The following is a 143,774-nucleotide window of genomic DNA, read 5'->3' on the forward strand; positions in this document are numbered from 1 at the left end:
TGGCAGGCCAGTCTTTCTAAAACCTTATTTCCTGACATTCTTTGAAGCTAAACTTTTATTTTCTTTTCCTAAACACTAGTATCTCTGAGTCTTCCACAGAAGATAACTCCAAAGGTTACTTTTTATTGCCCTGTTGGATATTAACCAGTTTTATACTGAATTTACAATTTTATTTCAAGATTCTTTTTCCATTTACTGTGTAAATTCCAGTTTCTCATATCATTAGTGAACCAGCTAATTTTTCTCCCTGCTGATTCTCTCATGTATCAGTTAGCTTCAGCTATATAACAAAACTCCAAACTGAGTGGCTTAAAACAAGAACCACTTATTTAGTTCATAATTCTGTTTTAGCTGAGAAGTGCTACTGGTCTGGAATGGCATGACTAATCTCTACTGGGCTTGCTTATGTATCTGTAGTTCGTTGGTACCTAAATGATCTAAAATGGCTTCATTTGCATGGCCAGTGATTGGCCAGTTGACAATCAGAGCAAGAGAGACAGTGAGCCATTTGTGTTTCATCATCCAGCAGGCTAGCTCAAGCTTTTTATACAGTAGATGCTGGATTCCAAGAGCAACAAGTGATGGCAAGCACTAATATGCAAGTACTTCTGGAGTCTCTGCTTAGATCTCAATTGTTATCTTCCCATTGGCCAGAGCATGCCATGGCCAAGCAGGGTGGAAAGGTGTAGACACAGCAAGATGTGAATAAATTGGGGACCATTACTGCAGCCACACCTCATTCATGAGTTGAATAAGTTTACTACATGGTAATAAATAACTTTGTCTGAGAAATACGCTTTTATAGGAGGAAGAGATGCCTGAAGGGAACCATGTAAAAAGATAAAGGTCAAAGACATAAAGAGTTGGTGAAAGGAAGGGTGCTCCAAGGCAGAAAAACAGCATGTGCAAAGTCCTAGAAGTGGAACAGAAAAGTCTGCTCCAGAAAGCTGCTCACTGCAGCTGGAACAAAAGGCAAAGCTAGTATACCTGGATCTGAAACTTCTGTTTTATTCAGATGTGCTTTTATTTAAACATGAAAAGGTCGTCTATCAATGGTCAGATCATTGTAAGATGAAACTTCAACTGTTTTGTGTTTGCTATGTATCTTTGCCTATTGAAAATATTGGGAGGTTAGGACCTGCCTGTCCCGGAAGAGAGACCTGGTCTTTGGTTGATTGAGGATAAGGTCTAATGGGCCATCACAGTCTGCAATGAAAGAATAAGAAGGAGAGAGAAGAACGGACTTGCCTCTGGGTAAAGGAAGGATTTCTTAGAGATTTAAAGGAAAGTTCTAGAAAGAAGGGAAGGGAGGAAGGTATCATAAGAGTGGGTTGGCAGGAAGTTGGGTGATGATCCCAGGGAAATTGACCAAGAAGAGGGAGGACATGCAGTTAGGAGGAGCCAAGGAGATAAGAAGGGAGGACCCGACAAAAAGACCACCGTGAAGGGCTTCATCCTAGAGTCCAGAAGCTTCATAGAGTCCCACCATACAGAGATACAAATAGGGTCCCAGCCTCCACTCAAACAAAGTGTCTCTCCCCACCTACACCCAGTCACCACTCAAGCCATTCATCCTGATGGGCTTCACTTGGACGGCATCCAGCAGTTTTCCTAGTGGCCACTTTCCTTGGTCCTTATCTGAGTACCTCACCTGGAAAACCCACTCTCTACGCCCCTAACCTCCCATAAGCCTAAGAAAAGGACTGCTGAGGACCGGGACCGCTAGTGAGATGGTGGAGTGAGGAGTGTTCCTTTCCCTCTATATCTATTCTTTACGGTCAGATGGAGTGAAATAAGACAGCATTAAATCAGCTAAAGAGTCTCCAAGCCTTTCCTGCCATAGGAGACTTTACATGAGAATATGGACCAGATCAGACACCTAGTCCCTTCCCCAGAGGTAATCACTTCGTTTCCCATGTGTTGTTCAAACAACTGGTGCGTGTATTTCCATAAACTAAGCCATAATCCACAACTGTGTATATGTTTTCAAACAGTTAGAAAAAGAGGTCAAAACAGAAAACCAAACAACCTAGCTTCTTATAGGAAAACCCGATAAAATATGCTGGGTTGGTTCTATGAAAGTACTGAGTTATTTTATGCAAAGTAACTTGTACACGGGCTGAGTTTCAAAGACAGTGGGAATGAATGATTTAGCTTCGTTACCAAAGTCACTCTTCCTTAACTGCAGAAAGAAAAAGTGTCAGTCAGCTTTCACAATTACCCACCATGACATCTCCATCTTGCTCTCCTAATCACAGAAAGGAAAGAAAGCTGAAGTGACTTGCAAAGAATGGGCCCTTGGGAGCAGAAAATGAGATTCTCCTCCTTAAATGCAAGGGAGGAGGGAGGAGCAGAGAAAGCCAGATTGACAGAAGCAGAGCTCAAGAGCTAATTAAGTCTGCAGAGGAGCCAAGCAGGCCGCTCCCTGGTTCCTTGCCAACAAGCAAAGCTTTCTGATGTTGGTCTGAAACCTGAGCTGGCAGAACCAACGTCAGGCCGCAGAAGGAGGGTTTATTACTATAGCCAGAAGTGTCAGGAGAGGAGGAATCTAAAAAGGGGTCTCTGAGCAGAATGAAAACCACCAGCTGATTGTGCAGAAACAGTGTGAGAAGGGCATTTAAACTCTTGTCTTGATATATAAATGATTCTCTCAGTAAATAATTGTATTTTAATCAAAGGAAACAAAATGTCCTCAAATGATACCTTAGCCATCCATGCCATGGATCAGACACCACCCAGTGTCAGCTCCTGAAACGATAAGCACAGGCATTACTGGATGTGGTTGCTTTTTTATTATTATTAGTGTCAGGTGTACAAAACAATGTAATAGTTAGACATTTACACTCCTCACAAAGTGATAAAGCCCCCACCCCCCAATTTTCTACCCCTCTAACATAGTATATAGCTGTTACAATTCTTTGCAAAGCTGAATCATAGAGTAACAGGAATCAGAGCCCACACACAACAGTGCATGCCCTGCAGCTTTTCTTTCACACGACCTTGCTGCAATTATACACCCACCTCTGGCCTCATTTTTTTGGTCTCTACAAAGGGCTAACACAAATAATGCTAATAATATTTTCCTTGCATTCATGTAGCCTTTCGGAATTTACAAAGCCCTTTCATGTAAATGACTTCACACCAGGGACAGAAGGTGGGCAGGAAGATGTGGTCCTCATTCTATCAAGAAAATTGGGGGCCAGAAAGACAAAATAACGTGCTCAAGATCAAAGAGGATGAAACCGTGGAGCAGTGCCGCATCTTCCCTGCTCCAAGTTCGATGTGGTTTCCTCTAGTCCCCACTAAAGCCCCTCGATGAACACCTCACAGCATATTAAAGCCTGGCTGCAGCTAGAGTCACCTGTGGAGCTTCGAAAACATGCCAGTGCCCACGCCCCACCTCCAGAAATTCTGATTTAACCAGGGGGGGTAATGCCTGGGCATTGGTATTTTACAAAGCTCTCCAGGTGAGGCTAATGTGCAGACAGGGTTGAAAACCACTGTCTTAGAGAAATAAAACAGAAGGAGATAAAGTAATTATACTTAAGTCTCAGAGACCTATATTGCCACTAAAACATTGCCACTAAACCAGAGACTGTCTTGAATGTCACGAAGGCAGAATCCAGAACTGCCCTTCTGATGCCCGTCTCCTCAGTATACACAGGCATATCCAGACAAACTCACAAAGACAGGCAGACACATCCAGACATACACACAAACAAGTGCAGAGACATACACTGACACACGCACACACAGACATACACACACACATCTGTGACAACTTCACAATATACAAGAGACGCATGCTTTTCTGGATCAGGACTTGCCATATTCCCTAAATAATTAAGGGGATTGTCAGTATTAAAGGGGATTCCCAGGGTCCTGAAGTCCCCTCCAGGGTTATGAGACCCCGTCGCATTTACCTGATGCTATTCATCACTCGTGTCGGATGTAATAACTCAGGAAAAGCTCTCAAACCCCAGCCTGTTCCCTGCTCTCTCTGCTCAGAGGACTACAGCATCCAGAAAGGTCTCAGGCCAACCAGTTCATGCTGCCAACAAGAGGTTGCTCCCAGAGCTGTACACATAGAAAACTGGAGCAACTGGATATCCTGAAATTCAAGTTCCATTTGGGCAAGTCATACCATATTTTCTGAACTTGGTGAAGATTGGGTTAAAGTCAAGGCTACAGTCAGAAACCTGCCACCGCCCTCAGACCTAGCTGGCCACACATTGGAGCCAGCTGTAGTCAACCCTGCATAGAAGTCAGTGATGCTGGGTTTAAAGGAGGTAGCTGTGTGTTCAAGTCTCATCTCAACTCCATACCCCGAGCTAAGAGACGGCACTCTCATCAAGGCTTCAGGTCCCCTGGGCAAGTGTGCACAGCCTTCATTCATTCAGCAAATATGTATTCAGCACTTGCTATGTGCCAGAGCAGTAAACCAAACAGCCCAAATCTCTGCCCTCATGGAAGTTTCAGACTAGTCAGAGGGACGGACCAAAACAAACCAAAAAAAAGATAAAAAATAATACTTATACACATTAGCTGGCAATTAATGCTAAGAGAAAGTAAGCTAAGAAACGGGCAGGATGCAGTATTAGAATTTAAGATAGAATGGGAGAGAAGGTGACATCTGAGTAAAGGCATGAAGGGAGCGAGAGGGGCAATGTGCAGATATTTGGGAGAAGATGAGGACAATATATGCAAAGGTCCTGCCATGGCAGTGGGCCCAGGGACTTCAGAGAACAGTAAAGAGATGAATTCAGAGGGAAGAGGTAGCACATCTTTAGGGACTTGTCTGCCTTTCAAGACCTTTGGCTTTTATTCTGAGTGAGATGAGAAACCTGCAGAGGAAAAGGGGGAAGTGAAAAGGAGAGAAAAATAAAGGGAAGAAGCAAAATATAAAGAGGTCTACCTCTGAGAGGAATGCGAAGGGGAGAGAGCATTTAACCCTCCCCCCCGCCCCACCCTACCCTGACCCCCGGTATTTGGTCTTCTCTCCATGGCCTCCTCATCTCCTTCTCTCTGCTTATTCTTTGGGTCCACCAGATAACCTCAGAAGGTCTGAGCAAGCTTTGCTCATCTTATTGTGGCAATGCTCATCACTGCCCAGGAGACACCTGGCTGCATGCAGAGCTGTATGTGTCCCATGCGTTCTAACCTTTCTTCTGATGGGCCAATTCCCATTGGATGTTGGCAGGAGAAGATCCCAGGATGTAAAGTGGCTAAGCTTTGACCTCGCTGAGGCTCCAAAGCTTGGCTTTCACCTTGACTGGAACGCTGGGAGGGGAGGCCAGCGAGGGTTTCACCCTATACCAGCCTCTCGTAGGGGCCTCACCCAAACCCCAATGTTCAGTGGTCAAGATACCCACCAGCCCCTTCTCAGGGCCAAGAGAGAATCTGAGATCAGAAAAGTTGTTCCCCATCCATCTTCCTCATCCAGAATGGAAGGATGGATTTGGGGCCTGGCGCTCTTGACAGTGTCTGACTTTTGCTGACTCAAACTGTTCTAAGGTTACCCAGGGCAGAAGTTGGATAGGTAGAACCCACTACTCACTACAGCCAGCATGCCTGACCAGATCAGGGGTAGAAATAGATGCTACAAAGTAGATGAACCTCAAAACATTTATGCTAAATGAAAGAAGCCAGACGCATGAAGGACCACATACTTGATCATTGTATTTATGGGAAATATTCAGAATAGGCAAATCCATAGAGACAGAAAGCAGAGTACTGGTTGCCAGAGGCTCGGGGAATGGAGAAAAACTGCTTAACAAATAAAGTATTTCCTTTTGGAGTAATGGAAATGTTCTGAAATGGGATAGAGCTGATGGTCGCAGAGTTTGGCCTTATAAGCAAATTCAGGGCTGGCCTCCTGGGCACAGGGAAGGAGTCTGTATCCTTTGGAAAGCAAGGAGTCCCCACACACAGGCCGGGAGCCAGTGGTCAACACCTGATAAAACTGACCTTTCAAGCAAAGTGGGCAAACAACACAACAGAACCTGCTAAGCGCTTGTTTCAGATGCAGAGCAGATCCTATGTAAGCAGAGGTTCCCAGTTTGGAGCCAGACTTTGCCAGAGATCTACTGAAAGATGGAGGTAACCAGGGTGATGGAGAATCTAAGAACCTTTCCTTCTACGAAGAAAGGCCAGAAGAGCTGTGAGGTTTAGCCAGATGAGCAGAAGGGAGGCCATTAGGGGACGTCTTCAACCATCCAGACACCAGAAGGAAGCAAGACTAATTCCACAGAGACCCAGGAAATAGAATTAGGACAAATGAATGAAAATTTAAAAATGGAAGTCTTATTTAATATGAAAAAAAAATGTCCTAGGAATTTAAGTCCTAGGAATTTAAGATCTGGGAGCAGGGAAGCAGCTAGCCTATAGAGTGCCTTTGTGGGATAAAGGAAAAGGTTCCCCCATAGGAAGACCACTTAAAAAAGGTACCCCGTGCGGGAGGTAGGGGCCAGGCTTGATGAGCTGAGCCCAGGCCTGTACAGGCCACCCCCTCCGTGACCTCAGTGGGCAGTCCTGTGTGTGATTACGATGGGCTGTCTTGGGAAGCAGTGAGTTCAGAACGTTCCAGTTACTATGGCTGCACAACAAACCACTCCAAAACATAGTGGCTTAAAACCATAACATCATTTATGTTGCTCACAGATCTGCAAATTGGGCAGGGCTCAGCAAGGATAGCTTGTCTCTGCTTCACTCTGCGTCAGCGGGGGCAGCGTGGAGGCGGCAGGCTGGAACCATCTGACACATGTGTGTCACCTGAGGCCAAAGCTGGAGCTGTCCGCCAGGACACGTCCACATGGCTTCTTCATGTGGCCCGAGCTTCCTCGCAACATAGCAGCTGTGTTCCAAAGCCAACATCCCAAGAGAAAGAGCCAGGGAGACGTGTACTGCCCTTTTAAGAGCAGCGCTGGAAGCCACATCACATCTCTCCCACCATATTCTAGCCACTGAAACAACGTCAAACGGGGGAGAAATAGCCTCCACCTCCTTATTGGGGGAGGGCGAGATTCTAGAAGCATATGTAGAACTGGAATCGACTGTGGTCATTTTGGAAAATACAATCTGCCACACAGGAAAGGTCAATGTTATTGTCTGTCTGTCAGGGGCCCATACACACACATGAAGGGGCAGCCACAGCTCAGACTCCACTAAAGCCAGGTCCCTAAGAGACTGATAGCTTGGCACCCCATTCTTTCCACAGGCCAGCACTGCAGGAGGCCAGAGTCCCACTAAAGCACTCAGTCTTGAGAGGTGTTTTCTGTCCCATATAAGGGAGGGCTTCAAGTCTCTGGCAACCCCCTGCCACATGCTCCAGGTTCTAATCCAGAAGAATGGACTCTTGGCAGGAACATCTTATATTAGGTTGGTGCAAAAGCATTTTCAGTTTAAAAGGTTAAAAATAATTGTAAAAACCGCAATTACTTTTGCGCCAACCTAATAGATGCACCCTGATACCTCTGAGACTATTCCAAAAGTGTGGGCTCTGGATTTCGGCCACATTCGGCGCAGGTCCAGTTCTGCCGCTGTGTGTCTTTGGGAAAGCTCCCTGACTACTCTGGGCCTCAGTTTCCCTCACTTGTAAAACGTGGAAGGTACAGAACCGTGTGAGGACTAAATAATATGCTCTGTATGGACAGTGCCTAGTGTGGGAGTCCCAATGCGGCTGAGCCAGCGTGATGCTAAGAACAGAGCTGGCAGTGGGACTCCCACAGAGAGGGAGGCTATACCGCCTGGGCACGCAGCTGTCTAACTAGCCCTCTCTAGATCCAGCCATAAGAACTTCTGCCCCACCCCTGCCATGGCCAGGCCACACCTGCTTCACCTCCAAGGTACAGCTCACCCAAATGCAGCATCCCTGGATGAAGGACCATCTGTTCCAGAAGGTCACCTTTCCCAGCAGTCCTGCTGCTGTGCTAAGGGACGCGGAGGAGTCTAACAGGATTAGGTTAATGAGGTCGTGGCTGGGTGGCCTCGTGTTTCTTAGATGGCTGCATGTTCCAGCTGGTGATTAAGAGGCAGGCCTGCAGGATTCAGGCTTATTACCATGTAATTGAATCTCCTCCCAGATGCCAGCTGAGGCATGGAGAGATTAAGTACATTTCCCAAGATCACGAATCCAGTCAGGCTGCCATCAGGGCTCCTTGGGGACAGTTCTGAGATGCTGGGAAGTGTCAGGCCCTCTGGGGATGGCACTTGAGCAGACAGCTCTTTCTGTCAACTGGTGGTAACCCCAGCAGCTGCTTCCAACAAGGACTTCAGATGAAACGCCACCCCCTTCTCCTTAGCAAGCACCCAGAAGATGCCTGTGGGGTTCAAGCTAAAAGCACCACGGGCTTAGGGCCATTGCTGAGAGGAGTCACAGGAAGAACCTTGGAGGTGGGGTTGACCAGACTGGGGTTCTTCAGCTGAGCTGCTTGGGGGGCTGGGGCTGACAGGGGTTGGGGAGGCAATATGACTACTTGGTTAACTGCAGGGCTCTAAAACCCACTGTACCATTTACTAGTGGAGTGACCTTGGGCAAGGTATTAACCTCTCTGAGCTTCAATCTCCTATCTATAAAATGGCGATAATAAAATTACATGTCTCATAGGCCTGCAGGAAACATTTAAAAGGTAACTGGCATAAAACCCTGGCCAGATGCTTGTGGCTGGTCTCCTTTCTTGGCTTCTGGGCTCCTAGGGGCTGTTCAGGAGCAGTGGTTACTTGTCATACCTTTCTTAGAACTGACTAGGAAATTATCTGCAGCATTAGTTGCATGTATCTGGGACTCCATGGGAATGCGTACTAAGCACTTACTGTGCTCTAGATACTGAGCTAGATATTTACATGTAAAGTCTAATGCACACTTCGTGACATCCGAGGGAAGTGTATGTTATGTGGGAACAGGCTCAGAAACTCGGGGGGAAAAAGGATCTGAGCCAGGGTCTCACACCCACAGGCAGAAAGTGATGGGGCTGGAATTTGAACCTGCGTCTTCATGACTCCAGCCTTCATGTTCTTGCAGAGTACATCTTGTGATGTTTTAACGGATGATGTTCCAGGAGAGAATCGATAGGAAGGTAGCTGAAGAGGCCCTTGTACCTCCTTGTCAAGGGAGCATAGAGGCCTCAAACAGGAAAAACACCACCATACACTTTTAATGTTATTTGTTGTCCACATTGCTTTTCTTTCTTTATTCGTTATTCAATGTTGACCCAGACGTCTGTGTTCTTTCTAGCACTCTCTGCATCACCCTGTCAGTGGTGGACAATAAACTTGCAGAGGCTCGATGAAGGGATCATCACAGGAACACTAAGGCAGACCGTCTTTAACGAATGAAGCTCTTGTTTGCAATGGGGAAAGTACAGGAAGCAAAGGGGACGGGTTAAGTCCACTATTATTCAACACAAGCTTTCTCAATGTCAGCGCCATGGACTTTTTGCACCAGAAGATTCTTTGTTGTGGGGCACTATCCTGTGTGTTATAGGATGTATGACAGCACTTCTGGTCTCTAGTTACTAGAGGCCAGTAGCACTCATACTTCCCTCCCCACCACTACACATTGTGACAACCAAAATGTCTCCACACGTTGCCAAATGTTCCCTGTGGGGCTAAAATCACCCAGGGTTGAGTACCACTGTGCTGGACTTTAACACTCTGTAAATTCTATCCATTATAATCAGACAAGAAACTGAAATAAAGGGAGTTAGTCATATAAGGAAGTTAGTTTACCTCCCTATGTAATATACCAAATTAAATTTCAGATGGATTAGAGAATTAAGGTTTAAAACCAATGAAGGGCAGCCGGGTGGCTCAGTTGATTAGAGCGCAAGCTCTGAACAACAGGGTTGCTGGTTCGATTCCCACATGGGCCAGTGAGCTGTGCCCTCCACAACTAGATTGAAGACAAAGAGCTGCTGTTGAGCTGCCGCTGAGCTGCTGGTGGGCGGCCGGATGGCTCAGTTGGTTAGAGCGCGAACTCTCAACAACAGGGTTGCCAGTTCCCGCATGGGATGCTGGGCTGCGACCCCTGCTACTAAGACTGAAAACGGCAACTGGACTTGGAGCTGAGCGGCGCCCTCCACAACTAGATTGAAGGACAACTACTTGGAGCTGATGGGCCCTGGAGAAACACACTGTTCCTTAATATTCCCCAATAAAATTTTTTTTAAAAAAGAAAGGATTAAAAGACATATAAAAATAGTTATCTGGCCTCCATGGTCTAAATATTAAGACCCCATAAATCAAAAACACCATAAATAAAAAATAAAATTCAATGTGACGTATTCTATATCATATATAACATACATGAATATATGACAGTCTACGTTCCATAGCCCATATAAAGAACGAATAAACCTACATTACAAACAAGTTCTACAAATAGATAATGAAAGAGCACTTCCCCGGTAGGGGGAAAAAAAGGATATAAACTGCAAAGTTCAACAAAGGGTTTGATAGGCACAAAAGACAAAAGGCAAGTAGTCGACAAACTTTGAAATGTCTATTTTTCAGTAACCAAAAAAAATAAATTACAATTGCAATGCATCTTTGCATCGGCAAAAATTGATTTTAAATAGTAACGAATCATGGGGAGAACGTACAGGACCTGACTTTGCAGGTGAAAATCTCTATGGTACTGTCTTTCCAATGGAGAATTTGGTGCTAGCAACTGGCACACTTTTGACCTATACATTTTAGTTCTAGAAATTTATCCAGGAAAAAGAAAAGCATGAATCTGTACAAAATATATCATCAAGATGGCTTATCACAGCAGGAGGCAGGGGGTTGCATTAACAATGCTGTATCCATAAAGGTGAGTACTGTGTGATTTGTTAGAATGATGTGTAGGCAATGTTTTCCAAACCAGCCTTTGCCAAGTCTCAGGGGTTCCTTGAGCTGCTGTACTGGTTGCCTGTGGTGGGGGTGCAGGAGAACTATCGGAGGGGGAGAGGGCCAGGAGACAGGACCGGGTGAAACTGGAGGCTTCCATCCTCATTTCAACCAGTCCAGCTCCACTGCTATCTGTGTTATATATGAGGCTTATGGGAAAACTCTTTTAAAGAATACATTCCAGCGCTAAAACGGTTTGTGAAACATTGTTGTACAATAGCATCATGGCAGAAAGGACATGGTTTTGGGGGGGAGACAGATTTGTTATAATCCTAGCTCTACCACTAAACTAGCTGTGTGACCTTAGGCGAGATACTTGATCCCTCTGTGCCTTGGTTCCTTCATCTGTAAAATAAGAATAGTAATGGTCCCTATCTTACTGTTACTGCTGTGAGAGTTGAGATAATACACGTGAAGTGCACAGAGCTCGGGACACAATAAGCCACCATGAAGGTTCACTATTGTGGTCCTTTAATGAATTGCAAAAATGTTCACAGATGCACTGAACAAAGAGGTCATGCACAGTATAATCAGATGCATGCCAATATATAGTGACCACGTGTGAGAGAACATATATAGAAATGCTAGCTAGCACGGGTGTTTGCTGGGAGGTAGAATTACAGGTGGTTTAGAGTTATCACTTTTTGCTTCCTCTCCCAGAAAATGCTTTTATAGATTTCTAAGACCCTGCATCTCCTTATGTGTAGGGAAGGTCATCTGATATTGACTCACATTCCGTTTTACAATGTTCCAACAGTCTAGACAGAGCCAGACGTCACCTTTAGCCTATTTGATAACTAGGATTTATATCATCTTCCGCATTCATCTCGTCCACTAAACCTGGACATTTAGGAGATGATATATTGGTGTCAAGATTTGGGGATCATTAAATCCAACGCAGGATTGTCTCCTGTGCGCTGTGGAGGACGCTATATATCATAGGATGCCGGTATCTCATAAGCCCCAAGGACAAGTATCTCCGAGATGGGGTGGGGATGAGAGTGCTGATGTGCCGGCCATCCCTCCTGTCTCTTTTGATGTACATGCTACTGCTTATTATGGGATGTCCTTCATATTACGATAGGAGACAGGACCGTAAAGAACAGATAGGCAGGACAGTAAAGGGATTTTAGAATGTGAAAAGGGGCACGGCCTATATAAAACTCTCAGATTTACCTCTTTGAGCCGTGCCTGGGGCCACATTATCTGGCAGTAATGAAGGCGGCAATGAAATGTCCTAGGAATCTCTAAATCAGTCCGACCCTGTCCTCTCCACCCTAGGAACAGCTACTGATCGCAGTGTGCATGCATTTGTTGTACAAGAGATTAGGGGGATGGAAAAGATTCAGGACGAAGTGTCCAGGTCTAGTGCAGAGCTGTCCAGTCGGACTCTCTGGGAGGATAGACATGTTCTATAACTTTGCTCTCCAAAACGGTAGCCACTAGCCACATATGGGCAGTGAACATTTATTCGAAATGTGGCTGTGGGACTTAGTGGATTTTAACATTATTTAATTTCAATAAATTTGTATTTATTAGCCATGTGTAGCCAGTAGCTACCTTATTGGATAGCTCGGCATAGTGGTTAAGGTCATAGACTCTGAATTCAGATTGCCTGGATTTGAACTGCAAATACTCTAACATTGACTTTGGACAAGCTCCTTCACCTCACTTTACTTATCTATGAAATGGCGTGATGATAGTACTTATGCTTCTTCCAAGAATTACATGAGTTGCATACAAGTCTATGCAGCATGAGTTGCTCTACGTGTTATGTGCTCATACAGCTCATAGGAAGTATTATGCAAGCCACTGTACCGGATTTTCCCTATCTGGCCCTTCTCATCCACTCTCCACTCTTCTGCTGCACTCTGTCCTCCAGGAGATTGGCCATTATGGACCACATGAAGGCTCCCTTACCCTCTAGCTTCAAGTTGGGTTCAGTCAATGAGAGCGCTGACAGGAAACCGGAGGACAGGAGGAAAAGGTCAGAGTATTTTTCCACCTCCTCTCCGTCTTGTCGCCATGTTGTGTTCCTCCACTGAAGGATGCAGCCCCTGCCAGCAGTCCTCTCCCACAACCACCCTCCCTAGTTTCTAGTTTCAGCTCCATCTCTTGTCCCTGGGTCATAGAGGCGGTAGGGATTTGCCCCTGGCAGTTGTCAATCCTGGTGCTTCATAGTAAATAGTCCCTTTAATAAGCTCTGCTCTATCGCTCCATTTGAGGGCGCTTCCCATTTGCTGCCAGACCCTGCCGATAACGTTATTGTTACTCTCATCGTTATCGTTTCACCATCCCGTCATTACCACAAGGCGGTTTGCAGGTGCCTTCTCGGCTTCACTTGGACTATTGGCTTTCTCTTTTTGATGGACCCTTAAGTCTTATTCACTGATCTCAGCTTATTGGCTTGGGATCTTTAGAAGGGGGAAGACGATCATCAGTGAAGAGAAAATGTGTTTTCTCCATAAGAATCCCTGCCCTCAGAGGATAATCGGATACACTTCGTTAGTAAGCCAAAGCAAGAGCACATTCTAATTGCTGCTTTTCTGTGCTTTGTGTGGGAATACTGAAAGCCAGAACACATTATCCCTGTTCCACTGGGAGCAGTACTCTCCCCACCCTCACCAGCCTGCCTACTTGTCACACCCTTAACCACAGCCATCACTGAGGACAGGCCTGGATTTAACTCTGTCTCCCTAAGGAAGAAACACAAGCTATGTGTCTGCCCACCTCAGGCCTCAATGGCTGGAAAGATGGCTAAGGTCAAGGGCTGGCTGCTGGGTGCTCAGGGTGTGGACCAAGGGTGGACTTGAAAGAGATAAAGATAAAAGCTGGAATGACAGCTTTGAGTTTCCAAGTGATTGATCCAGTGTATCAGCAAACATTTCCAATTTGCAAGGTCCCAGTGTGTCTGTGAGGGTTTGTACATGCAAGTGGCAGAAGAAGTCAACTCTCATTGATTTAAGGAGAAAAGTAATTAATTGAGAGGACAGTGAGTGGGTGCCAGAATGGTCACAAACACTGGAGAGCCAGGTTCTGGAAATGAGCAGCTAAAAGGGATGGCAAGCCAAAGTCACGCCAAAGGGCAAGTCACATGGCTTCCGCTGCCCATGCACTGGGTTCCCCAGCTCATTCTGCCACGCTGTTGCCTCTCAGGACTGGAATTTGCAGGTGCCACTACCCAAACCCACTGTCTCCTTGTCCCTGATTCTTGGGGTCCTCAGCTCCTGATTCAAAACCCCAGGAGGTGAGACAGATTGGCTGAGACTAAGACACATGCTCATGTTTCTTGTGCCAGGGGGCTGGGAGGGCAGTACCTAGACCTTTTGGCTTCTGTGAAGAAGTGGGTTTTGTCTCCCATCAGGACAATATGTCAGGGAATCCACAAACCTAGGAAGGGGGTGAACTGGTGGGCAGCCCCTACCACAGATTGTACCTAAATAAATAGCTCAGCCTGTAGCTTGGAGGCACAGACGGTCTCCAGACCAGTAAGTGTCTGTCATTCATGTAAATGTGCGTAAGAATCAACTGCGGTGGTCAAGACAAAATGTAGCTTTACCACACCACCTTTAAAGACTCTGATTCAGTCGGTCTGTGCTGGGGTCTGGGAATATACATGATGCAAGGCAGGCAATCCCCACACTGGTTCCGATACCCAAGCAGAGGCCAGTGCCATGGCCAAGATGTTCTGACAACACAGAGGAGCCTCTGACCAACCCATGGAGATGCGCTGAATCCTGAAGAATGAGGTGGGGAGCATAGGGCGGTGAAGAAAGAGAGGAGGACAATTCAGGCAGAGGGTATGGGGGGAGCAAAAGCCTCAAAGTGAGGCCCAGTATGGGATATTTACAGGAACTCAAAGAAACAGAGACCGGCAAGAACTTGGAGCAGGGGGCAGGGGGAAGAGGTGAGGCCTGGGAGATGGGCAGGCGCTGGGTTACCAAGGAGCCTTCTTCGCCATTCCAAAGGAGTTCTGCTTTATCCTTTCGGGAAATGTTTCTCAAACAGATCTTGACTCACTAGTGAAATCTGTTTAGTGGATCCTGGCCAGAAGTTTTAAAAAGTGATATAAAATAGAAACTCAGGTATCAATTCCTAGAAAATTTGCTTCAGTTATAGAAATAAGTGCGTTGTGATATCAGTTGCAATGTAAAACAGATTTCTTACAGTGGCTCACGGTCACAGAAGTTTGAAAGTCATGGTTGTGGGTAGAAAGGCGGTGTTTGAAGCTTTTTAAAGAGAGGAATAGCATGATCAGATCTGCAGTATACAGCAATTCCTCTACTAATGGTTGAACAATCCACAGTCCACACTATCCATCACCACCTTTTACAGGTGAGAGAGCATTTTGATGGCCTTGAAAAATCTGAGGTAGGATTTGGATCGAGAAGGGCCAGGAAAAAGGAGGAGGAGGGTGACCAGGCAGAAGCACTGGCATGAGTGAGTCACAGAAGCTGCCACTCTGCCCCCCTACTCGGTCATTAGAGTCAGCCTGGTATTCTCGCGGTTTGTGCAAGAGAAACAGGAGAGAAGGCCTAGGCCCTACCTGTGGGGCAAAGGGCTCGGCTCAAGGGGGTGCGGAGGTCAAGGCACAAATTTGAACTAATTAATAGCTGGAGCACTTAGGAACAGATCTGAGGGGCTTTAAAGCTGTTGCGTTAGAAACAGGGGAATAGAGTAGAGTCATGGATCTCAAATCCGTGTTGGGCATCTTTGCTCAGAGCCCTCACTGACCTCACCCCAGGACTAGCTTATGTGCCTCCTCTGTGTTTCCATCGCCCCTGTGCTCCCCCAAGGTAGTCATTCCCTCTTTGATTGTCTCCCCAAAACCTGTTAGACTAAAGAGAGCAAGGACAGTATCTTCATATGTTGCCTAGCACTCAGAGGATGAATGAATGAATGAATGAATGAATGAATGGGTCCCTTCCTCCTGCAAGTGGCCCCAATGCCCCTTTTCCCACTGAAGTATCAGACCTGAATGCTGTGTACACACAGCGTTATGTGGCTTATTGACCACACGCTTCTGGGTTCCTTCCCTCAGGGCTGTGTGCAGAGCTGTTGTTTACCCAGTAGATAAGCAGGGGCCAGGTCTGGTCAAAGTGAGGTGAGCACAGCTTGGTCATGAACCAGGCAGCAGCGGAAAATCCCCAGCCTGGCCCCCAGCCTGCTCAGCCTCGCTGCCTGACTGGCAGATGCGGGAAACTCTGGGAGCGGGAGCGAAAGGCAGGAGTCCTCCCTAATTCAGCTGCAGCCTGGAGGACCTGCATCACAGGCAGTCTGCCCAGAAGCCCCCTGTTGTTCCCACCCTTTCTCTTGAATATTTGGAGGTTGGGAGGAAGGTACAGGCCTAGGTCCTTCTACCTCTCATCACAGTCCGCTGGAAACTTTTTCTGTAAAGGAGCAGATATTTCAGATTTTGCAAACCGGACAGACTTTGTCACAACTTTGCCATTGTAGCAAGAAAGCAGCAAATACAACACACCGATGAATGGGTGGGTCCGTGTGCCAATTAACGCTTATTTATAAAAACAGGTGATAGGCTGGAAAGTGGAGGAAGTGGACCTGCAAGCCCCCCACAGAATGCCCCCAACCCTGACCCCAGGACAGAGCTCTAGAGCAGGGGTTCTCAACCAGGGGGATTGTGCCCGCAGGGAACATTTGGCAATGTCTGGAGACATTTTTGGTTGTCACAATGCCTGGAGGCATTTGGTGGGTATAGGTCGTCATTTGCCGCTGAACATCCCACAATGCACAGGACACCTTGCCCACCCCAAATCCAATAACAAAGAATTATCCAGCCCAAGATGGCAATAGTGCCCCGCCTGAGAAGCCCTGTTGTGGTCCTCAAAGTGTGATTATCGTCACCTGTGAAATGGTTAGACTTGCACGGTTTCGGTCCCTTCTATCCTCCCTACTGAATCAGAAACTGGGAATGGGACCCAGAAATCTGTACTTTAACAAGCCTTCTATTTTCTCCACGTCTTCACCAACTTGTTATCTTTCCTCTTTCTGATAATAGCCATTCTAACAGGGGCGTGGCGGGGGGATTTCTCATTGTGCTGTTGATTTGCATTTTTCTGATGATAGTAAAGCTGAGTATTTTTTCACGTATCTGTTGGCCATTTGTATGTCTTCCGTCTTCTTTGAAGGAATGCCTATTTAGATCCTTTGCCCACTTTTAATCAAATTGTTTGTTTTTTTGCTATTGAATTGTATGAGTTCCTTATGTATTTGTATATTACCTCTTATAAATTCTGGAGATCTATGTACAATAAATGTGACTCTAGTTAACAATACTGCATTGTACACTTGAAATTTTCTAAGTGTACACACACACACAAAAGAAAGAAAAAGAAAATTGTGACTATCTGAGGTGATGGACGTTAATTAGCTTGATTGTGGTGACTATTTCACAATGTAAATGTATATCAAATCATCAAGTTGTACACCTCAAATACATACAAATTTTAGTTGTCAATTATACTTCAAATAATGCTGGGGGTGGGGGGGATGAAAAAGAAGCCATACAGCTGATTCTGGATGACACAGGCTAAACCTGAGAACCACTGGGGGAAAGAGATCAAGAAGAGAGGCTGAAGAAAAGGGAGGTGAGGAAGGGCAGGGTGGGCAGAGCTAGAAGCAGGCATCAGCCAGGCTCTGAGCGAGGAGGGGCCTCAAATGCAGTGAGACAGATCATTAGGAGCCACAGAGATACCATTAAGAACGGAGTAAGAGGAAGTGGGGGAGGGCATTGAGAGTGCGAATCCCTGATGGAGGGTTTAGGAAAGGCTCCTGGGAAGAGATGGGGCTCTGGAAGGAGGAATAGGAGAGATGACATGAGACTTCTGGCTTGGGAGAAGGGTGTGTAGAGGAAGACAGACCAGAGAGAGCATGTTCCCTTTAGGAAACTACAAGATGTCCAGCACATGTCTGAGAGGTGGGGGCAATTGGGGATGATAGAGAAGCTGGGCAGGTGACAATAGCCAGAAGAGAGGGCAGAGTTGCTGGCCCAGCAGCCCATGCTGTTTCTCAGTCAGCGTGCCATGTTCTGTGTTCGGGAGATGCACAGGTGTCAGCCTTCCAGTGTGAGAGACAGGCATGTAAAGTGATTAAAGGCAATACTACCAGCCAAGGGTGGACCAAGGTAGAAGCAAAAAGCATGCATAGATTAGAGAGAGGAGCCATGGAGTGTGCACCCAGTCTCAGAGAGCTGCTGGGAGCAAGAGCAGGGCCCCCAGGTGTAAGAGGAGGACGAAGGAGAAGAAAGACATCTTGGACAGTCTTATTTATTCCTTACAGCAATCCTGAAAGGTAAGGTTGACTATCACCTCTGTATTGTGGATGAGGAAACAGGCTCAGAGAGGTTAGATAACTTACTCAAGGTCACACAGCAAGAACACAGCAAAGCCAAGGCTCCGACTCCTCAGGAAGGAGTATGACCTTGGCCAGCGGCATGGAAGTGACTGGAAATCAAGAGAGGACTCCAAGTGTGGCTTTCACCACAGGGACTTGCAGGGAGAAGAGCTGACAGCCATCCATTTATGGCAGCAATCGTAATATCTCCAGCATCCCACTCCCTTCAGTGGCTTTCCTCACCCTTCCCCATTTTCATTCCTATAATTTCTCCTTTAGAGGAAGATCAGCCAACTGAGACAATTACTCCAAGTTTCAAATAAACATAACCTTGGGAGGTGAGAATTCTTTTCTCTGCAGAGACTTAGCAGGGGATGAAAAGATAAAGGCTCTTGTACTTCCTCTCCACCCCCACCTTGTCTGTCCTGCTGGTATTCTAAACTGCAAAATACTTCTCATCTGGATCTTCTTCCTGGGAAAATTTTCCTCCCTGGCACACTTTCTGCTGAATTTCAAGAGTGAACCAAAGATTTTTATCTTTGCGGTTTAATTAAAATGTGTTTGCTGGATGGTTGAGAAAGACAAGCTTCACTACTCTTTACACCTCTTCAAACGCCCTTTTCCAGCCCTTTGAAGGATGGATCCCCTGCTGCCCCGGGCTGCGTAGCCCAAGCAGGTGGGGAACGTGTGCTCCACTAGCGCCCCCGCTGCCTGAATACTGTCAGAACAACCTCCCACCCTCGTGGGGGCCACAGGCATCGGGCCGGAGAATGTGCTTGGTGCAGACAGTGCAAATGCCATTGGCTCTCTGGATAGAAGGAAACTGCCTATGCAGCGGATGGTTTCCTTCATGGGTGGCTTTGAGCGCATGGGAGAACTAAGTGGAAAGGGTGTCTCCAAGAGGCCCCTGCTCGCCCCCCTCTCAGGAAAAAAGCACAAACCCCTGGGTAAAACCGAAGGTCAGGGATATGTGCAGTTGCCTGGAACAGAGTTAGAAAGGTTACCAGTCAGAGTCCCAAAGCAGATAGCTCCTGAATTATTTTCTTTGTCCAGGATGACTCATGCACCCTCACCCACCCCCACCCAGCTACAAACAGTCCAGTCCCTTAGGTGGTCTGGGAGTGCCAGTTTGGGGAGATAGAGCACATCAAGTGGCCTGAACTGTCGCCACCAGTCCCAAGTCTTCGCTTCCGAATTGACACTTAGGAGAGCAAACTGTCTAGAGAAGTGGAGGAGAAGGGGTTTTCAGGAGGCACTGAGGTCAGCAACTTGGAAACTTGGGTCCAAAAGTGTTTGGAGGCAGCCAATTGGGCAGTTACAGAAAAGTGGGGGGAATCTTCGACTCATCAAAGCCCTCTTTGCCTTTAGCAGTGGAAATATATTATACATGGGCACATTCTTCACTTCTCTGAGCCTCACTTTCTTCATCTCTAAAATGGGATAATACAGATCCTCACAGGACTGTTTGGGTGCTAAGGGTGTCCCATACATGAGCACGCAATAAATGTTTCCCCAATCACAGACAGACTGCCTGGCAGTGTCTCCTCTGTGCTCATATTTTATGGGATATTTACATTGTTCTTTACCTTTCTTGTGAGCATATGGTTTTCCCAACCAGATGAAAAAGTCCTGGAGCTCAAGGTTGTGTTTTAAACTCCACACTGCTGCACAGTGTATTAGACCCATGTCTCAACCAACATATTTCCAGAGATATAAAATATTAGTGGCTTGATAAATATATATAGTAGAGGCACAAAATAGATCTACTGAATGAATGAATGAATGAATTTAGCCTCCATGTAGCTCTTCCTGAGAGAGCAGACCCAGGATATCTCCCCAGGGTCCTTTCTCAGGGCCCTTGTAGCCCAGAGCTCTAAGTAAAGGCCAAGTGGGGAGGGCAGAGGCCAGTCTGCTGTCCCCCAGAGAAGAGAGCCCACAGAGCTCTCCAGAGCAAACACACAATGCCCACAATGAGCACGACAAGACCCTTTGTTTCATCTGCTCCTTGTCTGCACCCCATGCTCCCCTGGGCTGCGACAGGCCTGTGCCGTTGCTAGGGAACCATCTCATGCAACATCCAGGGGAACCTGCTGTCCCCAGGGTCAGAAGCTTGTGCTTGCTCCCAGCTCCAGGGGTTTATGATGGCCCACATTAGACCGCACCTGCACTAACTGAGGGTTTTGTCCAGGGCCTAGTCACATTATCGATTGGGTAAAGCTAGGTGCTCCGGTTCTCCTGGGATTGAAAACAATAGCTGCCAGGCTCTCCGCTCGGGAGAAAGAAAGCTGCAGCACTCCCTCCTGTGCAGGGAGGAAAGATGATGGTGAATGTGGTGATGGGGAGGCCACAGTCTCACAGAGACTGCGAGGTGTTGGGTGGTGTCTGTTCCTTGGTGTGAAATCCCTGAGGGAAGTGGAGAAATGCTTTGGTGTTCTCTCTCTCTTTTCAGAATCACTGAAATCAGTGGTTCTCAACCAGGAATAATTTGCCCCATCCCAGGACATTTGGCCGTGTCTGGAGACATTTTTGATTGACATGCCTAGGGATATTACTGGCATCTAGTAAGTAAAGGCCAGGGATACTACTTAAACCTCCTATAATGCACAGTACAGTGCCCATACCAAAGAAATAGCCAACCCAAAATGAATGAATGAATGAATGAATGCAACAAACATCTGAGTGCCATACAAATTGTAGGTATCTTCTTGTGTCCTTATATCCCCCTATATATACACAAAGACACACACATATCGTCACAGTGGATATCAGCACCTACTACAGCAAGGCACTGCGCTCAAGTGGTGGGTATGAATTTGTTAGAAAGCTTAGAAATGCAAGAATCTGGGTCTGGCGATAAGAGTTCAACTGAGCCATGTGTAGTGGCTGAACTTTACCAAGGGTTAGACGCTCCAGAGAAACAGAGGCAAGGATATCCATGGTTGCCATCTGACACACAATTCACCAGCAAGTCCAGTCCTCCCTTGTCTGGCTACCAAGCACCAATTCTTCAGGCAGGCTCAGAGGTGGACCCCCAGGAAACAGAGCCTCACCACATAGGTGCCCCCCCTGCCCACCAACCTCCACAGGTGCCGATGGGCACCTCCCCCATCTGGGGGCTGTAGGGAAGATGTGCAGAAGTGTCCCCGCTCACCAAAATATACAATACAACCTTTGCTCCTTTCCCATAGTCAGTGACGCAAATACTGTTTCCAACATCCTCACCCTCCCCACCAAAAGCCTAGAGTCTCTACATCTCAGACAGAACCTGGGAGTCACTTCCGGGGTGCTTGGAAATGTGTTTTCCTCCTTGAAGCACAAAAACCTCTTGCAACCCCTTGAGGTAAGTTAGCTTGTCGTCAGTACTTGCGAACACCTGCCGCATTGAGCACAGGATGGAACACAAGTAAGTATCTTCATAAATGATCCCACCACCAGGGTCTTGACCACTGTTAGTTCTTTCGGTCATCACAACAGACTAAGGTGTGGATGTTACTAATGCCACTATACCGATGAGGAAACTGAGGCTTACAGTGTTGAGGGGACTTGCCTAGGGCACTGCCTCCTGTTGGGTTCCTGGGGAAGCAGACTGAGACAAGTTCTGAGTGCGGGATAGATGTGAGGGACAGAAGCAGAACTGGGCAAGGGAGACGTTGAACTGCACTACAGTTTCAGTGAAGGCCTCCATCACCCCCGTGGGGAGTTTTGGAGCTGAGCTGACCCTTTGAAATTGTCCCAAGTTGGGTGGATGGAGCCAGGCCTATATAACCCAGCTTTGTTTGGTCAACAGTCATAGGCTACCCTTGGACGGAGGCGTGACCTCAGGCGGGGAGTTTTTTTCAGGGGAGGCAATCCAGGGCTAACGGCTGAGAGCCACCTCTGGCAGCACTTCCCACAGCTGGAGGAAAAAGCCTGTCTTTCAGAAGAGCCTGGGTGCATGTGACAGCGTCCACCCCAGTCACCTCACTCATAAAGGACAGAGCTAGAATTATGACCCAGGTCCCTTTCCCTTGCCATCAAGTCTATCTTCATGCTCGATTTACACAGGGGCCAAGAGGCCGCAGGACAAGGACTAGAAGAGCCTCCCTAATTACAGTTCCAATGCATTCCATCCTGACACACCCAGGGAACTGCAGGGGTGAGGGTGGATGAGAGAAACCCGAAGCCCAATTGCAGGGCTGGGGATGGTACAGCTGCAGGTCCGGGAAGGAACATACTCACTCCTAGCCATAACATGGGTTACCCTTTACACCCTCAGACCCTGTGTCCTGACTCGTCTTCATTTCACTCTGACCCTCCAAACTCTGCTGACCATGGCTGGCCGCATCACACACCCCTGCAGGGCCCAGAACCTAGAAAGAACCTAGAATTGACATAATCATAGAGTTTCAGCACTGGAAGAACCTTAACAATCTCCCGTGTTTTCTGCTGAGCAGTTGAGAGCCAGAGACCATGGTACGCACAGTGGGTTCTCAACAACGTGCGAATAATCATCTGGGGACACAAAGCTCGTAGACTTAGAGGTGGGACTAGAACCCAGGTCTCCCGGCTCCCAGTCCTACCGTCAGGCACAACACTACACTGCTGCAGGCAAGGAGATGGCCCTCCTTATTGGCACCACCTCTCCCCTTCCCTCTCTGTGTCCAGCGTCCTGTATTTCTCAGACACTATCAATTCTTCCTCTGCCTGCAAGATTCTCCCTCCTCTCCCTCCTCTTTGCTCTGTTAGTTCCTGCTCATTCTTCAGGTCTCCTGTTCCCCAGGAAGCTTTTCCAGACTCCCCAGGCTAGGTCAGTTCCCAGCCCAGTCTCCTTTTAGTCTCTCATGGGACCCTGTACTCATCCATCACACATATTACCGGTGTAGTTAAATAAATTGCTGTGCAATTGCTTATTCAATGTCTGTCTCCCTCATTGGAATATAAGCTCCATGACAGTAGGGACCAGTCCTGTCTTATTCCTAGTGTATAACCCCAACGCCCAAAATTATAAACTAACGAGTATATTCAGTAGTATAGTCTTCTTCAGTTCTTTCAGTTCTTAATATAGTTGTCCTGGCTTTTTAGACAAATGTCAGATGCCCCAAAGGCATTTCATGAGACTTCATAAGTGCCCATGCCCTCCCCCATCTTGTCCCCAACCCCTCCTCCACTCCCACCTCTTGGTACCTAGTCCAATGTCAGTCACAAGAATGGACAAGCCATAGCAGTTTGCTGATTGGCAACCTGAGCCTCCCGAGCACACCTGTCAGGAAAAGGAGTGAAGGATTTTTGTGTTTCTGCAGACTGAAGGGCAGGAGCCTACCACAGCTCTGCACTGGGACCCCAGACAGCAGGAAGGGAAATAGCTCAAATCACATTAACATGGTTCTCAGGAAACACTGCTGAATTAGAGGTTAGAGCCACAGCAGCTGCCTCTTTTTAATAGGACATTAATGCTCATTCTGAGCAATTACCCTATTTGCAATGGTTTCTTAATGTTCAGCTTCTGGAGCCCTGAGAAGAAAGAGCCTTGTGTTTCCAGTAACCAGCTCTCCACTGGGCAAGGCAGAAGAATGAGCTGGGGACATGCCCTTCCTGGCCAGTCCAGGGGACCTACACCCCAGACAGCCTGGAGAAGGGGCTGAGGGCTGGCTTCCCTGACCAGCTCACATTCCCAGAGCCTTGCAAAGGGTAGGGCTGTACAAACAGGCAGGAGAGTCTACACACAAGAGAGCCTTACGGAACCTCTACTGTTCCCTGCACAATTACGCAGCTGCCTAAAGTAGGTCCCTGCTTTATAGCACCTGGTACCTCTCCCAGCACTTACCACATTTATCATTTTGATTTTAATAGCATTTCCCTTCTTGATTCTTAGAGTAATTAAGGTTCATTGCAAAAAAATAAAGCAAAATGTAAACGAAGGAAACAGATTGCATTGCCACAGCACCCAGAGGTCATAGCTTTCCACCATACTTTTTTTCTATGCATACTCACATAAAGATCTGTAAATACCAGTTTGTAAAAATGGGGCCAATCATACCACCCACCCTGTTTTCTTAACAACAGGATGACCATACTTTATTGTCATTGCTTATGTAATTGTCTTTTCCAATGAGTTTTAGCTTCAGTGTGGGCAGCACCCCACTCCACCAGGTTCACTGGTGCTTTTCGGGCAGAGAAGCTGGCACATGGCAGTCGCTCCATACATGTTAGCTGGTGAGATGGATGGCAAGTCAGTCGGGATTCTTTGAGTTGCAAGTAACCCTATAAAATATCCAGTTAAACACCCAATTAAAACTGCCTAAAGCAAAAAAGGAATATATTAGCTAAAGAACTTTGGATGCTCGGAAATATAATAGTTCTAATTTCAAATGAGATTTGATCCAATAACTCAAACCATGTCATCCAGGATTTAGTTTCTCTCTCTCTCTCTCTTTCTCATTCTCTCTCTTCTGTCTTGTGTGGTGTTAGTGTCATCCTTAGGCTCTCTTGGTGACCCAGAGCTTCTGGATAAACAAGACCTCATGTCCTCACATTGCATTGGCCAGGAGAACAGAGCAAGTTACTTCCAATAACTGTAGTACATGTTGGGGGGTGGGGGTTGGAGAGAAGGAGGAAATCACTTTCTCATCAGCCTAAATTGGGGCACATGCCTTTCTCTGAACCCATCCCTGTGGCCAAGGGGATAGTTACACGGGTGGGGCAAGCCCACCTAAGCTCCATGGGTGACAACAGAGAATAGACGAATTCAACAAAGGAAAATTGGCATCCTGTTACCGGGATTGGGAAGGAAAACCCAAACACCCACTGGAAGTGATGGATGGATACAAGGGAAGATGGCAGAGTGAATTATAATAGCTATTTGTGACAGCATTAGGTTTTCTCAAAGAGGTTTGTGAGGAAGGTGAAGTTTTTGAGGCAGGGAGGGTCCTACCCCATTTCGTGAAGATGGTAGGTAGCACAGCACTAGGCAAACCGTCCAGAGGAAATCCAGTCACTGAGTGACTTAGCAGGTCACTTCCTCTCTTCAGGCCTTGGTTTCTAGAACAAGCTGGGTGTGGGAGGTTGGCTAGATAGACTATGTTGCATTCAGTTTTGAAATCCTGTAGTTGAATTGTTCGGGCGGGACATTATCCTGAAACCTTAACTGGCCTCAGTGCCCCAGCTTGCCCCCTCTCACCCCCAGGGTCAGCCAACTACTGTGAAAGAGTTAGCATTAGGGAGTGCAGGTATCACTTCTCCCAGGACCCTGACCATTATTGGGTTGCCAAGAACCCCGCATAGCCAAAAGGAAACGTTTAGGTGCATGAATGGTGTGCTTGGGCCCAGTACACCAGCACTTTGGTGATTGGTGTCTGGGACATCAAGGGCTTTGTCTTGACTCTGAGTGCAATGAGAAGCCTCTGGAGGGTTTTAGACAAAGGACTGCCATGATCTGACCTCCATTTTAAGAGTTGCTCTAGCCACTAAGTTGAGAGCAGAGGAGGTAAGTACCTTCTTACTCCACCGCTCTCCTCCGCTTCCTGTTCACCTCCACCTCGTCTGATTCAGCTAAGGTGGCCAAGAGTTCTGCTCTCACACCAGTGACTGTCAGCATGAAGATATGAGTGTGGGAGAACTCCACCTCTTCTGTTTGGAGAGCTTGGGAAACATGGGGTTCTTCGTTTTCAACTAGGGTGAAAAATGAATTAGACTTCATGTCCAAGAGACGATGAAGCTTTCCCTACCACCCTCCCCACCCCCACTTCTGTGTGCGTGTGTGTTTCTCAGTCTTCCTCTTTGTCTTGGTGTTTGGACTTTATCAAACACAGTTACTACCTTATCAACCAAGTAGGCACTCAATATTTGTTGTATGATTGTAGAACTCAAAGTCTCCTTTCTGATAAATTAATCCTGCTTCTTTCCATAGGCTAGGATGTCTTAGAAACACATTTAGAATATATTGATTTTTAAAAGAGCCATAGAGCAGGTCTCCCCGCAGAGATCAAAGGCCCCACTTCCTGCAGGTGGTCCATATGGCCGTATCTATTTGTCCACAGAGATAAGAAGAGCTAATATCTAAGCTGAACTAATTCAGAGCATGCCTAGTGGACTTCTGATAAATGTCTTTTAACCAGCTCTGTTGACATGTTGGTAATAACACAGTCTTGCAGCCACCAGAAAGTTTTATGCTCTGGGGTACAATTATTGGGTCATTTTATGTTAGGGTCATTTCAAAGAAATGCTCCCCAGGCAGAAACACGGAATCAGTAGCTAAGAGAGGAAGGGTCTTAGGCAGGAGGACAGAATGATTTACCAGGAAGTGGGGACAGTAATGCCTGGGTCATGTGACACTCTAGCTTCCCGGTCGGCAAAGCAACTTCTGACTCATGCCCATGATGACACTGCCCAAGGGATTAAGGTTTTTTCCACTCAGCTCCCAACTTTGGGACCAGAATTGGGTCCTTCCCCACTAATTCTGTCCATCATTATAGCAATGAAAATCATTTTGTGGGTACATTTTCTAGGCCAGCACTGAGCAAGGTGTTTGTTCATTTGTTCATGCATCCTACAAATCTTTAATAGCAAGCTACTGTGTGCCAGGTTCTGTTTTAGGCGTTGGGGATATGGTGATAGGTACAGTATACAAAGTCTATGTTCTTATGGGGCTCACATTCAAGTAGGAAGAGACATATTTTTTGAATGAGCCAATAAATACATAATATCAAACAATGAGAAATGCTTAGAAGAAAAATAAAGGGATAGAAAGTGAAAAGTGACGCTATTTTGACACAGTAGGTAGTCTTTAGGATAGGGTACAATTTAACAGGAACCTAAAGGAAGTGAGAGATCAAGGACAGTACAGGTAGAAGAAATGTCATCAGGAAAGGTGAAAACATGCTTGGTATGTTGGAGGAACAGCTGGGAATCAGTAGGGATGGTATGGAATGAACAAAGAGAAGAGAGAGGCAGGACATGAGATCAGAGAAGTCATGGGCCTTGCAGGAAGGATACAGACATGGGACTTTATTCTGGTACCAATGGAGAGTTTTGAGATGACAAGTACCTGGCTTCTTTTTTTTAAAGAACGGTCCTGGCTACTGTGGGGTCAACAGAATTTCGGAGGATAAAAGTGGAAGCTGAGGTACCAGTTAGGCAGCAAACGCAATAGTCCACGTGAGAGACGTTAGTGCTGACTGTGAGGGTGGAGAGGACTGGCCCCATTGTGGACATAGTTTTCAAAAGTGGAAACAACAGGATTTGTTGCTGAATTAAGAATAGACAAAAAACATAAGTCAAGGATGATTCCAAAGATGTTGGCTGCAGCCCCTGGGAGAACTGGTGGTGACCTTTCCAAACTGAAGGAGGAGTCGGTGGGGAGAGATCAAGAATCTGGCTTTGGATGGGTTAAAATGAAATCCCACCCAGAAGCTGGGTGTAGGGAGAGCAGAAAAGAAGGCTAAACACTGAAGAAGGGAGGACTCAGCAAAGGAGGCTGAGAAAGTGGCCAAGGAACTTGGAGTGACCTAAGAGAAAGTGGTGTCCTATGGCTGCGGAAAGCAAGTATTTTGAGGGGCAAGACCTGATCGACCATGTCGAGTCACTGGTAACTGCAACAGAGTCCTTATGTCCTGCCGTGGAGACTCCTCGTTCCTGTCGCCCCTGAGTAGTCAGCCTTGAGTTTAATGCCAAGTGGGTCGTGGCAGCATGCAGTCCTTCTAGAAAGCATCTTGATTCAGTTGAAAACATAAGCTTGGTGTTTCATTTTAATTGTTTTCACTCCTAAAACTTACTAGGCTTTTTCTCAACTTAACTCTTCAGAAAAATATCATTGTTCCTCACTGGACCATAGGTGAGCAAGTTTGGAGGGCTGACTCTGCCACCCTTGACGCCTAGGGGAGGAGGTGGCTGCTGTCTACTGCTCAGTCACAAATTCTATAACCTCTCCAGCCAGAAGACAATCACACCAGCTGTCTCTTCTTCCAGGTCCTGCCAAGATTTAGTCCCACCTGGTTCCAACTTTCCCAGCCCTATTTCTCTGTCCTTCTTACTTATCTGTCCCTTGAGACTAATGCAAAACAATGAGTGATTTTTATTCTTTCATCTTTAGACTCTTATTGATGACAATGAACATTAGCTACTTTTGAAATACAATTTTTCAGTTTATAATATTTTATTATTCAACATTTTATTACGAACATTTTCAAACAGAGCAAAGTTCAAAGTAATGTACAAAGTCCCAAGTAACACCTCTATATATACCACCACCTAGAATATACATTGAACGTTTTGTTTTACATGCGTTATCACATTGTCTATGGGTCCCTCTGTCCATCATCAATCCATCTTATTTTCTGACACATTCTGAAGATGCAGACATTAGTACACTTCAGCTCTTTGGTGTGTAGACCATTAACTAGAGTTCAATATTTGCCTAAGGGTTTTTTGGGTGTTTTTTTCTTTTTCTTTTTTTTTTTTTTTTTTTGTTGAGAGCCCACTGGCCCATGTGGGAATCGAACCGGCAGCCTTCTGAGTTAGGAGCACGGAGCTCTAACCGCCTGCGCCACCGGGCCGGCCCCGGGTGTTTTTTTCTTGAGACAAATTTTTCAAACAGAGAAATGAACAAATCTCATATGTACATATGCTGAGTTTGGACAAATACATACACACCTGGGTAATTGGAACTTCTGTCAAGATACAAACATTGTCATCACCCCCAGGAGGTTCCCTCTAGCCCTTTCCTGGTCTGTTCCCACCCCCACCCCAGAGGCCACTGCTGATCTAATGTTTTTCACCATTGATGGTTTTGCCCATTTTATTCTAGAATTTCACATAAATAAAATCTTACAGCACGTACTCTTCTGTGTCTGGCTTCTTTGGCTCAGCATGTTTTTGCAATTCATCAGTGCAATAGCGTGGTACTAATAGTTCACTTCCCCCTTTTGCTAGTCGTATTCCACCATGAATATATCACAGATTGTTTATCCATTCTCTTGCTGATTGCAATAATTACCTTAATAAAGGAAATGATTCTTTAATGAATTTATAGTTAGATGCTTCTGCCTTTTTGTCAAGAATTCTCTCATCTAATGCGAACTGGGTCTGAGTCGTGGTTGTCAGGAGCCTAGTTGTTGAAATCAGAAAGTTCTGAGTTTCTATTTCTGTTCCAACTTCTACTAACTAGTTGACCTGGGACCAGTTACCCAGTCACTCTGCACCTTACTTTTCACATCTGACAACTGGGAATAAAAATATCTGAATGATGTAAGTTGCTTACCAGGATTGGAGTTGTTCATTCATTCCTTTGCTCATTCATGTAACAATAGTTAACGAGTGTCTGGTCTGCTGCATTCCTTAAGCTCTGAGAGAAAACAACAGGAAATAAAAACAGGCAGAGACCTCATGGGGCTTTCTGGCTGATGGGCTACAAGGACACCAAACAACTAATTGCGCAATTAATTATTTAATTGCCATTGTTATCAGTGCTGCAAGGGGAGACGTGACAGCTGCTAAGAGCTTGTAACATGGTTGTTCAAGGAAGGTGAGCATGGAAAGATGAGCTGGAGTTAAGTTGGCAAAGAAGGAGCCTTCCAGGCAGAAGGAGCCGCAGTGCTCCAAAGCTCTCTGGAGGGAAGGTGCACTGCATGTTGGCAGAACTGGAAAAGGCAATGTAACCGAAGGGTGCAGGTTGTGTGTATGTAAAGTGATGGAGAAGGAACGTGAAGGAAGGAGGGTTGGTTTTAAGCAGACGTTTGAGATTTGTGTCTCATATAGGTCACTGGCTGCAATGTAGAGACTGGGTTGGCAAAAGCTCAAAGTGTGTATGAGTTAATTCAGGCTGCCATAACAAAATACCGCAGACTGTGTGGCTGAAACAACAGACATTAATTTTCTTGTTCTGGAGGTGGGAAGTCCAAGGTGAAGCTGCTATCAGTGTTTCTGGTAAGATCTCTCTTCCTGGCTTGTAGTTGGCCAACTTTTTGCTGTGTCCTTCCCATGGCTTTTCCACTGTGTGTGGATAGAGAGAGATATCTTTTTAGAAGGACACCAGTCCTACCAGATTAGGGCCCCACCTGTATGACCTCACTTAATTTTAATTATTTCCTTAATGGCCCCATCTTCCAGTGCAGTTACTTTGGAAGTTAGAGCTTCAATATAAGAATGTCCACAATTCAGTCCACAACAGGGTGGATGCAGGGAAACCAGTTAGGAGGTTAGAAAAGAAATGCTAATGGCTTGGACTAGGTGTTGGCAATGGAAATGAAAGGACACTGAGCAGAAAAACCTACCAGAATCAGTGCTAGACTTAATGAGGAGGGAGAAAGAGGTGTCAAGGAATAACTCGTAGGTTTCTACAATAAATGTAGTGTTGAATAGTGGCCGCTGAAAAGATATGTCCATGTCCTAACTCTGGGAACCTGTGCATATGACCTTATTTAGAAAAGGGGTCTTTGCAGATATAATTCAGTTGAGAACCTCTAGATGAGATCATCCAGGATTGTCTGGATAGGCTCTAAATCCAACTACAAGTTTCCTTATAAGAGACAGAGGGTGGAAGACACAGAGAGAAGGCTGTGTGAATGGGACAGGCAGAGATTGAGGTGATGTGGCCATAGAAGCCACCAAACTGGAAGAGGCAAGAAAGGTGTCTCTCCAGAGCCTTCTGCGAGGCGTACATCTCTGCTGACACCTTGATTTTGGACACTGGTCTCCAAAACTGTGAGATAATAAATTTCTATTGTTTAATGTCACCAGTTTTGTGATAATTTGCTAAGGCAGCCCTAGACAACTGATCCAGGAGTAATTGAATATGGGACGGCGACATTCACAGAACAAGGGAAATGTGGGTGGGGCAGGAGGAAGAGTATGAGTTTAGATTTAGAAATGTAGGATTTGGGGGGACTTTTGGATGTCAAGGAGATGAAACAACAGCAGCTGGGGTCACAGTAAATACTCAATAATTGATGGCCATTGCCATTCTCTTTTACTTTTGGAATGCTCCGATATTAGAAGACGTGATTGTTCCTCTTAAGCGTATCTGATTTTCCTGTAATCCTGGGATGGAAGTTTGAAGTTCTGCCAGCAACACAGCAAAGTTCAGTTCTTTCCCTGCAATTCCCCGGTTTGGACACAAATATTTCCTGGTACAAGTTTCTGTCCGTACCTCTTTACCTCAGGCTGACACCAGCTTTGTACCCACCCGGAAAGTCTACATCAGAGCTTTCCAGAAGGAGCTAAGGGAGGCACAGTTAGGCCACTTTTCCCTCCTCCCCTTCTTCTACCCACAGAGCGGCTGAGCCCTGCTGAATCCATTGGCAGCGTATGTCCGCCATCTTGTGGACACCAGCAATTCTAACAGCCTGGTCATAACATCAGGATTAGAGAGAAAATGATTTCAAAGACATTTAACTTGCCTACCTCCAAATTCAGCTTCAACTAATCAAGCTCTAAAAGTCAAGGGTATGGGTGTGAAATCTTTCTGGTCTTTAAAATAGCTAAGAGGTCAGCAAAATGAGAGCAAAGTTCTCCAGAGTCTCTTCATCGCACTTGGGAGAAAATCAAAATCCTTAACCAGCACCTTTCCAGCCTCATCTTTCTCCCCTCATACCCAGCCCTGGTGAGCTCGGGACCCAGGACCTTTCCCGTGCTCTTCTCTCTGTTTTAATCACTGGTCCATGCCCTCTGCACCTGCATTCAGCCCTTCATCTTCCAGGTCACAGCTGAAAGTCACCTCTCCAGGAAGTTTCTCGAAGCCCATGGAAGAGGTCCAGTTCCCCTTGTTTCACACATCCCCACAGCAGTCCCCACTTTTCCTTCACAACACGAACCACAATCACTTGTGTGATCACCTGCTTGTCTGTGTGATTATCGTCTGCTCTATAAACTCCACGGGGCAAAGACTGTGTCTCTTCTGTTCACAGTCTCATTCTCAGTCATCAGCATAGTGCCTGACACTTAGTGAGACCTGAATAAATGGTTAGTGAATGGACGGAATAAATGGCTCAATGAGTGTTTCACACTGATGAGGAACGTAGTTTTGGATAGAAATATACCGTGTTTCCCCGAAAATAAGACCTAGCTGGACCATCAGCTCTAATGTGTCTTTTGGAGCAAAAATTAATATAAGACCCAGTATTATATTATATTATATTATATTATATTAATTATATTAAAATAAGACCGGGTCTTATATTAATTTTTGCTCCAAAAGACACATTAGAGCTGATGGTCCGGCTAGGTCTTATTTTCGGGGAAACAGGGTATGAGGTTAGACAATGAAGTTCATGAACTCATCCTAGAAAAAGTGCTGCATACCTCTTTGCTGAAAATCACTATGGTCACCTTCGAAGTATTCCTCTTGGGAAGCTATGTACTGACACCAGAGCCTACTTCACCCTTCAAAGCAATTCTGGAACTCCTTTTCTGGAATGGCCATCAGAGCTGTTGTCGTATTACCTTTGATGTTCTGAATGTCATCAAAGTGTCTTCCTTTCAATATTTCCTTTATCTTTGGGTAAAGAAGTCATTGGGGGCCAGATCAGGTGAGTAGGGAGGGTGTTCCAATACAGTTATTTGTTTACTGGCTAAAAACTCCCTCACAGACAGTGCCGTGTGAGCTGGTGCATTGTCGTGATGCAAGAGCCATGAGTTGTTGGCGAAAAGCTCAGGTCTTCTAACTTTTTCACGCAGCCTTTTCAGCACATCCAAATAGTAAACTTGGTCAACCGTTTGTCCAGTTGGTACAAACTCATAATGAATAATCCCTTTGATATCAAAAAAGGATAGCAACATCGTTGCAACAAGTTTGCGAACTTAATTGTCAGACTTCATATGCGGAGGGTGAGTTGAACTGTATGTATTCTCCTTCAGGTGGTGTAAAGGGACATCAAGGATATCAATGAATATTACTTGAGCCAGGTATCTTTCACTAACAACCACTACGAGTAAGCTTTAAGGCTTTCATAATATGGTCTAAGTTTTGCTAAGAGTACTTCATGGAGTCCTACATAGAGACCGGATGGGTTTTGCAGAAGCAAATCAATCCTTGCTGTGGCGAGGTGCATGTCTGCTTTCAGATTCTTTAGGAGCAGTCTGTATAGCCCTCCTTCCCCCGAAGCTTCCCTGACACAGAATCAGCAGACTGGAGAGAAGAGGAAACCATTGCTGATATGATGTGGTGGGCAGAGGAAGGTGGATGGCACAATATCTGGTACAGGACAGGATTCTGTTCCTTGTCAGCCCTGTCCCTGAAGATGTCATCCAGTGAGTGTCACCAACACCAACACTTGGCAGACGGTCCTACTGGGAGAGGCTCCACTCACGAATGATGGCCGTGCCTCAGACTTTATCCACTCACCCCTCACTCCTGAGTAGCTGACCACACCTGCCAGGACAGATAATGGAAAGTTAGAAGGTAAATGAGTCTGTAAAAGACAACAGTGTCCTATTTATATATTCTTAGAAATACACCTGGCTCATTGACCAGACTGTTGGTGCCAGCAGGTCAACACATTCCTGAACTCTGTAAACAATCTGGGTATGAAGCCACACTGTCCAGAACTGGGATTCTAAGATCACAGCAAAGAGAAGGACTGAGCTTATGCAATACTCAATCACTTGAGCCCCCATGATGGCCCGACAAGGAACGTGAGTGGCATGTCCAACGGAGCAAAGTGCCTCTCTGGCCTGTGCTGGGATGGCCTGGGCCTGCCCTGCCTCCTGGATGGACATGACTCTGGACTTTCATAGCCTGTCAGTCCCCCTCTGCGAATACTCTTCCTTCAGATATGTTCATGCCTTTGTCAGCCGTCTTTCAACGCGGTGGCCCTGGGAGGCTATCCAAGTCTTTCTGTGAGCTTGCCAGTCTCTGCCTCATTGCGTAGCATTGGATTTATAATCCCACTCCCAGAGAACAAGCAAGCACCTCTATTTCTAAGTTCTTGGAGGACAGATGTCCACATGCTGCCCAGGCACTACTGGGTAGTGGAGAAGAGAGTTCCCCTCGCCTGGCACCAGTGGCTCTGATTGCTTTCATGACGCCACCACTGACCTGGTGCCCAAGGGGTAGCTCAGCAGGATGAAGGCCCTTCGTGCCACCCTCTGTGCGGAGGGAAGCCAGCGATGACAGGCCCCGACTCTCTTTCAAACCAGCATCTCCATAGTAGTGTAGCATTGCTGTGAAAAAGGACAATGAAATGACCCCTCAAGTAAAACTCTCTGGGATAGTGGATTCATTTAAATTTATTTCTCACTACTTTTCAGATGAAGACTTCTCTTCCCTATCTTTGCAAAATCTGGACAAACATACAGTGGGGGTGGGGAGTGGGGTAGAAGATTTCAAGCATTGTCTTAACTCCTACATCATGATTATACAAGGCATCATTCTGTGTCACAAGTGAAAAAAACCCAACTCACACAAGCTAATATATAAAGGAGGGACTTAGTCGGCTCACAAAACTAAAGGGTCAAGAGGTAGTTTCCAGCTTCAGGTGTAGCTGGATCCGGAGTCTCAAGTGATGTTATCAGCCTCCTTTATCTCTGGGTTCTGCTTCCTTTCCATGAGTTCACCTTCAGGTAGATTTTCTCCTGGCAGCTCCAGCTTATATGCTGCCAGCCCAACACACTCAGCAAAAAGAAAGATTCTCTTTAATAGTCCAGCTAGGGCTACCAGATTTAGTAAATGTATGGGACACACTTATACTAAAAAATTATTCCTAGCTGATCTGAAATTCAAATGTAACTAAGCATCTCGTATTTTAACTGACAACCCTTAGTGTAACACAGGTCCTAGGACTGAATCTGGGCAATTTGGATCACATACTGTCCCATACCAGGTCAGGAAGATGGGCTATGCAAACTGGCAGGCCAGGGAAATGAACGCTGTGCAGACAAAACCAAAAACATGTCCACACAGTGACCTTGAAGATCCCAAACAACAGTTAAAAATTGTAAAACTGCATGGTGGTTGTATGTCACAGAATAGTTTACCAATTATTTTCACATCACTCTTTCTTTGTCACCCATACTCATTTGGTTGGCAGAGCAGATATTAGAATCACTCCCTTTTTACTTTGCTCAAGCTGCTATAACAAAGCACCACAGACTGGGGGGGAGGGGGAATGGGTGGTGCTTAAACAACAGACATCTATTTTCTGAGTATAGTTCTGGAGGCTGCAAGTCCGAGATCAAGGTGTCAGCAAAGCTGGTTTCTTCTGAGGTTTCTCTCCTTTGCTTGCAAATAGATGTCTTCTTGCTGTGTCCTCACATAGTCTTTCCTCTGTACACGTCTGTGTCCAAATCTCTTCTTGTAAAGAAAGATATCAGTCATATTGGATTAAGGCTCAATAAACATTTTAATCTAATTACCTCTTTTAAGACCCTATCTCCAAATACAGTTACATTCTGGGTCCTAGGGGTTAGGACTTCAACATATAAATTGGCATGGGGGACACAATTCAGCCCACAACACTCTACCCTCTCCTTTCTTTCTTTCTTTCTTTCTCTCTCTCTTTCTTTCTTTCTTTCTTTCTTTCTTTCTTTCTTTCTTTCTCTCTTTCTCTCTTTCTCTCTTTCTCTCTTTCTCTCTTTCTCTCTTTCTCTCTTTCTCTCTCTCTCTCTCTCTCTCTCTCTCTCTCTCTCTCTCTCTCTCTCTCTCTCTCTCCTTCCTTCCTTCCTTCCTTCTTTCCCTCCCTCCCTCCCGCCCTCCCACCCTCTCTCTCTCTCTCTCTTTCTCTTTTCAGGTAAGGAACAGGACAGTGAGTATGGTCACAACTTGTCCCCAGCCACAGGGCTGGTTTAGTGGTGGAACTCAGTAAGGAGCCTTGCCCAATTCCAAGCAGTGGCAGCCGCGGCTGTGCCTGCCTACCCTCTGCCCGGCCTTCATCCCCTTGTGTGCCCACTGTTTATACATGCCACCTACTGCCAGAGTGCAAGCTCCCTTCCTAGAGAGCACACAGCAAACTCACCTTCGTGATCCCTGCACCTCAGGCTGGACCAGACATCCAGCAGATGATATAAGCATTCCTTCCTTGGAAGGAAGGAAACTGAGAAGAAAAAATCTCTAAAGAGTTTTAGATTTAGTTAAAAAAGAGGGGAGGACGGGGGCCCATGCTCGTGATTTGAAGGGATAAAGACTCTAGAACAGCACAAATGATGAGCCCTATGGATGTGTAAATGAGCCTGGGGAAAAACTAATCAGAAGGGTAAATTACCAAACAGAAAAAGACTAAAACAAGTGAGGGAAGAATAGTGAATATTTTCGTTGCTTTGGTTCATAAGAAATTCATGAGCACTGAGTGTGAAAATGTTGTTGGTTTTGGTGGTGGGAAAGAATTGTAAATATGTATAATATGTAAATACTTTTATAATAAAAACCCATGAAGATAAATGAGGCTGCCTGCAGAAAAGCTGTGAACTCTGTAAGATGCTAATGTAACTCTCGTCACTCTAAGAAATTACCATAATGCTTACAGGGCTTTGAAAGTTCCTGAGCTTTGGAAATAAATGCATAAATTCTAAATACTAACCAGAAAACTAACTCTCTCTCTCTCTCTCTCTCTCTCTCTCTCTCTCTCTCTCTCTCTCTCTCTCTCTCTCTCTCTCTCTCTCTCTCTCTCTTTCTTTTTTTAATCTGAGGAAGACAGCGTTAGGAATGACAAGCGCTGGAATCGGATCTATATGGGGTCAAGTACGACTCCGTCCATCACCGAGGAGCTGTGCAGGCGTGGGCGAGTGGTCCAGCCTCTCTGCCCTCACTTTCCCCATCTATGAAATGGGGAGAACGCCGTCTACCCGCGCCGCGTTTGGGGAGGAGCCAATGCGCATCAGCGCGCGGCTCCCGCAGTGTTACTTCGCTGCCCGGCGCGCGCCGCCCAGTGGCCGCTGGACGACAGGGGACCCGCCGGGAACGAGGCCGGGGCGGGACGCGTCGGGGCGCGGCGGGCGGAAGGGGCCGGCCCGGGGGACTCGCCGCCGCCCCGCCCCGCCGCTCTCCGAGCCCATGGCGCCGGCCGAGGGCCGCTGGGCGCCCGCCCTGTGGCGGGCCTGCAACGGGCTGATGGCCGCCTTCTTCGCGCTGGCAGCCGTGGTGCAGGTCAGCGGCCCGGCCCCGGGCGGCGGGCGGCGGGCGGCGGGAGAGGGGCCGGAGGGCTGCGCGGGAGGCCGGAGCCAAGCTTCTCTCCAGGCCCCCGCGGGCAGGACAGACTAACAAGCCGACGGGGTCGCAGAGACTGGCAGTTTAGGTGGAGGACTAGAATTGGGGTTTATGCTTCGGGAACCCCCACGTCCTCCAAGTCAGACACTCCTGTGTTCGTGTGATCTCACCACACCCCTCTCTTTTGCTCAAATGCTGGAAGGAGCTAGTTCAGAGTGTGTCACTTGGAAAGGGACCTGAGCTGAAGCCGCCTTGGCACCTTTCTTAATATTCAGCCTGTGTATAAAAATGAATACAATTCAGGGCCTAGGACAGGTATCCGAACAAAACCCTTTTATAGCACAATTAGACTTTCACGTCTGCTTTGCGCCCCCTTCATAATAGCTTTCCTCATTCCTTGAGACCAGAAGGCCCTTAAAATACCCATTCTAGGTTTGGCTCACCCTTTTCAGAGTTCCTGTGCAGTTCTTTGCAAAAATATGTGCTGTATGTTCACACCATCTGCTGTGTTCAGCAGATGTGTTCAGCCCTATCACCCATCATGAACTGCTGGACTATGTCTTAGTCCTATTTTGTTTCCTCGGTGCCTATTGCAGCGCCTGGCACAAAACAAATATCTGAAATGAATCAAAGGGCAGACCAACTACAGGAATGGAACCTGAGGGTATGTCTGCTAACACCGGGTGTTTTGGCATTCCAGGTAAATGATCCAGATGCAGCACTCTGGATGGTGAGTATCAGCTGCTTTCCTCCATCGGCAAGGATTGTGAAACTGCACCAAACACACTATATTATTTAGCTCTTTGCTACCATCCCCTCCGCTTTGCTTTCTTAAAAACTTAGACATCAAATCCTTTGAAAGCTCTTTTCTCTAAAATATTAGGGGGAAATGGGTCAGAGTGATAAAATACGTGTGTGTGTGTGTGTGTTCAGAATTTTCCAGAGACATGGGGGTCTTTCAGCAGTATTCTCTTTGAATAAAATGGTCCAACTGAGGACACTTTTTTGAAAAGATAGAGTGGACCTTTCAAGGTCAAATGAACCATTCTTCATGAGAAACTCCAACAGACATCTGAGCAGAAATAGCAGGCTTAAATTAAAGTTTGTGGTTCTGCTAATTCTGTGAGTTATATTTACAAAGTAATTAAAGCCCACACGCCTACAGTACACATTAAATCAGTGCTCTAATAGAACCATGTAGGGGGGGGGAGGGTTCTTCCACTCCTTTTCTGAAATACCTGGATTTTCTTTCAATACAGATACACAGACTATACAATATGTACTGTACAATATCACCAATGAGATGATTTTAGGCTTTGGAATGACGTGAACCATGTACAGATTAGCAACGAGTGAAAGCATTTGGAATTATAATGCAAAATTCTAGTCAGTTATTTTTAGTGTAGTGGAATTGCATTCTCATATTGCTTATTGTCCAGATTCACATGTCCCTGAATCAAATCAAATTGTCTCTTCTGTAGCACTCTGGTCCATATCCCGAGCTACTAGTATTATTTCCCTGCAAACAAGTCTCAAATATCCAGCTTAATGTTAAATTTACAAAAGACTGCTACTGTGTTTTCCCAAAAATAAGACCTAGCAGGATAATCAGCTCTAACGCATTTTTGGAGCAAAAATTAATATAAAACCCAGTCTTATGTTATATAAGACCGGGTCTTACATTATAGTAAAATAAGACCAGGTCTTATATTAAGTTTTGCTCCAAAAGACGCATTAGAGCTGTTTGTCCAGCTAGGTCTTATTTTGGGAGAAACACAGTAGATATACCCACCTTTACATTACACTGTCTCCTCAAATACACCCTACACCCAAGTTCCTACCCAGCATCTTTCCCTCCAAAACCCACTCCTCCTCCTGACTCACCCATTTTTATTACCAGCAGAATCATTTGGAGTCATCCTTGATGACCTTGAAAACCTCAGTCATCTTTAACATATCTGTTCCTCACCGCTGTCTTTGATATCCCCTAAAAAAAAAAAAAAAAAAAAAACAATCCAACAACAAAAAACCCAGTCTAGGTTTAAATGCCTATCTGTACAGTACCTGTATATTTTACCTTTCACTTCATGTTTAGATGATGTAATATGAATAATAAACACCATATCCCCACAGACATCCTCCCTTATTTCCAGGATAGCCCTCCATTACCTCCCACAGGGACCCTTGGAATGGCTTCCTAACTCTTCTAGCTGCATGTAATCTCTTTTACTCCAGGAACACTTATTATATTTTCCTTCTTGCTTCAAAAACTTTTCTCATTTCCCACAATGGGTAAGTTGAAACTCTCTAACTTGGCATTCAAGGCCCACCATAATATGGCCCCAAAACACTTTTTCAGTTTGGTCTTGGAAGCCCAGTCCACGAATAATAGTTATAGTGGCTTGCCCCTAGAATTCTTGTATGTCATACTCAAGCTTCAAGATCTACCTCAAATGCTCTCTTTCACCCCCCAAAATCTCTGTCTTTCCCATAAGTTCTAACCATCCTTCCTTTGAGTCTTTATTGCAGGACTAACGCATTCTGCTTTGCGCTAGAGTTGGCTCCGGACATGTCAGCTCCCAGGGGGCCAGGGGCTGGTACCTTCTTCTTGGTGGCCCTCAGGCAACATAACCTAGTGCCTTCCTATAGCTGTCCTTCCCTTATTGACTCCTGAATGAATGAAAGAATGAATGGATGCATGGATGAATGAATACTAGTTTACGGGGCCTTGGGGGCTTGTACTGCACCTTACTCATTTCCATGTTCCCTATTTCATCCTGCTCATGGAGCGTACTTCCATGTTTCCCCAAAAATAAGACCTAGCCAGACCATCAGCTCTAATGCGTCTTTTGGAGCAAAAATTAATATAAGACCTGATCTTATTTTCCTATAAGACCAGGTATAATATAATATAATATAATATAATATAATATAATATAATATAATATAATATAATATAATATAATAATATAATATAATATAATATAATATAATATAATATAATATAATATAATATATAATACCAGGTCTTATATAAGACTGAGTTTTTATAATATAATACCCGGTCTTATTTTAATATAAGACTGGGTCTATATGATATGATATAATATAATCAATATAATATAAGACCGGGTCTTACATTAATTTTTGCTCCAAAAGATGCATTAGAACTGATGGTCCAGCTAGGTCTTATTTTCAGGGAAACACGGTTGTATCAAGACATATGCCAGAGCAAATAATAGAAAACCTGACTAACATCAGGTTATAAAAATACAGAATATCTCACTTAACAAGAAGTCCAGAGGCAGCTGCTTAATGGCCAACAGCGCCACCAGGGACCCGAGCTTCCTCTTTCTTCTTTGTCATCCTCAATGTGTGATATGTCCTCTAATGTTTACAGAATGGCTGCTGCAGCTCCAAACATCTCTTCCCCAGACAAGAACATCACAAGTAGGAAGACACAGGCAAGAGCAAAATGAGTTTTTCTCCTGTGCTTTCCTCCCCTTTATCAGGGAAGAAATGTTTCCCAGGAAGCTCCGCAGGCAGGCTGCTATTCAGTTTGTACAAACAAATATGCTTTGTCAGCACCCATGTGTGTTGGTTGTTAAATGCTTCGACTATCAGCCTCGCCTCTAAGAGACTTTTCCTTACATTTCACTGCTGGAATATGACCTCCCCTTGCTGCTAAAGTGGCTGGGAAAACAAATTGGCTTTTTAGTTTTTGTAGTGGCAAAGGGATAAGGGAGAGCAGTATTAGAAATGACTGCTATGGGACTCAATGACTATGTGCTGAATTAAACTAAGTATTATAAATAAATATGATGATACCCTTAGTTTAAAAACCTACCAACAGAAAATGGGTTCTACTGAGTTCATTACTGAGTGTTTATATTGTGCATTGTTTTTACTTGTGTACTAAACACAATTATTTTCATTCTCTCTGCCCTCAAAAAGAAAGTTATCTCATTCAAGATAAAGAAAAGCATTTAAATAAGGATCAACATGGCACAATTGCCATGGGAAATCATTCTTTAGTTTTTAGGGTTGTTTTGTTCATATATATTTGCAATACACTGAAATAAAATCTTAGACCCTTTAATCTATTAATCACAAATATCTGATACATTTTAAAATCTCTGCCAAACATTTCTTATGGAGATCACAATTAAATATTGCATGTTCTCTGTGTTTAACTTTCTTCCCCATCCCCCACCCCCAGCTAAATCATGTAGTTTTTCACTGGAGGGAAACTAAGTCATTACTACTCTAAGTGTTGTCCTTGAAAGAACAACGGCAGTATCCCCTGGAGGCTTATTAAAAGGCAGAATGCTGGGCCCTACCACAGATCTCTAGAACCAGATACGCATTTTAATAAGATCGTCAGGTAATTCATATGCACATTCAATTTGGGGAAGCACTGGTCTCGCCCTCAGTAGCATGACTGTCCACCCGTGAGAGATGGCCTGAGTTGGACATACTGATATTGTCCAATAGTCCAGTCATCATAGGAAAGATGAACAGAGTGTAATCCAGATCCTCTCTCTCACCAGGGTCAGGACAGACATGTTTTTATAGTGACAGCCAATCATTTAAAATGTACAGCTCTGACGTCTTCCAAATAAACTAAAAACTCCTGACATAAGCATCGTCATTGATGTGGTTACACAGCTACATTTCTGGGAAAGTCCCCAAACTTCTTATAAACCTAATTGTCCTTTGCCTGCAACACACAGGCAATGGCAGGTTTGGCTAGTCTGCTGGCTGTGAACGAGGCTTGAAAACAGGGCTTCTTCGGGGCCAGTCTTCCAAACCAACTCACCAGCAGTCTCCAAGATGAAGAGCCTGGTCTTCTTATTGAGCACATCTGACCATCCCTCGTTAGTAAGCTTTCTTTGGCCTCACTGCAGAGATGGAATATTGGGCTGGATGGTCCATGGGCCAGACCCAAGAGGGCCATCTAGCTAATAATTATGGCTGCTCCTGCCCTACTTTTCAAAGAGCCTTTTCTTTTATGTGAGTGGGGAAAGGCTATTTGGGCATGGATGTTGCTTAGGAGAGCTTAGGGAGTCAGCGTGTCGAGACCCAAACTCTGCTCAATGCTAGAGCTCGAAGATGAGTAAGACTTTCCTGGAATAGCCTTCAGTCTAGGAGGAAGGCAGATAAAATTATTTTACAACCCGACATGGTAAGTGCCATAAAAGCCGAGATTACCACTTACTTGATTGTTACTGAAACCTAAGGTAAATCATGGAGACTGATGGCCACTGATGTCATTGTTCTTTACTTCCTGAATATCTCTGAATATCTATGTTGGGCATACGTTTTAACTCACGTGATCTCCTCTCTTTTTGCTAACAGGTTGTGTATACAATTCCTGCAGTGCTAACCCTGCTTGTTGGACTTAACCCTCTTGTCACAGGTATGACCCTTGGATTAGGAATGGAGATAATACTACTACTTGTGAATGAATGAATGGCTGTAAAACAGAAGCTTTAGCATATGTTTATTTTGTAACCTGCTACTTTGACCCCTTACATACATATCTATCTTGGGTGGATATACATGTAAAATCATTTCCTTATAATGAGAATCTATCTGCCCATCCTCCAGGAGAAAAATGGGCTCTCCAGGAGAAAAATGGGCTCTCCAGGTCTTTTTTCTCATTTCTGATAATAATTGGGAGCTAAGTCTAATCTAGATCATCCTAACCCATCTTCAGGAAAATTTGACAAGGACTCGCCATATGAAGACAGTCTATCAGTTTGGAACCCCAGATCTCTTACATTGGTGTGGAATAGTAGTTATGCAGTTTAGCCTCTGAGAGCGAGAAGGGCTCCAGTCACTGCAACAAAGTGCTAACCTTGTCTGCATACTCAGTGGTGATCAATGTCTAGTATATACTCTTATCAAATTCTTTTTAGACCTTTGTCACGCCCATTCATTTTACTATTTTGAATTCATTCAAAACCTATGTATGTGAACTGCTACTTACGTAGAGAAACTGTTTATATCGTCTATAAGTATCTAGATTTTTTGTTGATATAGGTTGCTCTCCCTAGTCTCCCTACATGCTGTCATAATACCCCCAGCAATTTTATTGCATGCTTTTATGTGTTTCCTCCTCCTAGACTGTAAGCTCCTTAAGAGCAGGATCATTTTTAACCCGTCTTTGCACCAGCTGAACTTAAACATAGCCAAGAATATGATAGCTGCCAAATGTTTGCGAATGAATAAATGAATGGCTGTAAAACAGAGGCTTAATCATATATTTATTTTGCAACCTGCTCCTTTGGACTCCTTACATGGATATCCCAGGTGGGTATACATGTAAAAATTCACTTAAAAGAGCTGGTTTGTATTGCCCTCGGGCTACCTACCTGCATTATGGGCAAAACATAGCTGCTTCACCTTTTATGGCCTTAAAAACTCTTAACAAACCTTTAAGTTCGAGTTTTATACTATAAAAGTGTCTTACAACAGAAAAAAGATACACTTGACATTGTTTACTAACATTTTATTAATGGGGACTATTAGTCCTGCAGGTTATTCTTCCTTTCCTTTACGACAGCTTCTATTAGTGGGGCTTGAAAGTTCTTAGGGCCTTAAAATAAAGGCTAATGATTCCCACGTGGGTGGGGAAAACTCTTGTCCCCTAGGTGCCCGGGTGCCTTGTGTAGGTCCCTAGAACTCTGTCTGCATGTTTAAGGCATATCAGTTAGGGCTCCTTAGTTGTGAGCAAGGGAGAAAACTCAAATGGGCTCCAAGCTAGAAGTAGCGGTATTAGGATACGTTACTGAGAAGGCCAGGGTGGTGCTGGCTTCAGGCACACTGGCAGCTCAGAATGTCAACTTCTCTGCACTCTCAGTTCCACCAGCCACTGCAGACTTCAGTGCTGGGCTCCACATGGTAGCTCTGCAGCTCCAAGTTCGTATCTTCACCACGCCAAGCCCAGCAGAATATGCAATCCACTCCCTGATATCTCAGAATTGATTTGTTGGCCCTGGTTTGTCTTATGTTCATCCTGAGCCAAATCACTGTCACTAAGGGGATGAAATGCATTGGTTGACCTAACTAAGGTCCAGTTATCTGGGACATGTGGACAGGGGTGTAGGAAGAGAGATCCCCAAAAATAAGGGCAGTCACCATATAAAGGGGAGATGCTGGACAACCAAAATAATAAATGTCCGTTTAAGTTTATAATTACTACTTTTAATCTCTGTGACATCCCTCAAAATGAAGGAAAACCAAACCCCAGCCTTTTCTGGATACTTTACCTCAAGCAGACTACAGCAGATGCAAAGAGATCATTTTTCTCTGGGATGTGATTCCATGAGTAACAGCATGAGGGTTTCTGTTTTTAGGTAACCTGATTTGGAAGTGTGTCTCTGCAATACACATGTTCGTTTGTATTGTGTGGGCTGTCGCCTTGGCACACAATCTCCTGCTTCACACCCAACGGAACATCTTACATGAGGAAGAAGGCAGGTGAGCAGTGACTTTTGCTCTCTGGAAGGAGTGGGGAAGAAGTGAGAAATCTCCTGTTCCTTTACACCTTAATCTGTGCAGTGATTTAATCTCTCCAATTATACCATGAAGAGCAGGGGAGGTATTATCTCCTTTGTAAGTTCAAGAAACTGAAGAAATGATGGAGTCAGGATTCAAACCCAGCACCGTCTACTATATGTCATGATTACTACAGGCAGCCATCACATACTTACATTATAGGACTGTTAAGGCAGTTGGAACTTGACCCCCTTACAATAAGCAAGAGTACTATACAGTAATAGTCCAGTCGAATAAGGTGAAAGAAAACTGCAGCAGCGTTGTTTCAGTTCTGGTTCAAGCCAAAATCTTACCGACAAGTGTGATCTGCCACCTCAGAGGTCAACCTCATTCAGCCTTGCCCTGAAGTCTTATGTCATCCCCTCCCTTTGTCACAGCCATTTGTTCTTCACCTCTTCCTTTGCTTTCTTCCACCCATGACTCCCTGGCCTAACACCCCAATTCCTTTACTTTCTGTCCCACTGCTAACATCTGCCAACACCCAAATTTAGAGACCTGCACGTCAAGTATCACTGATGAGGTGCTGCTGTTACAGGCCCTACTCTTTGGAAAATGGATCAGGTTGGGTAGGTCAATGGGAATGTAAACCAAATGGGTTGAATCACCTCCAACTCGAAGCCCACAGGTATGGTACAAAGTGGGGCTTCCAGTGGTACTATGGCCAAATACGATTGTTTTCTACTCTATGTAAAAGATAAGTGCTTTTAACACATATTTCTAAAAGCATATACCCACCAAAATCATCAGTCTGACTCGTATTACAAATCATTCCTCTCCACTAAGATGTGACCCAATTTCTGCAGTATGTGCTCAAATTGTTTTATCGATTTGAGCCCAGGTGGCTTAGCACACTGAACACTGAAACAATGTATAAAGAATGCCTGATCAGATTGAGATTGTTTTCTTGGTTGTAGTATTCCTTCCTTTGTGTTCATTTGTATTTTGTTGTTTTCTTTTGTTCACTTATAAGTTGGGGAACAGTCATAGAACTTATATCTGCTTCCTAAGATGAAATTTTTATATCGGGCTTTAAACGGTGTGAAAAAGAGTAATTTGAGTCATGCCAGACTTGAAAATATTCTGTAGATACTACACATCTTGGGGGAAAAGTCATCCAACCATCAGCAGAATCAAGTGTCATGATGAGAATGGCTTGATGATACGTAGCTCACTTGTAGCCACTTCAGAAATGTAAACCGTACACTGTTTTATAGGGAGCTGTTTGGTCTGGTGATTATCACAGCATGGATGAGCCTGTGCCACAGTTCATCAAAGTAAGTTGTCCTAACAGAGGCATTCAAGGTTGCTCAGATCAAGTTGGTAAGTGAAACTGACACAAAAACAGGAACCTTTTGAAAGAAATCTTTCCTTCCCTAAGGAAAGCTAATAGTGGACTTAAAGTTTCATGATCATTAATACTTTCACGAGTACCATAGCTTCCTATGTGGCCCAGAGTAATCAGGGAGTTGCCAGCCTAAAGGGTGTTCTTCAGGGAGAAGGAAAATGATCTCAGAAGGAAGCTTGGAGATTTAGGGAAGAATGAAGAGCAAATAAAATATAAAAGTGTGAGTACATATAAATGAGTATCAACTTTATAAAACAATAATAATGATGTTTTGTGGGACTCATCTATAAGGAATAAAAATACATGACAAGAGTAGCATATAAGTGTGAAGGGGATAACTGAAGATAGTGTTCTAACATCCTTGAATTGTCTGGGAAGAGGTAAAAGTACCCATGTACATTAGACTTTTATAAGTCAAGGATTCATGTAGTAATCCTTAGGGTAACCAGTAAACGAAAAGAAATTTAGTATAGAAGTCAAGAACAAAGAAGGGAAAAAGAACAAATGGGAAAAATAGGAAACAGATGTTTAGAGAAATAAACCCAAATACATGAGATTACATTAAATGTAAATATTCCAAATATTCCAATTAAAAGTCAGAGATTTTTCAAAGTGGGTAAGATTACAAACCCTACTAAACACTGCTTACAAAAGACAACCCTTAAATATACAGATACAGAAAGATTGAAAGTCAAAAGATGAAAAAAATATACAATGCAAACACCAACCAAATGAAAGCTGGAATAGCAATTCAAATTTTAAAAAAGCAAACTTTAAGGCCAGCGTTACAGAGAAAAGACATTTTTTGTTGATTTTTTAAAAATTTTTTATTTTGAAATATTCAAACATATACAAAAGCAAGAGAATGATATAATGAATCAGATGTACCCATCATCTAGCTTTAACAATTATCATTGTATGTCCAATCTTATTTCATCTTTATCACTGTCTTCTCCACACTTAGATTATTTTGAAACAAATCCCAGACATCACATTGTTTTATTTGTATTTCAGTATGTATCTCTAAAAGAGAAGCACTTTAAAAAAATAACCAATCTACCATCATCACACACAAAAGATAAAAGAACAATAATTTTTCAGTATGGAGTTTTCCAGTCAATGTTTACATTTCCCCAATTGTCTTATAAATGCTTCCTGTGTTCTGTATTTCTTATAAATTGGTGGTTAGATCTACAGGCGTGGCCAGATTCTAGTTATTTTTACTATTATTACCAAGCAAGACTACTTCATGGGTGGTATTATGTACTTCCATAATAATATACATAATACTTAGCTGTTTTTCTGTAATGTTAATACCGTATTTCCCTGAAAATAAGACCTAGCTGGACAATCAGCTCTAATGCGTTTTTTTGGAGCAAAAATTAATATAAGACCCGGTTTTATAGTAAAATAAAGTAATATAGTAAAATATAGTAATAGTGAACTTATAGTAAAATAAGACCGGGTCTTATATTAATTTTTGCACCAAAAGACGCATTAGAGCTGATTATCTGGCTAGGTCTTCTTTTTGGGGAAACACAGTACTCTTTGATGATAATGTCCTAAGCCCATTAATTCATTGGAGTTACAAAACAGTTCTATTCTAATTATACCATTCCTTGATTATTAGCTGGAAAACTTCAATAAAGAGAAACTTCCAGATCATAAGAAAAGGAAAGAAAAAGCTGTTGATTCTTAATTTACCATTTTTCAAAATGAGTTTTTCTTTACTGGGCATCTTGCAAAAATGACCGATGAGTTATAAATCCATTATAAAGTCATGGATTTCAAAGTAGTTGTTTTTCAGTTCATGGTAGTTATTATCTTTATTGATGCTTCAACTGTCCCATCTTTGAGCAGTGGCACTTATTCACGTTTGGATCCTGCATTCATTCTTTTTTTAATATGAGAAAATAAAATTTTAACACATGTGCATGGGGAATTCACATAAACATGAAACTTTCAAAGACACTGAGGCAACATTGGGTGTATGACATTTTGGACAAAGGAGAAAAGGCAGAGACAAGGTACTAGATTCCTGAATTCTTTCTGACATGACCCTAGTAATCTTTGATTGCTTTCTGATATGATAAAATGTTCCAAGATACTGTACATTTTCTGCCCCAGACCTGGAATGAACCATTTTTCCAAAAAGCCCTGGTTACTTTTGATAGGTAATGGTATTTATAGGTCACAATCTCGGCATGAGTGGTGCTCATTGCTACTGGATTGGTGATTGGTTATTTTTAGTGGACAGAGCTAGGAAATTCACACATATGTGCATATTCATGTGTGTGTATGCACCATAAATATATATGCACACATATTATACATGTATATTTAAAGATAATATGTGTTTATATAAATTTAAATATATATTTAAAGATAAAATACCTTATGAGTTCATACTGATTCTAGAAATTCAAATTCAGGAACAGAGCTTTTCATTTAACCTTATCAGTGATCTGACATCAGTATTTCTTTGTAATCATGTCGAAAAATCTCTAGTCTCAGTGACCTCAACTCATTTGACTTATCCCACAACAATCTCAAAATAACGATGATTACTAAAAACAGGATTTTTTATTGTTTGTTGTTGATAGGGAACATCCCTCTAAGGGATGTACATTCAAATTACTTGGGATAGTGACTCTGCATGCTAATGCTACCAAGTGAATACACAGGTTCATTTATTTCATTTTACTTTTAATTTCTAGGGATAATTTTATTAAAAATACATTTTGTTTTATAATTATATAAAATATCTACATGGTCCCAAAGTCACATCTACAAAATATAGTCAAAGAACTCTAGCTTTTTTATCCCCCAACTTTATACCCTCCCTTTATAGGTGAAACTTTTTGCAATTTTATGGTTTATCCTTCTATGGTTTCTCAATGGAGCAAATGTGTGCATTTATTTGTATTCCTGCTTGTCTTAAGTAAGTGGTAGCATATAATAGAAAACTACTGACTACAATTGTCTTCTCCTTGAATACTTCCTTACTATATCTTGGAGGTCATTCTGTAGTGTGTACAGAATTTCCTTATTCAGCTCCACAGTGTATTCGTCTAGTCCTCTACCATTTACATTGTATACAATCTTTTGCTATTAAATATAATGCCAACAGACTATATTGTCAAAGTTTTGAATTTTTACTAATCGGATATTTGAGAAATGTGTAATTTGCATTTTTCTTATTAGGAGCAAAGGTGGTCATTTTCCTATGATTAAGTGTCATATGCATATTTTTTTTCTATAAAATACTGGTTCATCTCTGAGTGATAGAGGTATAACCTGTTTCTAAGGTTGTTAGTCTCTATTTTTAAAAGCTCTTTACTATAGGTTAATACTACAGACATTAACCGTTTTTGATATAAGCTGACAGAAAATTTTGTTTGCAGTTTCTTATTATCCTTTTACTTTGCTTTACATAAAGTACACTTTGCCGTGCAAATGTAGGTGTTTTTTTTTTTAATGTTACTAAATTTATCAATCCTTTTCTTTATTGCTCTGAATTTGGAGTCATAGGAAATCTTTCCTTCCTCTCAGGTTGTAAAGTAAGTTTTCTTTTAATACATGTATGGTTTAATTTTTATATTTAAATCTTTGATCTACTTAGAATTTATCCTAATGTAATGGTATAAACAATGCTATACCAATATTATCTTTTTTTTACTTTTCGCTATCTGGTGATCTCAACATCACTTTTCAAACAGTGGATTTAAGATGCCAAAGAAAGACACTTTTTAATGACCAAAGGTTCATTAAATCAGGTTCAATAAATCACTATATCAGGAAGATAATAACAATTATTACTTTGTATATAACTAATAACATAGCCTCAAAATATGTAAAACAAAAATGGACAGAACTGAAAAGAAAAATGGAAAATTCTACAATCATCTTGAGAGACTTTGAAAGATGTCTTTCAGTCACTGATAGAATAAGAAAATCAAGAAAAAATTTCAATAAAGATATAGAAGATTTGAGCTACACAATAAGAAACTTGACCTAATGGATGTGTACAGAACACCAGCTCCAAGAATGGAAGAATTCACATTCTTTTCAAGTACACATTGAATATTTACAAAATGACTGTGTATGTTGGGTCATGAAGTAAATCCCAGCAAATTTCAGACAATGTTCTTGACCACAGTGCAATAAAGCTAGAATTAATAAAAATAATTAAAAATAATAATTGTACCAATCACTGTGTTTGGAAATTAGGAAATACACTTCCAAATAACATTTGGGTAAAGAAAGAATCACAATGGAAATGAGACAATATTTTGAAGTGAATGATAAGGAGAATACTACATATTAAAAGTTGTGGAATGCAGCTAAAAGTCATGCTTAGAGGGAAACTTATAGCCTTCAATAGATATATTAAAAAAAAAAAAAAACAAGAAAGGCTGAAAATCAATGAGCTTCCAAGAAGTTAGGAATTCTCCAATTCAAGAAGTTAGGAAAAGAACAATTAAATCCAAAGAAACAACAAGAAAAGAAACATAAGAGGATTTTTATGAACAACTTTTTGCAAATAAATCTGAAAATCTAGACAAAATGGACAAACTCTTTAAAAAAAATACAACATATCAAAACTGACACAAGAAATATTCAGAACAATCCCATAAATATTAAAGAAACTGAGTCCATAATTTAAATTTTTCCTAAAACTCTAGAACAAATGGCACAACTGGATAATTTTACCTAACACTTAAGGAAGAAATAATACCAAACTTCAAGAAACTCTTCCAGAGAACAGAAAAAGAAGAAACACTTTCCAATTCATGTTATGAGGGCAGAATATCCTTGATACCAAAACTTGATAAGAACATTAGGAAAAAACAAAAAGAATTTACATAACAATCTCACCTATGACCACAAATGGAAAAATGCTAAACAAAACATTAGCAAATCAAATCCTTCAATATAACTCAACTACCAAATTGCGTTTATTTTAGGAATACAGTTAGTTTAATGTTCAAAAACCAACCAATGTTTTCTATCACATAAACAGAATAAAAGAAGAAAATTAACTATATTCTCAATCTATACAAAAAGAGCACTTGATAAAATTCAAGATCCATTAATGATAAAGCTCTTAGAAAATTGGCATACAAGGGAACTTAACCTGATAAAGAGTGTCTATGCCAAAGCTTGATACCTAACAGTGAGAAGTTGAAACTTTCCCTCTGATCAGGAATGAGATGAAGTTAGCCACTACTGACCCTTCTACTCAATATCATTATAGCTATTGTTCTAGCCAGTAAAATAAGGCAAGAAAGACATGAAAGGCCCAAGGATTGGAAAGGAAAAATTAAATTTTCATTATTCACGGCTGACACGATTGCATACATAGAAACTCAAAAAGTATCTAAAAAGTTATTTGAATAACTGAATCTAGCATGATTGATGAATACTAGGTCAATATACTAAAATCAACTGCACTTGTATTAGCAAGTAACAGAAAATAATAACAAAGTTACTACTTATAATAACAACAAAAAATCGATTCCCGAGGAATAAATCTAGCAGAGAAATGCAAATATCTACACACAAAACTATAAAACGTTACAGGAGAAAGTAAAGACCTGAATGTTAAAATAAAGAAGACCTAAGTAATTATCCTAAAGTAGTATAGGCTAAACCTATACTGGCAAAAGGATAAACTAGAATGAAACCAACTAGAATCTAGAAACAGATCCATACATATAGACCCTTGACTTATGACCATAGTGGCACTGCAGGGTAGCAAAGGAAGGAAGTCTTTTCAGTAAATAGTGCTGGAGCAATTGAATATCCATATAGCAAAAAAAGGCAAAAAAATCTCTACAATTGTAATAAAAATCAATTCCAGATGGAATACAGATCTAATGTGAAAGCAAAACAATAAAACTTTTAGGAAAAAAATAATTATTTTCAAGATCTTGGGAGGGAATGTTTTCTTAAACAGGACACAAAAATTATGAAAAGATCAATTTTAACACTGCTTAGTTAATGACTAGTCAGTTCCTCAAAAGACATCATTGAGTGGGAAAAGGCATTTGTAACAGGTAAACAACAAGGATGGGCATTAAGAATATATAAAGAATTCATGCAGATCAGTAAGTTATATTCCAATAAAAAATTTAAGAGAACAAGGATCATACAAAAATATGATGTATTTTACCAAATTCCATCTTTATACTTGTTTCCAAAGTAATCTAAAATTTTCATTGGATTTTTACTGATAATAATTTTTGTGTGTCTTTATAGGAATCCAGTTGGTGGAAGAATTCAGTTGGCTCTCGCCATTGTGATTGCTCTTTTTCCCTTTACCTCATGGGTCTACATATACGTAAACAAGGAGATGCGGTCCTCCTGGCCAACTCACTGCAAGACAGTAATTTAAATGAAGAATCCTGTTCTTAAAATGAGAATTTTCAATTTTTTATAAACATGGATGATTTTTTTCTTTTTAAACCTAAGAACTTTTTAAGCCTGCCTACAATACAATGTAGGATTAGATGGGACTGGTAAGAGACGGGGTCTCACATTCTGTTGGTTCATAGTATAGAAAAGGCAGTAGAAAAAAAGTTAATACAAATTCTGACTCAGCTTTCTCATTATCATGTGACTTGGGCAAATATAAAAAACTTCCTGGAGGATATTTCTTTATCTATAAAGTAGGATTATTACTAGCTCTCCTACTTCATTATATAGTTGCAAGAATTAAACTAGATAACATGAGAGCACTCTGAAAATATTAAGTACTTACCAAGGGCTGCCCATGACTAAAATAGAGGGAAGCAGGGTTTGGTTAATATGTACGATAGAAAAAGAGGTTCAAGAGAAGGTTATAGTCCTGAACTAATCTCATCATTATTTAACTAGTACAGTGCCACAGGAACTAAATGAGAACTCCAGATAAACCAAATGAACAAGCATGTCTTGGAAAGAAAGGCAAGTTAAGATAAAATAAAGGAATTTGGAACAAAAAAGGAAATAGAGAATGTTAATTACATTGTAAATAAAAAATAAAATGAAAATCTACAGTTTTTTTTTTTAATGTCAAAAGTAACCTTGGGGAGACTATTTTACAGCTGTACTCTCCGCCACGGTCGCAGCCAAACATGTCACACTGAGCACTTGAAATGTGGCAAGACTAACTGAGGAAGTTTTTTTTCCTTTTAATTTTAATTCAAAAACGTATCAATTTAGTTCTTAGAAAATGTGATATTTGGAACAACTTGGGTGTCTGAATCTACTTCTTCAACTGCAAATTTTATATCTAATACAGATCAAGTATTTTCAATGAAATTAGTGTCCAAATGGATGGGTTGTAAGTATAAAATACACATTAGATTTTAAAGACATAATACAAAAAAACGTAAAATATTTTTATTCTGATTACATGTTGAAATATTTTAGATATACTGGGGTAAATATATTATTAAAGTTCATTTTATCAGTTACTATTTACTTTTCAAAATGTGACTGCTAAAATATTTAAATTACTTATGTGGCTTACATTATACTTCTGTTGGTCAGTGCTGTTTTAGAGCATCTGGGTGGCCACTTTTTACACAGACTACCATCAAACTCTGTAGTCAAGACACTACTTCATGAGATTTAAGAAACATTTCACTCAAAAAGTTATTAGCACCAATCATACATCATGAGAGTGAAAACAAGCCTGGCAGTTTGTGTCTTTATTTTTATAGCCTTAATATTAAGTATGCAATAAATGTTTGTTAAAGGAGGTAAGCATGTGTTTTGCTTGTTCACAGAATTCAGTGTGATAATGGGAGATGCAGGTATGATGAAAGTGTATCTTGAACATAATTACACAATGGCCAATGGATAGTCAGCAATTCTTTATCAAGGTTTACATGAGGTAAAGGGAAAAAAATATAGCTGATACTAAAGCAATTAAAGTGAAATTTATTTTAAAGGTCAATAAAATAAAGGATTTCAATGTTCCAGGGTACATTTAGCTTGCATGACATTTATGGCTTTTATAACTATTAAAAACGGACATGAAGAAATGGACTTATTTGCAAATTATATGTAGGACCTACCCATGATTGATTCTATGCTTAAGAGAAACGTTCCAATTTTTTAAAAAAGTAATGTTCAAGATATACTTTCATCATATCTGCATCTCCCATTATCACACTGAATTCTGTGAATATACAGTTCCTTTTGAATCTCCAAAAGTATCTAAAAGGAACTCACTTTGGGTAGTGTACTGCCTTTAGAAAACATTACTGAAATTGCTTTTAAACTCCGTAATTTAATTGAATTTAAGTATTATTAGGTAAGTTGCATATTTCTGTTATCAAAACCTGTCTTCTCACCAGCTATGTTTCTCCTCCCATTGTCACTCTTCTACGTCAGGGTCTCATTATCCACTGCTGGACTGAAGCACAAATCTAGCCACACGTTACCCAGCCCAGAAACCCAAGGGTTCTTCACTGTGTGACAAGTTAAATTCTAACTCTGGGCACATCGTTCAGGGGTCTTCTCCACACAGCCGTGGCCTGTCTTTGTCATGCTTTATTTCTTGCCATACCCCCAGAATGGCAAGAAATATTTGGTGAATCCTCATAGCATTACCTGCCTCTCCTAAACTCAGCACATCCTTCAGCGCCGCTGCTTATGCTAATCTGTCTACGTGAAATGCACTTCCATACCTATTGAAACCATTTTTTCTTCCTTCTTCAAGCCAACCCCAATCCCTCCAAACATTAAACCCCTGCGCCACGTGCCCAGTGCCTCTTCACACGTTTGTATCTAAGGTCGTCAGTGTCCACATGCTTCATAAAGCTGGTGAATGCAAGGAGCACATTATAGTCTCCTCTTTGATAGGCTGACTAACGGCCCTCAGAGATATCCAGGCCTTAAACCCCAGAACCCATGGATGTTAGCTCATAGAGTAAAATGGACTTTGCAGATGTGATCAGATTAAGGATCTTGAGATGGGATTATCCTGATTATCCAGGTGGGCCCTCAACGTAATCACCTTTATAAGAGGGAGACCTGACTACACAGACAGAAGAGAAGGTGGTGTGACTGACAAAAGAGGAGATTTGAAAATGCTACCTTGCTGGCTCTGAAGATGGAAGAGGGGCCGTGAGCCAAGGAACCAAGAAATGCAGCTCTAGAAGCTGTGAAAGACAAGGAACCAGACTGTCCTGTACAGCCTCCTGAGGGAGCATGGCCTGACAACATCTTTATCTCAGCCCAGTGAAAATAACTTCAGGCTTCTGACCTCCAGAACTGCAAAAGAACAAATCTGTGTTATTTAAGCCATTATGTTAGTTTGTGGTAACTTGTCATAGCAGCCATAGAAAACCAATACACCCCCTGGTGCCCAGGTACTCAGCAGGCACTTATGTTGACCATGATTGGTTTTGAATCTCTTGCTATTTTTTAAGCCCTGAATCAAACTTTTCCACACTTAAACAGTCCCTATGTGCCATCTAGTAAGTGTTTTTGCAAATAAGCCTTAGCATGTATGACAACTGAGTTAACATGTTCCATTCATCGATAATAAGAGTCACAGGGAAATTCATTTACTTGCTATGTTCACGTAGCCACTAGCTGGTGGCCCAAACAGACCACATCAGCAGGCACACAGCTGCACTGGCTCTTGGTCCTGCTTTAGTTGGAATCACAAGAGGACCACGTGACTTCTTTGAAGGCTCTTCTTATAGCCTTACATGGGAGCACCCTTCCTTCACCTGTGAAGTAACTTGGTATTTTTGGTTTACAAAATAGGAACACAATCCTATAAAAGTACAGTATGATGGATATTCTGAGCAAAAAACAAAATGTCCAAAGCTCACTCACACAACAGAGTAAAAAGGAAAAGCTTTACCTGAGCTTCTATCTTTTTTATTATGAATTTTAAGTTACATAGATAATACATGAATCTCCTTGTAAAAAGTAAAAAAAATCTCAGGTAAGGCTAAAATAAAGTCTGTTTTGCGGACTGTATCACCCTACCCACCCATCCCCCTCCACCTCTGCAGTCTCTCTGGTTAAATCATGTCACTTTAATTCATTTTCTTTCCAATTTTCAGCACGGGATATATTATCCAAAAATGACATTTCAGAATGTCTTATGAGCCAACACACAGTGAAGCTATAAATACATTTTGTGATGCAAATAGAATACTAAATGAGATTGAGGATTAGGGGGTGAGGGCGGGGAACAAACACAAGGCAACATCATCCTCTTTCTATGAAGACAAAATAAATCAGACTAAAAATGGAGAGCTTTTTCCTTCTTGTAATTCATAATTCTGTCTGGCACTCTGCCCCTGCCTTTCAACATCATTTTGTCAGGATACACATAAACTGTACCAAAAGCCTGGCTGTCTGGGGCTGTTTCAATAACGCCTTCTAGATTGACGTGGTGCACACCGAAAGGGTCCTCACAGTAGCCGCCATCGTGAGTGTGACCGGCGAAGAAACACACCACGCACTCATGAGACCAAATGACTGTCAGGGCGTCTCTGTAATTCCAGGCCAGGCACACAGTGTCAGAGGCCTCTGGGTAAATGGGAAGATGGCCTGTTAGTTAAAGAGAAGAAGAGTTATGAACCAATTAGGAAATAGCTCTTTCACCAGAAGCAAGGGCAAAAAACTAGTACTCAGAAAGAAAAAAACAAAAATGTGTATTGCTACCTCATTATGCACTGAGACCAGCCAGAACCCACATACGTGAAGAACTAGGTAATCTACAACACGTCTCTGGTGCATAAAGAAGGGTGAGACAGTTCCCGTACCAGGGGAGAGAGACCATAGCAGAGGCAGAAACCCTGCGATCTCTACAGGCTACAGAGTTTCAAGACGTACAATCAAGGGAGACTGAGGGCTTCCTATGCCGGGCGGCCTGCAAAGGCAGCCAGAAGTCAGGCAGAACCTGTGCTGGACTCCAGTCTCACCGGCATCCTTAAGTATACGAGTGTTATATACACACACAGAGGTACTCTTAAACAAAAGAAGAGTTTAGGGACGGGCCAGTGAATTATAGATCATTTTTATAAGCACTCAATGTTCTATAAAGAACTGATTTATGTCACTTTAAACACCTCCAGGAGATCAAGGTAGCCATAGCCATGTGACAGACAAGAACAAACAGTGAGTTAAAGCAGGGATTGTTCATACTAGGCCCCACAGGAGATATGCGGAAGTAAAGCCGAGAGAATTTCCAATTCCTGATGCCAAGACATGTAGGATGAGGCCACACCATGTGTCAGGCCACATTTTCAATCACTTTCCTTTTTTCTTTGTTACTGTTTAATTTTATTCTAAATATTTTTATTCTGCTTAATAGCTATTAGTTTGTATTACAAGTTAAAAAAAGGGGGGCTAACAGAGTGCACCTGCGTGCGTGCGTGTACACACACACACACACACACACACACACACACACCGACCACTCTTCAAGCTGTGATCAGGGCTAAGAAGCCAGCGGCTCTGAGACTTTCCAGCTCTAGATGTCATACTGTCCTCATCTATCAAATCCCTGTGGTGTTTGACACAGCTCGTTGCTCCCTTCTCCTTGACTTCGAGGACATCACCAGTTCTCCTTGTTTTCCTCCAACCTCAATGACTACTAATTCTCATTCTCCTTTGCTGGCTCTTCATTTCCCCAGTGCTTATTAGAATGCTTCACTTCTCTCTCCACACCTAACAGCTTGGTGATCTCTTAGCAATTTACAGTTTTGAGTATAACTGTATTTTTTCAACTTCATTTATACATCTAGTCCAACTTCTAGTCCGAATTTCAGACTCATACGCGTATGTCCAAACTGCTTACTCAACGTCTCCGCAGATGTGTAATAGACATCTGATATCTAACAGGCACCAGAAACTCAATATTTTCAAACTTGGACTCCTGAACTCTTCACCCAAAACCCCCTCCGGCTGCAGTGTTCCGTATCTCAGCTAAGAGCAATTATATCCTTCCAACTTCATGACCAAAACTTGAGAATTAGGCAAAATGACATCGAGTAGCCAAAGGGAAAAGTGCAAAACCAAACGAAAACAGAATAAAATTTCTATTAGTCATTTTAAATTTTGCTAAAGAAAACCTGAGGCACTCAGTTGTTAAAGGTTTTATTCATCCAGTTTCTAAGCTTACAGAAAAATGGAAGAAATTTAAGAGATTGCTCATGTAGGTAAGTGTACTGACATTAAGTAAAGAGAAATGGGAAGAATACAGGATAGAGTCGGCAGGAAGACTGGGATAGAAAACATGGACTCTAATCTCAGCTGTCAGTACTTGTATGATTTCAGCTATGAGTTCACTCTCTCTTGCTTCAGTTCCCTTATCTTTAAAATGAAAAGGTCTGACTATAGGATCATTAGGTCCCTCTTAGCTCCAGTATTCTCTAGATTAACAGCTATTCTCTAAATTCCAGCCTGGCACTGGAAAACCAAAAAGCAGAGACAAGAAGAATCCCAGTTTTTGAGACCACTTATTGTAAATCCAAAATAGTGTCACGTCAAGCCCTAAACCTGAGGGTACGTTGTATTTTCCAAGCCTTGAATGACATTTGATATACTGATGGTAGCAGAAACCCCCCTACTCCATCTACATGTTTTTACTACATAGGTAGAAGATGCGTTAAGTAAAAACTATAGAGAGAGAAACGTAATTTTATATCATCACCTATCTGAACAGCCTATCACTTTCAAAGAATTTTCATGTTCACAATTTCCTTTGATACAATATTGAGAAAACTGCAGTTTGTAAGTCTGACATTTGCCCGGTCACACAGCTCATAGAAGTTAAGAGCCAGAATAGCATTCCGTCTTTGTTACCCTCAGTCCAGTGTCTTATCCCTTATGTAACATTAATTAGATCCCTAAAAAACGAATCTAATCATCTCAGCCCCCAAACCAAGTACACCAGCCACAAGGCAAATCCAAATTCAGCTCTTTCCGCACGCACACATGTGCACACACCCACGTCGGAGTGATATTTTAAGCACCTCCAGATTCCTACAATCTCTGACGGCAGTATGTCTGTCAAAAATGATTCTAAACGAAAATAATAACATAAGTGCTCAGTGCCAATTGTGCTGTCCCTGTTATAATGGCTTGGCTTTCATCGAGACAGCAGGGGGCCTCTGGTGGCCACTGCACTGACAGGTAGGTCTCCTAAGGCTTAGATTTGGGATGGGGCCTAAACTGAATTTCTCATTTAAATGTTGCTATATAAATTGATCCCATTTGGGAAAACTGTACTTTGAAACCTGAACGGTCAATTCACAGGCTCTAATATTTGGCAAGATGTATCTGTTATTTTACAATTCTTTCTTGACTCAACTTTAACCGTTAATAACCTTATTTTCAGATCATTTCTCAATAAAAACAAACATTAAACTAAGCATTCACTTTACAGAAAGAGGATATCACAATATAAACATTGTTAGTATGCTTTAAAGTCTGATTCCTCTTATTCTCTAAAATGCCAGTGTAAACAAATTGTTTAAATACTTACTCACGATCACCACCTTTTCTTGGTTGGTGTCAGAGAATGTAAGGACTTCATTCAACCAGTTCAGCTGTTCTTGGCTGAATCCTCCATTAAACTGGACAAACTGAGGCTCAGAAAGTCCTAAAATGAATTCTGTAAGTTAGACCCGTCAAACACCTTTTTTTTTTTTTTTTGTCCTCATGAGGGCATTCGAACTTAGCTAATATGGGGACACTTGTAGTAGGTTGGTGCAAAAGTAATTGTGGTTTTTGCCATTATTTTCAACCTTTTAAACAGCAATCACTTTTGCACCGACCTAATACTCTTCTTTAGGAACATTTGGCAGCAATTAAAATAGGAAACCACAAGAGTTTAGAGTGATATACAAATAAACCACATTGCATCTTACTCCTAGTCTTAACACTCCTCTGCTTAGTTCACTAGCTTCCTGTTACACTGGAAATAAAATACACTCTGTACTGTATCCACTGAGCTACTGCTATACCCACCCGCACCACACTGGCCTTTCTGCGTCCAAGAACGCCCAAGTCTTACAGTGCTTAGTGCCTCTGCGTTGTTTTTCCCCTTGGTCTCAAAGACTCTTCCCAGGGTTGACCTCTTCCTGTTGCTGAGGTTTCGGCCTCAATGCTTTCCTCCCAGGAGAGGCTATCTCTGACCACCTAAACTAAAATAGCCCGCCCCCATCCCATTCCTTTACCACGTTATTATACTTTATTTTCTGGGTAGCGTTTGTCATCGTGGAAATAATCTTGTTTCCGTTTCATTTATTATCTGTCCTGCCTACCTACTGTTCCTGTTCCTTCCACTCTATCCACAAAACTAGTGATACTGTCAGTCCTCTTACATTTCTGAATAGCTAAGCTCTAGAAAAGCGCATGGCCCAAAGCAGGCATTCAGATCCCTGTTAAACAAATCTTGGACCAACTGCAACCAATCCACGTGCCATGAGGCTTGTGAGAAATCCTGACCCTGAACAACAGCGACAATATACTTTTACCTTAATCATCCATCTTCCTGCTGAATAAAAGGTAGCTGAAGAATTTAAAGACAATGTATTAGATTCTCAGCTCAAAGGAATAATTCACCTTGAGGACTATTCAATTCCATATTTGGATTGTGCTCCCTCAGCATCCTCAGACACTGCTGGTATTTTGGAGAAGACTGATCCACGCCCAAGACACTCAAGTCATAAGCATCAAGTAAAATGAACCGGAATTTAGGGAATGGTGCAAAATGATAAGCGTAGTAACTCCCTGAAGGCACAGTCTCTGGATGATGTACAATCCGGTCTTCTAGAAACTTTGTGTTCAGTTTAGAGTTTGTTAAATAGTCTCTGCTGAAGTTGTAGAATTCATGGTTTCCCCATGTATGATGAACTGGGACTCGAAGCCTCTGAAATGTGTTCATAACAAGTTCTAGTGACCTTTCTGATGCTTTATACTGTGCATTATATCCATCGATGATATCTCCAAGCTGAAGAACACAACACGGTGGGGTGCTTTCTTGATTCCAGTATTCAATAGCACCCTGCAAGTGAAGAAGACTGTGTCTGTAGTATCTCCGTCTGTTTCCTTGGTAATTATAGCCGTCTTCTAAATTAGCATATTGAATATCTGCTATAACTCCAAAGGAGAAGAGAGGTTCTGAACTCTCACTTAGGGTTCCAGGACTGGGCTTATCATCCATAACCTCCAAACAAGTTTCTAATAAAGCAAAAAAGATAACTAAGTTATAAACATCTTAATTTTCTAAATGGTAAAATGGATATTAAATTTACTAGTTAATCCACTAGGTAGCCTGGTATAGAGGAAACTGCATGGGCTTTAGAGTCTGATGGTCTTAGGTCCAAATTATCAAGTCCTTGAAATGCTTCAGTCTTCTCATATGAGAAACAGGTAACTTCTATTCTTTGGAAGAGTAATAATGTACCAAAGGGTATTATCCTATTAAGGAATAGGCATTCTAATGCTAGTAAACTCAAATCTGGTATAATTTGAAATTTTAAAGAAATATATACCAGTTTTACACACACACACACACACACACACACACACACACACACACACAGGCACCTTCTTTCACAAACACCAAAAAAACTACTTCAGGAACTTTTTTTGAAAGTCATATATTACACTCATTCATTGTACTTTATACATTAGATTCCTGCTATGGGTTATTTTGTGTCAGGCTGGATAGGTCACCTGAAATAAGTTCCTCATATTTTATATCTGGAATAATGGAGAGGCAATAAAGATACGAGAGGAATAATTTTAAACAAAAATTTCTGGCAGAAAAACTATGATGCTGACGTGACCATTTTCATTTCTGAGAGCAGGGGTTCCTGGTTCTTCAACAGCTGGATTCTTATATGAACCAACTTTTAAAAACCTGAATACCGTTTCCCTACAACCAAAACAGGTAGTATGGCATCTTGTTTTTCTTACACATGATCTCTGCCCCGCCTCAGTGGCCAAGAAGTAGAAGAGATTTAGACTTGAAAAAGCTATTCCTTTATATTGTTTACAATCTTCATTTATAATTATTTATAATCTTGTAAAAGGGCCAAGAATACTAAAGATTAAAATAAAAACCAAAGGCCAAAATCCTAAATTATCAACTATTATTGTTATAAAGTTTACAGTCATAAATTCTGCCGTGGTATCTAAGTTTATCAAAACCTAGTAGTTTCTAAAGAAATTCATTTGGAATTTCTAAAATCACTTTCAGACTCCTGGTCTCCAGTCATTTGCTAAAGAACTCATATACCGCCCGAGTTCTTTTTAATCCTCGACAGAATTATAAAATCCTAATTGTCAGAGAGCTCCTATCAGAGGTGGAGATGACAACTCCACAACTGGCAGTGAGGGCCAGACTTCAATCTGACTTGTTTCAGAATTAGGGGCTTCTTTTCATTCTACAACTGTTGACACCAGTGACATACTTTCAATCTGATCTACCCTATTATGAGCTTCTGCTACTTTCCTTTCTTCATAAACCTGGTTAGGTATAGTTAACCCTAAAACAGGTAATACAGCAGCACCAGAAAAAGAGATGAACATCCTAAAAAATGGTTCGGTTTTCTTATATTTTGTTAGTTTCATTTGCCTTTTTGCTTCTGCAGTCCCCATTTGAAAACCCCACTAGATATCAAGTTAGTCCATATGTATGAGGGGTGGTAGATGAGATAATCTGATTTGGAAGGTGAAGAACTCAGATACAATTACAATAAATACAAAACTCATCTAAGCTGAAAATCTCTATCTAGTCTTACTAAGTTTCAAATATTTGCAATTCCAAGCACAGATGAATAAGAGAATCAAATCAGAAGACAATTTTGCAAGTGTGTCAGTGGAACATTCTTACCAAAGCTTAAGAGAAAACTGTTTCTGGGAGTGCTTTTATCAACACTGCCAATCGATCTTGTTTATTTTTATCTTTAAACTCAGACCCTTCAAGGTAATAAACTCCTACAGAGCATTTAGTCCCATTGATCTTCTCTCCTGTACAGCTGTGTTTTTTGGGTTTTGGTTTGTTTGTTTGTTTGTTTGTTTTTTTACCTATACAGCACACATTCTGTTTTTCTGGTGACAGCACCTCAATGCCTTTTTATGCAACTATTCCTTATTTCCCATGTGGTTTACGAGAAGCGCAGACACATGACCCAGGCCCAGCCTGTTTTAAAAGCCCAGCTGCCCTCTGGTCAGTTAAGCGTACGCATCTAACCTAAGCAAGCCAAGGGTCAACCCTAGGACTTTTGCTAGAATTACTAGCAAAACAATTAAAAGTACTTCTGCTAAGCTAATAAGCCTGGAGTTCTGGGGAAAAGCTAACTGAGAAGAAACCCAACCCTCAGGAAGCAAACCTGACTAACAGAAAGATGCAGACTCTTGGGAACATTAGTTGAATACCTGGATCAATCTCTCTCTGCTAGGACTGCTCTTGGTCATTTAGTTATGTCAGCCAATAAGTTGTCCTCTGAGCTTAAAGCCAAATTTAATTAGCTTTAAGTTTTCTGCCACGTGATTCCAAAAGTCCTGTCAGACACACCTTCCACTGGAACACAGTTCTCACAGGTATGCGAAGATTTGCCAACGTTTTAAAGAAAAGGTTAAGCAATGTAGAAAAACCACCAAGGGCCACACACTTCAAAACAGCATGTATTCTGGGGTAGAAAAGAGATCCGAAATATTGAATACATATAGCTTTTAAAAATAAGGTTGTGACTAGGGAGCATGCAATGTCATTAAAGAAATTATTTTGAAAAACAGAAACTTGAATTCATACTGTGATCTTTAAGGGAAAGACAAGAGGCAAGAGTGGAGGACAAGGCCACGCTCGAGGAAAGACAATCAAATCAGAGGTGAGTAAGGCAGGACAAAAAGAACCAAGTGGGCAGGGAACTGACTCCCCTGACTAGTTCAGTCTTATTTTATGGCTCGTGGAGACGCCAGGGAGCTCAGAAAGGCTGGTCCTGGCGGGCAGAGAGAACAAAAACTCTAAAGTCATCTCCAGAGCTTCGGGAGCTGAGGCTCGAGTTGCTGTGCACCCAAAGGTGGAGTTGGGGCCTAGTTAAGTGACTTGAATAAATTAATGAATAAGTTAGAGGGCCTGGCTGGCCGGAATGAGCCGCCTAGTCAGCTGCACCAGTCATTGCCCCCGCAGAGGCCTCTGGCCCAGCGGCCAGGAGGTTCCTCAGCTGGGAACTGGGAAGACTGGGTGGTCTGGAGTCCGAGGTCGGACATGGTCGGTGGGGACTGAGACCTGAGTAACTTCTCACAGGCATCCCCTCCTTGCCCCAGCCGGGCCCTGCCTCATCCAAGAGCATCCTAGTCACTCAGCACAGCCTCCCCCCCACAGCAGCTTCTGGCACGAGTGGCAGACCCGCGTTCACCTAGTGCTAGCATTCTGCGCACTCCCATCCAGCTGGAGAGCTCTCCACAGCCAAACGTACCGGCAGGGAGCAGGTGGAGGGGCCAGGGCTCAGATCTCGGCTCTCCGACCCTTGGCATTGCACGGACACCTATGAAGACCAGCAGCAGAGCGCCCCCAAACCACGGGTGAAAGAGCTGAGTGAAGTATTTGAGTGAAATATTTGAGACGGAAGCCCCCAAATCGAACCTTCCCCCAGAACCTGTTGTTCTGCATCTAGAGGCACCTTCATCTTCTGAACTGGACTTACCTCTGGGCACCCAGTTTTCCCTTGAGGACGGATGTCACCTTGGAGTCAGAATGAGCTCCCTTCCAAGCAGATGTTTTCTGAGGAGGAAACAGGACAGCCCTCAGAAACCCCTATGGCCAGCCAGGGCTCAGACAAGCCCTTGAGATACCGAGACGCCCCGATCTTCAGGTTCTAAGTACAACAGATGGAAACAAAACGGCAGGGCAGTATAGGGTGACCTCCCCTCACCATCCTGCAGGATGACAACTCCCCCGGGTCTCTGACACCACGGCAGGGTAAGTGACCTTCTCCCGAGTGAAAATGTTAGAGAACTAAAGGATGGGGCCATTCTGGGAACTGGATGACTCTGAGAACTGGAGGACAAGCATGGGAGCAAGGCTAACACCATGACAAGGAAAATCAGCACTTAGCCGTGGTAGAGAACGAGGCCAGGTGCAGGCCCAGCCCTGGGTTCCCCAGGGGTCTAGTGGTATTCTATGTCCTCTTGCCCCTTCTTTCCCTGAAAGACTGGAAAGGCTCATTTTCTTCGATTCCCCCTAAACTACCAACTCTGGAACTGAGAGCTTTCTTGCCCTTTCTTTGTGTCTTATGTGTTTCTTGTACATTAAAGGAAGTGGCTTAAAAAAAAAAAAAAAAAAAAAAGGACATTTCCAGTGGGGAGATTTAGAATAAACATTCTAATGCCAAGGAATTTTTTCAAAATATCCTCCTATTCCACCAAATACACACAAAAAGTAAATAAGGAGAGAATTGTTGAAGCTAGTAATGGGTACACGAGGTTTATTCTACTTTTGCGTGTTTTTAAATGTCTATGAAGTTTTTAAAAAAGCATTCTAAAGTTGAGAGAAAATGAGTCTGAAAGATTTAGAAGACGTAAGGAAACAATTTGCTTTCGAAAAGAAAGGAAAATAGCAAGCTTTTGTTTTCAAAGTTTTGCCTGCACCATTTATTATATTGTAAGTTTTCTAAGATTTAGTTAAGAGGTATTATGATGAACTGTTGAAGGCTTTAAAATTGAAGACCCTGAATTGTAGTTCCAGGTTTTCCTAGAGTAAAACAATCCTCACTGGTTGTGAGATTCAAGTAGGTTATAATCCAGTCATCTACTGTGTTTGCCCGAAAATAAGACCTAGCCAGACCATCAGCTCCAATGTATTTTTTGGAGTAAAAATTAATATAAGACCCAGTCTTATTTTAATGTAATATAAGACCGGGTCTTATACAATATAAGACCAGGTTAATATAATATAATATTGGGTCTTATATTAATTTTTGCTCCAAAAGACGCATTAGAACTGATTGTCCGGCTAGGTCTTATTTTCAGGAAAACAGGGTACTTTGTAAATCATAAATAAAGCACTATATGCATGTTAAGAATTATTTTTTAATTATGTATCTGAAAAGTTATCTGCCTAGTGAACCTCAAGATACAACTTTTTATAGAACAGAATTATGTAGAAAACTGCAAGTTTTTCTCCAAAAATGCCTACAGAAAGTCATGATGCAGGATAAACAGCCAGCATTTTGTAAAAACCACCTTAGCCGCATCAACGATTTTTAAGACGAGGGAGAAATATGTAGGGATGCTTAACTGCTGAAAACTTGCTCCAAAACGATACTAATAGAACTCTGTAATAAGTAAGACTGGCAAAAGGCTGACATTCCTTATAGAAAGTCCTCCAGCATCTATAATGACATTGTGAATGACAGCCCTACATTGAGAAGAATGTTTCCTTTTCACTATTGTCAAAGATAAAAAGGGGGTGGGGTGGGGTGACAAATCCGGAAATTAGTAGGGAGAGACTCTATTAAGGGGAACTACCTACCGCGAGAGAGATGCTCAAAGCCTAAGCCAGAAGTGGTTGAGGAAAAGGATGGGAGAGCGTAGTTTTTACATGCAGAGCCCATGGGATAGGTGACTATAGAAGGGGGGGTTGGTGGTGGTCTTGAAACTTAACTGTGCTAAACATTACAGTAACAGGAAAGTTGAGGCAGGAAATATTGGTGGCTAGGCACAAGGGGTGGATGTCTGAACTGGAAATGAAGTAAAAATGTGAGTGCTAGGAAGGTCACACAAAGTTAGGCCTAGTCAAAACAGCCTAACGTTATGTCAAGCACAAAATGTCATCAGCCTTGTCACTAACGATAGAACATGTATTAGATAACATTGTGCATCCTACCTCTTTCAAGAAAAGTATCTAAATTAAAAGGAAAAAACCTCATGTGGGGATCTCGGTGGTTTGATAGTAATAATACAAGTCATAAGTTTACAGTACATGTTTTAGGTACGTATCTTTTAACACTAAAGTTTCATGGGTCCATGAAATCAGGCTCATACGTGTTACTCGCAATCCATCCACGGGATAGTTACAAAACGCCTACTGTGAGTCAGCAACTGTTTTAGAAGCTAGTATTTCTTTAACGTTATAAATTTAAGACGAAGTTGCATAAAAATGCTCTGCTAAACAAACAAACCTATTAAAAGAATCATTCTGGCAAACAAAATTCGAACAGACCAGCTCAACACACCCCTGAACTCAAATGTATACGATGTGTGTTCGGTCAATTAACCTACAAATTGAGCAGAAGAATGAACAATAATTTTAGATGCTCCTTGTCTGAATAAGCAAGGTGCTTTTGTGTCTTTGTGTCGATTTGAGGAAAACTTTCTCCCTGGGCAATACACACAAGTAAGAGGGTAAAAAAAAGAAAATCTTACCACCCACACACAGGCAACTCCAAGACAGAAACTTTACTTTGATTAAAAACGGTATGCAGTGCTAAGCAAACACTTACTTGGAGCAGAAATTCCCGTTCCACCTCGGAATCAAGAAACGTGGGTGACACGAGACTACGACTGTGACCGCGTTAGAGCAGCAGCAGCACCCTTGGCTGGTTGTGCCGCCCCCAGAAAATGCCACGCTTCAGTCGCTACTTCTGCTCTCAGGGAAGCCACTGAAAAAAAGCCACGCAGGAGCGGGATCTAAAAAGTTAAGGACTAGAATTAGAAAGTGACTTTTTCTCCCCCCTTTTCCCGTATTTTGCAATTCTACCACGGAAGGGGGGAGGGACGGGGGTTAAGTTCACAGAGATGGAGGCCTCCACAACGGCAGACAGGACACATGCGAGTCACACTTTCACAAGAAACGAAAACTAAACCCCGGATGTTCTCAGGCTGCTCATCACGGGGCTGTCCCCAAACAAAACCAGCGTCCCACATGAGGCACTCATCAACAAACTTCAACCCACGCACCTGACGGGGGCAGGGGCGTCGACGAGAGCATTTTAAGGAACCGGGGCCCCGGGAGACTAAGCTAAGGGATGGACACGACGCAGTATATACTGAGCTGTTATGTATAATTAGGTTAATTCCGCACAACCCGAGACTAACCGGGAGCGCCAGGCACCTCAACCCCACCTGACTCGCCCTCGCCTTATGAACTACTCAAGTGACCCTCACTAGCAACCAAACCCAAAGTCAAAGTATTTCAAGTGCGAGGGGCAAGGCGGACAACAGCCTCACCATTCCCCTGGGCCGGGCTCCACCCTGGGCAGGAAGAGGGCGACGCGAGTGGGGGTGGGCGTGGCTAGGTCCCGCGGGTCTCCGGGCGGGGTTTTCCCTCGCGTGCCTGGGGATGCCCAGCGCAGCCAGGAGCCCCCCGCGCTCAGGACCGCCGCGCCGAGGCCCGAACCCCGCAGCAACCCGCTCTGCCAGGCCCTGCTGCCCACCCCGCCCAGCCCAGCCCAGCCCCGACCCAGCCGCCTCCAACCGCGAGGAACCACCTACCGCGCGCCAACTCCTGGGCGAGGGGCTCCCGGACTAAACGCTAGACGACCGCGCCACCATCGAGACGAGCGGAGAGAGCGGCTCCTCCTGACTTCCGGAGGAAGTGGAAACGCCGCCGGAAGTCGAAGGGCGGGTCAAAGGGGGCGCGGTCTCCTACGCTCATGGCGGGTCTGTTACTACGAGCGGGCCGGACCATGCGGCTTCCGGGTGGTCAACTTTGGCCTCTCCCACCTCGTGGTCTCGGTGTTTGGGGCCGGGCACAGGGGACGGGGACCGCGAGGGTGTTGTGGAGGCAACTGCGCGCACGACGGGAGAAGTGGCGGGCCTCGGGGTTCGTCGGCGGCGGCCTGGGAGGCCGGCCCCTCAGCACTGCGATGCCGCCGCCCCCGGGGACGTCGGGCCCCGAGTCCCAGGGCCGCAGAGACCCCGCGCGCCCGTCGCAGCCCGGGGTGAGTGCGCACCTGGAGCACTTCCTTTCCCCGCGGCGGCTGTCGGCCACCCTGCGGCCGAGCCTGCCGTTGTCCGGCCCCCGGCCCGCTTGCCTGGCCACGGAGTCTCGCCGCGCGTGGCCCCGGGGTTGCCGGAGTGTCTGCCTAAGGAGAGAGCTTGTTAGCCAGCGCTCTCTGCACGCGGAGTTTGGCTCGTTGTGGCGCCAGAAAATACTCAGTGTTTCAGTGTTTTTGTCATCCCAAAGTAACGTGAAAACGCGCTGTGCATTTAACAAGGGCAAAGCCTGGGCCGGTGTATGGTAAAGACTGTAATAAGATTCGCGTGGTTAAATGTCTGCATCTTACTCGTATTTTTATTTTTGGACTCTCCGCCCGGCAGCCTGTTTCCTGGAAGTCCTTGGCGGTCACGTTTGCGATCGGAGGGGCTTTGTTGGCCGGAATGAAGTCCTTCAAGAAAGAAAAGACAGAGAGTAAGTGGACAGCACCTGGTCGGCTCTGACTAACATTCTCCCTGGCTAGGGACTGGCAGCTATTCCTTGTTGTTTTTAAACTTTTTAACCTTGGAATAATTTCAGGTTTGCAGAAGAGTTGGTGTCACGCAGGGTGGCAGGCGGGGTCTCTGCTCCCGCTCCCCACATAAGAACGCAGGACACGGAGAGGCCAGAAGGGAGCACCCACGGAGCCATAGATGGGGAGTCACACCACTGTATTCTCACCGGCCGCATCCGCCTCTGCAATCCGCTCTTGCTAGCCCCCATTTGCTGCTAGCGTAGCCACGGCAGTTATATCAGTGACCAATGGCTCACTGGTTACAGCTGACGTCCAACTAGCCACAGCTGATGGCCATTTACTACCCGAGCCAGCACCTTTCTATGTGAGGCCGAGAGCCTGGAAACTGCACTCCTGGCTCTGTCCCCACAGTTGGAAACATAGCATAGAAAGTTCCTATATACCTTTCACTTAGCTTCCCCTAATGTTAACATCTTATGTAGCCATGCCTCATTTATCAAAACTAAGAAGTTAAAAATAGTATAGTAGTACTCACTAAAGTACAAACTTTATTTGTATTTCACCTGTTTTTCCATTGCCATTTATCTGTTCTAGGATACCACTGTCTAACAATATGAGAAGACTTACAGTAGGACAGATTTGAATGTGGGTAGTATGAAGTTCAGAGGGTATAAAGACGATTAAGATGCAGTCCAGCCATTGAGGTGCATATGATAGGGAGACAGACATAGAAGTAAAGGATTTTACTAGATGAGGTTCTGCCAGGCCAGAGGAAAATTCAGGGTGTTCTGAGGGCCAAAGGAAGGCTCAACCCACTGCAAATCACTAAGTATCGGCAGACGGAAAGGATAGAGGCTGACCATGGAGGACAGAGAGAAAGAACCTGGTCTGGAATGCTAGGAACTGCTCTGGATATATACTTGAAGTGTTTAGAAATTATTTACAGGAACTTTATATTTTAGCGAATATTCCGGGACTTTTAAGATTTGGTTTAGATGTTTCCAGTAAATCTTTAAAGTAACACTTAAATCTGTTTTGCTTTCTTTACTTTAGAATCTCTTTTGGCGTTGTTATACAAAGGATAATGTTTAAATCTGGGAATGAGAATTCATAGGCTTTAGAACCTCTTTTGTATAACAGGTTGTGTTTTATTGATACGATTTTTACATTCTGATGAACAATTAAGTTCCTTTCACAATGAAACAAAACTGAAAACTAGGAAGGTGGTAGAGACACTTCTAGAAAATGCAAGCTTCTTTTGACTTAATTTGGAATTTCACCTGGAATTAATATTTTTTTTATTAAAAAACATATTACGAAACAATTTTACAAGTGTTCCTAAAACATTTGAGAGTATTTGGTGACATGATGCCTCAGCATCTCCAAGTACTATTGCATATTTCCTACAAATAAGGGCATCCTCCAACATAATCACAATTCAACTATCAAAATCAGAAAATTAACACTGATAGGTTACTGTGCAACCGTCAGACCTCATTCAAGATCCAGTTCAGAACCACACCTCATACCTAGTTGTTACCTCTTTAGACTCTTTCAATCTACATGTGTAACAGACTTTCCATTCTTTACCTGACTATCATGACCTTGACAGCTTTGAAGATAACAAGCCAGTCATTTTGTAGAAGGTCCCTTAGTTTTGGTTTGTCTGATGTTTCATGATTAAAGTTAGGTCATGTACTTTTGACAGGAATATCACAAAAACGATGCTGTGTTCCCACTGTAACTAGTCAGGTGCCACATGATTTTGGTTTGTCCCATTACTGATAATGTTCAGTGATTAAGGTGGTGTCTGTCATGTCAGGCTTCTCTACCAAAAATGGAATTAATATGTATTTTGTGATGAATATTTAAACAATGTAAATATTCGGTATTATTTACTCAGGTAAATATTCTGTTCCCCATCAAACACTTTATTTATATCAGTGTGGACTTACGATTTCCTATATATCCAATGAATTGTAATTTGTTATTCTCTTTATTTTAATGTTCGAATTATCCCAGATTGGTCAATGGGAGCCCCTTTGACCAGGCTTCTGTTTTCCTTTTGACATGTCTCCAATATTCTTTGAGTTCTCCCTTAGTTCAGGCATAATAAGATGTTCCAGGCTTATCTTGTGCTTTCTCTGCCCCAGCCCTGATATCAGCCATTCCTCTAAAAAGCCCTGTTTCATTTTAGTGGAGGATGATGTTTAAAAGTCAGGATATGAGCTCATTGTTACTAGGGTGTGTCTGCTCCCAGCTCCTCTCAGGCAGAGCTAGGAAAGATGTATAAATATAGATGCAGATTAGGTATAGATATAAAGATACATATATAGAGAGATGGCTCTCTCTCTCTCTCTCTCTCTCTCTCTCTCTACATATATATATATATATATATATATATATATATATATATATATTTACATCTAGATATTTATGTAGAAACCTTAAATTCACACCATAATTCCGATACTGCAAGGTTCATTCTAGTTTTCTCTGTTTCCATCATTCTGACTCCTTTTCCATTTATAACTCTTATCCCTAATATATTTACATATTTGATCAATTCATAGTAACTAAGATTTCATCACCACTGTCCCTTCCCTGTGCCGCTGCCTCCAGCACACTCAGACTTCTAATGCCAAGCCACCCCACCTGCCCACGTGGGCCTACATGTTCTGCACTGCTGTGCTCCTCCTCCGACCATGTTATGGCACACTTGTTGGCTTGATGGTATGACTTGTTTCAGAAGAGGAAGGAATATTTTTACCAGTTTCTTATAGACCTTACTACATGCCAGAGCACTTAATTTGATTTTGTTTTATGTTTATTTTTCTTACAAGATTTTTTAAGCTTCTTGAAAACTGAAAATATTCTACATTTTATGCCCACACAGTCATGAGTATAATACGGACCATATATCAGGCATTTGAGTACCTGTGGTTAGATTGACCTTTTTTTTTTTTTTGATGTTTGTTTGTGTGTCTCTTTAAGAACTGGAGAAGGAACGGCAGCGAAGCATTGGAAAACCTTTACTTGGGGGGCCGTTTTCCCTCATAACTCATACTGGAGAACCCAAAACTGATAAAGACTACCTGGGTCAGTGGGTATTGATTTATTTTGGTTTCACTCATTGTCCCGATATCTGTCCAGAAGAACTAGAAAAAATGATTCACGTCGTGGATGAAATAGGTAAGAAAGCCATCACTATAAAAGTATATGTTTACTTAATATCCTTAATGTTACTACGCTTTTCACATTTTTACTGTTAGGTGGAGGGTTGCAGTTATGTGGTTTGTGAGAACATAAAATCTCAGCATTAGGCTTTTGTTGCTTTGAATCCTGTGACCTTATTTTCCAGCAAAGGAAGTTTGTGGTGCTAAAACAGCTTGCTCAAGAATGTCACTGGTCTGGGCCTCCCTTAAACTCTGTGTTTCTTCCTTTATTGTGGCCTTCCATCACTGACACTGCCATTGCCTTTTCCCGGTGACTGACGGTTAGACTAGAAAATCTGTGGTGTGATCTGTGATGCGCAGTCAGGGGCATTCATTCGTACCAATGAGAAGGCAGGGTACATCCTTCTTAAAATGAATTGTTCCAAAATATTCAGTCCTTATGAATAGTTTACCTTGCCCTTGAGGTATGGTGGGGGGAAAAACCCTTCCAAGTACCCAATTATTGGATTAGGAAATAGGATACCCAGAGAGTTGGTCCAGGTACCAGCATGCATATAGTGTTGCCGGTGTTTGGTAAGATGTGTATGATTCTACCACAGATAGTATAATGGATCTGTTCCTCCAAAGGCCATCCCATTCCCTTCCCCATCATGCAGCAACAGTGTTTGATGTGCCTCTATGTTTCCTTAACACCTTGCTGTGGCACTCACTGCACTGGACTGTAATTGCTGGTTTTCTTTGTCTTTTCCCTTTGGGTGTGAATACTGACTAACGAGAACTTTCTTTCAGATAGTATTCCAACTCTGCCAAATTTAACTCCGCTTTTCATCACTATTGACCCAGAGAGGGACACAAAAGAAGCTATTGCAAATTATGTGAAAGGTATGTTTCATTTATAATACTTTGCATCTATTTAGCTCTTGCAGTTTTTGACAGATAAGTTCATTTGACCCTTACAATGCCTTGTGAAATACGGAGGACAAATGGTATTATCACCAATTTTACCGGCAAATAAAAAGATGAGGCTCAGAGTTGTGACTATGGCTAGTAAGTAAATAAATAAGAAACAAATCAGGTTTCTCAATTCCTAGTGCAGGGCTCTTTTTATCTTGTCACAGAGGAGGAATTGAACTTGGCCTTCAACCAACCAAGTTAACGTTAACCAAGTTAACGGAGCCTTGAATTGAGAGTAAAGACACATCACTTCTAATTCCAACTCTGTACTTCATTCTCTCCTTTGTCACATTAAGACAAATGTACATTCTGGGAGTACGGACATTGGGAAATTAAAATGAATTATATGTAAACACATTTTGAACTCATAGCATGTATTTTATAGATCCAAAACATTCGCTAGGACAGAAACACATAACTATTAATGAAAGAACTTCAATTCAAACCTCTCAACATGCAGGTTAAAACCTGTTAGAAGGTACTTTTAAAGACTAAATTTTGATAGAATTAAGGGTGAATACTTAAGGTTCTTAGGAGGTTGAGCAAGTTGCTTAATTTATCCAAATTCAAGTTTTTTCAGCTGAAAATGTGATGAGAATAAAAATCTGATCAGACAGGTTTTGTAGTTCTTACACTAGTGTGCAGAAAGTGGTGCTTAAAAAGCAGGGATTTAAATTTTAATTATGGTGAAATTGATTTAAGCTACTGGTGAGAAAGACTAATGAATGGTTTTATATTTTTATTATATGACACATTCTAATGCACATATCCTCTAAAACAGATTATTTTAAAAATGTGTTTTTTTGAAGACCTGCTATATATTTTATGTAATAGACTTATTGCACTATAATCCACATGAAGTGTACATATTTAAAGTGTACACTTTGTTACCTTTTGACAAATATATTTGTGAAACCATCACCACAATCAAAAGTGAAAATAGCCATCACCCCTAACAGTTTCCCTGTGCCCTTGCTAATCCCTCCCTTTTGCCCCTCCTGTTCACCCACCTCCTGTCTTCAGGCAACCACTGATCTGCTTCTTTCAAAATAAATTACTCTGCATTTTCTAGAAGTTTATGTAAACAGAATTGAAGAGTATTTTTTTGAATGGCGTTTCTCAGCATAATTATTTTGAGATTCATCCATGTTGTAGCATCTATCACTAGTTCATTCGTCTTTATTGCTGAGTAGCATTCCACTAATGGACATTGAAGTTATTTCCAGTTTTTGGCTATTGCAAATAAAGCTGCTAAGAGCATTCACATACAAGTCTTTGTATGGACACATGCTTTCGTTTCTCTCGAGTAAATACCTACGAGTGCAGCGGCTGGACCATATGGTAGGTGTATGTTGAACTTTTTAAGAAACTGACAAACATTTTTCCAAAGTGCATGTACATTTTTACATTCCTGCTAGCAGTGTATGAGCGTTCCAGCTCCTCCATATCCTTGCCACACTTGACATGGTTACTCTTTTTAGTTTTAATCACTTCAGTAGGTATTTAGTGGTACCTCATTGTAGTTTTAATATGCGTTTCCGTAATGTTAAGCATCTTTTCATTCTGCTGTTTGCATACTATTTTCATGTTGCTGTCTCTTCACATCTTTTGCCCATTTTATGGGGGCCGTTTATTTGTTATTATTTATATTCCTGGTGTAAGTTGTATCAGGTGTATGATTTGCCAGTATTTTCTCCCAATCTATGGCTTGTCATTTTAGCCATGTCTTGAAGAACAGTTTTCCATTTTGAAGAAATCCAGTTTATAAGTTTGTTCTTGTATAGATAATTCTTTTGGTTGTGAATATAAGATATATTTGTATTACCCAAGGTTACAAAGGTATATGTCTTCTTGAAGTTTTTGAGTTTTTAGTGTATATAAGCAAAATTTATATCTACAGTTTGCAGACTTGTCAGAAATTTGGGCAAGAGCATAGTTCTTTCATAAAGCAATAAAAGGAAGGTACAACTCATTAGATCACGAATGATTTCCAATTTAAGTGTGTGTTATATTGGCAATCATTTTTCATCACACATTAACCAAACTATAAATATCCCCAGATGAATAGACACTTGAGTTACTGTGTCTAACTAAAATACTGAAACCTTATCGTCATATTCTTCAACAGCACCTATGTATAGTGATTGATAACATAATCATTATTAATTACATTTTGGAGGGATTTTAAAATGGGTAAGTTGGTACTTAAAAAATTATTGCAATTCAATTTGTTAAAGAGGTTTGGATGTGCAAATAATTTGGGCTTAATTCACCTCTCTCTTCATTTACTCATAGAGTGGAAAAGAAAGACCAAGCATCTTTCTTTTTTAGTACCTGAACAATTTTTCAATTTAGAATGAATTAGTCCAAGTCTTAAAAATAGACTTTTTCTACCTTTGGAAGAAGGTACCACTGTTAAATGTTGGACTCACATCTCAGTAGTCTGATGAATCCAGGTGTTTTAAATGACTTTCACCAGCTTACTTACATAAATTCCAAAAGCTTAATAGCAAATACATGCAGTGAGATTACTTGCTGGAAACTGAGATACAGATATTTTGACCTGGTATGAACTAATTGTGAAGCAAACTTTTTTCTCATGATGCAGTGAAAAACTATAGTGCTTAACTCATGATAATATCTTTAAATTTCAGCATATCTCAGAACTACATTAAATATTTAAAAATAACTAAATTAATAGAAAATGTGATTTAAATAATTAGAATATATTCCCTCCAGAACTCTACTAGATAGTTATGAAAGGTTTACATGATAGATTACAAAGAACCAGCTGTTGGTTTCATTGATCTTCTCTATTAATGTCCTATTTTCAATTTCATTGATTTCTGCTCTAATTCTATTCTTCTCCTTACTTTGGATTTAATTTGCTCTTTCATAGTTTCCTGAGGTGGAAACTTACATTATTGATTTCAGATCTTTCTTGTTTTCTTTTTTTAAAATTTTTTAAAATTAAAGCTTGTTGGGGTGACAATGGTTAGTAAAGTTACATAGGTTTCAGGTGTACAATTCTGTAATACATCATCTGTATATCACGTTGTGTGTTCACCACCCAGAGTCAGTTCTTCTTCCATCACCATATGTTTGATCCCTTTTACCCTCATCTACAACACCACTTCCCCCTTACCTTCTGGTAACCATTAAACTATTGTCTGTGTGAGTTTTTGTTTCTTTGTTTGTTTTTTTGTTTTCTAATATATGCATTCAGTGCTATAAATTTCCCTCTTAAGCACTGCTTTTGCTGCATCCCACAAATTTTGATGAGTTGTGTTTGCATTTTCATATTTCAAAGTACTTTTTACATTCTCTTGAGGTTTACTTTTTGGTCCATGTGTTATTTAGAAGTGTGTTTAATCTCTAGTATTTTGGGGTTTTCCAGATATCTTTCTGTTACTGATTTCCAGTTTAATTTCAATGTGACATATATTACAAAGGAGAATTTTCATTTGTTCTGTGTGAATTTTTCCTTTGATACATGAGGCAATGTTTAGGGACTCGGAGAAAGTGGCAATAGGGCGGCTTTATAACTAATGCTATTTTTTGAGGTGGAATGGTTGTTTTGCATACGTCTCATTTTTCGTTTAGAATTTTCTCCCAAACTGGTTGGCTTGACGGGCAAAAAAGAAGAGATTGATCAAGTGGCCAGAGCTTACCGAGTGTATTACAGCCCTGGCCCCAAGGATGAAGATGAGGATTACATAGTAAGTAAACGCTCGGTTCTCAACCCTTGGGCCAGCTCCCAGGTCCCAGACAGTCGTAGAGCTTTAAGTGACAACTGGGTTTAGAGATGAAAGAAAACCTAAGGTTATTGCAAATTCCTTAGGAATTAGGAATATTTAAAAGTATAGTAGAAGTATAATTTTTTTGAGGGTGCTTGTTTAATTTATATTCACTGTTCTCATAATTTAATTGCCTTTTTTTCTTCTGTAGTGGCACATAAAATTAGAGGGCACTATAAAATCAGTGGTGTCTTAGAATCAATAGAACATAATATTGGCTACCAGGAAATAAAGAAAAGCGTCGTTTGGGGGCAAAGCTTATTTTAGTTTATAAACATTGTATTCGTTCTCCCTGTGTGCTTACTGAAAAGGTGTAAGAAATATGCTACTTTTGAGAAGCAGTGTTAGGCCATGGGTAACTGCATTGTGGGTTGAATGATTAAGAATTCTGAAAAGCAAGAGAAAAGATGAAAGAAAGCATAGGCAGAAAGATTTTCAGTAATATGTGTTTTTCACATCAACTATATACTTTGTATAACGAGGTGTTTAAGATACGCTTTTTAATGATAAAGAACAAATGCCATTAAGCTGCACTTCTGTAGCTCATCCATTAAAGAGCTGTCTTTCCATTCATCAGCACTGCCCCCAGGAGCCCTAGGCTAAGGCCCAAGTTCCTTTGTTCCTTTTCTTATCAGCGGTTTCACAGTGAAGCACCAACAAAGGCCATAAGCATTGCCCCCGTACAGTTTCCTTTTTTAATATGGACATTCTTTCCCATCCCATTAAGAGTTGACATTGTATTTTAGTATCATTTCAGTTTTTCCTCAGTTGTCATTCCCTGGTTTCTCTGTTACATTGATTGGACAAAGTGATTAATAATAAGAGGTTTTCCATCTACAAAGCTGGTTTTGTAGAAAGAAAGACAGCCAGCACCTTGGATCATTGATCTGCCAGCTACACCATGGCCAGTTCCCAAGAGCGATATGCAGAGGGACATCTTACTTGGTGATTTGTCTCTTTACATCCCACTGTGATGTCTCCATCACCTTTGAACCTGGAGCATATTGTGTGCCCCTGTAGCCTACCCCCTAAATTGGAAAGAGGCTTCCAGTCCCTTTGCCTTAAGCTCACACACCATAGTCTTATTTTTCAGTTCTGCTTAATCATTTAGGGAAACTTGGATTCATGGGAGAAAAAAATCAAGAAAAATTAGCATTTTTCTGTAAGCCCTAAGTTTAAAGAAGGTAGACCGACCGTACTGTGGCTTCCTTTTCTTGCACCAGCAGCATGAGAAGAATGAGAGAAGAGGAGAGGGGAGCAATAGTCGAGAGAGGAAGCCATGGAAAAAACTTTTCAAAGTTACTTACTCTTCCTATAAAAGAGAGTTACATGCCCTGGTTTTGAGTTTAACTTATGATGACAGTAGGAACAGGTGAGCTAATCAGTGTGACTTCCAGTGTTCAGTGAGTTTTATTAAGTTGTCTAAATATATACAATTGTAAACTAGATACTCCTTAGTCTTGTGCTTATAGCTCATGATTCTAAAGTCAAAAAGAGATTTCACAAATAAAACCAACCAACCTATAAAACTCAAAACAGTCAGTGAAAGTAATAAGAGATATTTGCTGAAACCAAAGCACTGTTCACCACAGGAGTGTGGTTTGCGTTGGACGATCGGATACCCAACTATACTATCAACTAACTGCCCCTTGCAATTTTTTATTTTATTTTTTTTAATTTCTATTGGTGAATATTGGGGAACAGTGTGTTTTTCCAGGACCCATCAGCTCCAAGTCAAGTCGTTTTTTCAGTCTAGTTGTGGAGGGCGCAGCTCAGCTCCAGGTCAACACGTTTTCAGTCTAGTTGTGGAGAGTGCAACTCACTGGCCCATGTGGGAATCCAACCGGCAGCCTTGGTGTTATGAGCACTGCGCTCTAACCACTGAGCCACTGCCCCCCCTGCAGTTTTTTAACTTAAAATACTTTGAAACCTTTGATTATGTAGTCTACATTGGTTGGTCTTGACTCAGCAAGAATACATCATTTTCTTACCTGCCTGTAACCAGTAGTGTATAGGTAGGTGCCAGTGAGGTCATAAACATAAAACACAGGTTTGGGCACTGAGATTTTACTGTGAAGGTAACCCAGAATATGAATTTTTTTTAATATTAAAAATGGAAATGCAAATATTTGAGTCTTACGGAGACTTCTTGAACCCTCTAGAATATATCCTAGACCCCATTTTGAAAAATACTTGTCTACTGCTGTAAGAATTTGCATGAGTGCATTGCTATATATTTGCTAAATCAACCAATAGGGGGAGACTCTCACCAGCTTCCTCCGTTTTTCATTAGTAGGACTTCTGTCTTTTGAGGTCACAGAGTTTTCACATACCATCCACAAGGTGGTATGGGGAACTGCTGTTAAGATTTAAGTACCTGACAAGAGTGAGGAAGTAGCTTAAAGGATGAGGTATAATGGAATGAGATTTTCTTAATCTCAACAGCAGAAAAAGGTAAGCTGGGTTTTGAACGCTAGTGGAATCCTTATATTGATGCCATAATATATGTTAACTGGGTATGCCAAACATTTGGGATCCCATTGAAAGGTAAATGTGGACATCATTGCAGCGTGTGTGTGTGTGTGTAAAATATTACATTACTTTGTAAGTAGTACCTAGAAACTACTTTTGACAATGAATGTAAGTGGCTTTCAAACCTAAGAAAAGATGTTCAGTTTCACTTATAATAAAATAAATGTGGATTGTATAGTGTGATGCTATTTTTCACCTGTTAGATCAGCAGAGGTCAAAAATTTGAAATACATTGTCAAAATCAAATTTGGGAAAAGAGGAACTATAGTGTTGGAATGAATTTGGAATGACAGGCACTTCCATGCATTGTTGATAGGAATACCCTCGTCAGAGGGCAGTTTGTCAGTATCTAACAACATTTAAAGTAGAATACTTTTTAGGTTAGAGAGCCTACTTTTTGGAATTTATCCTACAGATATACCCTACAGTATTGTTTGCAAAAAAACTGAAAACCAAACCATTTTTTAAAAGGCTACTACATATGTGCTGATATAGAACAATGTCCAAAATATCGTTAAATGGGAAAACAAGTATAGTGTATTTTTCTTCTCTGTAAACTTAAATAGGTGATAGATGATGAAATGGGTGGCTATACACACACACTAATAAATGCAGAGAATTTCTCTGGAAGGACACAGAAAGACCTGGCGGCAGTAGTTCCTTCTGAGGAGCACTGAGGACTCTGGGAGTCTGGAAGGGATATGAGTTCACTGTATATCCTTTTGTTCTTTTTTGTAAGCACATATTTTCAAAAAGTAAAAGTTGTATATGTGTGTGTGTGTGTAAATGCACATTAGAAAAACTGAGTTGTTACCCTCTAGTAGAATTCCAGTAGAGTTAGTGGCAACATTGTGATATGAAAAGAGTGTAGATTTTGAAATTGGACAGATCTAAGTTCTAAGCTTAGGTCTGGCACTTCCCAATTCTATAATTTACCATCTCAAGCCTATTTCATCGGTTGTAGAGGAGTATGAAACATGTCTCCTGGGTTAAGATGGCACGTGAAAGAGCTTGTCAATAAGTGCTGGTTCTTTTTCTCTACCAGGAACTTCTAGAACTTTTAAGTTCTCTGTTAGAAACATGGCAGTTTGCTCTGCTCACACCTAAATAGACTTTGAGACTTGACAATTGAAAAGTTTGACAGATATGGATAGAACAATAGTTTTATTATGTATTAGAAAGTAATTTATATCAAGGACACTCATAAAATAAGTCCAATACACTGCAATTATATTTTTTCAGGGAGAGAGAGAGAATAGAGAAAAGGAAGGAATAGGAAGAAAGAGAGGTGTAAGCTACGGGGTAAGGTTTGAAGAGCGAACTAGAGACCTAATTCTGACTTACATGTTTCAAATGTGTGGAGAGACGTAGATCCCCTGTCCTACTCCTGCAGTAAATAGTTCCAAAACACATGAAATCAGCAGCTGTTTGGGCTCTCTTGGTGTACATTCTTTCTTCGTGTGAGTAGGCAAGTGGCTCTTTCCATTTGCTATCTCTTTATTAATGTGTGTATATTAAAAAATAATAACCTCACAGACATATAATGTGTGTTCGGGTATATTTGGGGGATGTCTTCAGTTTGGTATGTATGATCACATTCCCGTCTTTTTTTAGTCTTGCCAAATAGCAATCAAGCCTGCAGTAAATTCCAACGACTCCAAATTCCAAGTCTTCTGCTCATTTAAAATTGGGTTTTGTGGAAGCATAGAACTAAAAGAATCCTGGTGACGAATCTAAATTTAAGTTAGAGCTAGGAATGTTTCAAGAACTTTGCCAGGAAAATGGATAGTGGATTTAAGATGATTCCTGAGGTGGAACATTTATGGCTCCTCAGGAGATTGCAGGTGATTTACATCAGATAGGTTGTTCAGTGTAATATAAAAATTTCCTAGGGGAGAAGAACACTTGTTTTCATGTTTCCATTTGAATCACTGATACCGGGACTGAATACTGAGTTAGAATTTATAAATTATGTATTTAGTAGTTTTCTGGTTTCTTATAAAACTTGGTAAACAGAATTTAGGCGGTATGTGAAAAAGAAAAATCATGAATGACAACCAGTTCTTCCTAAGACAAAGGAACCCAAAATATCCCCAAGAACTTATTAAAGAAAGTGCTTTTTTCCCAACACCTTTCATTCCATGTGCTATCTCTATCTAATATGGTTAAGGGGTCAGATGACGTATTCTTCACGTAAACGTAAGCTCTTTGCAAGCACTCATTGTTGTCCCACAGCATTGACTTTTATGAAGGCCTGTGGTAGCCGTTTCTTAGAAGTGAATTCTTTTCTCAGAGAGTGTGTTAAGGATTGAACCAAAAGAAATCCAAGTTCTAGTTGATGTCTCAAGCAGGAGTCAGTGCAGATTTCTGGAACACAAAAGATTTTAGATAATTTGTCACTGTGAATTTACTATGAAGGGCTTAGGCCCATTCCATAAATAATAGGTGCCACCAAGGTTATTTAAGCATTAATGTGAAGTTCTCTCATCCTGCGACATTAGTCTGTAAAATCAGTAGCTTATTTTGGTAATCTTTTTGTCACCCCTCTCCCCCTTTTCTTTGCAGGTGGATCATACAATAATAATGTACTTGATTGGGCCAGATGGTGAGTTTCTAGATTATTTTGGCCAGAACAAGAAGAATGCAGAAATAGCTGGTTCAATTGCTGCACACATGAGGGCACACAGGAAAAAGAGGTAGCCAAAGCAGTGTTGCCAGCGCAGTGTTCACTTGCTAAAGAGGAAGGAAGCTTTGTCTCCCATAGGAGCCAACATACATACATACACATATGTGCAACCTACAGAATGGACTTCAGACCATGAGAACATCTATATTTTGGACTGGACATGTTACCCTGAGGATCGGCCGACATAGATTCTTGGAACGGTAACGGTTACAATCCAAAGCCTCCCAAGTAGCCACTGCCAGACCGGAGGACCAAGTTAATGTGCAGCCAGGGGGATGGACCTCAGGGAAGGACCCAGCCAGGAGAGACCCAGCCGCGGTGTGTCCGCATGTGAGCAGGCCCTCTGATCACCGTTGCTGCCTCTCCAGTGTCTGGGACCCTTGCTCATACAGGTTGTGGGACTGAGTTTCCAGGAAGAATGCAATTTCCATAGTGCTGTTGCTTCCCCCTTCGAGTTCTTGGTGGCTGATAACAGTCAAATCAGGCTCTGCCATTCAAAGTTAATCTTTATACTTGAAAGCGTAAGTGTAGTCTTCCTTGTTGAGGAATATCAGTGTCAGGCTTGCATTGCATTCCCCTGTCAGCAGTGCTGATTTGACTAATGAAGAGGAAATCTATTTTTTTGAAGAAAGCCATTAGATTAGTTTCCCTAGGGAATCTTCTATGTGATTTTTAGCCGAATGATGTGCCAGGTTTGCAATGACATACCAAAATGAAAGGAGGATATTGATCATGAGTGTGATACAGAGTGATTTTCTGCCTATAATGGATTGTACTGTGTGTGAAATAAACGTGTGTTCAGTTTTGTAACTTGAACAAGCATGACCTTTCTACTGGGTGAAGAGGGAGTACATCGATGGCAGCACACAGCTCTCGGCAGAGACCCACAGAGCCAAGTAGGTGGGTAGATGGGTGCTTGTTAAAGTGCACGTTCCTAGGTCTGGAACTGCATTCACTGAATTTGGGGTAGGGTACAGAAACCTGCATTCTTAACAGACACTCCAGGTGCTTCAGATGCTGGTGGCCTCGCCTGGGGACCATGCCTTGAGAAAATTTTGTGAGGAAACAAGATTTTGGTGTGACTGAGTGAAGACTTGTCCTATCTTTTGGTGTTGTACACACAGCCATTCAGGAAAATGATTGTCAAGTGATGGAATGAATCTTGGTTTTTGTTCCTGAATTTCACTTGCCTGGTGCCTGGGATCAACTGTCACCCTTTTCCACCTGAAGCTGATGCCTGGGGCAAAGTTCTCTGAAAGTTCTTCAGTAGGTCCTAATGTAGCAGGTACAGTGCCCTGTCAGACAATAGTTTCTCTTTGCACATCGGTTATGTTTCACATGCCCATGATGCCGGCCAGTCTCTTGGTCTTAAATTTTCTTCTCAAGAGTTATATTAAACCTACTATAAATACTTATGTCAAAATATGTGAAAAAGAAAAATCATAAACTCTTTAGTGATTGTGGGCTGAATTGTGTCCCCCAGAATTCGTATGTTGAATTCCTAAACCCCAGGACCTCAGAATGTGACTGTTTGGAGATAGGGTCTTTAAAAGGGTAATTAAGTTAAACAGAGGCTGTTAGGGTGGGCCCTGATCCAATATGACTGGTGTTCTTATAAGAGGAAAATGAGGACACAGATACATCCAGAGAAGACTGAAGACCCAGAGACCTCCAGAAGAAACCAACCCTTCTGATACCTTGATCTCAGACTTCTAGCCTCCAAAAGTGTAAAACAGTAAATGTCTGTTTAAGCCACCCAGTCTGTGGTACTTTGTTACAGCAGCCCTAGCAACTAATACAATAGCCATCCTCCTTAGGGTAGGTTCCTTAATAAACAACTACAAGATTTAGTTTATATAAACTTCAACTCAGATCTATTTGGTTTGGAATGACTTTCCTAGGGACCTTGTCAAGAAGGTGAAGAACTTAAAGACCAGTATCACTTAAAATATTAAGTATCTAAAATGCCAGACGTTTAAAAAGATGGTCTGTTTTAAGCCCCAAAACATTTGTGTGGATCACTTTGCAGCAGGCTTGCTCTAGATAAAATTTAGTCTTCATTCTCAGCTGTTGCAGGTTAGAGCTTATGTAATGATCCAGAAAAGGAACAGCAGCTTTTGAAGAAACCTTTATTTGCTCTTCATTCCAGCGTTAAGTTTAAAGTGTTAGAATCAGGATGTTAGAAGCAGGAAAGGGGCCTCAGAGATGACGTCCAAATTTTTTTGTGAGTGAGGAGAGAATCCCAGAGGTTAAGGTATTGCCCTTCTGAACCTAGGTTAGAATTTGGGAACAATTTCTAGTCAAGCCCCTGCTTGTTCCACTGCTATGGGGTGCTTATGTGACCGTGTGAATCCAACCAAAAGGAATGCTGGGGGCTGGTGGGGCAGCCTTTCAGTCGTGAATCTTGGGAAATCAAAATCAAGGCTGCCTTTTACGTGGGTGGGTTACAGTGTTTTCACTGGACTCTTCAATAGCATTACGATATCAAGAAGTGCTCTTTGTTTGGAAGTGATAAGAATCCCGTCTGTGCAGTGAGCTTGGAAGCACTTAATGCCTCCAGCTAACCATGAGGCAGCTAACCACTTAGGCATAAGAGCCAAGACTCACTGAATACCAATAAAGCACCCATGTGAGATGGGAGGCTGACGTGAATGAGTAAAGTAAAATTTGAAATTGTAAATGCATCTACGTGAGACAGTTTAATATTTTTACTATTTTTAAACATAAGGTTAAAAGAAACTAAAATTTTCAAGTCACCCATAGTCCCCCAAATAACTGTTTTCTTTTTTTGCATATAGCACAATTTAAATTATGTGTGTGTCTCTGTGTGTGAGTTACCTTTAAAAGGACAGTCACCCATACAAGCATTTTTCATCCATTTAGCTTACACTTTATTCATAGTTCTCTGTACTGATATGAATGGTTGTTCCTATTTATTAATGAGATGCGATTACTAACCCGTCAGCTATGTGTTCCTTAATAACACCTTTAGAACTTAGGAGATAATTATTTTCTATTAATTTTTAAAATGTATTTTAATATTTATTGGTTCTTCCATAATTATACTATATCCTCAGTAGAGAAAATTTGGAATATACAGAAAAGTTGAAGGAAGAAATTTTAAAATTACCATTGTTCCACTACCAGGAAACAAAATTTGGGTGCACTTCCTTTCTGTTTTCAACATTTTAAAATCTTTTATAATACCATAAATTTGCAGATGTATTCCTTTAAAAAAGGTAGACATGAAGGAGATCCAAGATGGGGAAATAGATAAACACTGTGCCTGCGTCCTTCCATGAACACATTAAAATTACAACTAAATTGTAGAGCAATTGACTTAGAGAACCATCTGAAGTCTAGCCAAACAGAAGTGCTATAACTAAAAATAAAAAGAAGCCACGTTGAGACTGGTAACCACTTACCCCCTTACCCTCTGGTAACCACTAAACTATTGTCTGTGTCTGAGTTTTTGTTTCTCATTTGTTTGTCTTGTTCTTTTTGGTTGATATACCACATATCAGTGAAATCATGGGGTTCTCTGCTTTTTCTGTCTGACTTATTTCACTTAGCATTATACTCTCAAGATCCATCCATGTTGTCACACAAATGGTCCTATATCATCTTTTCTTACCGGCGAATAATATTCCATTGTGTATATATGCCACAACTTCTTTAAAAATTATGGAACGCTTCACGAATTTGTGTGTCATCCTTGCTCAGTGGCCATGCTAATCTCTGTATCATTCCAATTTTATTATATGTGCTAGTATATGTGTTCCAATTTTAGTGTACAGTGCGAGCACTGTATCTGAAATTTGATGCCAACTCTACCTTTTAAAAACATAATTACCATCCCATATCATACCAAAAAATTACTTATTTTTTCTACTTATTTATCAAATATCCAGTCAGTGAAAAATCAAGCTTATATTTGGGTCCTTTGCTTTCAAGGAACCACGACACTTCATTGTGAGCTGTATTCTGTCTCCATGTTGCACATGTAACTTTGTGTCCATGTTTGCACCAGTTCAAGGAGGACGTGAGGGGGTGAGAGTGAGACAACCCTGCAAGCCGCCCTCCCATTCTCACTCCTACGTGGTGGTATTTGTGTGGGACCAGATTAGAAAGAGCAATCCACTTGTCCTGGTTATTTTGTTTGTAGAATGGATAACTGTGAGGATGAAATGAGATGCTGGGAGAACAGGGAAAACTAATCTATGGTCATAGTCAGGATAGTACTGAACCTCTGGCAGGAGTTGGGTAGTTAATTGAAAATCTCAAGGCGACCTTCTGGAACCATGGTAATGTTCTATAGCTTGATCTGGGTGGTGACTTACATATCTAAAAATGTACTGAGCTATAAAATTAAGATTTATGCATTGTATGTAATCTATAACTCAAAAAAATGGAGGAAGGAAAGATTTCCTATGAAAGGCAAGCTTGAAAGAAAACAGTGTGTGATGTGGAGAAGGTTTCAGGCTATCAGACAGGGTGACACAAGCTAATAGCTACCACCAGGTCCCCAGTTAGGAGATGGACTAAATGGTGACTGCACAGAAGATAAAACTCTCCGAAAGCTTTAACAAAATCAGAGGAATAATGGTAGTCAGAAAAGTAGGGTGGGCCTGACGAGGGCAGTCAGAGCAGGATAACTGCACTATTCCTGGTGTTCAGTGTCTGTCGTCTCCTCCCCACTCAGAGGTACAGGAAATAAGTAGCTACAGTGACCCCCAAGCCGGAGGACCAGGGCTAAGGCTGGCACAGCTTTGAAAGAGACATTTACTCAGAGGTTTTCTGTGACCCAGGACATGAAGGGAACAAAATGAAGGCGCGAGCAGGCACGTTCCTCGTTGGCTGCTGCAGTGAGCAGCAGCTGGGCATTGTCAGTCAAGCTGTGTGGCCGCGCTGATGATTCTTGTGCCCCATAGAGTCCCTTTTTATGGAATGAGCCAGGGTTAGTGCCTTTAAACTTGAGCCATCTTAAGTATTCTTGGGCGGGTCTGCAGTTGGCAGCCCATCATCCATTTTCCATTCAAGATGACGCAAAGGTAAGGAAGGGCCAAGCTGAACTTGGTAGACATGTGAGTGCCTCCCAGTTGCAAGAGGTCACACTCAGAGCCTCCGGCACCAAGGTCTCTGATGAACTAGAGGTGGTTTTGCCATCACAGTATCAGATGTGGCAGAGACCATCTAGTATGCGCTCACTGCGTAGGAGAGGAAGGACCCAAGTGGGGACCTGTCTGGAGGTTTATAGCAAAGCTGAGGCTTGAACTCCCTCTTACAGCCTTACTACCCAAGTGTGGTCCCTGGACCAGCGGCAGCATGTCACCTGGGAGCTCACTGCAAAGCAAAACCTCAGACTCCACTCCATACCTCCTGAATTAGAATCTGTACTTGAACAAGATCCCTAAGTGATTCTTAGGTACTTTAAGGTTTGAGAAACTGCTGTACAGTGCATTGACTTTGTCCACCCCACCCCCACAGCGTAGAGCCTAGTAATTTTTCCCCAGTAGGGAAGAGGAAAAGAATAATAAAGTAATCCATCTTCCCCTGACCAGGAAGCTCTTAAATTAATTTTGCTTCCATGAAACACATAATTTGAGTCTTGCAAATAAATTCCATTTTCTGATGATTATTTGCCCCGTTTTAAAAATTCTAATCAAAGACATATATCAGAACTTGTCAGACTATGTCAGAACTTCTGTTCAGCATAGGATATCAAGGGTTTCTCTGTTAGGTAGATATAATTACAGCAAAAAAAGCACAGAGATAGGTTGGTTAGGCTGTGAGGGCTTATCAGGGCTAAATGCATATTTCCATTTGGACATTTTTGAAATATTGAAACCAGATTGAGGACCGTGTAACCTCCAGTTGTCCCTGGTTCAGTGAGGCTGATGAGAACTGCTGATGTGATTAAGTGAAACTGGGAGAAGCTAACTCTGCCTGTCTCCCGGTCAGCGCAGCTTCTGGTAAGGCTCTCCGAGTTACAGGAGAAGGTGGAGCCATGGACCCGTGCAAGGATCAACTACCATTCTTAACAGGAACAGACAGTGTCTAAAGCAGCTCAGGACTTCGGAGCGATTGCTTTTGCCCCCATTGCTTTTCTCTCTGTTGTCCTCACATGGGTCTCCCCCAAGTCCTGGGCCCCTGCCCAAGCAAGTGTGGAAGGCACCCACCCCCATCCATGCAGAAAGCCCTGTCCAGAACATGAGGGATCACAGCAAAGGCATTCATTCGTTGATCCATTGATGCATTCAACATTTTCTGAATATCCACGTTAGGCTAAGTAGTACTAGAGCTAGGTAGACTGGAGAGTGACTCTGGGATGCAATAACCACACACGAGAAATAAAGTAGGATAGTTTTTAGATCATTCTGCCCTAACGGGTTTGCCGACCACTACACCTAAAATTATACCCTCTTTTGAGTGTTTTATGTATCGAATCAGTTTCCAGTTATAAATATGCAACAATCAGGTTACTGTACATCATAATAGCGATATAGGAAGTATAATGAAAAGATCACTAAATTCACAATAAACACAATATATAATAAATAGAATAAATGTAATAATGATTCAGGATCCTAAGAAGATTATAAAATTTTGGAAATTTTAAATATTAATGAAAAAAAGGTACAATTTATTTCTTGATGAGACAATGGTGCAAATATGTTGATTTTGACCCACTTAAGTCTTCAGTAAGGTCACAATAATATTGCAGTGGCGAATGGTTGCCAGGAACATGAGGGAATTTGGGAGGGTGATGGAAATGATCAATGTCTTGATTGTAGTGGTGGCTACACAACTGTATACCTTTGTCAAAACGCATCAAACTGTATACTTACAGAGGGGGGATTTTAATATTTATACCTCGATAAGTCTTACTTTAAAAAATTGCAATGGCGTTTTTTGGGGGCAGCTCAACAAAAAGATCCTGAAATTCTGGAAAAATAAATGTGAAAAACAATTAGTAGAAATAAGCAAGGACTTGCCTTACCTATGTTAAATATGTTACTAAGCCATAGTGCTATTTTTAAAGTGTGGCGCTAACCCAACATCTAACATCAAATCACTAACAAAAGATCAAATCACAAACACCCATGTTTATAAAACGTTACTATATCGGAAAGGTAGTCTATTGTATTAGTAAAGATTACTAAAAATTAGTATTGGAACACTGGTTAATGAAATGAAAAACGTTCGATTCTTACACTATATCTTCCATTAAAATCATAACAATAACTGCACTAGCAGGAAATACATCTAAACAGTTACCTAATTTGGGAGTAGGTTTACCTGAGATGTCCTTGTACATGACCTAAGCGCAGCAGCCCCCTCACAGCAGGGACCATGGCCATCGATTGTACCCCAGAATCCACCCACCATGGGTGGCGCAGAGCTGGCCAGTTTACAGGCTAGACCAATCAGATCCTCTCTGGAATATAAACAGAAAGACTATGCTGATCGGCAACAGGAGCTGAAGCAAGGTTGTGATGAAGAGGTTACAGAACCAGGCCAGAGGTGGCCACCCTGAGCTACGTGCTAACTGAAATGATGAGTGCAAACCAGTCAGGAGAGGAAGCCTATGGGAGGAGAAAGAAGCAGGTCGGTGGAGGTAATCCGGAACCCTAAAGAGAGACAAGAGCAGTAGTCTCCAAGCTTTTTAATTACAAGAATTAATTTTAAAAATCAAAAATTTGACATGCATCCTCTAACATATGTCCATTTCCTTATTTGTCAGTTACATGCATGTACAAATGCACAAATGTATTTGACAAGTGTTTGCCAGAGATAGCACATGAAAAATAAAAAAAGCAGAAATGTGAAAAGATGAGATAGTAAATAAGTGGTATTATTAGTCTGGGTGACGGATACATGAGTATTTGTTTTATTACTTTATAAAATGAATATACGTATTTTTGTACATCTTATATATGTTTGCTCCATTTTCCTATAAAAAATAAAACTGAATATGCATGTAAGTAGAAAGGCTAGTATTTTCTTCCCACACTCCAATGTTGCGTGCGCTTCTGACTCTGGAGACCACTGCTTTAGAGTTTGGGGACATTCTGGTTTTAGATCTAATCTACATCTGTGTCCTCCCCATCCCACCTCCTTTCTCTAGAGGGTCTGAATGAGCCTGTTTCTTCCAACCAGAAAGTTAGACTAAAACAGAAAACATTTTTGTAAATGTAACACTAAAGGCAGAAAGCAAAGAGTAAGTCGTTGCTAGGCTTGATTAAAACCATGTAACAGAATTACTATCACTAATATAGAAGGTATGTTTACAAATCCATAAGGAAATAGAAGGTGAACACCTCAAGAGAAAGCTGGGCAAAGAACATAAACAGGCAGAAAAGAAGGATGTCAAATAGTTAATAGCCGTAAGTACCCCCAAAACCAAACCAAAAACCAAAAACACTAGATATCAAACAATGCAAATTAAAACATTGGAATTTTTGTCTCTCTGGTTGGCAAAAAGCTAGAAAGTATGTTACATATTGAGAATGAAAGTATAGAGAAATGAACCCTCACATGGAACTGGTAATACACAAAGTATAGCAGCCTTTCTAGATGGCGATTTGTCAATATATCGCAAGCCCTGCCATTCCATCTTTATGCATTTATCCATAAAAAGAACTATAGGTATGCACAAAGATTTGTCCACTGCAATTTTTGTAATAGTAGATAATGGAAAGCAACTTAGATGTCCAACTATGGGGATCTGTAAGATACCCAACTTACAGGGGAGAAATAAACTGTGGTACATTCATAAGTGGAGAGCCGTGGAACCATTAAAATGGAGCAGTAGATGGATGTTTAATGATATGGAAGGATATCCAATATCTACTTTAAGTGAATAAGCTGCAAAACTTTGATCTCATTTTTTTTGTATAAACACTAAAAATGCACACCACAATATTATTAACAACAATGGTATCTTTATGGATTTTTATTTTCTTATTTTGAGAATCTATTTTCTAAACCTGCCTAAATGAACATATATTCATTTTGTAATAAGAAAGAGTCATTATTAGGAAAAATATCCTAGTGTCAGGAAGACAAAGTTTATCCCTATTTTAACCAAATAGGAATCACTTCCTATAATACAATGCTAAGGAAGATTATAAAGCTGTGACCACGCTCGTATGGTAGGTGCTATAATCCACTAATGCTGTCTGCAAGGATCATGGGATGAGGTAGCATCTACAGCTCTCCAGCCATGACATAGAAATCCTGGGGTTTAGCGATGTTGCCATGTGTGTTGGATTGCTTTTGACTGGGGAGGGGAGAGATGTAGCCAGATGACGCTCTTGGCTCCGGCCTGGGGAAGTCTACCTCCCAATGCAGTGCTCTTGGTAACGTGCTGTCATGGACATTCACTACGTACTTCATGAATGGAGAACAACCCAGCCACCTCCTGCACCCCACATACTTACTCCCCCACCCCCCACCCCCAGTGTGTCAAACCTTGACTTTTCTTTTCTCTTTCTTTTTTTTTTTTAACATTTTTAAAATTAGTTTCAGGTGCACAAAACAATGTAATAGACATTTATCATTTATATCCCTCACACAGTGACAACCCCTCTCCCCCCATCTACTATCCCTCTGACATCCCACACAGCCATTACATTTCCACTGTCTCTGTTCCTAATGCTGTACTCCGCTTCTTGTAACTATATATGTATATAAAATAATGAATGCCCACATACATGCTTTGAAGATAAAGACAATGCTTTCATCCAAGTGGGTCTCCCTTGTGCCTCAAATCAGTGTCAGAAGATAGAGCTGAAGAGAATGTAAGAGATCATTTGATTCAACTCCTTTTTTTTTTTTTTCAGAAGAGGAAGCTGAGGCCCAAATATTTCGGGCATTTTAATTTATTAGGTCAGTGCAAAAGTATTTGTGGTTTAAAAGGTTAAAACAATGCAAGACAATTACTTTTGCACCAACCTAATATGTAAGAGAAACATTATTTCTCCCTTAACCCTAACGGATGCCGTCAGGGCCCTGTTGGACAGCTTGAGGCACCACACTCAGCAAGGAAACTTGAGGCCTTCCAATGGCCCTGAGGCCATACCCAACATTCCCCCACTGACTCAGTTTACACATCAATTAAGTGAGGGATAATTCCACCTGCCCTGCCTACGCCCTGGGATTGTTGTGAGGCTCAAGTGAGATAAGGAACAAATGAGGAAAACATTTGCTAGAGATTACTAGAACACTAGAGATTACTAAAATCTTTGATATATGAAAGTTTTTTGAAAAACTATGACATCTCAAGATAAAAAGGACAAAGGGTATGAAGACTATTCATAGAAGAACTACAAATAATCAGTAGCATGTAAGATGAGGTTCAACCTCACACATAACAGAAGAAAAGCAAATTCAAACATCAGTAAGTTACATTTTTCACCTATAAAACTGGCAAACATTAGAGTGATGCCACTTGGCAAAGGTGGGGGAGTAAACTTGACACGCGGGGGCTGGGGGAGATTGTAGACAGATATGATCCTTCAGGAGACGGATGTGGTGATATGAAGCAAAAGCACTCGATTCAATAATCCTACTCCTAGAAATTTATCCTGAGGAAATAATTGGATAATGTTCAAAGAGACAAGGATGTTCGTCGCTATGATATTTTAAAAAGTGGGATTTAGTAAATGAATGATGGTACATCTGCATAATGGAATTGTGTGGTGACATTAAAAAGGATAATATAAAGTTCCTGAAAGAAGGATGTCCATAATACATCATGTACAAAGTTGGTTGCAAACACATTTTCGCATAATATGATTTTATTTTTACAGTCAGCCTGTGTTGCTTTAATAAAAAATATGTAAATGTCTCCCCTTTTTATTTTGAAAAGACAAATATGACTAAACATATAAAAATATTTAGAAGTAATGTATAATGCTAGTAGTTTAACTCGGAGTGGGGAGATTATGATTTACCTTCATCATCCTATATTTTTCTACAAATGTTTATATGAATATTAATTTTATAATCAGAAAACAATCTTGGAAAATGAAACATGTTTTCACCAGGTCTAGTTGCTCAATCATTTTAAAATTGTTAACTCTTCCCTCATTATCCTTCCCAGTTTCCCGAAGATCCCATAAACTACTTTTCTCAGACAATTATCCTCCTACAGGGACGATGATCCCTGTCCTGGACTCATGTTTTCAGCAGGAGGCCCCAGCCCCAGCCCCTCCCAGTGTTGGGAAAAGCTTTGGTACTTTCACAGTGTAGGAAAAGAAATGTAATGGGGTGAGAGGGACACCGCTCTGCATGAGTGAAATGCTTAGCACACGGTCGACCATCGGGCATAGTAACTACTGGCACTTGGTGTCAGAGAGAATGTGAAGTCAGGTATATAGGTATCAGTGAGGTTATCGACAAACTGAGAAATGATGTGGAAACGGGAGGGTCATGGCAGGGCAGAGCTGACAACCTACAGACCCCCAGTGCCATTTACTGCCGGAGGGCAGGGCAGTGATACCTATAGTTCTACCTGGTGTGTAATAGACCGGGCAGGGGCATGAGGGGGCCGTGGAATGTAGAGAGTGCTCTTTTGGGAAGCATCTGCCGTGAAATTAGAGTTAGCTGGGAACGCAACCCCTTACTCACCCTACCTGGGGGAGAATCTTGGCCTCCGGGGTGAGCTTGCATCCAGATTTGAGATCATGAGAAAGCTACCGGGCGTAGCCAAGAGAAGAGTATTTTAAGCTCCCTGGTTGGAGGGTAGTGAGTGGAATCTGGAAGCAGGTTTGAAGACACAGGGAGGAGAAGGGGCAACAGGCAGGAGCCTGAATGTAACGTTTATCAAACAATACCGAAAAGGTTCGGGAAACAACTCAGTTACCATGAAGTGGCAAAGTTTAGTTTCCTCCTCCAGAGTTTGAAAACAGAGATAAAATCAATTAAAGAGAAATAATGACAGTTGCATTTTTGTCCACGTATGTAGTCTGGGAGATGGGTACCTGCTTCACAAGGGCAGTCTTGCAGGGGGGCAGCACTGGCCAAAGACTGCCACAAAATGGGTTGTGCCTGGCACCCAGGTCCCCTCCCACCCACATTACTGTGGTGGAGGAATGAGTATTGTGACACATCACAGCCCAGCTCCTCCTTTTTAGGTACCTGATTAGAATGGTCAAATCAGAGAAAGCAGAGACCAACGGGGACCTGGGGCATTGGAGAGACCCATTTCTCAGATGAGGAGACTGAGGCCTGATGAAGCGAAAGGATGAGCTGAGCCTCAGATCAAGGCAGCCCTGGGCTGAGTGGGGCCTGGCTCACTTTCTCTTACCTTCCATCCCCTTGAAGGACAGCTGATGCCTTTTCTGGGCCTGGCAACTCAAATGCTTGACAGAAACTGCTTGTGTTTGGTTTTCGGGGTTTTTAAAAAATTTTTTTGTTGTTGTTTTGTTTTGCAACCAGTACCTCCTCACGCCCTCCCTTGCCCATTTTAGACATTTTAAAATATAGATACAACCACAACACGGGACTCCAATAGAGGACAACCTTGCCACCTGCTTTCTTTCCAAGGCCTCTTGGGTTCCTGTCGGTGAAAGTGTCAAACCTCATAAGGAAAACAGTTGGTCAGTTACGGGCAAGGACACCCCTCAGCTCTCCTAGATTTAGAAGTAAGGTATGTAAATGTGGAGTCCTAGGGTCAGAGTCAGAACTGAAGAGGTCATCTGTCAGCAGTTTCTAATCAGGGGCCTTCCTCAGAATTACCTGGAAAGCCATTGAAACTCCACATACCCCCGTCTAACCCCCAGAGATTCTGATTTAAAGGGATTTGGGTGGTGCCTGAATATCCAAATCAATAGTAAACTTCCCAGGGGTTCCTAAACCTAAACCTCGTTAAGATGTCCAAACCTGGTTAAGATGACCGAACCTGGTTAAGAAACGCCCCTCTAGTTCAACTATTTTACTTTACAAAAGAAGGATTTGATCATTCCTCGCCCCCAATAGATTCAGCTTCAGTCACTGCTGTTTCAGACTTTTGTTTAATGTTCTTCAAGTCCCCCCCAGAAGGACCCCCAACCACTCCCTCTCCACCCTCTCCCCACCCCACACCCATATCTGCTCAACTTACCCATTTCAGTCACTATTGGGGGAGTATCTGTGTGCTTTCGAATCCATCTTTTCCCTTCAGAATTCCATCATTCTAAGCTTTGAATCTCCCTTCCTCTCCTCTCAATCACCCTCACCCCTCACCACCACCCTGGAACGCTCAGTGCTTAGTTCTCAGGGGTGGTTGTTCATTCGAATCCAGAATGCACACTACAGGGGGAGCTTTACACGTCATGCCCAAAACCTACGCCTAGAGATTCTGATTCCACTGGTCTGAGACAGGGCCTGGTCTTGGGTCTTGTTTGTTTGTATGTTTTTACATTTTCTCCAGAACTTTTTATTTGAACATTTTCAAACCTATAGAACACACATTTGTTTACCCTTTCCCTGAGCCACCTATTGTTCAGTTTTGGCCACTGATAACGTTTTGCGTTGATAAAGTGTTGCTTTATTTGTGTATGTAAATTTCTTTTTTCTCTTTTCTCTCTTTTTTTTTGGGGGGGGGGTTGAGCAATTATAGAAGTTCATTGTATAGTTTATAATATCTCCTTGAGTATTTCAGAATGAAATTCCTATGAATAAAGACATTCTCCTACATATCTACAATCCCATTTTCACACCTAAGAAAATTAGCAATAATTCTGTGTCATCTAATATCTATCTAATATGCTACCTTCATCACCAATCCAATTTCCATGTATATTAGGGCCTTTTTCCGGACTTTCTGCTGTTGCTTTGGTCAGTCTGTCTCTTCAGGCACCAGCACAACACTTCAGAATTGATAATGTAGGTTTTAATATCTGGTGGACTACCCTGCCTGTGACTTTTTTCCCCAGGGTTTTCTTTACTATGCATGCACTAAATTTAGAATCAACTATCTAACTCCAGGAAAAAAAATTGTCAGTATATTTATAAGGATTGTATTAAATTTATATATTAGGTTGGTGCAAAAATAATTGCGGTTTTTGGAATTATTTTTAACCTTTTAAGCTGCAATTACGTTTGCACCAGCCTAATATAAACTTGAGTATAATTGGCATCTTTATAATGTTGAATCATCCTATTCAATAGCAAGGAAATGTCCTTTTGTGTCTTTCAGTATAACTTTTAGGTTTTGCACATATCTTCTTAAGTTTATTCTGTAGTATTTTATCTTATTTATTGGAGTCTTCCATATGACATCATATCTTCCAATTGGTTATGCAAAGTTAAAAAAACAACAGCTCCTCAGGTGATTTTCAGGAATCGCCAAATTGAAAACCACGACTTTAAATGAAAATTCAGGGTCATCCTTCAATTTAAAGACTATGGCTCAAATCTTAATCCATCTCCACCCCCCAAATTGTCCACCTTTCTTCCAGATGCCTAAGGTCACAGTGCTGTTTGTTCTCCATTTTATCCTCTCGGCAATCCTCTGGTGATCTTTGATCTTTGCTTTCCACACCCATATGCAGCCAGTGAACTTGTTTACCTGCTTCCTTCTCTATGGCATTGTTCAGACTCGCATTGCATTTCATTCCTGTCCCCAAATTCTCTGGCAAGGTCTTGGAGCTTGCCTGCCACTTTATTATCTCCTTTCCCTTGGAATGCCCGTTTTCTCCTGTCTTTCTCGCTCAAAGCATTCTTCCTTGCTTCAATCATGTTGCTCCATGCTCCCAGCCACAAGGGCCCATTAAAAGCAGGCTTGTGACAGCAGCCACAATAGCCCCACTGTAGGTATGGGAATCATCTCCTCTTTGCCAGCTGAGTGTCACTCAAACCTTCGCTCACTCTCATCTTCATTCCATTCCTTAGGTTTTCCAGAGTGTGTGGAATCATCTCTTTACTGGGTCACCTTTTACCACCAGCTGTCCCTTTCACTTCCAGATTGAGGTTTGACGTTTTCAAGAAGTTTGCTCTGATTAACTTCACAAACTTCTGGCTCCCCTCATAATTCCTGAATCATCCATTCCCCGATGCCCTCTCATATAGTTAGTGAGGTGGGGTTCATAGCATGGCTTTGACATCGCACCCAACTGCATTATAATCCTGGGAAATCACTTACTATGCTTTGTACTTATCAGTACATTTGAAATTTTTCATAATAGAAAGTGGGGGGAAGTGAGTGTTTGTTGAATTGAATTAAAGGAGAGCTTTAGCCTCTCTGCTTGAATTTCTACCTGGGGCTCTTGGGCATTGGCAACGGTCTTGGCTCAGAAGAAGTGAGTTCCTCATTTCCAGTGACACCTAACTCTCCTCACGGAGCCACATGGAGAAGGCACTTGATCCAGGAGGCAGCTGCTCCCCGCAGATGACTTCACGCTCTGGCAGTCAGCAGTCCTGAGCAGGCCGGTGTGTAGCCGGAGCCCCGTGTCCACGTGTCCACGTGGAAGGGACATCAAACAGGCAGAGGAAGGTGGCTTGGGAGGAAGAGACAGGTTCGCCGAAGGGGAGCGCAACGGCCCTCCATTCATCACTTCTGGAACTACTGAGCATTCTTGAGATACAGTACATCTTCTTTCCAGCTCATCCAAAAATAAATGCAGCTCTGCGCTGGCTGTGGGGATTAGCTCTAGCTGGGGGTGGCTGAAAGAACAAGGGCCCCTCCTGTTCCCTAAAATCTGGCTAATAATATACTTTTAAGTCATCTGTCTCGGTTGTCCAGAGGAGGAATTCCACAGGCAGAGTACACAGTTAGCCCCAAGAAAGCTGCCTCTTAAAGTAACAACACGAGGTTCTCTAAGATTTCTATCCCTTTGGATGGATTTTTTTTAAAAATATTATATATGTCCCTTTTCCCCTCCTCATCTCAATAAAGCAAATATTCAACTCAGGGTCATCAAGAAAGCCAGTCGTACTGTGCTATAACACATGGAAACCTTCAGATAGAAAAGAAAACGTAAACATCTACAATGTGCCAAACGCAGCCCAGGTATAGTGTGTCTGATATTTTAATATCCTACCGAATACCTATAACTAGCTGTGAGGCAGCTGTATCATCTCCACTTCACAGATGAGAAAGAGAAGCTCAGAGACGTTAGGCTCAATGCCCGCCATCACACAGCTTGCAAGAGGAGGGCTGTGGGACTCACACCCAGGCCTGTCTGACTCCCAGGGTCCATGCTGGTGATGCGACAACCTGCAGCTGCCACTGTTACATGTCGTTCTTCCTTCTCCTAAGGATAATTTCCCAAATGACCGTACTTTCTGATTCCTGACATCTAGCTTTTAAACCGTTTTCTATGTGGCAATTGTCTCTTCTGGCTTCAGGGTTTCTTCTGGAGAGCTGAGTTCCACCCCTCACTCAGATCCTCCTGTTTATGGCTTTGGGCACGCCTCCTACCCCTGCTGGCTTCCCTTTTCTCATATGCAAAAGGAGCTTATTTAGCAAATGATCTATGTGATCTTCCGGGCGAATACTCTGAGTCTACGATGAAGTTTGATGGAGAGAAGAAAGAAAGTGGGGCGGGAGGCCATCAGTGGTTTAGGGCTTATATTGGGCTCCATAATGGACAAGGTGCTGTTTCACAGGAACTCCAAGAAATCCTATAAAGACTATGTCCCTTCAGTTTCCTGGAGGTGGATATGGACCTGGTTAAACAGAGAGATGGATACACTGGTGACTACAAAGGGAAATATCCAAACTGACCCATGTTTCATTTCCCACAGAGTCCCTCCCAACAACTCTCTTGGAGTTTAGGAAGAAGGGACTGAAAACACTCAGTCCCCAACCCATGGCCCATCCTGCATCCATCACTGCCTGAGATGTAGCTAGGGCCCCTCGAACTGTCCCTTGGCCCTATGGGGCTTGTTAACACCTGCTCCCACAGGTGACCAGGCCTCCCAAGGAGATGGCCAGGCGATGGCACAAAGACTTGGACTCATGTACCACTGAGCAGGCAAGAGAGGGCCGCAAGGAGACCACTCCGTTTCAGGGCCTGGATGGACCCTTTAGGAGCATCAGCGCTCTCTCCTTGGATGAGCAGGGACTCCAAGGATGGGCGGTTCATTCCAAACTAGAGGAGGAGTGACGTGCAAGCAGTTTCACAGTAGACTGGTAGGCAGGCAAGTAAGTGTGTTAGCAGCCTGTCTGACATTATCCACTGGTGGCCACTTACCTTGCTTGGCCTTCATAGAGCGGGCACTTAATAAATGTATCACTTTCAATTGAAATTGCCTAAATCTTAAAACCAGTTGACTCATCATTTCTAATATAAACTATTAAGAGTAAAAGCTTTTCTTTTGTATCATCTTAAAGTGCTTTGTATTGAAGGGGCCTGCATGCAGTGATGTTTAATTAGTGTCCCTTCCTCCTGAGGACCACTTCCCTTTCCCACCCCCACCTCTGTGAGTAGCCTCCATATCTGGCCTTAGTGTGGGTGGGAGAAGGCAGTCTTTATTCTCAAGTGGGAACTGTTGACACCCGATTCTATTGAGAATCAGCAACCAGATGATGTTCACCAGCCACCCTCCCAAAGAGTCAGTCAGGAAAAAAAGGGACAAAACAAACAAAATGTAGTATGGGAATGGGCAAAAGCTTCAACTATACCCGGATTCTTCTCTGAGGCTTTATTTTTCCAACCCTGATTTAGAAACAAGCACAGTTGTTAGACACCCCCTTTACCCCCCCCTTTCTCTGCAGGCCACTACTATTCCCCCTACCCCCCACCGAGGCTAGCAGCTGGTCTTTCCTAATTGGTAATATATCTTAATAACAACAGGGCCTGAAGCAGCTGTTGCCATGAATAAGGGCTGGCGGAGTAGCTCCCTGTTGTTAATTTACTTGTTGGTCCTATTGGTGTTTAAGAAAGGATTGAGTTAATAATGATACTAATGAAACAGAAAGTTACACAGTAAAAGGAGGAGAGAAGAAGAAAAAGAAGAAGAGGGGAGGAGGGGAAGAAAAACGAAGAATTATTATTGTTGCTTTTCCTGGCATGAGTATTACAGTCACCCAGCCCTGTCACAACCCTGTGTCTTACTCAAAATTCCAAGAGGATTTGAACTTTTTCAGGCTCGGTTTCCTTCATTTCTCCATATGATGAGATTTCCAAGCAAATCGCTGACAGAATGTGCTCCTGGCTGCCTGCATATGGAAGTAGGCAGGCCCTCCATAGAGAGGCTGTTCCATCACATCAAGGGAAGGAGCACCCGGCCCAAGTTCAGACAAAGGCATTTCAAACTCCCAACTTTCTATAGTCGGAAAAATGGCTATGATCCTGCTCATTTCTATATATACCTTTCCCTTGGCAATGACAAAAAAAAAAAAAAAAAAAAAAAAAACGTGAAGAAGGAGCTGCTTCTCAGCTTATGGAGTGGGTCATTCTCTTTCCAAATATAGAAAAGGAATGAACTGTGGGGGTTAGCGGGACCTATAAAAGCCCAGGCCAGCAACAGCCCCTTTGTAGCTGCTCTCTCCTGGGCAGAGGTGAGTCACAGCCCCTCTTTACCTCTGTGCCATGGTCCTGCCTGCCTTTGGTGAGAATTAGTGATGGAGCTAGAACCCCCTTGCCCCAAATGCCCACCCACCCTCTGCCTCCAGCACCCCACCGAAGCAGGGATCCTTCAGGCCCCCTTACTCCTCCCCAATCTCCTCATGGGCAGGATCTGCCTGGACACCCCATAGACCGCGGTCTGTCCCTTTGCCTCTGCGCCGTGCAGAGGACCATGGGATCCGGTGCCTTCTCCTGCCCTCACCTTCTCCACCTGGGTTGTACGCCTGTCAGGTGTCCTGTCTTCTCAAGACCACACTGGCTGTGTATCATTAGCCCGTCTCCAAGATTTCTCCCTGTTCACAGAAGACAAGAGAACTGACCCTGGCCTGGAACCACAAGCTTTTCAAACAGAGATTCTGTCTTTCTAGCCCAATTCTAAATGGGAGGCATTGCAGACTGATGAAGGCGCCATAGTGGGCTGGTAGGAGCCAGGTTTGGGGGCAGTTGGGGGCTTTTACTACCTTCGTGGCTGACCTGTGGGTCATGTCCCATCTGCTCCTACAGCGTGCCTCCAGCGTAAGGCTCTTTTTAAGTTATTAGTCCTTTATCCTTGTTTAGTTAATTCATCAAGAGCTGATTGGAAGCGGAACCAGACATTTCCAGGTGTTCTGAGTTTTCTTTTTGTGTTTATGGCAGGTCTGATTCCTCAGCTGTTGCGAACTTTTGCTGTCCTCCTGCGGGTGTGACTCTCAGGTGAGAATTCTGGCCCTGTCCCTTGGCCGTTGGGGGTCTTCAGGTGATCTGAGATTCCCAGTCCCTCCCACCTCCCAACGGCCTGAAGGGAGCAGAGAGTCTAAGAGAGCTCAGATAAGGACAGGTTAGGCTGGAGAAGAGCGTAGACTTTCCACACGGAAGCTGAAGTCAAAGGCGGCTTCTACTCTCAGCAAGTGAAGGAAGCACCAGCTCGTTTCTTGGTGTGAGGAGGTAGCCACCTTGATTGGAAATGGTGCAATAATTCCTTAGCTATTTTCCATTGAGTATACTCTCTGTGAAGAAGGACCTTTACTTTTTATGGTGTTTAATTTTAAAGCTTCCATCAACAACACCTGGGTTTTTACAGCAAGTGAGGTCCCGAGGGAGTTGCACTCACCTTTAGGTCCTTCACCCATCCGACCGAGCCTCAGATAATCGAGGAGCTTGAGGTACATACACATGCTCTGGGCCCTTTGCACGGAACAGCCACTCAATAAATATGGTCCCATTTGGCTTTCTGAGCACTTAAGTCCTGTGGGTGGAGTTCCTAGGACCGAGGACAGCCTTGCTCCCGGGGCAGCAGGACAGCAGAGCAGATGCAGAGAAAGGACTGGAGCCTGGCTCAGGCGGTGGCTGGGCTCACCTGCTGGGCTTGCCTTCCAGCTGACAGCATGAGTAGTGACACGGAAATGGAAGTGTTCGGCATAGCTGCTCCTTTCCTCCGGAAGTCGGAAAAGGAGAGGATCGAGGCGCAGAACCAGCCCTTTGATGCCAAAACCTACTGCTTTGTGGTCGACTCAAAAGAAGAATACGCAAAGGGGAAAATTAAGAGTACCCAGGATGGGAAGGTCACGGTGGAAACCGAAGATAATCGGGTAAGCCTCGGCCTCACCGACTGGCCCTCTGCTCCTCGCGGCGGCCCAGTCTATGCTTCTGCCCCTCCCCAGCCACTTCCCGATGTGGCTCTGGCACTGGACTGCCTCTCACGGGGTCTCTGTTCAGCTTTCCCTGGTGTCCTTGGAGAAAGCACCGTGAATTCCGGCCTCGGGTTGCAGGGTAGGAGGGGAATCTGATTGTGTCTGGGCAGAGCAATTAGTGTGCTGGTGCCTCTGTCATGTCATGTTGCTCCAGGTAGAGGGGACTGGCTCTGTGCAGCCCGAGGGTGTGGAGTTGGAAGTTGAACAGTAGGAAGACCTCTTCTAGAACACTCTCCTTTGGTAGGCTAGGTTTTCCCCGAATGCTTCTAGAGGTCGCCAGCCCACTGAGGAAGTAAGGAGAGTGAGTAAGGGACCCTCGTTCACGATAAATTCAAGGTGAAATGGCAGCCATCTCATATTGTGAAGGCCCCGAGCAGTGTAGCCTGCAATGGGCCATTGTGGGAGTGCTAGGAGGAATTCTGGACTTTGCTACTTTCTGGAATCTACACCAGAAGAATCTGGAATGTCCCAAGAAACGTTAAACAAAAAAAAAAAAAAAAAGAAGAAGAGAGGAAAAGGAAATGGGAAAGAGAAAAGTGTCTAGCTTTCCTAGGTGTCTGCACCCAGGTTGGGTGTGAAGGAAAAAGGCCCTGAAAACTGCCCTTCAGTGCTATTAAGCATTGGCGCTGCCCGGCACGGCTCTCTGTATATTTCAAATAACAGAGCTAAGAATGGGCTTACAAACCAGCAGAGAAGACAGAAGCGAAACGCAATGGATGACAGCCTAAGACAATCTATACTACGTCCAAGGAGGGCTGGCTGCAAAGGTGGTTTAAGTGAATCTCTGCTTGAAGGCAGGGAAAGGCAGGTTTCCCACCCACCTTGTCCCAAGATGGGACCAGGGCAATGATTCATCTTCAAAGGAAGTCTCAGAGAGGAAGGAGTTGAGGGCAGGGCAGGGGAGAGGAAGCCAAGCTCACACCTTCTGTGCTTGAGGAATCCTGAGGGCATTGGGGCTTTTCCTCTCAAGGGAAGTACAAGCACACTTGTCAGTTCCTGGAGCCCTGCTCTGCCTCATGGCCCCCTTACCTGGTGTGTAACACTCTGACCCCAGAAAGGTGGGGAGGGGGGAGGTGGGGCTTGGTTCTCATTCATAAGCATGGGCGGGAAGGTGGTGAAGAGGCATGAGAGCTCTGAATGTGGGTAACTCTAGGTGCCAGCCCGCTAATCCAGTGCCACCTCCCACCTTCTCTTCTGTCCCTGCCTCAGGGATACCCATGGACGTGCCATTCTCTGAGTAGATAAGAACAAGCTTATCAGCTGGGGGAACAGGGTTGTGGTCCAGTTCTTGTTCCTGACCTGGAAAGTTCCTCTGGTTTCCGTCCTGTACCATCTCCCGCATCCACCCACAGAGATCCTCTTTCCTTTTTTCTGTCATCTTTCCCTCACCTCAGGCCCATTGGAGAGGGAAGACACAAAAGCCCTGCATGACAGAAACAAATCACATTGTATCACCACAATCGCAAGCTGCCCGCAACCTTGCTGTTAAATGGGCATTTTCTCTAGCGCGTGACCCTTCTAATCTTGGCTCACAAGCCTCTTGCTGGGGGACAGATGTCTGCAGCGGGCAAACCGCACAGAGAATAGTGGGTAAGCACTGAACGTCTTCCCTTTCAGACGGTGGTGGTCAAACCAGAGGATGTGTATGCGATGAACCCACCCAAGTTCGACCGGATCGAGGACATGGCCATGCTGACGCACCTGAATGAGCCCGCCGTGCTGTACAACCTCAAGGACCGCTACACCTCCTGGATGATCTACGTGGGTGCTGACACTGGCGGTGGTTTCTTGGAGCATTTGATGGGGCTGGGGCAGAGACGCTTGTGTGGGTGATCGGATTCTGAAAGATTGGTGCTTGACGAAGCTGTTGAGCAAAAGAGGGGAAATGGGGGGGAAAGAAGAAAGGGGGAAGAGAAAGATAGAAGATGGGAAAGCAAGGGGTAAATAGGGTGGGAAGAAGACAGGCTGAAAGGAGGGCAGGGAGGAGGAAGAGTGAGCACAGAGCGTAGGAAAGACAGCTCTGGGTCTCAGCCTTGTCCCTTACCAGCTGTGGGAGGGCCGGCTACACTTTTCTTTGAGCCTTCCTTGCCTCACCTATAAATAGAAATTACATCTTCCCTCCTTTACTAGTTTATTATGAAGAACAGTAAAAAAAAAAAATAATAAAGGCAAAAGGTTTTATATTGACGTGCACACACATACATATGTATTTTTTACCCTCCTCCAGACCTACTCGGGCCTCTTCTGTGTCACCGTCAACCCCTACAAGTGGCTGCCGGTGTACAACCCCGAGGTGGTGGATGGCTACCGAGGCAAAAAGCGCCAGGAGGCCCCGCCCCACATCTTCTCCATCTCTGACAACGCCTATCAGTTCATGCTGACTGGTAGGTTTCCAAGGAGGACGCCTGGAGTGGTGGGGCAGGCACTGGACAGGCCCCAGGAGAGCTGCCCTGTGGCCCCGGATCTGCCCCATCTGGCCTGTGACCTCCACACAAAGGAGAGGAGGGAAAAGGTGCTTAAAGAGGCAGAAAGAGGCCAGATCTCTCAGGGCTTTGAGGCCTTGATGAGGAATTTGCACTAATGTCCGTATTGGTTAAACCCTATGAAACTGACATTTTTGTAGGCCAAAACCAATATTGAAAAGTTCATATGGTTCAACCTAATATGATCAGGGCCACTGACTGGTAGCAAGCCACTGGCTGGTTTTAAACAGGGCTTAACCTCGCTGAGCCTCATTCTCAAGCTCCCACCTAGGACTAAACACTATTAGAGGGAAGAATTGTGCATTGAACTCTGACTGCTTGAGAAATGGGGTAGAACTGGGAAGCTCTTTTTATATTGTCATCAACGCTGTTTTATCTTTTTCCTCTGGCAGATCGTGAAAATCAGTCCATTCTGATCACGTAAGTATCCAAGGGTAGAGCAGTTTCATAGCTGTGGCTTCTTGTCCCCAGTTCAGGAGGCAAAGGTGCCACTTGCTTTATTCTGTTTGTTAGAAAGTATTTAGAAAAAAATCTATACTGAAAAAATAGATTTGGGGATGGGCGAGAAGGTATGTGGAAGGCCTCAGAAGCTGGCATTACCCATCCTTGCGTCAGCTCAGCGGTGGAAACTTCCCTCGGGTCATTGCCCGTCTGCGTGGTCTCTCACTTTTGTTTTGGTAGGTGTGTATCTGATGTGACTCAGAGTATGTCCAGGCCTCTGTGTGACATTCTGGGGAGCCTCTGTATACTAACAGAATGTGTTTCTTTCTCTCTCTCATGATCGCTTCAAATAGCGGAGAATCCGGGGCAGGGAAGACTGTGAACACCAAGAGGGTCATCCAGTACTTTGCAACAATTGCAGCTACTGGAGACCTTGCCAAGAAGAAGGACTCCAAAATGAAGGTATGGAGAGGAGGAAGGCTCGCTTTGCTCTCACTTCTAACCTTTGTCTTAACTTCTGAAGGAAGGGGCAAAAGGAAAGGAGAGCAGGCCAGGATTTGAAATCTTGAAGGACAGCCCGTTATCTTCGACAACCCAGTGTGTGGTTGATCGTACAGGATCAGATCCTGTCATTTTTCTGGAAAATAAGGCTCTAAGGCTTAACTAAGAAAGGTTAATTTGGGAGCAGCTCAGAGAGCTTCTTCTTTTATGGCAGAATCACATACACCAATTTGAGAGAACTGTAGCATGTACCATGGTTGCCAAAAAAATGTATACAAGTGGACACTATGGTCAATGTTGCTCAAGCAGTAGTTCTTCGTAATTAGAAGTGTCTGGACAATGATGGTAACCACTTTGAGCACCTCTTGTAATTGCAGAAGTCAAACGTGACTTGTATTAATCTTTTACTCATATATATTGAGTATCACAATTTTAATACAATTTTCCTTTCTCAAAATATGTATACATTATTTTGGTACCCTCTGTACTTGCCTTTCTAAATGAAAATATTACAACAGTTTGAAGTGAATACAGACACCCTAACTACCTGGAGAATCAAGGAATTGAACGAGGCATTAAAAGAGTTTTTTGTTTTTATTAGTATACAAAACAATGTCGTAGTTAGACATTTCACCCCTCAAAGTGATAACCCCCTCCCCCAATCTATTGCCCCTCTGACATCATATACAGCTGTTACAATTCCATTGACTATCTCACCTATGCTGTACTCCATATTCTGTGACCATATATGTATAATGATAGTTGACATACAATATTATTCAGCTTCAGCTTCAGGTGTACAGTGCAGGGGTCAAGCATATACACCATCCATGAAGTAGTCTCCCTAATAAGACATGTGCCCATCTGACACCCTACAAAATATTTACATTATCGATTATATTCCCCAAACTGTCTTTCATTTCCTGTGGCAATATTGTAGTTACCAATGTATGCTGTCTAATCCCTTCCTCTTCTCCCTCATCCCCACCCCCCTCATTAAAGGAATTTTAAGGCAAGGCACTTGACTATAGCTAAATAAAACAAAATGGCCAAAGTGTTTTGAGTGTGACATGTTGGCGATTTGGTTGATCTTCCACCTGGAAAGGGAGGGAGGGAGGGATTGGCTTGACCATAGACAGCCAGGCAGCAAGGGCAGGCAGGAGTGCAGAGCTTGGAGCGTTGCTTACTGTCATGCTGTGGCTTCTTTCTCCCTTGATCTCACACATTAGGGGACTCTGGAAGATCAGATCATCAGTGCCAACCCGTTGCTGGAGGCCTTCGGGAACGCCAAGACCGTGAGGAACGACAACTCCTCCCGCTTTGTGAGTCTGAGTTCAGGACCACTGGGATTTTCTCTGGCGCCTCCTGTCCTCACGGAGGTCACAGTGCAGTGGGAATAAAAAATGCAAGAACAAAAAAAATCAACAAGAAACTTTCCGATAATGATTCATTTATATAAAGTTCAATAAATCAGGCGTGTGATAGAGTAAATGTGGCCAGGGTCTCCTGTACACAAGGTTGGCAGGGAAGGCCTCTCACTGGACTGGCCTGTGAATCCCAAGCTCTGCAGGATGAAGAAGGACAAAGGGCAAAGCTTGTGTACGGTCTCTGAAGTGGGGGAGGGCCTGGTCTAGTCACCAGATCTAAAGTGGGTTCGAGTGGCTGCAGCAAGGTGGGCAAGGAGGCGTGCCCTGAAGTGAGGAAAGAGGCAGAAAGAGACTTGGTCACATAGGAGCATGTAGGAGCATGAGAAGGAGTTTAGATTTTATCCAGAAAGTAATGAATGATTCTATAAGCCGGGAAGTGATAGGTTTGATTTGCATCTTGAAAAAAATCATTCTCTTACTTTGTTGATTGGATGGAGTAGTGCAGTTTGGAAACATTATGGGAAAAGGGGGATGGAAAAAAAGGGAGGCACATCAAACTGGACAGAGAAGAAGGGAGAGAGAGGAGATTTCAAACTATAGGAAAATAAAGCTCCTATTCACATGACCCAGGAGACGAGTAGGAACACGTGGAGCCATGGTAGACGCTGGTCTCTCCCCAACAGGGCAAGTTCATCCGAATCCATTTCGGTACCACTGGGAAGTTGGCCTCTGCAGATATTGAAACTTGTAAGTAGATTTTTGGGACGAGATGATGTCTCAGGGTGGGGGGAAGCTGTTTGGAAAACAGTCCTGTATTTGTGTTCATAGATCTGCTGGAGAAATCAAGGGTGACCTTCCAGCTGAAGGCTGAGAGAAGTTACCACATCTTCTACCAGATACTTTCAAACAAGAAGCCTGAGCTCATAGGTGAGGAAGTAGTCAGTGGGGTTGGTCTTTTAGGCATTTCAGCTCTGATCTCACTGGACCACGGAGAGCTGTACCTACCTATATGTAGGGGACTTGATAGCCAACAGAGGGAGTGTGTTGTAGAAATGGGATGTGGCTGAATGCACAGTGACAACCAATTAAAAACAAAAACAAACAAACAAATCCAATTGACAGCAACAAGATTCGACTGCTACTGAATTCAGCACTGGTTTATAAAAAAAACAACCTTTGAACAACTATGCATTTAATTGTCCTTTTGCGCCCCCTTGTGTTCTGATACGGAAACCAAACGCTGTGAGGCCAATGCAAAATCAGATGAATAATCCATCCGGTGGATAGTCACCCTGTCCTTCCTTTGTTTTGCACTTAACGGAGGCCTCCTGTCCATGGTCTTCTTTGCCCTTTGGCTGTGTTTGCTCAGTCTTCTTGTCCGAAGCCTGGAAATAGACTGCAGCTTTTCAACAGGCTTTGGACAAACTATGGTGTTATACCCAACAACCTATGTTTCCCTCAACGTGGGCTCTTGTCCCGACCCACACTCATACAGTTTCCCTATTACCTTTTCTGAACCTACATCAACGTGCACCATTTGCTTGCAAAGCAAGAGAATTTAAATACTGTATTCTCTCTAGGGCTTCTTAACCTACACCACATAGGCGGACTACACAGTCTTTCCTGAACTTGATGTTCATTCACAGCCTGAGTATCTGTTTAACAGGGAGTTCTAACTCTAAATTCCACGTGGGCTCCAACAGTGAAAGTCTCAGCCCAGAACACAGGAGTTCAAATCCACTGGGTGGATGCTTTCTTTGCAGCTCTGTGACCTCTTCTATTCATCATTTCAGAGCTGCTGCTTATTACAACCAACCCCTACGACTACCCCTTCATCAGCCAGGGTGAAATCCTGGTGGCCAGCATTGATGATGCCGAAGAGCTCTTGGCTACAGATGTAAGTAGAACTGAAACGTGAGGGGTGCTCCTCCTCGGTCATTGGGGTCAACCGAGTGACGTGCTGTCCTCTCAATGCCAGAGTGCCATTGACATCTTGGGCTTCACCCCAGAAGAGAAATCTGGACTCTACAAGCTGACGGGTGCTGTGATGCACTATGGGAACATGAAGTTCAAGCAGAAGCAGCGAGAGGAGCAGGCAGAGCCAGACGGCACAGAAGGTAGAAAATCACCTCAACGGGGTATAAGCCAATGTTGAGTGGTTATTCCACTGAGGTTGTTTGTTGCCTCTTTCGAAAGTGATTAATCCTTCTTCCACCCGGAGACGTGAACCTCTCTGGGGCTCAGATGCCTGTAGGCACTGCTACCACCCGTGTTTGCTGAATCACTAGAATGGTCCTATTTCAGCTGCAAAGAGAAGTGACCGGGGCTTGCTGGAACCCAATCCTACCTTTTCACAAAATCTAGTGTATTCTCTGAGTGACTTAACTTCCATTGGCTGCATGTAAGCAGTTTAGAGATATGGAATGTAAAACACACTGAGATAAACTGAGCTAAGCCTTGCAACATCTGGGTGATTTTCAAAGTGGTTCTGCTTTGCCAAACATTAGGGCTTTCCCTTTGTGATCATCTCTCTTTTCTTACCAGTGGCTGACAAGACAGCCTATCTAATGGGCCTGAACTCTTCAGACCTCCTGAAAGCGTTGTGCTTCCCCAGAGTGAAAGTTGGGAATGAGTATGTCACCAAAGGTCAAACTGTGGATCAGGTAAGCATCTGCTTCAAGGCCGAGAAGCAACGCAGGTACACGATGGCCACTGCTTTCAGACCCATCAGCTGATCTTTCCCAACAGGTTCACCATGCTGTGAATGCCCTTTCCAAATCAGTTTATGAAAAGTTGTTCCTGTGGATGGTCACTCGTATCAACCAGCAACTGGATACGAAGCTACCAAGGCAACACTTCATTGGCGTTTTGGACATTGCGGGCTTTGAGATCTTTGAGGTTTGTGTTGCTTATATTCATGCTTTCATGTGGCTTTGTATGGGGGGGACTGGTTTTCATGACCCTATAGGGGGAATATGTCAAGGGGGCCAACATATCAAAGCATCACCCCTGTAGGAAAACTAGATGGAGGGTGGATCAGGTAGAAGAGATGTGGGAGGGTCTGTATTATTTTAAGAGAGAAGGAGACTTGTGTCAAGTGCAATTTTAAAGATATTGTCCAATGAATAAAAAAAATAAGTCAAATGCAATTACTGACTTAGGGAGAGCCAGGCATATAGAGAATTTGATAATAAGCCAATCATACAATATTTTGTGTAAATATCCTATTGGTTCTGGGTTAGAAGAATATCGTCATTCATCAAAGTGTGTATTTGGGGTCTACCTGGTATAAGACATGCAGGTGAACAAAAGATGAGCTTGTAGTCTATAGAGGAAGATGAGAAGTATTGTATATAAGTCAGTGCATAGGAGAGGCCCAGACAAAGGAAACTCAGGAGAGTGGGTAACACCTTCTTGTTGGAAGTTCAGAGAAGACTCCAAGGAGGAGGTATCATCTGAGCTGGGCCTTGAAGAATATGAGCATATCTGAAAACATACATGAGCTGGCTAGAGCCTGAGCAATGAGGAGGAAGGTTGGTGCGCCTTTGATTTTGACCTAAGTCTAACTGTTCGTGCGACCATTATATTTTGGTGTTAGTATAACAGCCTGGAGCAGCTGTGCATCAACTTCACCAACGAGAAACTGCAACAGTTCTTCAACCACCACATGTTCGTGCTGGAGCAGGAGGAGTACAAGAAGGAAGGCATCGAGTGGACGTTCATCGACTTCGGGATGGACCTGGCTGCCTGCATCGAGCTCATCGAGAAGGTATCCTATTCTATCCATTCAGTCTCCTCTCCACATACACTCTGTCGCTCATCACTGCAGCTCACATTTTCCCCATCTGCATTTTGCCTTGCCTAATCTAGCCAATGGGCATCTTCTCCATCCTGGAAGAGGAGTGCATGTTCCCCAAGGCCACAGACACCTCCTTCAAGAACAAGCTGTACGACCAGCACCTGGGCAAGTCCAGCAACTTCCAGAAGCCCAAGGTGGTCAAAGGCAAGGCTGAGGCCCACTTCTCGCTGGTGCATTACGCGGGCACCGTGGACTATAGTGTCACGGGCTGGCTGGAGAAGAACAAGGACCCCCTGAACGAGACGGTCGTCGGACTGTACCAGAAGTCCTCCAACAGGCTCCTGGCACACCTCTACGCCACTTTTGCCACCACAGATGGTAACAGACTCCATGGAATACCTTGTAGTCACGCTTTCTCCCTCCATTCAGTCAACAGGACCGAAACATCCGTATCGATCTGCTAACAGCATGCACTGTCTATCTTTTATTTCTTTCAGCTGACAGCGGAAAGAAGAAAGTTGCCAAGAAGAAGGGCTCTTCCTTCCAAACTGTCTCTGCCCTTTTCAGGGTAAGAAAAATACAAGTTTGTTTGCTTGTAGTTGGCTTAAGCCATCTCCCAATGAGCAATGGAGGGATTCTAAACTTGGTTTATTCAAGAAGAATAATGTGGTCTTACTCTGGTTACTGTCACTTAGTGAAGTTGAGGGATGGCGTGATGATACATAAAGAAGGTCTAACAAATGGAGGACTGGGCTGTCATTATCATTTTGTACTGCCACTAGCTGAGTTGGCTGGCCTGGGAGGTGTGTCCTCAGCTCAAGCTCTCTGACTTGCCTGAAGGACATAGACAATAGCATCTCACTCTCCCCGTGGGGCGTGGTACATTCTTGAGTTGATTTCAGAGGACATTTTGTGCTCGGTTAGTGTCTGGCTCACTGTGCAGCAAAAGACTACTATATAAGCTATTTGCCTACTCCTCTAGCTGTAGGACTACGGAAAGAATTAACTAATTCCACCATTCTTTAGAATTCATAGGTTTAAAACATATGTCTTATTTTTCATTACAACATACCTCTGTGTTTATAAAAAGCTTACAGTAGGCTGTCAAACCTAATCTTTTTCTTTTAGGAAAACCTGAACAAGCTGATGTCAAATTTAAGAACGACTCACCCTCACTTTGTGCGCTGTATAATTCCCAATGAAACCAAAACCCCAGGTAAGACACCTGTTGGCTCTCTAGATGGTGGTCAGGTTTTAAGAAATTCTGTGTGAAGCTGATGTTTCTTGCTTCTTTTCCCAGGGGCCATGGAACATAGCCTTGTCCTCCATCAGCTCCGCTGTAATGGTGTCCTAGAAGGGATCCGTATCTGCAGGAAAGGGTTCCCAAACCGGATTCTCTATGGGGATTTTAAACAAAGGTGTGTCGTAAAAATGCTCTATGTGATTCTTGATGAGATGTGCAAATACTAGAATTTGAGACAGAGAAATGCTGATGAAAAGACTCATTTCAACAGAATAATTATGGACTTCCATGTAAAATGACTTGGGCAAGGTATACATACTTCTTTCTTCCACGTTTTCTCAGAAGCTTATCTGAGGCACACACGGCAGAAAAACGCCTGGCTTAAGATTTAAGAGACCTAGATTCTAGGCCATGATCTAGCAGTGTGATTAGGGGCAAGTGTCTTTCACTCTCTGGACCTGGGCTTTCTTGCTTATAGGAAAAGAAACCTGAATTGGATGGTCTCCCAGGTTTGTGTTTTTGCTAATAGTCTCTGACTGTTTCTGTGTCTACAATGGCAGATACCGAGTGTTGAACGCCAGTGCAATCCCTGAGGGACAATTCATTGACAGCAAGAAAGCTTGTGAAAAGCTGTTGACATCCATTGATATTGACCACACTCAGTACAAATTTGGACATACCAAGGTAATGCGTCAATTCTGACAGATGCTGGCCTTTTGACCCTTTCAGACTTCTCCAGAAAATGGACTCATATCCTCCTTATTCCCTCTAAGGTGTTTTTCAAGGCTGGCTTGTTGGGAACCTTGGAAGAAATGCGCGATGACCGCCTGGCCAAACTGATCACCCGAACACAAGCTGTGTGCAGAGGGTTTCTCATGCGCGTGGAATTCCAGAAGATGGTGCAGAGAAGGTTGAGCAGGGTCTTTGTCCAAACATGAGTAGTTTGGGAGAAGTGGGGAGTCTCTCAGAAATAACTGATATTTTGTTTTTAGGGAGTCCATCTTCTGCATCCAGTATAACATACGTGCTTTCATGAATGTCAAGCACTGGCCCTGGATGAAACTCTTCTTCAAGATCAAGCCCCTGCTGAAGAGCGCAGAGACCGAGAAGGAGATGGCCACCATGAAGGAAGAGTTTCAGAAAACCAAAGATGAACTTGCCAAGTCAGAGGCAAAAAGAAAGGAACTGGAGGAAAAATTGGTGACTCTAGTGCAAGAGAAGAATGACCTGCAACTCCAAGTACAAGCTGTATGTGTTTAGAAATCTTCTCCCCCCACCCCCCCCGCCACTTTCCTTCTAGATTTGATGATTTAGGAAAATAGAGTTTTGGTGGGATTTCTGCTTTTCAGTTGGGGTGTTTCTTAAAGAACTTCATATGTAACAAATACTGGAAGGTCATAAAGTTTATCTCATTAAAGGAAAACATGAAATCACGATTCTTCTTTTAAAGGAAAGTGAAAACTTATTGGATGCAGAGGAAAGATGTGACCAGCTGATCAAAGCCAAATTCCAGCTCGAGGCTAAAATCAAGGAGGTGACTGAGAGAGCTGAGGATGAGGAAGAGGTCAATGCTGAGCTGACGGCCAAGAAGAGGAAACTGGAGGACGAATGTTCAGAGCTCAAGAAAGACATAGATGACCTTGAGCTGACATTAGCCAAGGTTGAAAAGGAAAAGCATGCCACAGAGAACAAGGTACTGTCTTTCTGTGTCTTTCCAGCTTGATGTAGTCATTGTCAACCATACTGTATCTCATCTCATAATTGCTTACGGCTTCTTCTTAGGTTAAAAACCTTACTGAGGAACTCGCTGGGTTGGATGAAACAATTGCAAAGTTAACCAAGGAGAAGAAGGCCCTCCAAGAGGCCCACCAGCAGACCCTGGATGATCTGCAAGCTGAAGAAGACAAAGTCAATTCTTTGAGTAAAATCAAGGGCAAACTGGAACAGCAAGTCGATGATGTAAGTAAATACTGCTAATTGGCAGTCCTAGGACTTCAGGGTTTGAAGAGCCCCCAAAAAAACCTCTGGTGCAAAGCATTTGTTCTCAAGAGGAAATGGTGCTTTTTGCAGCTGGAAAGTTCCCTAGAACAAGAGAAGAAGCTCCGTGTAGACCTGGAAAGGAACAAAAGGAAGCTTGAGGGAGACTTGAAGCTTGCCCATGAGTCTATATTAGATCTGGAGAATGATAAGCAACAGCTGGATGAAAGGCTCAAGAAGTACGCACTAAAACCACTGATTTCAATTTGCATATTACTGAGTACTTTGTCTTCAGACATTCTACATTTCCCTTCACAGGAAGGATTTTGAATATTGTCAACTGCAAAGCAAAGTGGAAGATGAGCAGACTCTGGGTCTCCAGTTTCAGAAGAAAATCAAAGAGCTACAGGTAGGAGGAGTTTGGGATTTTTCTTTTACGTGTGGGTCCCTCACAGTGGGCTGGGTGCTCTGTGCTATAAACCATTTAGAGCAAGTGAACAGCAGCATGGGTCTGCCTGCCTCAGTGGTTTCCTTTCTGCTAGGTTGACACAGCAGTGATGGATACTTTTTCCATAATTTTAAATAAAATACATAATTGAAGTATTTTGAGCCAACATTTAGTCAAACGGACAATATCCTGGGTTGATCATTGCAGGGGAATGACCATGATGGGCCAGGGAAAATTCATATGAAAGAAAATGAGCAACATTCATATTTCTCTTGGAGGAGTTCCAGAATTGGTTTGTCTAATGGGCATGGAAACTAGCCTCTTCTTGACATTCAGAGACAGTCACTCCGGGGTTGATTGGCTGCCCTCTACAGGCTCGAATTGAGGAGCTGGAAGAAGAGATTGAGGCGGAGAGAGCCACTCGAGCAAAGGCAGAGAAACAGCGCAGCGACTATGCCAGAGAACTGGAGGAGCTGAGCGAGAGGCTGGAGGAAGCTGGAGGAGTCACCTCCACTCAGATAGAACTGAACAAGAAGAGGGAGGCTGAGTTCCTGAAACTGCGCAGGGACCTGGAAGAGACCACCCTGCAGCACGAAGCCACGGTGGCCGCCCTGAGGAAGAAGCACGGGGACAGCGTAGCTGAGCTCGGGGAGCAGATAGACAACCTGCAGAGGGTCAAGCAGAAGCTGGAGAAGGAGAAGAGTGAGTTCAAGTTGGAGATCGACGATCTCTCCAGCAATGTGGAGAGTGTATCAAAATCGAAGGTACTTGGGTTAGATGGGGCCCAACGCTTTCTATTGAAGAGACCTCCTTAGTCATTCAGATCTCAACGCTGACTTAATTTTCTCCTCCTTGTCAATCCTTTAGGCAAATCTGGAAAAAATATGCCGAACTCTGGAGGATCAGTTAAGTGAGGCCAGGGGCAAGAATGAGGAAATTCAGAGGAGCATGAGTGAGCTGACGACGCAGAAGTCTCGTCTCCAGACTGAGGCTGGTGAGTGATGGGAAATGGGAAGGGGCAACACCTCATGGACACCTCAAAGGGGCAACTGGTCAAAACCAAAGGGCAGTATTTGTTTGGGGGAAAAGCAATTGGAATAACCTACAATGCAGCCAGTCAAATTATCCTGAAGGAGCAAAACATGGAGAGTTCAGTAAAAACAAAAGAGAGAGAAGTAGACCAGAAAAAGAAGGGACTCAAAATATCACTTGGTTCACACACTTTCAAAATTAATATAACCTGGCATCAAAAAGAGTCAGATTGTCTGCAATCAAGACAAAGAACACGGCTAAGTTGTATAGGTTCTTGGTGTGTAATAAAACTACTGGGGAACATTATTTGGGGCTTTCACCTAGAAAATGTGGCTCCACCTAGTACTGGTTCTGCAGCCTGTCATCACAGGTGACTCCATCCTTTGATAGCAGACACAACCAAGACAATGAAGAAAAGCAGTTAGCTGCCACTTCTAAAATACTTTTGGGATTATAAAGAGTCCGTAAGTGTCTCCACCACTCCTTTTTTCTCTTACTTTCATATAAGCATATGAACCTGAACTTAACATATTCACCCAAGAGTTTACCTTCAAATTATTAGAGATATTGAGTCCTGGAGAAAACAGTATTTCCCTTAATGACAAATTGACCAACAGCTGAAAATACCAGCCCCCTGAAAGGTCTGATGGGAGTTTTTAGCTGTTTCTGATAATGTTTAAATTGACAGTTGTTCTCAATGGGCTTTACTGACAAAAGTCACTCTAGTCATACTTCTAGTCATACTTCTAATAGTTTACAATACTTATCAGGTTGTGCTTTCACTTCCCTTTTTATGGACTCATCCCTTTACCCCGAAGAAAGGACCATACCTTATAATTTACTGTCTCCCAAGATCTTAGCACAGTGTTTTACACGCAGTAGAAACTTGGTGAATGAATGAATGGGTGAATTAATAAAATGAAACCATTTCCTTTTGGACACAGGTGAGCTGAGTCGTCAGCTGGAAGAAAAGGAAAGCATAGTATCCCAACTTTCCAGGAGCAAGCAAGCATTTACCCAGCAAATAGAAGAGCTCAAGAGGCAGTTAGAGGAAGAGAGCAAGGTACATCCCCTGAAGAAGTGCTTCCTTGCTCTAATTTTCAAGTACCACCTGCAGGAAAAACAGGGCAACTTTGTTCAGTAGGTGATGATAGAAAGCACATACACGGATAGTATCATGCACATGGCATTATCATATTAATCCCTTGGGGGCTCTCGTCTTTCTTGACTTTTGTAGGCTAAGAACGCCCTGGCCCACGCCCTGCAATCTGCCCGCCATGACTGTGACCTGCTGCGGGAACAGTACGAGGAGGAGCAGGAAGCCAAGGCCGAGATGCAGAGGGCGCTGTCCAAGGCCAACAGCGAGGTTGCCCAGTGGAGGACCAAATACGAGACAGACGCCATCCAGCGCACAGAAGAGCTAGAGGAGGCCAAGTACGTAACTCTATTTATCTTCAGAAGAACTTGAACCCTTAAATGATTATATGATAGAGGGCATTGACTTTAGAACTGCTTGGGGATGAATTTTTTTTGTTACTAGATGTTTTCTCATCTCATCTATCTTTTAATGCAGTGCTGTGCCACTGGAGGGACCTGGCCTAGCACATTTCCTTAAGACAAACAACTTCGATCTTGATTAGAGACATGGAAGGTTGTTGAGCACTGATTTTTAGCAGCTAGGAAATTCTCCTGAGCTTATGAAAGCAAATGGGTGCTTGAATCACAAAGGATTGAAACTTAAATAGCATCTGCTTCTCTTTTATATTCTCCAAGGAAAAGACTTGCTCAGCGCCTTCAAGATTCTGAGGAACAGGTTGAGGCAGTGAATGCGAAATGTGCTTCCTTGGAGAAGACAAAGCAGAGGCTGCAAGGAGAGGTTGAGGATCTGATGGTTGATGTGGAAAGAGCCAACTCACTGTCCGCTGCTCTGGACAAGAAGCAGAGGAACTTTGACAAGGTGTGGGGTCAACTCCGTGCTAGCTAAACACCGCCATGTGTGGAGTGCCTTGTAGTCGTGGAAGGGAGAGGCTGGGTCCCAGTCCTGACCTTGCCCCACTAGCAGTGTGACCTTGGCCAAGTCCCTGAACTTCACTGAGCTGTAGTTTCCCAAAATGAAATGAGGATGGGATGGGGGTAGATGATCAAACACGGTCAGTGGAGATAAACCCATTTCCACAATGTTATTTAGCCTCAAACATTTTTCTTCCCTCATACTGCTGGTCTATCTGGGCAACTGGCATGTGGGAATCTAACTTGGGTCCCACTGAGAAGGTTTTTGGAAGCCTCTGTCCGTATGGCAGATAGGTTGATTTGAACCAAAGTTTCAATAAAATATTTAAAAATGCAGGGCCATTTTCATATTAAGAAAAGGGCAATTATGCCCAGCTAGTTCCTTCTCAAAGGATCCATTTGCTTTTTGGAGACAATAATTGTTACTGATCAATTATTGATCTTGAGTAAATTTGTAGAATGAACACTTGGTTTGTCCAATAATCAAGAACAAGGAGTTAGGCAAGAGAAACTGCCGAGCACAGATCCAAGTCTAAGAGGATTTACCTGAATAGTTATATTTAATTAGAAGCTTGGAGGAGAAGAGCTAATAAATGGAGATGTCTTCCTTCCCGGTGTTCTAGGTGCTAGCTGAATGGAAAACAAAGTGTGAGGAGAGCCAGGCAGAGCTAGAGGCATCTCTGAAGGAATCCCGTTCCTTGAGCACTGAAATCTTCAAACTGAAAAATGCCTATGAAGAAGCCTTAGATCAACTTGAAACTGTGAAACGAGAAAATAAGAACTTAGAGCGTAAGCAGTTCAAAACCACCTGAAATCTCCTTCACACTATTGCTAGAGTGTATGTTGGGGGGGGCGTGACTTCAGGCTCAGTCCTTACACGTACGTCCATTAATGTGTGCACAGAAAGTGTTCATCATCTAAAGGGTTATTTTTGAGTCTCTCTCTAGGCAATATTTTATCTCTAGGAAACAGCATCCTTAGAATTATAATAAACTAATTAAAAAGGATCCAGTTGATGCTTACCATGCCTGGAAACCTGTGCAGAGGTGTTCAAATGTAATCAAAAATTGTTTCTTTGCAGAGGAGATAGCAGATCTCACAGAACAAATTGCTGAAAGTGGTAAAACCATCCATGAACTGGAGAAATCAAGAAAGCAGATCGAGCTGGAAAAGGCTGATATCCAGCTGGCTCTTGAGGAAGCAGAGGTGAGCAGAATGCTAGTGCGGAGGCAGAGGCAGGAACAGACACATCATGGCGGAGCTCCCCCCAGGAGGCTAGCTGGCCCCACTCTGTGTCTTAATTTTTGCCCCTGTAAAATCACAGCCCTAAAACCTGCTCCTTTCCTATGAAACAGCATAACTATGAGGCTGAACGAGATAATACTATGACTTGTCTTGAACTTATTGGAGAAAAGCATTACACTAAAATAGGTCTAAAAACAAGATTTTACAAAATCTTAGATGGATTTAAACTATCCATAAAGTGCCTTACACGCCTAAGAAATAGGTCATTTAAATGTTATTATTGTTTGATAGTATACTTAAAAACAAATAGCAGATTTTATTTCTGCACTGAAGATAAATGAGGGATTTTTTTTTTTAAAGATCGTTTTGAATTGTAGAGTTAGAGTCACGGATATTCCATTGAAACCCTAAAGAGCACCATAGCAGGCTCTATACCATCACTGACACTATTTCTATTTTTTTGTCCTTTAAAGGCTGCCCTTGAGCATGAAGAGGCCAAGATCCTCCGAATCCAGCTGGAATTGACACAAGTGAAGTCAGAAATCGACAGAAAGATGGCCGAGAAAGATGAAGAGATCGAGCAGCTGAAGAGGAACTACCAGAGAACGGTGGAAACGATGCAGAGCGCCCTGGACGCGGAGGTGCGGAGCAGGAATGAAGCCATCAGGATCAAGAAGAAGATGGAGGGCGATCTGAATGAAATTGAGATCCAGCTGAGCCATGCCAACCGCCAGGCCGCAGAGACCCTCAGACACCTCAGGAGTGTCCAGGGACAGCTGAAGGTCTGAGAGCTCCCGGGTGGGCAACCTCTCCTGTCCACAAAGACTCAACTAGGCTTATGATCCTAATGCCTCAACTTCAACTAGACTTTTCCTTTTTCCACTGGCTAGGACACCCAGCTCCACCTGGATGACGCCCTCCGGGGCCAGGAGGACCTAAAGGAGCAGCTGGCCATGGTGGAGCGCAGAGCCAACCTGCTGCAAGCCGAGGTGGAGGAGCTGCGGGCCTCTCTGGAGCAGACGGAGAGGAGCCGGAAACTGGCTGAACAGGAGCTCCTGGATTCCAACGAGAGAGTGCAGCTGCTGCACACCCAGGTGAGGGCAGGGGGCAGCAGAGGAGAGAGATTTCCTCCTCAGATCTGCCTGGGTAACATCTGTTCCTCTGGCCCTAGAACACTAGCCTCATCCACACTAAGAAGAAGCTGGAGACAGACCTCATGCAGCTCCAGAGCGAGGTGGAAGATGCCAGCAGGGATTCAAGGAATGCTGAAGAGAAAGCAAAGAAGGCCATCACAGATGTAAGGCTTTTCCTTTTTGCTCCCATTAGGCTGCCCAGGCTGTGTTTCATTAAAGACCCCTGCCCTCTCCCAACCCTGCAACAGCTCCCGTTAGACAGGATAGGGCCTCCCTGGGGACACACATGGTGTACATTCTGCTCCGAAACCACTGCCCACCTCCCTCAAACTCAGCATGTCCTCTCTTGCACATTTAAAAGGTGGATATAAGAAATAAGGGAGCATAGAAAAAAAAGACCGGAAGGGATTGTATTTTGTCTCTTATGCTCATGAGGAGGTATACTTTCTTTCCTTCAACATATGACTTATTCCAAATATAAAAATGAGACTTCAGATGTCAACATGCCACCAAATTTCACCTCACAAGAAGCCAGTGTGGTTTTCACCACCACCTAATTTTTGTGGGTCTCAGAGGCCTTCTTCCTGCAGCCACAGTGCCATCTGCTGCCTGAAGGAGGACATTATGTTGCAACTATTTTGGTCTCTTGCGGGTTCACACATACCCTAATTCTGTAGAGGCCTTCTCTTCATCTCACTGTCTCCAAACCTGTGATGCTAGGTATCAAATCAGTCTTTTCTAAGTCTCTGGGTCCTTTGGAAAAATATATTGGTGATCACGGTGATAAGGAAAGAAAGAATTTCCTTGAGGTGGGCGAAGGTCCCAAGGAGGCCAGGTTAAGAAAAGGAAGAAATCATTTCCCATCCAGTTCTTGAAGGTTTCATTTCTTAGGTTCTTTTATATACCTGGTGTAGCCCTTCTCATATTCCCTTGTGGAAGAATGGGTTCAATCATCTTACCTACTGTTCTTTTCCTTTAGCACGGCTCTGGTCCTCTGAGTACCCAAGTTTTGCTAGCTCCAAGGCACTTGATCTTCGTCTGCATCTTAGTGGGTATGATTTGCTTTTCAGGCGGCCATGATGGCTGAGGAGCTGAAGAAGGAGCAGGACACCAGCGCCCACCTGGAGCGGATGAAGAAGAACCTGGAGCAGACGGTGAAGGACCTGCAGCACCGTCTGGATGAGGCTGAGCAGCTGGCCCTGAAGGGCGGGAAGAAGCAGATCCAGAAACTGGAGACACGGGTACTTGCAGGAAGAATCCCAGCATAAGCATAGTTTTCTGAATTCCCCCATTGGTGCTACAGCCCCAGACTAATTTCCCCACCATGTCTCCCAGATCCGAGAGCTGGAGTTTGAGCTGGAAGGAGAGCAAAAGAAGAACACTGAGTCTGTAAAGGGCCTGAGGAAGTATGAGCGGCGTGTCAAGGAGTTAACTTACCAGGTAAGTGACAAGAAAACCGGAGAGGCATTTTTTTTTTTTCTCCCGTAAAGTGGAACCACCACCCTGGGTTCTCTCTCCAGAATAAAAAAAGACACACTTCAGCCCCAGAACAACGGCCGGACCTCATTCAACTCTGCCCCCTCTTCTAGTTACATTCCCATGCTCTCACTTTTAGAGTGAAGAGGACAGGAAGAATGTGCTGAGATTACAGGATCTGGTGGATAAACTTCAAGTAAAAGTCAAGTCCTACAAGAGGCAGGCTGAGGAGGCTGTAAGTAGATATGTTTGTGATTTTAGATCAGCAGCCTGGTTGGTTTCTCACACTGAGCTTCGAGAGAGGTGCAGGTTGATCTTACCTGCCCGGGCTCTTTTGTTTTAGGATGAACAAGCCAACGCTCATCTCACCAAATTCCGAAAAGCTCAGCATGAGCTCGAGGAGGCTGAAGAACGCGCTGATATTGCAGAATCTCAAGTCAATAAGCTTCGTGCTAAGACCCGAGACTTCACCTCTAGCAGGGTAGGTGGTTCCTATTGGCACCAAATGGAGAGCAGCAGACGTGCGCTAGATGACCTGGGAAGAACCCACTATGACGAAGACATTTTTGAGCTGGAAGGAACCTTAGAGAACCCCCAACTTTAGAACTGGTCAACCTTGGACTCAGGAAGGGAAAGGATTTGCTTAAGGTCACTTAGCTGAGAAGAGCCCTCCTAGAACCCAGGTCTATGTTGCAATAAGACTTAAACACCGTCCTGAAAAGGAATGAATGTTTTCCCACCGAGATCTTTCAAGTGCCCTCTGCCGGCATTGTCTTCAGTCACTATTATTATACAAGTAAGCAGATACCTGTAGGTAGGAAGTCCCAGTGTATGGGGCTAGTTCTCTCCGAGGGATAGTTTCTCTCGTTATGGGCCGAGTTCCTCCATGTATGCAATCGTGTATTCTCCGGAGGTCCAAAAACTATCCTGTGTCCTACTGAAATACATAAGCAAGCACCTCTCTGACCCTCACCAGGAGAGGGAGCAGGAGGAAATGTGTCTCTGCCATGTGACATAACTAAAAACCCTATGTTCTTTGCAGATGGTGGTCCATGAGAGTGAAGAGTGAGTGACCTTCTTCTGCAACAGGACAGAGAATATGCAAAATGTATATTTTCATGGTTCCTGACCATTTTACTTAATTCCCATATGACTGCTTTTCACATGCAATAAACTTTGCTTTGTTTTCAGTTTGGGGCTGGTTCATTGTATTTGTCTTCCTCTTCCCTGTGGGGAAATGATTCATTGGTGATTTTTAATGCCTAATGTTGAAATCTCGGTAAGCAGATGGCTTGATAAATTCACTTGGGGTGTGTTCTGTGGGGATAGGGAGAAGTTGCTTTTGGTTAAAACTTGAGATTAGATCAGAAAGAAAAAATACTAGGTTAACCACAGCTTTGGCAAAGGGAGGGGGAGGAGGGGAAGTTTGTCATCTCTCAATATGATGAGGGAAACACAAAGGTTTGGGTGGAAAAACCCATTTCAAGATGAATAGGTTTATAAGGTAAGGGACAGTTCCCCCCCCAGCCCCCCCCCCCCCAGACACACATTCTATCAGGGAACCTCTGGAAAGTTCATTGGGCAGTGCTCTAGGCAAGCACTGTGCTAACTCTTAGGAATACACAGATGAATAAAATAGCATCTGGTCCCTCCAGGAGCTCAGTGTAAATCTACCACTGAGTCTTTGGCTCAGTCTACACTATTGCAAAGCCACACAACAAAAACATCTCACTCCTTACTCAGGGTAAACCTGTCTTTACCTTAAAAGAGAAACTACAGCAGAAAGTCAGAATTAACTATCTGGCTGATTTGCTACTGGAAATAGCATCTTTTAACCTGGAATTATTTGTTTGTTATCATAATTAAACTTATCAGAAATAGTTGTCAAGTTCCCTTCTTTATCTGATTCTAGATGATTAGGAGAGGACCACTTTGACTCTGTGGGAATTAAAGACCCAGGGGAGTTCTCTTCAGCACCCAACATTGAATTTAGGACCTCCTGGGTTTGTCATTTATAGAAAAGGGGACACTTATGATGTCAGATTTGGCCTATGAGTGGTTTCAGATAATTCTGTCTCAAGGACCACGTTTCTTTGATTTGCTTTCAATACTTCATGGCAAAACTGCGACTGAAGTGTGGCATGTGTTCTGGGGGTGGCTGTCTGTCACTGAGAGGAAATCACAGCAATGAGAACAAATCTGATCCAGGCCCGGGCCTGATGCTGGGTACAAGGGGCTGCAGTACTTCAGAGCCTCTCAGAACTTAACAAGAAGGGCTATAGATTGTCTTCTGTGGAAAGTGGGTGATAGAGAAAGCAAGTGGAGCTTCTTGTTACAGATGTATTCACATTGGTAAAGAAGGAATGAAAGAACTGGAATATCACCATTTTTATGTGAATCATGAAACTCAGGTGAATTATGACTATTAGTGTCACTAAAATATAGACAACCAGACAGTATATGCCTCCTGATAGAAGTACACACCGCCTTCTAAGTAGAATTCTTGCCCGACAATCTCACTCGGGCGCCGGCAAACCTCTAAATGTGACCACCAACTTATAGGAAATGCAGGGGACCCAAGATACAACCAATAAACTCCAGGATGTGGGGAATGCAACCAACCAAACCATCTAGTTTTTTCAATAAATAAATTGCAAGGCAAAGATATAAAAGGAATGAAAGGGAGAATTATAGATTAAAAGAGACTTAACAGACCTGTCCACCAATTGCGCTATATGGACCTCGTTAGGACACACACACACACACACACACACACACACACACACACACAGAGTTGGTGAAATTTGAAACTAGACTGCATATTTCATTATGATCTGGATTATCCTTCATTTTCAAGGTATAATGTGATACTGTGATTGTTTTCTAAAATAGTCTTTATCTTGTAAAAACACATCCTAAAATACAGGTAAGTGAAGTGACAAGGAGAAAGAAAGAAGGAAGGAAGGAAGAGATGGTGGGCCGTCTTTGATGTAAACTTCTTTTATAGAACTTCAGACATACAGAATTGATAAAAGAGGCTCCTGGTACATTTTATGCAGAATTTGGCCACAAACTTGAAAACCTCTTAGGCCGTAGAACCTGGTGTGTCCACTTAATTGGCAAAGCACGATATTTTACACAAAGGAGAAGGTGGGCAGTTGGGTTCTGGAAGCTATCCTTGATTATTTTTCTCTGTAGGGCTTTGATTTTGTGAAGGATATACAGGGAAAAATTCATTTTCTAAGAGTTAATATTATGACCAACTTTGCCAGTGTTCATTTCTTCTATAAAGCAGAAGATGCCCATGACTGTGGGAAATATAAGCCCTGCTGCTGAGGAGAGAAAAAGGAAAGCTCGGATCTCATTCCAAATAAGGACCTGCTGTGCCACCCACGCAGCAGAGGGAAGCCTTGTCTGGGAATGAGGAGGAGAAGGATGATCTCAGCCACTATTTACTGAACTCTTACCACGGGCTCTCTGCACGTACTGCCTCTTGTCTTCTGTGCAGCGACTCAGCAATGACAAGTGGGCCGACCACGCCTGCTTTACAGATGAAGAGACCAAAGCACAGAGTAATTAGCTCAAGGTCAACATGGCAGAGCTGGGATTCTCTCTAGATCCTAAGACTCCTTTACACTACAAAATGCTGCCGACTTGAGCCGCTGGTGAAACAGACAGGAGAAACACCTGAAGGGGGTGGAGCATGGGGCAAAGGTGTGTTACAACTGGGCGATAAAACCCAAACATACTTTTTTTCCTTTTTGACTGTTGACTAATTCTGTTACCTTCCTCCAGGCATTCCACTATAACCCTTCTCTTGCCCACCAACTCAGCCCACCCTGTCTTCAGAGAGTCTCCCCTCCAGCCATTTGATCTTCAGCAAGAACTTGGGGGTTCTTTAGCTCATTTGTAATATCTACCGGTTCTTTGCACATGAGCCCAAAAATTGGATGGCCAAAAAGGGTGAAGGGTCCCTCTCTTCCGGCTAACTTCTTTGGATGGAATCTGACTATTTCCAAATTAAGGGCCACTTTAAACTACTTTTCCTTTTTCTAAGTAGCCTCATTTTTCTTTTTTTTAAATTTCCCCCTGTAATTCTTATACTGTCCAGAAACCTCTGACTTTCTGAATTCTGTACCAAGCCTCAAATTTCTTAGCAGTAGATTTCTATTTTTTATTATTTTTTGTAATTTTTTAATTATACAATAAATACATGTTTAAGCACAAGATTTTAAAAAATGCCTGTCAACTATAAAAGGACCACCAGCCTGGATGGTAGGCTCCTTCTTTACTAGGAATAGATGAGATCTTGATTTACGATTGGCAGATGGCCTCCCCTTGTGAAACACGTGAAGGACACAGTTCTAATAGAATAACATGCCCTTATTGGGGGCAAACTGGTTGCAGTTTGCAGGTTGCCACCAGCTGATAAGGGCTGCCTTTCCTTTCTTCATGCCTGGATCACTACGACAGCTGAGAGCTTTAATAAAACAAAGTGTACCTAGGAATGTTGGGTGAGGAAGCCGCCCAGAACACAGAGGTTTATTTCCACCCCTGCCAATAATCCCACTGCTAAAAACAGCTGAGGCTGAGAGGTTCTGAAGCTGCTTGCTGGAGCCCAGCCGCGATCTAGTTACTCTATGCAATGCTGAGACATTCCAGAGGCCCTCAGGCCCTGGCCGGGGACCATCAGGAGCCAGGGGCCCAGGATGACACCACTTATTTTTAGTTAAGATGTTTTAGGCTTTCCATGACAGCACGGAGCAAGAAGCCCCAATGCCCGGGTATTTGTGGGCCTTCTCCATGTTCTCTCAAATGAGATGTGTCCCTCCTTCAGGAGCTCTAAGGAGATTCAGAGGAGCAAGTAATATACACCTTTAGGCCGCCTTTGTCGAGAACCCTGACACCAGTTTACGAACAGGGGGCGCAGCTTAGATACAGAAAATGGACTCTAGTCACCGACAGAGGGTTAACCCAGTGACCCAGGAATACAAAAGTAAATGAGACAGAAACATGAAGTTCAAGGACAGGAAAGGAAATATAAGTACTCAAATAATAATGATAAGAAACAAAAACAAAATACAGAGTTCATGGGAAATTGAGGACAATGACTGGGTCACATGCTTTTATACTCAGAGACCAAAAGAAAGTCAATTCCTTTTACAATGAGCACAGGGCTCTGTACACAGCAGCTGCTCAATTCATGTGTTGGACTGAATTCCGAGTGGAAAAGGTATAGTGGTGGGGGAATCTGTGTGCCCTTGGAGAAAATAAGTTATTCCTATACTGACTTGCCTCTGCCTATCAGTAATAAAGAGACACCAATAACCCAGAGGTCGTTCTTTACAAATTTGTGAGCAATCCTAACCATGAACTTGACTGTCTTGGCTTTCTGGAACAACGGGTGTGGGCATGGCTGTTTGCGATTCAAACTGGCTCGTAAGCCTGAGGAGAGAATCAAATATCAGAGAGGAGGCCCTTGGGGGTGGAGTGCTACCCTGTGAAGACAGAACAGCGTCAGCTCATGTGCCCCAGCAGCCAGACCTCCACCTCCCTCCAGTTTTATGCTGGAAGTTCCGGGTCTGTGTTTCTTGACACATTTAATCACTCATCTATCATTTACCAATTGGCTACTATAAGCACAGGAACAGGGGCTAGGCGAAGCAGAAGTCCCCAAGAACGCTAGGAAAAGGGAGAGAGAACGCCTGTCTTAGGTCCCCCAGGGCTCAGAGTGGGGAGAGCAGGTGGGTGGGTGGAGGGACAAACAATTCCAAATATGGCTCAGCTTGTGCTCTGGGCCAAATAAGCCTCTGCAGCAGCTGCACCTATTTTGGGCCTGGGGTCTCTCTTCTGTGGGCAACAGGTGTGGTGACCTGAAGACCAAGGGTGCTTATTATCCGGGCGTCCTGGCATCATTCCAAGGGCAAAAGCCAGCCTTTCAAATAATGATTCTCAGCCAGAAACAAAAAATGTCCTCCTTTTTTTGTTTCCACTGTGGCCCACCAGCCTGTGGCTATCTAAGCCTGTCTCATCTCCGCCGCACAGGCTTGCTCAGAAACCTGCAGATTTCTGGAAGGGGATATGTTTGGGACGCGAGCCCCTCTCTGGGTTATGCATGTTCTACTCACAATTCACATTCTGCTCTGTGAGAAACCCCCGGAGCAGAGTCAAGTCAGAGAGCCGAAGAGAAGTTGCCCCAAGGCTTAGCATTCGGTGCCTGACCCACCGTTCTGGGAAAGGAATGACAACAGCAGCTACTTCGAAGAACTTGCTTGCGTGTTGCCAGACATAGTTTTAGGCACTCCTCTCATATACAGTAGCCAGTATCATGCTACCACCATTCCATGGGGCAACAAGGCAGTAGCCTTCACACATGATGATCCCTGTTGGAAAGTAAATGAAAAGGACACGAGTTTTTACCTTTGGAAGTGACTTGATGTCAGTCCCACAGCAAATCGAGACCACAACAGGGTCTTACCTGTAGGTGTAATGAGTGATCAGTACATACACACTGATGAAATTTGAGGTGGCCACAATTAATCTCCCATGGCCAAGGTGTGCAGCCCCATGGGGCTCATTCTCACCTTTTGAGAGGTTCCCTGGGACATGGCAGACTAAGAGTCACTCCCTTTGGGAAGATCAAGCTTCAGCCATGAGCTCAGTACGTCCTGTTGCAATCTGAGGGAACCTTAAATAGTGTCTCCTGCCACCTATTTCTCCCTCCTTCTTCTGTGACCCTTTAGGAAGGGGTCAGAGGGCAGCATCAGCCAGGCTGCCCCCAAGTCTGGAATCAGTCCTGTCAGCAATGAGGGACCCCCAAATTTATGTACCCCCCAACAGCTCCACAGCTGGGTTTCGGATTCCTGACTCTGACCCCAGGGACATTTCTGCTGCCTGAGTGGCTGAGTGCTGACACATAGTTAATGCTCTTTCGACCTGGGTTCCCGCCCATCCTTCTTCCTTTAAATTCTGTCTTGTTTTGTAATCCTGAATAATCTATTGCTTTTGTTTCAGAATCTGGAATATGGGGTTGAAGATGAACGTGGGCCCCCTTTTTCCTGTGGCTCGAGCGATCTCTGTAAGGAAATATTTATAGCAGTTCCATGTTTTAAATCATCCTGAGTTCCTGAGATAAAAAGACACTTTGAATATTAATCATTACTCTATGGCAAAAAGAAGAAGCAATTTTGACAGGGCTCCTTCCTGCCTTTCATGGTTCCATGGAAACCCCTCTGGGGATTTTAAGGCCGGTGATATGAACATGTGGTGAATCTACACGGTTTATAAAGCCATTTGGCCAGAAGAGTGTGTAGGGTTCAATGTCACAACGGAGTCCATTCAAATTAGTTGATACAGCTTAGCTCTCTTTAGTTCTATTTGAAACACCACTCTGCTCTGTCACTGCTTTGCCCAAACACGGTCAACAGCCCCCTCTGCCTATCAGTTGAGTGCAGAAGCCTCAGACTGACAACCCATCCAATGTCCACATGCCTGTAAATGTGGCTGTCCTTCGCTCTTCCTGCTGGCCACCACTCCTCAGGGCCACCTCCACCTGTGGAAACCCTAACACACCTCAGGCTCTCTTGTTCTTCCCCACCCAGCAGTGGGTACACATTTTGTACACACTTTGGGGGGCACATTTTTATTTCTTCTGCTCTCCCTAAGGAGAAGTTGTGATTTACCGTCTTACTTATCTTTGTATCACAGTTCATACACACACACACACACACACACACACACACACACACACACACGTACACTTTAAAGAGTCACTGGAAGAACACCAAACTAGGAATAAGAAAATCTGCATTCCAGCCTTAACTTTGTTTCCAGTTTCTTTTATAATCTGAGGTAGCTCATTCTCCAGGTTTCAGGCTCCTCACCTGCAAAATGAGAGCTCTGAACTATACCAGGGGTTCCTAAATCTAGCTGGGCAGCAGAACTGCTGTGTGCTTTTCTAAAAATATAGAATTTAGGGCTCCACCCCAGAAATTCTGATTTAGTAGGTTAGGTGTAGGGCCTGGGAATCTGCATTCAAAGGCTCCCGTAGCGGTTCTAATGCTCTCCCTAAAGATAAACTCTTAGAACAGCTATTTTAAAAAGCAGATTCCTGGGCTCCAAGCCAGATCTTCTAAATAGGAATTTCCAGGGAAGAGACCTGGTGACTTGTACAGTTAACAAGCACTCCAAGTGATTTTTTTTTTAAATCCTAAAACTGGTCTGGGAAACATAGGCCTAGGTCTCTGCTACACAAACTGGCCCAAGGGCCAACCATGTGACATCACCTAGGAGCTGGTAAGAAATGCAGAGTCTCAGGCCCCTCCTCAGACTACTGAATCAGAATCTGTGTTCTAGCAAGGTCCCCAGGAGCTGGTAAGCACACTACATTCCCAATGAGTTCCCAGCTGACGCTGAGGCTGCTGGTCTGGGGGACCCCACTTTGGGAACCACTGCCTTGGATGGTTTTTCAGAATCTTTTTAGTTCAAAGAGCGTTTCTTCTTCTCCTTCTCCTTCTCCTTCTCCTTCTCCTTCTCCTTCTCCTTCTCCTTCTCCTTCTCCTTCTCCTTCTCCTTCTCCTTCTCCTTCTCCTTCTCCTTCTCCTTCTCCTTCTCCTTCTCCTTCTCCTGCTCCTGCTCCTGCTCCTGCTCCTTCACCTTCTTCTTTAATTCCCCAAGTGAAGCCTGTCATTTTTTCCCTTGCTAACCTACTTGGGCACTCACAAACTCCTATTCACCCCTCCTGAGGGACTCAGATTCTATGAGTTAATGGTCAGTGGAGCTATGGAAGTGCTAAATTGTTTGGCACATACTACGTTTGCTCTAAAAGTTTCGAGAATGAACTGCATCACTGAGGCTTTTGCAGTCATCATCCGCCTCCCCCTCTTTTTTGTGGGGTATGCCTGGTCGGGAGGTGCCACTCCTGGACTACCACTTGAGCTCCTGACAGGAGTGTTTTGTTTCTCTCAGAGCTGGTTTTCCCACACTAGTCGCTGGAACTAGAGACTTGGTCACAGAATGTTGAAGAGCACATAGCATAGAAATGCATAGAAATGTTCTATATCGACTCTCTTATTTCCCACATGAGAATGTAGAGGATAAATGACTGCTTCTAGGTTACCCCACCTGCCCGCAGCAGTGCTAAGAGTGTAAGAGGAATTTCCTGTCTTGGGGTACCCAGCCCAGGAACATCTCCCACTTGCCTACTTCCTGTCTCATTTGTTCATCAGTCCCTGCCTCAACTGCTACCCATGTCTGTCTCCCGCCAGCACGACAACTTTTCTCTCCAGGAGAATCTCTCCTGGGCATCTCGGTCACTCAGTCTGGAATCCATTTCCTTTCACCCCTTGGCTCTGGAGTTTCCCACTAGGTGGCACCAATGCGCAGCTGTCCCCAGCCCGGGCTGAAGCACTAAAGTTCCCTAGGTGCCAACGCTGATGGGTGTGGCTCTGGCCAAGTGCTGTGGAAAGTGGGAGAAGACTCCCTCCTCTGCCCTTTGGCAGAGAAGTCCAGACAGTGCCATTCCATATGGGAGCCAAAACCCACTAACACCGCCCCGTGTTAACTTAAAATGTCGATATTTTGTTCACCATGGGTTCTTTTGTATGGTTCTTTTGCTCATGATGCTTTGATTGAAAAAATATTGCCTTGAAATATTACTAATTCCAAGGTTTTTTTGTTGCTTTCTTAAATTTTGCACTCACGCACCTCACCCCAGTCCCGGCTGGGTCAGAGCAACATGGATCATGCCCCAGTTGTCTTGAAGCATTATGGAAATAGCTGTTTCTGCTGTTATAGGTGGCTCCTTCCCTATGTGAGGTCCTGATGCTGGGCTGCTGCAGATCTGAGGGTACCCACCATGCCTGGGCATGGAGGCTGTGTCTGGGTCAGTTCACTGTCTCTGGCAGGAGCCCAGTTCCTCTCAGGATAGGTTCTGTTTCAGGAGGTCCCTCAGTGTTCCTGTAAATCTACTTTGGCCAGCCCACATCCCCAGGTCCCCACAGTACTGAATCCTAGAACTGCCACTGCCTGGCCACAAGTCAAAGCCCCTGCTATTGGAGGAGACGAGTCTCCCACCCCCCTCACCAGTGCACCACCCTGCCTTCCAGAGCATTCCCAGGTCCCTTATATGGTTGGATTTAATTCACTTCCTGAGGAAATCGAATGCCTATCACTCCCTAATGTGCACTGTTTGTGCTCCTGTTTCTTCATTCCTCTTGCTTTGGGAGGGGCCTTCATTTTCTTTCATTTAACGAACTTTTTTACAACTTCTAGTGACACTTTTGATGCCTACAGATTTTTTTTTCCCTTGGCCCCAGGCCTCTCTACAGAACACAGTGAAAGAAAATAAAGTGAAACATGCTACCCATTGAACCAGCAGAAATAGGAGAGTCAAAGCACTCTCTCAGTTACTCCCTTTAGAACCACCTGGGAATTCTTAAAAAGTCCAATGGTCCAGGTCTCACCCAAGACCAATTAAATCAGAATCTCTGATGGTACAGTCCTATCCCCCTCTTCCATCCCCTACCCTCCAGGCATCAGTACTTTGTAAACCCCCTCAGGTGCACAGATACGCAGCCAAGACTGGGAACCCCAGCACCAAACAGGTTTGAGCTCCTACTGAGTCAAGGCTTCCACCTACAGGCTAGAGTGGGTACTGCTACCCATTGGCAGGATTACAGACTGGGGACACATGGACATCGGAGACTTTAAGGCTTTAGAACTCATCTTTTAACTACCAATGATTCTTCTGTATGAACTTCCCAATGACCTGCAGTCTAAGCCCTTCCAAAGATGCCCCACATCCACAGGCCACCATTTTCACTGGTGGGACAGTCCCTGCTGGCTAGCCAAATACTTTGACATGCAGCGGAAATCTGCCTTGAGAACTCGGCTCTCTCGGCCCTGTCTGCACACTGGAGACACACACACACAGAATAAACCTACTCTTCTGGCTCTTCAAGGCTCATAAAACAGCTACCATATTCCTATGAATTCATGAATCTCCAGGTGAAAGTTCCTGTTTCCTGACCCCCCCACCCCCCTTACTGTTTGTCCTCTTCTGGACATGATTGACTGGCAATATTCCTTCATCACGTGAGATACTCAGAATTTAGTCTAAAATTAAAATATAGAGAGAAGTAACATATATTCATTATTAAAATACACTTGTAAATCAAAATAGAAGTGCCTCTGCCCCTTCCCTGATTCCCCTCTTATTCCCACTGTCTGGGATGGGGGGTTGGGGTGGGGCACCATTGTTAACAGGTTAGTGGCACCCCAAACCGAATGTCATATTCTTGCAGCAAGAATGAGACTTCCTCTTTGAGCCTCGGTTTCTTCATTTGTACTATGTGAATAATTATAGCACCTTTCCTAGAGACTAATAGTATGACGCAAATAAAAGGCCAATTACAATGCCTGTCACATTTTAACTGTTTAGTAAGTGGTAGTTCTTAAAGGCCAACTGAATTGTCTCAGGCTATTGGTGGAACCAGACAGAGTCATAAAGTACGTTACTTTCCCTGATTATTATACTCACATCACAGCAGAACTGGGTTCATGTGGGTTAGTAAAATTAGTCCTAAAGCCCAAACGCTGAGGGCATCTGCTAAGAAGTTGTAAATTAAGGAGGCTCCGGAAGGAATCCCTTTCAGCCAATGTTCATTGCATGGGGCTTACCACAAGAGGGCAGTGCAGGGTCACTTATGGAGGGATTGCTTTCCTGGTCAGTCAGTGCAGACCCACCAACACAGCTGCTGTGGAGGCGTCCTCACTTCTGGTCACCTTGGGTTGAGCTTGAGGGTATCCTGTCTGCTAGTCTGTCCACGTCTGAGCTCAGCAGTGTCCCCTGGTATCAGGTCAGCTTTTCTGGTGCCCACCTGCATTTAGGGCCACTTCAACGTCTTCAAGCTGGGATTCTAGTCTCATTTTTCACAACAGAACTAACACGTACACTGTGCTTCTCTCCACTTGCTCTCGGGCACCTGAGGCAGATCAATCCTAAATTGGAGCATTTCCCACCGTGCCTAGCCTGAGATCTGTCTCAGTATTTCATCCCAGACAGTCCCTACCAACTGCTCAGACTCAACACCAGAGATTCGATCACTCAGCAGGTATTTACTGTCTGCTACGTGCTAGACACTATTACACAGTCAAGAGTATTTTAACTTTTCTTGGTAATCTAGGCTTATTATTATTGACAGTATGCTCACGATGACTTAAGAAATACCGAGGCAGAGAAGCCATTGCCTCTGGATTCCATGGCCCATTAAGTTGTACGTGACTTTGTTAGAGCTCTGTTGCTCAAGCCATGCAGAGTCTTCTTGAATGCCTTATCTCATGACCTTTAACTCTCCTTTTAGCCATCATCTCTTTTCTGATCCTCCCATATGTGCAAAGTTGGACCATTAGTACATCAACTGGGTCCGGCCTGAAGTCTCATGTCTTCTCTTGATCCATGCTCATAATCTAATTCAACTGCGAACTGTGTGTTTTACTCCTACTCCTGGAGTGATTAAACAGACTGAAAGATTCCCTTCTTTTACTGGTATATTGAGCATCTCATATCATTCAGCCAGCTAAATTCCATCTCAGCAATAAATCCCTCACAAGTATTTTATGAGCTTTCTGGTTTAAGCATGTTAAAACCCTTTGATTCCTTGTATCCTTCCTCTCCCCTTTCTTAAAATAGTCTGTAGCTCTCATGTCAAGGACTTTATTAACTTCTCCTTCTCTAAAATTGTATAATTATAAAAGAACACATTCCCTTATTTCCCTTGAAGAGCGTGCATAATCAAAACATTCTTGAACGCAAACCTCCCGACAGGTGGGGCAGTATAGCCCCTAAGGCAACAGGGCACATGTCGGCCAAGTCCAAGGGCATTTGAATGTTTGGCAGGGAGAGAGGACATTTGACATCTGCACCGTCCTGGAAAGTACAGTCTCTGTAAGTATTTTCTTTACCTTTTGGTAGGAATGGGGTGATGGGAAGATTTAGAAATATACTCCTAATTCAGTTTGAACCCGCAGCAGAATGTTCCATACATTTTTTTTTTCTTTTTAGCTAAATACCACACCTGTGCAACACCAATCCATCTCTGTTTCTCTAATCTTAGGTTTATGTGGAGGCTCACAAACTGTACTAGTGGGAGTGGGAGATGGAGGTGGCATGTAAGAGGATTGTGGCTGACACACATGGAAGCGTACATTTGCATGAGAAAAATGAAGTGTTGGCATCATGCACAGGGAAGGCGGCTGATTCTGTATACTGAGGCTAAGTGGTGATGGTGCCATCTGGAAAATCACAGGCAGCATGGTTATTGGGTATATTTTCAGGGAAAAGGAGACGTAATCACAGGGCTCCACATAAAGATTGTCTTCTAATCAACTATAACACAAAATATTGGTCAAGCAAGTAATGATGCAGTTTACCATAGTAACAAGGCTATTACTTTGAAATATGATACCAAAATACGAGGAATACAGTCCAGGTTGCAAAGTCTCCTTGAAGATTCTTTACCCTCTAAAGTATTTTTAGTTTAGTAATTGTAGACAGTGGACAAAAAGCACTACAGCCCTCAAAATGAGATGGCTCCCAAAACATGAGGTCAGCAGATGCCATCTCCGTAAGTCAAGCCTACAAGAAGGATGGGATTAGCTGTCTACAGGACAGCTTTCCAGAAGTAACCCATCTTGTACAGTGATTTGGAGTGACCTTACTGAGGAGATTAAAGTGCCTGTCCCAAATATGTCATTAGCAAGCAGCCTAACTTAATGCAAAAACAATCTGACACTTAGGAAACTGTGTGTTGTAGTAACAAGTGTGTAAACGGCAGCATGGTGGTCTGCATGAATATTTGAGAAGGAAAGCTGGAAAATGAAAACCTCCTACAGGCACTCTGGCTCTCCATGATTGATCCTGACCCTTTGCATAAAAATAGCCTCAAGGAAATGGAGGCCAGGCCATCAGATAGGCAGAACTTGACAGAAATAGCACATAAGAAAATTCAACTTTTGTTCTGTGCTCACCAAGTAACCTTCTGATCCCATTCACCAGGAAGAGACTGCATTGGGACAAAGACTGATTCCATTTCTTGGATCCAGAGAAACTCCCTTTAGAAACAAATACACTGGAATTCAGGTATAAAAATCAGACTCTTGTGTATTTGCTTAGTAACTTCTGACCTCTTGTTTAATCCTGGATGCCCTGATAAAATCATGTTCCTGAACTTCAGTCTATCATTCTTTTGTTAAACATTTCTTGAGCAGCCACTCTATACCACACACTGTGGTAGGAACTTGTAAAACCCAGAAAAGGACAATGAATATTCTATTTATGGGATCAAAAAATCAATTAATCTTACATCTGGGAGGAATCTCAGACGATCATATATAGTGGTTTTCCATTTTGCCTGCACACAATCAGCTTTTAAAAAATACGGATGGTGGTCACTGTGTTGGGCTGGAGAGGATGCCAGTCCATTTAAAATTTGCCCAGGTGATTCAAAGGTGAAGGTAGGGCTGAGAATCACTTTTCTAGTCCAACCCCTATATTTTCTAGGTGGGTAAACCGAGACTCAGGGAACTGGAGGGACGTGCCCAAAGCAACACTCTCATAAGTGTAATGCTCATGCAAATTCAATGACTCATAGTACTTTAATCCAGACCACGTTTTGGCTCAGGCAACGTCTCCTAAATTTAGTCACCTGCATATGATCTGCAAAATATTTGCCATACAAATATGCGTCTTTATGTACTTAATTATTTTTCTTTATAAGTAATGTTTTTTTGAACTTCAGTGTATTTTAGCCTTGTCCTTAGCCATAACATTTGTGAACTATGTCTAAAAATGAATAACTATTAAAATGCAACAGATTTAGCAGTCAGCCACGTTCGTTCATGCTGCATATCGTGCCTAGTACCCATAGCACACTTTGGGGTACAGTAACCGAGCTGAGTTACTGGCAGCACTGGCAAATCTTGGGAAGATGTAGGGCAGGTGCTGTGCACCTTTGCAGCAGTTGTTTATTCGTGGGGCTGAGGAAACTTCGGGTGACCACAGGTGGCAGCTATCCTCCTGGAGTCCGTCAGTCCTTGGTGGCACTCAGCTTGGAAGGACTGATTTATGAAAGGGTTGGTATGAGGAAGGAGGGGACCTCGACAGTAGGATTTATTCTACCTCTTCTAGAAAGATGACAGGTTACTCCCTACCAACAGACTATTAAAATGGAGCTGCCTATCCATCCCCTGGAATCCGCTAATGCACACACAATGAGATTGATTTAGTTGGAGGGAAAAATGACCAGGACAGGGTGCTCATCAAATCACAGCACTGAAGGGACATCCTTCAATCTGGGTTCACAAAGATTCAGGATTTTAAATTTGCTATTCTACTTACAAAGACATTTTCTTTCTCGAATAAACTTGTTGATCTTGATCTCTTGTTTAACAAGTTCTAAATTGATGTGCGATATTCTGAGAGAAAGGATGGAAAAAATAGCGTATTCCCCGGTCTCATCCTCAGTTCTACTTCAGGATGAGTTCGTTCTTTGAGTTCTAATAAATTGCTCATAACCAGGGCTTTGATGGAGAGGTTTCCCAGTATTCAAATTTGGGAGAAAAGTGGTGGAAGGAAGTAGAGAATTCATCCTCAGATGAAATAAAATGACCCCGAATCATTGAAATCAATCTCCCTGAAGAAAACCGAAGACTGTACGTTTCTCTCTTTCTCTCTCACTCTTAAAATGTAAAAGATGTTTTAATAACAGAGGTCCTACTACTAGGACAATCCCTGGGAGGGCTCTGATTCAAGTACACAAGACACAGATAGGATGTTCAATACAGCTCTTTTTACAATAGGGAAAAATTAGAAATGTCTTAAATGTCATTCTATAGAGAATGAATAAATAAATTGCTGTCGTTATACAAGGGAAAGACACACAGCAATGAAAATGAATGAACCAGAGCCATTTATCAACTTGGATAAATCTCAAAAAAAGTTGATGAAAAACAGCAAAAAGTAATTATATTGGCCATACTACTTTGGTATAGCTTTAAAATATAAAATATAAAACATCGTTTAGGGATACAAACAGAAAAGTACAAAACATTGGACAGGAAGATATACACCAACTTCAGGGAAACAGTTGCTGCTGGGATGAAGGCAGAAGAGAAATATCTGTAGTATTTTTATCATTATTTATTACAATAATCTTTAAAGGTCTGAAGCAAATATGGAAAATGACATTCGTTAAATCTAGATGGTAGGCAATGGGTATTTGTTAAACTATTTTTCAGACTTTTCTGTCAGTTTGAAACTTCATAGTTGAAAAAAAGTTATTCAAGCTATTGAAGCTCTGAATTAAATGCACATATATGAATTCATTTGATGGAAACATTTGCTTATGACAAAAAGTCCTTTATAAGCCATAATGAGGGACAAATGCAAAACACAACTTTTATCAGGTGGTCTGACACATGCATAACTGACGGAAAGGATTTGATAAAGAGTTAAGAAAATAATGTTCAATTAAACTTTTATACAATTTAAAAAGTAGTGAATTAAAAGTGTTTCACTTAACGAAACAGCTTTCTTTTTTAAAACCGTGTGGCAAAATTTTTTTCTTAAGTTTTCTTGTTTGCTTGAATTTACTTTTGAAATGATAAAAGTAGTAGACCCTCATTTTAACAAGTCAAGCAATATAGAGAGTTTAAAAAGTTGCCAAGCTCCATCTTTTTTCCAATGAGCCTCCATCCCACAAGTTGACCAAGGTTCACAATTTAATATATATATATATATATATCCCTTCACCCCTTTCTCTGTAAAACATTTTAAAATTGTTTTGTGAACTTTTTCAAACCAATTCAATTTTTATAATTGAAAATAATTTATTTTTTTCATTGCCAAACCAATTCATATTCATTTTAGGAAAATATAGAAAATGCAAATGAGCAGAAAAAAGCAAGGTGACATAAAAACATTTAAATGGCTGTACATTTGAATTCATTGCTTGAAAACACTTAATACATACTTAAATACTGGATTTAAATACTGAATTTAAATTTAAATCCTGAATCAAAGGTTTAGGACAAAGTCCACTTGCCAGCTGCCCAAGGCTAGCTCCAGTTACAATAGCTGCTTTCTGTGAGAGGACCCTAATGAGCCTGAGGGAGTCAGCCACAATGGTTTCCATTAAGGTAGGGTGTAATTTGGGTTGGTAAATTGCCAGTTATGCTTTGAGGTTCAAAGTAGGGCTCTAACCTTGTCCCCCAAAGTCAGGGACGGGATGTTCCTGCTTCTTTCCACCAGGCTACTTGACGGCTGTGGCCCGTTGCTCTCATTGCGCTTCACTTATTTCTCGCTCCCCCCACCCTCTTGTCACTGTCCTTCCTCCTCTGTCCTTCTTTCCACCACCTCCTTTGCCCCACTCCTTTCCTTTCTCCAACTGGCAAAGTGTCTATATCACTCACCTCTTGAGTGTAACTAGAGCCCTTCAGCTGTTCGCATTCCTGTTTGGAAGGTCATCCCAGCCTTCACCCGGGCTCCTGGGGACAGCCAACTTCCCACAAGGCTTCATCTGTCAAAGTAGGAGGCTGACTTAGATTTCCTTAAAGAACGTTGCAAGAGCAATTAAAAGAAGTTATCTTAGGTGCTTTAAAAAATCTCTCCAGAATTCCTCAACCCCTGAGACCTGCAGTTCTACTCAATCTTAAATACTCTTCTTCAAAACAGGTTATTTGGAAATAGGTTAGCATCAGCCTTACCCCAAATTATCTGGATAGGCTTTCACAAGACAATTTCTGGTGTAAAAAGTCAACAATTTCCATAAAAAGTACACCACCAAGAGTGACCCCTAGTGGAAACTATGGAATTTGGGTGATGATGACGTATTAGTGGAGGTTAATCAATTGTAACAAATGTAGCACTGTGGTGGGGGGTGCTGGTAGTGGGGAGGCTGTGTTTGTATTTGGGGGGGAGTAGGTTCATGGGAACTCTCTACTCTCTGCTCAGTTTTGCTGTGAACCTAAAACTGCTCTAAAGAAAGTCTACTAACAAATGTTTCTTAAAGGCAACCACCACTGCCCACTTACACAACACAGCTACTAAACCCACAAAGACATATGGGAAAAGAAACAAGGACTCGAAAGACAGTCTCCAGGGTCTAATATAAGCAGGCACCTCCTGATCATCTGGGGACAAGGAGCCTTGGAGGGGGGGACACATTCCCTTGCTTGGTGCCAGGAACCTTTGGCATTATCATTTTACACAGGGAGATGCAAGAATGTCTTCATCATCCAAGACTTGGACTCCCCCTCCATGATCCCCATGAGAAAAGAAATCTGAGGACAGAATGAGCCTGCTGTGTCTATCCTGACGTTACAAATCTGGCTGAGAGATGGGGTCAAAGCTGTAAATCTCACCAGGGCTCCTCTTAGAAACCAAGTGACAGGGTCATCTGACCTCAATAGATCTATCTGACCCTGGGCTTCTCTGCTGACCCTGACCAAGGAAACATTATTAGTAATCTTATTATTCATCAGATATTATTAATCACGTATTATTATGAACTCAACATTTGTTGCATCCTTACTGTGTGCCAGTCAACATTTGGGGAGTGTGTCACATACATTCTCTTGCTTATCCCTTATATGCCTAGTAAAAAGGTGCTACTCTTATGGCAGAATAGTATTCCACTATGTATATATACCACATCTTCTTGATCCAATCATCTATTATCGAAGGACACTTTGGTTGTTTCCATGTCCTAGTGGTTACCAGAGGGTAAGGGGGGAGGAGGGTGGTAGGTGAGGGTAACAGGTATCAAATATATGGTGATGGAAGGAGAACTGACTCTGGGCGGTGAACACACAATGGGATATATAGATGATGTATTACAGAATTGTACATCTGAAACCCATGTAACTTTACTAATCATTGTCACATCAATAAACTTTAATTTTTTTTAAAAAAGGTGCTACTCTTATCCATATTTTGTAGATAATGAAACTGAGGTTTAGGGGAAGTTAATACTTTTCTAAAACCACAACCATAGTATGTTTTGGAGCCAAGAAAAAAACAACACCTCACACACCAAAGCCCACACTCTCACCACTTAAATCCTGCTCTCTCTGTCTCTGTAAGATTATAGGTGTAAGGATGTGTAGAAGAGCCCTTTGGGGTTTACTAGTGGTTGCACCTGTTTCAGAGTATCCAGACCTGGACTAATTGAAGACCCCTGGTCTTTTACCTCCACATAAATCTCCAGATTCTTCTGTGCTCATTCTCTTTGCCACACCTCATAACCTAGCCACCCTGGACAATTTATTTTTCTCCAGACTTACCATATTTTTCTGTATGTCCCATGGTATATATTGCATATGTGGTTTCACGTGCTGGAATGTGTTCTCTCTCTGGCAAAGGCCCCTTTCAAGAGTTAATTCCAATGTTGACCCCTCTTCAGTGAAGCCTTTCCTACTCTTGCAAGGATTACTTTTCCTCTCCCCACTGCGCTGTCAAACTGTATCCCAGGCATTGCCCTCTCAGAGAGTCATTGTGAGGTGGTAAAAGGGGCTAAGCCAGGAGGTTGGACCCTGCCATTTCATCCTCTATCTCTTCTTTCCACCATCATCAGTTCTATATTATTTTCATACACACCATATTAAACTCTGGCCACTATACCAGCTCACTGTTGGACTTGATATTTCAAGTTTGGTGAAAACCACTAGGTTATGTGCTAAGAAATACTCAGCCCAGGTTACCTATTGCTATTCAAAAAGAAAGCTTAGCTATGAGTTTACTAACCTGGATCATGAGTCACAGGACAGGTTATTAGTATATGCAGGTTCTCTCTGCACAGTTCGCGTCTCTGGACTGCTGTCAGCAGCGGGACTAGCAGCAGAGTGGGTTTGGAAATAGGTGTGGGATGAGAATACTTTCTAGGAAATGTCACTCGTAAAGCACCACTTTTTATTGTTTAGAAAAATGGGACTCCTTGGTAGGGTGAACTGCTGTATCTTGGTTTCACTGGAAAAAAAGAGCATCAATCAGAGTGCTTCATCCATTTCCCTACCTGAACAAGTGGCCACTATCTCTATGATTTTACAACCTTAAATAGTGATACTGGGAAGAAGTAGAACACCGAAACAATAAAATTCAAAAATGTTTATAGTTTATAAATTTCAAAAATGTTTATAGTATTATAGTTCCTTTGAAAGCTGAAGTTGGTCTATAGTTTCCACTATTGTTGTTTGAGATGGGGAGGTTTTCTGGAGGTTCATTATTTTAACAAAGCTTTTGATTACATTCTTTATTCTATACTGATGTTTCTGCATCATTGCTTTATGTCTGGACAGTCTCCTGGATACACTAAAAACACCACTGGGCCAGGGATTACTTTGAATTGTTGTAGCATAGCCTTGCCCACCAGAGAATGCAAGAGAAGGGCCAAATGGGGGCCCTGGATTACCATAACAATAAACTGAGCAGCAGGGAAGGTAAAGTGTCCTGCTAAGAGGATGGAATGCTTTTTCCACATTCCACGAGCTTTAAAGAGGTGCAAGCTTTGGAATCCTACAGTAGTGAGCACAGGGACTGGTCATACTGCATTCCCACTGCTGCTTGGGGAAAATCTAATGTATAATGACTTCTGACCTCCCACCTGCTCAGCCATGTAGTAGGAATCGCCTGAATTTACTGAGCAGCTTCCTTAAGTTCCAAGCATTTCCTATGTGAGATCTCACTCGTGTATAATGTTCCTCCATAAAGGAAGTGAGTGCCCATTGACGGAATGGTAGTAGCAGAGATTAGAAGGGTGCTGGCTCAGTACAGACTGACATTTTGGAAATGAAGGAGTTCTTTTGTTCATTCTGGCTCTTCTGCAAAATTGCTATCAGACCAGAGATAAGTCATTCAGTTACTCAGAGAGCATCTATCCATTCATTCATCAATTTGAGTGTCTAGTGTGTGCCAATCACTGTACTAGTCATGGAAAGCAAGATAGGCACAGAGTCTACCCTCATGGAGACGACAATATAGCAGTCTTGTTATGTGCTAGATGCTGTAGGAGAAATACAGTCATCTTTGAAAAATGCGTTTTTTAAAGGAAGCCGACCCGCCAAGCTTCTTCTTGCCTCAGGGCTTCCTACTGTCTAATGTTCTTTTTCTGAGTTTTGCAGGACTAGTACCTTCTATCATTATAGATTTCAACTCAAATGCTTTCTCCTCACAGAAACCTTCCCTGAGCATCTTATCTAATCTTAACCCTCTCTCCTTCTCTGTCACTTTATCACATTATCTTGCTTCATTTTCTTTACTCTTTGAAATCATTGCATGTACCTGTAAAGTTGTTTATTCGGTTTCACACACTTGAGTATTATCTCCCCGGGAACAGAATCGTGTTTCTACCTCCAGAACCTAAAGGCGTGTGGTAAGTGCTCAACGCACTTTTGCTGAGGGCATTCCACAGAGACGTACCTTATGAGTAGAAGAGATGACATTTTGTAAATACTCGAAGGAAAATGAGGATGGTCTAGTGGGTTGATCAGCCAATGCTACCTGAAA

The 143,774-nt window shown here is 43.0% G+C and overlaps 4 protein-coding genes, 1 long non-coding RNA gene and 1 pseudogene across 8 annotated transcripts; 4 read left to right on the forward strand and 2 right to left on the reverse strand.

The window, feature by feature from the left end:
- Window positions 1-37,168: 37,168 nt before the first annotated feature.
- TMEM220 (transmembrane protein 220) lies at window positions 37,169-53,703 on the forward strand. 2 transcript variants are annotated; one of them, XM_081027392.1, is made up of 7 exons: window positions 37,170-37,288; window positions 38,049-38,078; window positions 40,749-40,812; window positions 42,707-42,767; window positions 44,710-44,833; window positions 46,126-46,185; window positions 52,518-53,558. In XM_081027392.1, the coding sequence occupies exons 3-7, from the start codon at window positions 40,750-40,752 to the stop codon at window positions 52,651-52,653; spliced, it is 444 nt and encodes a 147-aa protein (XP_080883518.1). In that variant the 5' UTR covers window positions 37,170-37,288; window positions 38,049-38,078; window position 40,749; the 3' UTR covers window positions 52,654-53,558. The 2 variants fall into 2 exon arrangements, with proteins under 2 accessions (XP_080883517.1, XP_080883518.1); XM_081027391.1 differs by lacking the exon at window positions 40,749-40,812 and having other exon boundaries at window positions 37,169-37,288; window positions 52,518-53,703.
- Window positions 53,375-68,828, reverse strand: ADPRM (ADP-ribose/CDP-alcohol diphosphatase, manganese dependent). Of its 2 annotated transcripts, XM_081027387.1 has the most exons (6): window positions 68,727-68,828; window positions 67,736-67,922; window positions 64,940-65,016; window positions 60,846-61,463; window positions 59,764-59,880; window positions 53,375-56,822 (listed from the first exon to the last, which is right to left on the reverse strand). In XM_081027387.1, the coding sequence occupies exons 4-6, from the start codon at window positions 61,444-61,446 to the stop codon at window positions 56,512-56,514; spliced, it is 1,029 nt and encodes a 342-aa protein (XP_080883513.1). In that variant the 5' UTR covers window positions 61,447-61,463; window positions 64,940-65,016; window positions 67,736-67,922; window positions 68,727-68,828; the 3' UTR covers window positions 53,375-56,511. The 2 variants fall into 2 exon arrangements, with proteins under 2 accessions (XP_080883513.1, XP_080883514.1); XM_081027388.1 differs by lacking the exon at window positions 64,940-65,016 and having other exon boundaries at window positions 68,727-68,796.
- Window positions 64,382-65,283, forward strand: LOC308489280 (cell division cycle-associated protein 3-like; annotated as a pseudogene). The gene is made up of 2 exons: window positions 64,382-64,493; window positions 64,560-65,283. The product of its transcript is annotated as a cell division cycle-associated protein 3-like (transcript).
- A 21-nt stretch (window positions 68,829-68,849) lies between the features above and the next one.
- On the forward strand, window positions 68,850-84,584 carry SCO1 (synthesis of cytochrome C oxidase 1). The gene is made up of 6 exons (XM_081027390.1): window positions 68,850-69,175; window positions 69,555-69,645; window positions 72,680-72,877; window positions 73,651-73,743; window positions 77,419-77,534; window positions 82,710-84,584. Exons 1-6 carry the CDS (start codon window positions 68,888-68,890, stop codon window positions 82,842-82,844), a joined length of 921 nt encoding a protein of 306 aa, XP_080883516.1. The 5' UTR covers window positions 68,850-68,887; the 3' UTR covers window positions 82,845-84,584.
- An 18,170-nt stretch (window positions 84,585-102,754) lies between these two features.
- LOC308488905 (myosin-3) lies at window positions 102,755-123,284 on the forward strand (the record flags this gene model as incomplete). Its single annotated transcript, XM_081029250.1, has 39 exons — window positions 102,755-102,958; window positions 104,678-104,821; window positions 105,288-105,444; window positions 105,936-105,963; window positions 106,338-106,446; window positions 107,715-107,807; window positions 108,536-108,599; window positions 108,681-108,779; window positions 109,646-109,749; window positions 109,831-109,969; window positions 110,397-110,515; window positions 110,601-110,750; window positions 111,451-111,621; window positions 111,723-112,029; window positions 112,149-112,219; window positions 112,780-112,867; window positions 112,952-113,069; window positions 113,455-113,578; window positions 113,668-113,804; window positions 113,887-114,142; window positions 114,345-114,587; window positions 114,677-114,853; window positions 114,965-115,110; window positions 115,190-115,280; window positions 115,694-116,083; window positions 116,187-116,313; window positions 117,296-117,414; window positions 117,589-117,785; window positions 118,125-118,308; window positions 118,985-119,150; window positions 119,443-119,567; window positions 120,080-120,388; window positions 120,497-120,700; window positions 120,778-120,903; window positions 121,810-121,980; window positions 122,075-122,179; window positions 122,355-122,450; window positions 122,559-122,696; window positions 123,258-123,284. 39 exons carry the CDS (start codon window positions 102,755-102,757, stop codon window positions 123,282-123,284), a joined length of 5,823 nt encoding a protein of 1,940 aa, XP_080885376.1.
- Window positions 123,285-126,411: 3,127 nt separating this feature from the next.
- LOC308488908 lies at window positions 126,412-140,357 on the reverse strand. Its single transcript, XR_013991993.1, has 3 exons — window positions 140,306-140,357; window positions 139,685-139,791; window positions 126,412-128,598 (listed from the first exon to the last, which is right to left on the reverse strand). It is a non-coding gene; the product is annotated as an uncharacterized lncRNA (long non-coding RNA).
- Window positions 140,358-143,774: the final 3,417 nt, after the last annotated feature.

This window comes from Rhinolophus hipposideros (assembly GCF_964194185.1).
Source record: "Rhinolophus hipposideros genome assembly, chromosome: 20".
In the NCBI taxonomy this organism is placed as follows: Eukaryota; Metazoa; Chordata; class Mammalia; order Chiroptera; family Rhinolophidae; genus Rhinolophus; species Rhinolophus hipposideros.

Excerpts from the sequence above, each read along its gene's own strand:
- TMEM220 (XM_081027391.1), top strand. The coding sequence starts at position 37,196 with ATGGCGCCGGCCGAGGGCCGCTGGGCGCCCGCCCTGTGGCGGGCCTGC. Across the intron at positions 44,834-46,125 it reads TTACATGAGGAAGAAGGCAG|GGAGCTGTTTGGTCTGGTGA; the intron begins GTGAGCAGTGAC and ends ACTGTTTTATAG. Across the intron at positions 46,186-52,517 it reads CTGTGCCACAGTTCATCAAA|GAATCCAGTTGGTGGAAGAA; the intron begins GTAAGTTGTCCT and ends GTGTCTTTATAG.
- ADPRM (XM_081027387.1), bottom strand. The coding sequence starts at position 61,446 with ATGGATGATAAGCCCAGTCCTGGAACCCTAAGTGAGAGTTCAGAACCT. Across the intron at positions 59,881-60,845 it reads GGAATTGAATAGTCCTCAAG|GACTTTCTGAGCCTCAGTTT; the intron begins GTGAATTATTCC and ends AATTCATTTTAG. Across the intron at positions 56,823-59,763 it reads AGAAAAGGTGGTGATCGTGA|GCCATCTTCCCATTTACCCA; the intron begins GTAAGTATTTAA and ends TTTAACTAACAG.
- SCO1 (XM_081027390.1), top strand. The coding sequence starts at position 68,888 with ATGGCGGGTCTGTTACTACGAGCGGGCCGGACCATGCGGCTTCCGGGT. Across the intron at positions 69,646-72,679 it reads CAAGAAAGAAAAGACAGAGA|AACTGGAGAAGGAACGGCAG; the intron begins GTAAGTGGACAG and ends TGTCTCTTTAAG. Across the intron at positions 73,744-77,418 it reads TATTGCAAATTATGTGAAAG|AATTTTCTCCCAAACTGGTT; the intron begins GTATGTTTCATT and ends TTTTTCGTTTAG.